Consider the following 144,179-nt stretch of genomic DNA (forward strand, 5'->3'; position numbering starts at 1 on the left):
GGAGTGGATCTGTAGGACCTTAATTGGACCCTGAAACCCAAGGGGACAGGGGAGGCGTCCGACGTCTCCTTTAGCCTGGTGGACGTCTTTCTCTACAAGAGGGCCAGGAGCTGGTCGAAACCAAAAGCAGCACAGCGACGGCCCTGGCTCAGCTTCTCATTTTATCGCAGAGTTAACAGTCACCATAAATAAAATGCCCGGTTCACCTTTCCGGCAGGCCGCGGCGGGGGTGGGGCGCGGGTGTCCGGTGCCAGGAGAGGATTGCGTGTTCAGTGACTAAGCGCAGCCCGGAGCCACATCCGGCCGCCGAGTTGCTTGTTTTCGGGAGTCAAGGCAAAAGAGCATTTCGCCCTCAGACCACACCCGGAGGGGAGAGGAGACGAGAAGGAGGCCTCGGACTAGACGAGCGGATCCGGTAAACCTAAAAGGCGCGCGCGCGGACGCGGCGGGCCCAAACCGCCGGAACGCAGGAAGCGCCGCCAGGTGGGGGCTGTCAGTCTGTGGGCGGGGCTGTCAGCCTGTGGGCGGGGCTAGGGCCGTGGGCGGGACGCGCTGCCCCGCCCCGCTCGCCTCTCCAGCCCGCCCCGCGCCCCGCCGACCCCAAGCCGCAGGCGCGCTCCAGCTCTCGCGAGAGCGGTGCTTCCTGAAAGCGAGGTTAGAGCCGCGTCGCTGGCGCTGGCGGGTGTGTTTGAAAGTTGGTGGGAGAGCGGGAACCTTCCGGTCCTGGAGAGGTGAGCGAGGCGGTGCTGGTCGGGGGGCTTGGCTCGGAGCTGGGGGGGCTTGAGAACGGCAGGAGTCAGTCGGACGCCTCTGTCTCAGCATACCTCGGTGGATTGGGGTCTCTGGCCGCCACACTTGGCGCTCCTCTGTGGGCCCCGGTCTGCAAATAGCCCCACTAATTAGAGAACTCTTGTTCCGACGGGCAGCACCGAGAGCGAGGGGATAGGGGCACGGCTGTTTGCCACAGCTCAGAACCCACGCCCTTTCGTTGTTTCTTCTCTACCTGAACCCCAAGGGGACTGACACTTGGCGTGCTGCCTCTGCGGTGCCTCTTGAGTGGGTCTCACGGGAGGGGATGCGGAAGGAACTCACACAGGAGGGTGACATGGTGACGGATTTCAACGCTTTAATGTGCACTTTAGCTCAGCCAGCAGTAGGGGGATGTCCTATGTGAAAAGCACCGGGTTGTAGGGATGGATGAGATGCACTTTTCCTTGAATACTTGTTTTGCTGGGGGACGGGGCGAGGTCTCGGGCACAAAAAGTTAGGTTGTTGCTGTTTTGTTGTTCCGCGCTCTGGAGTTGGTGCTAAGTGGTCGCGAACAGGCACTTACAACAGAAAGAGACCCTCTCCAGACCTGTGCCACCCTCAAATCGTTGTTATGTTTGCTGCAGTCACAAACAGCATAAGGAACATCAAGTGTTGCCATTTTTAGTGCGTGAGTGTGAACGAAAAAAATACGAACGATTCAGACTCCTAGCAACTCCAAGGACCGGTTTCCGAGCCTGGAACTGTTGACAGGAGTAGAATGCCTCACCTTTCTCCTTGCTGTTTTGGACTTAACCCCTGCCGACGAGTTGATGCCGATAGGACAGAGCCTGTGAGTTTCTGAGACCAACTCTTTTACTGGAGCAGAACCAGGTCTTCTGTGGAGCCGCTGGTGGTTTCGAACTGCTGACTTTGCAGTTAGCAGCTGTGTGTAACCATGTGTCACCAGAGTTCCTCTAATTGGACTAGCGTTTATTGTTTAAGATCGTAAACATTGGTACTAGCCTTTACTCGACATCTTTCCTGTTGCTAACCATCCACCCTGACCCCTCCTGCAGGAGGGAAATTTGACTTAGCTCAGCCATATGAATTGATGGATGAGGGGACCAGGCTTCACTCTGAGGTATGGAGTGATTAAACGGAGATTATTTTCTCCTTTTGTTGAATTTCAGAATTATGATCTGGGGTGGTCTGTTTAAGAATTGTCCCTATAATTATTGCCATCTAATAATTTCCCGTATCACACGATTCATAATGGCACAGGAGGTATTGGTTTTTAAATAATGTATTTATGTGAAGTGAAGGGATACTTGGTGCGACTGGATAACTTATTTTTGTTCATCTTTGGGATGATGGGTTTTTCTGGGAAGGTATGACATTCCTCCAAACCAAACCAAACCTGCTGCCTGGCAGAGTCCTTCTATGGGTGATGTAAACGTTGAAGGAGAGAGTGCAATTACTGGTACCCGAGTTCTCATGAGGCCACAGGTGTGAGAGGAGCATGCTTGGATTGGGTCTCCTAAGGCACAATCTAATAAGTCCTCAGGTGGCACAAATGCTGTTGTTTCCAATCACTTGACTGTCACAGTAGGGAGGACTTCTTGTTAGAAGAATGAAGCTTTGTTAAGGGGAGTCTTTAGCGTTTCATAGCAGGGTTGTTAGGACCCTGTTCTTCAGTTGAGCTACTGCAGATCTGCCTGACATCTGTACCCAAAAGGCAGAGGTTGTGGGCCTGTGTGGGCTACTGGAGACATCATTAATCATAATATCCTCTGTTTTATAACTTTTCTAAGTTGGCAATTTTTAGAAAATGCTTTCAATAGGTGGGACAGTAAATTTCTTAAAGTCTTTGTACGTTGATGCCAAATTAAAACTTTTTGGGAAAGATACATTTACAAATGCCAGTTACAGTATGGCTGTGTTTTCCAGTAGGGTCCTAGGAGAATTGTCATGTGAAAAACAGTTCCACCTGCCATGGAAAAGCGGGAGGCATTTGTACAAGCGGTGTCTACGAAGTGTGCTGAAGACTTTTTGCAGTTTGTTCAGCTTCACGTAAGTTTTATGTTTTGGCTTTCTTGTGGCTTTGATTGTTAATATAAAATAATGCCCTAACAATCATTCTTGTCTGTAGGTACCATAGAGCCTGGTTTTGACTCATAGCAACCCTCCGTGAGAGACAGGAACTTCCTGGTGGGTTTTCTAAGTTGTAATGTTTATGAGAGCAGATTGCCAAACCTTTCGTCCTCCCTGTGGAGCACATGAGTGGGCGTGCCCCCACAGCAGAGTCCCAAATAAGTCAGTTATATCTCAGTGAATAATTGCAGGGATCACTATTTTTAATCCCAAAACCCAACAGTTCTTTATAATTTAATAGAACTGCTAATGGCAACTACTGACAAATGGTGTATTCTGCTTTCTTTTAAGAGAGGATTTGTAAGGGTACTAAATGATTTAAAGCTATGACATTTTACTTAACAAATATTTATTGTTTTCTTGCTATGTGAGGAGAACTAATGCTGCTTTTTTACAGGCAATTATAAATACTATGTAGTAAATGCCTACATGGAGAAAGGCAAAGGGAGGATTAGAAGAGGTAGTAAATCCAATCCTAGAATGCTTTCCTTTTGGAAGCAAAGATCTAAGTAGAAGATGGCCAGTTAAACAAAAAAAAAAAATGGAGAAGGATGGTTCTAGTCCGAAAGGGTGGCTGTAAAGGCTAGATAAAACACCTTGTGTTTAGTATGAGTAGAGTGGAGAATGCAAGAGATGTGACTGGTTGAAGAAGAGGGAGGGAAAAAGTGAAGGAAGATCTTTAGTTTTGTGATTTGGCAGAGTGACACGAAGGTAGGAAGAGGGTTAGGTTGGAGTAAGAAGGGAGATTTAAGTTTGGATGTGTTGAATGACTGCTGGTGGGAAATCCAAGTAGAGGAGGTACCCAATGGACTTGAAAAAGCCCTGAAATCTGCTTGTAGAAATGAATACCCACGCTCCCCTAGACTATTTTCCAATATTGTGTGTGACAGAAAGAACAAGAGAAAGATTTAAAAAAGAGTGAAAAAAGAAATAAAAGAATTCAAACTAGGCTGAGAAGAAAGGGGGAAATTCCAAGGGCAGAGTGTGACCTGGAAGCCATTGGGAGATGACAGCAGGCACGTTATGGTGACGTGGAGGGCGGAGGATGAAATCAAATGGAGGTAATACTATCACAGCAGATTAGATGTATGTGGCTCAGAACACATGCTGGTAAGTGTTTTAGGTGTGTGCGCAGGTTTGAGTGTAATCCCTTAGGGCTGGGTGCAGTTTTCAGTAGTCAAGGGGTGCTTATGGATGAACCTTCACATAAGTAAATGGGAAATTAGCCTTATGCTGAAAATGCTTTCTAATATCATTGTGGGAAACAACTTTATATTTTAAAGCAAGCTTCATAAAACAGCTGTATCATACCATTAGGTCATGAGTAATACTTTTGAGGATCAGTGACAGATGCATAGGAGGAAGCAGGACTAAGGAATATTCACTTGAAAAGATTTTTTAGATGTCTTCTATTATATGATGGAAAGTTGAAAAGCAAAATAAAACTAATCGCTATAAAATCATACAGACCTTTGTCAAACTAAAATATAAAAATATGAAGCTATTGTTTCTTGAGAAAACCTCCATCTAGGTCTATATACTTATGTAGGTAGTGTCTCCATATCTCTAACCCTTCCTTGAAGAACACCCCCCCCCCCCGAAAAAAAAAAGATTTACACAGCGTCAAATGGCAGTTTTAGTATTCTCTAGGGACTCAAATTGTATTTCTTTTCCTTGGTCTTTGAGTTTTGGGGATGTAAAGGAGTCTGAAGGAGTAACATCAGGGCTGTAGAGCATGTGGAGCTAAAGTTTCTAACAAAATCCTCATAGGTCAGCCCGTCGTACCCTTGAAGAATGAGCACGGGCCTTGTTGTGACAGAAAACAATTCTTTGGTGCAACTTTCCCAGCCCTTTCTCACCAATGCTGTTTTCATTCCCTCCCCCCGCCCCCCCAAACTTTTCCTAATAAGCCTCTTGTGATTTTCCTTCAAGAAAACCCATAAAGATGGTCCTTGGGAACCCCCAAAACATCTCTATAACTTTCTGAACTGACCTTTCTACCTCGATCCCCTCAGAAATTATTGTATCAAGTATTTGGACTTATGTTGCCATCATTAATTTCTAAACATTTGCTTTCTGTTTGAGCCCTTGGCCTCAGCTCCTCTTCCCTCCTTCCTCCCCTCTACCCTTGTGACTCCATGATAAATTATAAATTATTATTATTTTCATACACCGACCGCTGTCTCCCTACCCCCACATTTTCTGTTGTTCGTCCCTCTGGGGGGAGATGTGGTTCTCCCCTCCTTTCCCCACTTTCCCCTGTACCCATGTCTGTTCTTGAGGGGTTCATCGGACCTGGATTCTGTGTGTTTTGAGCTCTTATCTGTACCAGTGTCCATGCTCCAGACTAGCCTGAAATGAAAGGCAAGACTGGGGTCATGATACTGGGAGGTGAGGAAGCATCCAGGAGCCAGAGGAATACTGTGTGTTTCATTGGTGCTGTACTGTGCCCTGGTTGACTCATCCCTTCCTTGTGACCCTTCTGTGAGGAGATGCCCCATTGTCTACAGATGGGTTTTGGATCTGCTCCAAACCCCCTGTTCGCAACAATATGTTTTTTGTTTGTTTATTTGTTTTGGGTCTTCTGTTGCCCTTTACCCGATCCCGTTGACACCTCATGATTGCAAAGGCTGGTGTGCTTCATCCATATGGGCTTGTTGCTTCTCTGCTAGATGGTCGTTTGTTTAACTTCAAATCTTTAATACCCCAGACACTATATCTTTTGATAGCCAGGCACCATCAGCTTTCTTCACATTTGCTTGTGGGCCCAGTATGTCTTCAGCAATCATGCTGGGAGAGTGAGCAGCACAGAATGGCAGCTTGTTAGAACAAAGTGTTCTTGTGTTGAGGGAGGGCTTGAGCAGAGGCCCACTACCTCAATGTATTGCCATCTAAATATATGTACATAGGCCAATACCTCTATTTTTATGAATTAATATATTTACATAAATGTACACCTATATTTATACCTCTGTCTATAGCTTTGCTTCCTAGATCTTTCCTCTGTTTCCTTTCACCTTTCTCCTGCCCCACCATCACGCTTGCCCTTCTTCTGCCTCTTGGTAATTCCTCAGCTAGATTGCTCCAACACATCTATGTCCTCCTCATTGATTTTAATTCCCTATTCTCCTCTGTCTATGGAGTTGTTTGCTCACTGCTCCCTTCCCTTCCCTTCTCCTCCCCCCAGGTCCCTCTGAAACCATCAGTCTCTTTACTTTTTCCTCTGGCTTTCTTCCCATGCTTATCTTATATGGGTAGGCAAACCATAACAGAGACAAAACAAAAGTAAAAGATAGAATAAAAAGAAAACAAAAATGTAGCAAAAACCCTCGAAAAAGCACACATAATTCCATGTTTGTCTGCTGACCTTTATGACTATCTCCCCACTGGTCCTGGGAACTTCCCCTCCTAGCCTGAAGCCTTTTTTTGCGGTTTTGTTGTTTGCTACCTCACTGATGTGTTATGTTCCCTTCTTGGTTCGCCCTACTGTGGGGGGTTCAGACCAGACTCACCCCCCGCTGCATGTCCCCAACATTGTCCTCTGTCACGGTGTTCTCCAGCAAGGGACATCGTGACTGGAGCTGTTGTCAGCCCTACAGTTCTCTATGCTTTAGCAGCTCCACGTAGGGATGTCCTCCTCAGGGCTTGGTGTGCTGATATGCGCTCTAGACTCTCACTCTCTTTTTCCTTCTTAGTTTGCTTCCATGTGGGCATGCAGGCTGGCGCCTCTCCCCAGCCTATAGGTTTAGTGTTGTCCTCTGGAGCACGTACTTCTAGGGAGGCGGTCAGTTTGGCTCTGATTGGGGACAGTGGAATCTTATGTTCTAGTGGTAGGGAAAGATGCATATAAATAAGTAAGATAAAAAAGCAGAGGAAGAGGATGAATAGGATAGAAGGTGGCTATACTTTTTACTGGGGTACTTAGAAAATGTGCCTGAGTAAGTAACATGTGTTCACAGACTATAAAGAAAAGAAGGCAGGAGTGTGAGCCATGTGCACATTTGTTGGGAGAGAATTCTAGACAGGAGGAATATGAAAAGAAGTTAAAGACCTTGATGTATGTAGGAGCATGGTTTGAAAGCCAAGAGCCTTGACTTCAAGCGAGGTGGAACAGCAGGAGTTGTAATTAGAGAAATAGGCAAGGGTTACTTAGGGCCCTGTAGGCCACGTCAACATAAAACAAAAATCTTCATAACTGGGCCAGTACACGGCATCATGATAGAGAAAAATTGAAGTTGTCACGTATTTAACTTTACTTGGTCCCACAGTTAAGGCCATAGGAATATATTACATTTGGCAAATCTTTTTCAAAATACCTCTTTAAAGGGTTAAAGAATCAGCATGTAACTTAGAGGGCTCGGGTGTGCCTGAGTGTGCCATGGCATTTTCAACTACCTAGTTTAGATGTGGAATCTAGACAATGCCCATCAAGATTGTCCTTTGGGGCCCCCCAAAACAGTCTGCAAGACTGAGACGAATGAATTAAGGTGCTGGTGAAGAATAGTGAAAGTGCTATGGATGCCAGAAAACAGACCCGTCTTTCTTGGAAGAAGCACAGCTACACTTCTCTTAGAGAAGATGGTGAAAACGGTGTCTCCTGTACTTTGCACATGTTTTGAGGAGGGACCAGTCATCGGAGAAGGACGTCATATTTGGTAGAGTGTTAGTGAAATCAACTTTCAGTGAGACAGATTGGTGCAGTGTCTGTACCAATGGACTCTCACATAGCAGTGCTTGTGAGGGCGGTACAGGACTGGGCAGTGTTTTGTTATGGGAGACTATAGGCTCAATATAAGTTGACACCAACTGGACAGCGCCTAAGAACAGCAGGCCACGATAAGGGCTTTGGCTTCTGTTCTCTGAAGTATCCCAGAGACCTAGGAGGTAAACCAAGCAAGGCCAGTGCCACAGTGTCTGGAGTGTTCCGTAGTGCCCTATGGGGCTGACAGGTCCACCGTGGCCTGGCTTAAGCATAGCTATTGTGTTTCATTGACACTTTGTCAAGGGCTGTGAGGTTGTGGGGTAGAACTCTAACTTCTTGATAAACTGTAAGAAAGATAAGATAGTAGTAGTAGCTGGTTTCTAGGAGAGGGATTACAGTTAAGAAAAGAGCTGACTCACTGCTATCAAGTCAATTTCAACGCGTAACAATTCTATGGGAAAGACTAGAACTGCCACTGGGTTTCTGAGGCTGTCGATTTTTGCTGGAGCTTTGTACTCATTTTCCTTGTGCAGAGTGGCTGGTGGATTTGAACTGCTAACCTTAGAGTTAGAAACCCTACTATACTACCAGGGCTCCTTGGAAAAGGAGACACTTGAATATAATATTCAATGCTGATATTAAGAGCCATTAGAAGATGAAGCTGACAATAAAGAAAAGGTGGCATAATAGAGAGTATAAAATCCCTGAGAAGGACTGATGTGTGCTTAGAAGGGTGAGTAAAATTTCAGATGCAGGATAGGAAGAAAGAGGCATTTTTATTAATTGAGTTTGATGGCAGGATGCTGTCGGAATTCTTGCTCAATGGCTTTTATTTTCTATTTGGGAAGTCACTTTTAAAATAATTTACAATTTGTGGAAAATTGCAGGAAGAATTCAAAGAAATTTTAAGTATACCCCGGTTTACTAACTTTTATCACTTTTTTTATCTTTTGAAATTCTTTGTAGATGATTTTTTGCGTAATTTGAGAGTTAGTTAGTTATATGGTCCTTTTATTCCTAAAATTTTTGAAATCAGGGAATTTAGCATGGATATAATACTATTATTTAATCCTTAAACCACATTAAAATTTCTACTGTTGCCCTAATGCCTTTAATAAATAATATATATGTATATATATATATATATATATATATATATATATATTCGACAGTGGGGGATGACTAGGAGGGGGTTTTGGAAGTTAGGATCTGTTCTCATGGTTAAATAATTATTGCTGTTTTTCTTACTACCATTATTTTTTAACTCTAGCATAGTTTTGTAAGCTAAATATAAGCCCCTAGCATAGTAGCTATTTGGGTTTTGGAGATGCTTTTACTCAGGTGAAATTTTCAACTTGAAAGATTATAATACTAGGGAAGAATAGGTGGAAGAGGAATCTACGACTCTTCTGGTAAGTTTTACACGTTCCCTGCCTATGTAAGGATTTTGTAAACTGCAGCCAAAGTCTTGAACTTGTAACTAAGTTAGTACTTAAATTTTTGTCTTTAAACGTCATCATACAAAGAATTATTGTTAAGAATCATGGAGTCAGCTCTGACTCACAGCAAGCAACCTTAAGTGTAACAGTACTGAAACTGTACTTAGGCCTGTATCTTCCATACTATTGTTGCTCAATTTGTATTCAAATGTAACATTTGGTATTTATTTTACAGAAAGATGCTTCTGACCCTTTCAATCTGAACGAATTATTGGATGAGTTATCAAGGAAACAGAAAGAAGAACTATGGGAAAGGCTCAAGACTTTATTGACCGATGTGTTGTTAGAAAGCCCAGTGGATGGGTGGCAGATAGTAGAAATCAAGAGAGAAGATGCTATGGAAATAGAACATGATTTGAAAATGGTAGTATTGATATTTAAAAGTAAAATCATTCATTTTCTTTGCTGAAATAGTTTTTTAGTATTTATAATTGAATGTTGAATGATGATGAGGCATTCTCAAATGATTTAAAAAAGAGATAGGAATTTAAGAAATGAAGTTTTTTAATTGAAGTCTCACCTTTTTTCTTTTAAAACATTTTATTGAGGGCTCGCTCTTACAGCTCTTGTAACAATCCTTACATCAATTGTATCAAGCACATTTGCACATGTTAGTATTTTCTAGAAATTTACTTTCTATTAAACCCTTAGTGTCAGCCCCCTTCCCGCCGCCCCCTTGGTGGCCCCTAGATAAACTATAAATTATTATTGTTTTCATATCTTACACCGACTACTGTCTCCCTTCCCCCACAGTTTCTGTTGGTGGTGGTGGGGGGGGGGGAGGTGGTTCAGTTATGTGTCAATCATTGTGATTGGTTCCCCTCCCTCCCCTCCTGGTCCCATCTTTCCACTGCTCTGTGGGCATTGCTGCTCCCATTCCTGTTCCTGGACTCCATGTCACCTAATTTTCAATCCTAATCTCTACTCAATGTTGTTATTCTTTTAGGACAACTACGGTACTTTGTATATATTCACCTCTAATATACTGTGTAGAATAAGCTAGAAGCACGGACTGATTATTAAAAACTTAAGAACTTAATTTAAAAAATTGAGTTTAAGTTGGTGATTTTAATTCTTTGATTATTTTCCCCGAATTCATAGAAGAAAAACATTGAAGTAATTCATGCAATTACATCTGTGGTTATTACTTGTATATCAGTAATAAATGAAAATGAGAACTACGAAGCGTTACTGGAATGTGCTACTATATTAAATGGTAAGTTGACTTGGTTTTAATGTAGCATTTTTAGAAATAGGCCATCTAAATGATACTTGGAAAAAGATACATACTTGATTTCTTGAGGTTTGTTTAATATAGAGGCAGAATTGGTATCAACGCATCTCTGTACTCACGCTCCTTGGTTTCAGTTAGAAAAGACTGTCCTGAGTGATTCCTTTTGTTGCTCACTCACTGCCATTGAGCTTACAGTGAGCCTATGGTATCTCGCAAATCTGCCCCGGTGAGTTTCAGAGACTTTAACACTTTAGAGGATTAGACAGCCAGGTCTTTCTCCCGAGGAGGAGTGACTCTGGTTTTGAACTGCTAACCACTGTGCCTCCAGGGCTCCTTAGAGTTTAAGTTACATTTAAATGTTTCAGATGATGTGCATTATTGAACAGACCTAACATAATTGCTGTTGTGAGTGCTTTTCAGTCATGTTTTATCTGACTTAGTGAACTCATGAACAAGAATTTGTTAAAGGAGAAATATTCTTATTATAAATTTCCCAAAACGCATGATTATTGCAGGATAGTTTCAATTTAACCAAACTTTGTGGCATTGAATTTTTTATAAATAGCATATGAAAATGATGTAATAATTTTGACTTCTCAGAGAGTTTTTGTGTGTTAAAATTTAAATTATAGTACTTTTCTTGTAATTTAACTGTAAAACTATTTTTTTTTCTGGAAAGACTTTATTTTCGGGGTGGGGAGAGGGAGACACGGCACTCAGTCCTTCTTGGCAGCGGCCTTCCTCATGGCGGCCAGCACGTTGCTCAGCTCTCTCTTCCTCTTGGCCGGGATATGTGTGCCCACCCGCTTCTTGATGAACTTCAGTGCCCGCTTGTCCTTGGAGACCTTGAGCAGCAACATGGCCCTCCGCTGTAGGGTGCGAAGCCGCACACCTCCCGGATCATGTCCCGCACGAACTTGGTGTGCTTGGTGAGGCGCCCGCTGCGGCGGCTGTGCCTCGGCTTGCTCACGTTCTTGGTCACCTTGTGGCCCTTGTCGAGGCCCACGGCCATAGGGGAGCGCACAGCCATGGCTGCGACTCTTCGGTGGGTGCTGCGGCGGAAGGAAGGAACGTAAAACTATTTTTTATTAATTTAGGAATATCACTAGTCTGAATTTATGAGAAAGCCTTAAAAATTATATCAAAGTATTAAAATAAGTAATTTTATGTCCAGTAATGCCTTTTAAGAATCTTCTCCAAGTACAGTACCCTTACCCTTCACAACACAAGTATAATTAGTTTCTTGTGACAGGTTTTTTCATGAAGCTTTTCGGTCTCAGTGTCATTTGTGTTTATCTATTATATTGATTTATTATGAATTTTTCTCTGGGGGAAAAAAAGTAATCCTTGAAGGAGGTTACTGACTATTCCCATAAAGATTTACAAATCTCGGAACCCTAACGGGGTAGTTCCACTCTGTCCTATAGAGTATTTATGAAGCAGGATCAGCTTGATGACAGTGAATTTAGTTTTTATTTTAATCAATTAATCTCCACAATCCAGAGACCAGAACACTAGAAGTGTCTGGTTTGAAAAGGATCACAGAAGATTCTAGATAGAGTGTGAAAAAAATGTAGAACAAAACTCAAAATCATAAAAGAGATCAGGATACTGGTTGCACAGGGACTGGTGGGACCTCCAAGAAGATGGTGTTTAGATAGTCACTCTTCCAGTCTGGAGCTGAACCCACCCCTCTGTTCGAATAAGCAACCACTTAAGATCCACAGGACAGCACTGACCCAAGGACAGCGTTCAGGGGTTTTAGAAAACAGTAGGAATGGAAACAGGGAGGAAGTGGGATAAGAGGTGATGTCATGAGAGAATTGCAGTGGATGTGTTGAAACAAAACTGTTGATCTGCTGTGTCAACCTTCACCTAATTTACATTAAAAGGTTTTTTTCTTTAAAAAAGTAACACTATCAATATAAAAATGGCTCTCAAATACATTGAATATCACTGCCAGTTTGTTTATACAGTGTCTAAATAACTTTTGATAAAATGATTAGTGCTAGCCTTGTAGTTACTGCTAACTTTCTAGTTAATTCATAATTATATTGTGTATTTATAATTATATTGTATATTTATAATTAAGGATTTCAGATATATAGACTATAAGCCCTTTATTAAATTAATTATTGAGCTTTTCTGTTAATGAAAGCACTTTTTTTATACCAGTTATACTACTTTTGACTGTTTTTCACCCATGAGCCAGAGTCAGCGCACTAAGGGATGATTGATTAGTAGATGTGATATTGCACATTATACTGAAATTTTGATGGCCTCATCTGCCTTTTTAAAGCTGGATGTTTGGCAGATCTTCAGTTCTGAAATCTCTGTTCAACTGAGCCTGTTTTTGGAACAGTAATAAAATAATTTTTAAATTAGCATCATTTTTATTTTATGATGTATGCAAATGTTTAGCACATTAAATATAAACTAGTATTATTTCTTTAGCAAACTTTATTTGTAAAATCATATTATAGACTATTGAATCTGAATTAAAATTTGTTTTACTAATTAAAAAATTACTCTGTTTTAGGTATTATATATGCATTGCCTAAATCTGAACGAAAACTATGGAGTTCCATTCAGGATTTGTGTGTTACGTGGTGGGAGAAAGGCCTGTCTGGCAAAGAAGAAATGGGAAAAACTGCCTTTATCATGTTATTAAGGAAGAGTCTTGAGACTAAAACAGTATGCTTAGTTATTAAAATATATATCTAAAAAGTACATGTATTTAAATCTTTGAGGAATTTTTTGGTGAAGTGTTTCTATACCATAGTCAGCATTCCAGTCATTTCCCCTCTGCCTCCTGTAGTGAGTGGGCTTTTGTTGTCTTGTCACTTCATGGTTGCAAAAACACAAGGGAACAGAGAGGGGACAACCTCAGAAATTCTGAGTGCCACATGGCCTTCTCTGTCTGCTGGAAAATGATGAGAGCTTGGAACTTGGGAGCTTTTTACAGGTTGAACAAGGCAACTTCAAAACGTTTGGAGAAAAATTTTATTATATTTCAATTCAGTTTTTTGCAAGAATTTTGAAGACCCGGTAGTGTGCCAATCATAAACAACTAGAGAAATTTTGGTTGTTTAAGAAGGGAAGAAGGGATGAAATGTTTAGAAAGGCAACTAGTCATATCTGCTTTTGTCTGTGTGGATCCTCCTAGAGGCAGACCCCAAGGTAGGGTTAGATGTGCCAGACTGGTGAAGGTAAAGCGGAGGGAGCAGGAGTTGGCAGGGAGAACCTTGCTTTCTTTTTCACATTTTTATTGGCATACAATTGGACATATCGTACAGTTAAATAGTTCAATTGTTCAATCATATCAAGAAGAATTGTACAATTATTGCCATAATCAATTTTAGAACATCTTGTCATGCCCACACCCGCTCTCCCCATGGCTAAATCGCCTTTAATGAGTTGTGTGATCACAGTCAGTTCTAGTCCTCCCTCCTCTCTCCCACCTTCATGTTTTTACTCCTGAAATCCCCTCATCCTCCCTGTCTTCCACCCTGCACCCCTATAGTCCCTACAAACCCTCGCATCAGTGATTATCTCTACGTACCCACTCCTGTACCAGGCAGTGTATAGAACAGTTTCATCAGCACAGATCTGTTGAGTGGTGTTACCAACATTTCTCTTTGCTTTTGCCCATGTTTTAAAAAATGGTTCTTTAGAGCTATGGTGACATTTTGTAATTTAAAAAATCTTTTCAGTTTAAATCTAGAATTATCGTTCTATGATATAGACTATGCTTATATTTAATTTGAGATGCAACCTTGCCATTTATATGACAAAATGAAACTAAATATAACTTTGTTTCTTTTTCATGTCATTTCTAGGGTGCAGACATATGTAGGCTTTGGCATGTCCATGAAGCTTTATATTACTTTGATTATGATTTGGAGGAAAGTAGAGAAATTAAAGATATGCTACTTGAGTGCTTTATAAGTGTTAGTTACATCAAGAAAGAAGAGGTGAAGTTTTTGTTTTTGTATCTTTGTGAACTTTTTAATAGATCTTCTTATGTTCCCATCGGTGCTAATTGTGCTGTGTTCATGGTTTTGATGAAAGTGCCTAGCTGTAAAAAACTTGTTAGATTTATGTCATTTGCCCACTGTCCACTGCACACTGTACAGCTAACCAGCTTAACAATGCAGTCTTCAGTATGTGATCTAGACTAAGAATTACAGTGGTAGGCTCAGAAAAATTGTGTTGAAATCTCTATTCATTCCCTCAATAGGTGAGTAACTGTTGACAGACTACTTACTCTATTTAAATCTCAATTTTCCCTTCTGTAAAAGTGGACTAGCAGTGGCTCTTTCACATGATTCCTGTGAGGAACCAATGACGTAATATCTGTGAAACTCAAAATACCTGGCATATAATAGGCACTGAAGAAACATTAGGGACCCTGTGTTTCCATAAGCACCAACCATCATTGTGGGCTGCATGTCCCGTTCCCTAAGTGTTTTCAAGATTGTTATGAAATTCGGGGAGAATAAGGAATTAATATTGTATTCAGATGACTATAAGCATTTAGTAAGTTATGTATGTGTGAATATATAGCATAGATGTAGATATTTGTGTAAGTATATAATATAGACATAAATATAAATGGGCTTTGAAAGGACTCCTTGCTTTTTAAATATGATGTTTCCTTTGCATTGAAGATAGCTAAGCTTAAGATTTAAGGTAAATGAGTTGTGGAATGACAATGAAGACAGGCAAGAAATTAGATATCAGAAGAGACTCAGAATAGCAACTTTTTAAAGTTATTAAGCATTTTTTGGGAAAACTTTATTTTGATGCAATTTTAGTAATATATCCTAATTAATATCTACAGGGAAGAAGATTTCTTAGTTCTCTCTTCAATTGGAATGTAAACTTTATAAAAATGATCCATGGGACCATTAAAAACCAGTTACAGGGATTACAAAAGTAAGTGTTAAAGGTATTTAATATTGTGTCTTCATGTGGTTTTCGAAAGTTACACTTGATCTGATTTTTAATTTTTTCTTTCTGGTCTGAGTTTTGTTCTTTTGTTGTTGAGGACATACGCAGCGAAGCACTGCTAAAGCAAAATTCCTGCCTGTTCAGTTTGGTGGTAGTGATTGCATTCTGCAAGTGTGCAACGTTCTCATCCTCTTTGTTGAGTTATTCCTCGCTCGTCAACAGAAACTCTTTGCCCTAATCTTTTGGATTGGTTTTATCAATCTGATCTAATTTAAAATTGCTTAAAAAATTTATAGCATTTTAAACCTCTGTCATAGCTCATATTTTCGATTATGTACTGTTGTGTTATGGATAATTTCCGTTGCTTCTTCTATAGCCTAGGTTCCTAAACTTTTATTATTTTAAAAATTTATTAAACACTTTTATTGGGGGCTCTTACAGCTCTTATCACAATCCATCAATTCTTCCGTTGTGTCAAGCACATTTGTACATATATTGCCATCATCATTTCCAAAGCATTTTCTTTCTACTAGAGCCCTTGACAATAGCTCCTCATTCCCCCACCCCACCCTTCCTCCCTCATGAACCCTTGATAAATTATAGATTATTATTTTTATATCTTACATCGTCTTCTGTCTCCCTTCACCTCCTTTTCTGTTGTTCATCTCCCTGGAAGGGGGTTATATGTTGATCCTTGTGATTGAGTCCCCTAGGTTCCTAAACTTATTTGGCCTATGCCCCTTTTTCAGGGAATAAAATAAAAGCAACCCTTGAAAATTAAAACTTTTGGGGGAGGAAGGGAGAAAAGTGGAGCTGATACTAAGGGCTCAATAGAAAATAAATGTTTAAAAAATAATGATGACAGCATATGTACAAATGTGCTTGGTGCAACTGATGTATGGATTGTTATAAGAGCTACAAGAGCCCCCAATAAAATAATCTTTTAATAAAAAAATAATAAAAGAAAATTAAAACCTTTTGTACTTTAGCCATAATCCAGGGTAAAGTATAGGTGTCTGCAGTTGTAGCCTCCGTGGATCACTCAAATGCACTCTCCCTCCCTCTCCCTGGGACAGTGTGGCCCACTTTGGGAGAAACACTCATATAGGAAATGATACCTTTTTGGTAACATTCACTGGAATTAAGATTTTTATTTGTTCTTTACGTAGTCATTATTTTGCCAGTTAAATCTCAACCTCAATGACAATTATAAAGGCCACATTACTAGTATTTCAAATAACATTTTGTGTATAATATGCATGTATAATATGTATCTTTCAGTTTAGTATGGACTACGTTATGTAAATAGGTGGCTAGAATACTATAGTATAAGAATTGTGAAATGTACATTCAAGTGTTAACTCTGTGAGGGCTTTGGATGTAATGTTAGATGCTTTCCAGCCATTCTGACTCATCATGAACTTAGAGCGAAACACGGCCTGGTCCTGAGCCATCCTCACAGGTGTTCTTATGTTTGAGCCCATTGTTGCTGCCACTGTGTCAATCAGTCTTGTTGAAGGTCTTCCTCTTTTTCACTACCCCTCTATTTTACCAAGCTTCTCGACTGTATTAAACATGATGCCCTTCTCTAGGGACTGGTCACCTGACAGCATGGCCAAAGTATGTGAGCCAAATCTCACCATTTTTGTCTCTAAGGAGCATTCTGGTGGTTACTTTCAATATTCTTAGCCAGCACTGTTATTCAAAATCATCGATTCTTCTTTAGTTTTATTCAGTGGATGGACCTTATTCAGTGCCCAACATTCACATGCATATGAGGTGATTGAAAAAACCATGGCTTGGGTCAGGGGCACTTTAGTCCTTAAAGTAATGTTCTTGCTTTTCAATGCTTTCAAGAGGTCTTGTGCAGCAGATGTGCCCAGTGCAGTGTGCCCATTGATGTCTGCTGCTTCCATGAGCAGTGATGGTGGCTTCAAGCAAGGCAGAATCCTTGACAACATCAACCTTTTCTCCATGCATCACATTACCTATTTGCAGTTGTGAGGATTTTAGTCTTCACACTTAGTTGTGGCCTAAGTCTTCTTCACTTTGAGCAAGCAAGATTGTATCGTCTGCATATTGATTACTGTTAATGAGCCTTCCTCAAGTCCTGATGCCACACTCTTCCTATAATCCAGCTTCTCCGATGATTTATTTGCTCAGCATATAAACTGAATAAGTATGGTGAGAGGATACAACCCTGATGCACACCTTTCCTGATTTTAAATGATGCAGTGTTCCCTTTTTCTGTTCATGCAACTGCCTTTTGATCCATGTAAAAATTCTACCTGAGTACAATGAAGTCTTCTGGAATTCCTGTTGTTCTCAAGGCTATCCGTAGTTTCTTATGATCCACACAGTAGGGAGCCTTGGAATGAATAGTCAATAAAATACAAGTAAGCATCTCTGTGGTCTTCTCTGCTTTCAGCCAAGACCCATCTGACATCAGCAGTTCCATGTCTTCTTCTGAATTCAGCCTGTTCCTCTGCCAGCTCCTTGTCCATGTGCTGCTACAACTGTTGTTGAAAGAGCTTCAGAAAATTCTTGAATCTCCCATTCCCAGTATCGTGATCCATATGATTTTCTGATTCAGCATCGCTAGGACCAGCCCCTTGAGCTCACTGATGCCTAGAATGCCCTTCTTCATGCATTCCACTTCACAGTTGACAACTTCCAATTTTCCAGATCCATACTTACTCATCTTTCCGATTATTAATTGATGCTTGCAACTCTGTTTTCTCATTTTGAGTTGTGCCCCATCATATCTAATACAGTAAATATTTGCTGTGTGATAGATACGAGACTTAATCTGTATTTTATAATTTAATTCATATAACCATCTTTTTAGGCGGGCTTTGGTTATTACTTTTCCTTGTGTCAGATAACTGTGTAAGTACAAAGTGGAAATTATTCTGCGTTTCTTTGAGTTGAACTAATAATTTATAACATTCTTTGAGTCTGATGTCAAGTTCTGGAATTTTTGGGCTCTCTGTTCCTGTGGGAATCAGTGACCTGGAAAGCCCAAAAGGACTCCACATCAAAAAATGTAGTATTTAAAAACAAATGGCTTTTGAGTTTGGTTCTGGGCTATGTTCTCAAAGTTTCACAGACAATAATAAATTTCTGGTAAAACAGATTGAAGGGGAAGGAAGCAGTTGTCACTTTCTCCCTAGTTTCTACAGCGGGTGGATAGCATGTCTTTTCAAATTACTAAACTTGGATATTTTCCCCTTTGTTCAGGGACTAATTAAAATGTTACAAGTATAATTCTTATAATTTTCATTAAAATGCATGTGTGGTTTTTTGTAGATCGTTGGTGGTGCATATTGCAGAAATCTATTTCAGAGCTTGGAAAAAGGCTTCAGGGAAAATACAGGAGGTATTTGCTCTTTGTTATTAAATGTCAATACCTATTTTTATTATATTCTGGTTATTAAATGAGTTGGAATCCACACTACTGCAGCTGACAATTTTAACCAACTAAACAAGTGGTTACCCATTGCCATAGTGTTGATTTTGACTCATAGTGGCCCCTACAGGACAGAAGAAAACTTCCTCTTAGGGCTTCTAAGGCTTCAATCTTGGCTGAAGCAGGCTGACAACTTTTTGCTCCATGGATACCTGCTAGGTTCAAACTCGTGATAATATTTTGGTTCATAGCTGAGGATTTAATCACTGTGCCACCGAGGTTCCTTAATTAAGTGCTTTGTGATTAGTTATGTAAACCTTTTTTAATGGTATTTTCAGACAGAATAAAACCAAATAATAGAAATCTAAAGGATAGAGCTCTAGTACTGGTGGTCCTTGGGTTCTGAAGAATGTCTGTTCTTACCTATGTATCTAAGTGTCTACGTGGAATTTGTAGGTGAGGTGGAGCAGGTACATACAGTGCTTATTTAGCCTTCTGTGAAAGAAGGAACCCTGGCGGTGCTGTGGATTAAGCATTGGGCCGCTAACTGAACAGTGGATGGCTCAAAACCCTGAGCTGCTGTGCAGGAGAAAGAGGAGGCCATCTGCTCCCATAAAGAGTCATAGCATTGACGTTTATGTGTTAGAAACCCATGTCAGTGGTACGGTGAAGAAACCAGGTCAGTTACCATATAGAATGTGCCATATTCTAATAGTTAGCTCTGAAGATTTGGATTTTAAACTTTTTTGACTTACATCCTTCATAAGTGGTATGTATCTCATATTTTGTCAACCATACAACAGATAAATCTGGTTGTCCCAAAGTTACTGAGTCATTGGTTTATAGTTAGGTTTCCTTAGATCTAACATCATCTCCTAACCCACGGAATCGCTGGTGTGCTTACGTGGCAGCAGGGGTGGGGGATGTGTAGGGATGTACAGGAGTAACACACTGAATGGTCTATTGGAGCTCTTGGAAGCTGTTTTGAAAGAAAGCTTGGTTTTCTTTCAGTCATTCCCTGTGGTGAGACTGTAAAGAGTTAATTGAAAGACTTCTAATACTTACCTCTACTACCCTGCTGTTTCTCAGTGGTACTCCTGAAGGGTCTTATCACAGTAATTTTGAAGCCTAGCTTGTACCTTAGAATAGTTCAGTTTTCAGTGTGGAGAGGCCCTGGGACAGATCCAGTCTTCTGAGCTTAGCTTGGTATGGGATGATGCCAAAGAGGCCTTGTGTCAGAATACTACACTTATATCTCCTAATGTTGTCAGGATTTGAACCAGCCTCTGGTGTAGGTGGAAGCTTGCCATGCCAATTAGCAATTGTCAAATAATGTAAAAGAAGAAGCAAACATTTGCTTTGGCAAATGAATGCTTAAGGAAATCCAAGAAATGGCAAATTTAAGTTACAACTTGATCGAAGGATCCAGGTTTCTATTTCTCATTATATGCATCATTAGTATGTAAAATTTTATTTCTGTTTGAAGAATGTTGTACTGTCTTGTCATACATGTACACAGACACACCCATACACGTGTTTATTTTTCCAGACAATTGAGAATGGTTGCATTCAAGACTTCATGTACCATGGAATCAATCTTAGAAGGAAGTCGCCAGTACATTCAAAAGTACGGGAGGTAAGGCATATCTTGATGCAATTCATTTTATAACAGGTATTTTTCAAATTCTCTTGGTGTTCAATTTCAGTGAGAAGGGTGTCTAAGAACCTGGGTGTGTGATAATCCCAGGCAGTGTTATTGCTGCTATCAAAATTTTAATGAGAAAATGTGTATTGTTGTTAAGGCATCCCAAATTTTTTTTTAACATTTTATTAGGGGCTCATACAACTCTTATCACAATCCATACATATAAATACATCAATTCTATAGAGCACATCCATACATTCTTTGCCCTAATCCTTTTCAAAGCATTTGCATCAGGTCCTTTTTTTCCCCCTCCCTCCCTGCTCCCCCCTCCCTCATGAGCCCTTGATAATTTATAGATTGTTATTTTGTCATATCTTGCCCTATCCAGGGTCTCCCTTCCCCCCCTTCTCTGCCGTCTATCTCCCAGGGAGGAGGTCACATGTGAATCCTTATAATCAGTTCTCCCTTTCCAACCCACTCACCCTCCACTCTCCCAGCATCGCCCCTCACACCCCTGGTCCTGGAGGTATCGTCTACCCTAGATTCCCTGTGCCTCCAGCTCCCATATGCACCAGTGTACAACCTCTGCCCTATCCAGTCCTGCAAGGTAGAATTCGGATCATGGTAGTTGGGGGGAGGAAGCATCCAGGATCTGGGGGAAAGCTGTGTTCTTCATCGGTACTACATCGCACCCTGACTGACTCATCTCCTCTCCTAAACCCCTCTGTGAAGGGATCTCCAGTGGCCGACAAATGGGCCTTGGGTCTCCACTCTGCACTGCCCCCTTCATGCACTATGTGATATATACACACACACACACACATTTTTTTTTTTGCATGAAGGTATCCCAAATTTTATGGAAAAAAGCCCTTAATTAGAACTCATCACTCTAATTGCCACTACCATATTTTTTTAGAGCACATTTGAGATTAAGTTCCTATGTGGGTATTCTTCAAATCAAGTCGAATAAATGGTTTGGTATTTTCTCTTAATAAGATTGATATTTAAAAAATAACCACAGCACTTAGGTGTACATTTTATCATTGCATTTAGAAGTGGTCTGACAAGATATTGCTGTATTATCAGTGTCATTATTTCACAGATAAGGTATTTGATTGATTATAATTACCCTGGCAGAAAGAATTAGAAAATCTGTCTGTGTATAGTTAAATTAGCAGATGCCATCTATCAGCATTCTATCCCATAGAGTAATGCCTGTTCTTGCTTATAGCTTTAGCAATTATGATGTACCAGGAGCTAAATGAACAAAGTCTACCTCTTTGCTTTTTTTATATGGTGAAATTATTATACGTTCAAAAATAATTTATTAATTTTGAAATCTTTCACATTTCTGCTGATTAAATTTGAGATACTCAGGTTAAAGAACCAGAGATTTTTCTAGTTTTCTGAAGGGCTTTAAAAATTGTGATGTAATATCTTTAGAACAAAAATAGGATTTTTTAAAATGTAAAGCAAAAATAGGATATATTAATGTTTTTAACAATGTAATATAAATTACACGGCAAATGGATTCCATCTCCTAATTGTAGTGTGGTTTTATTAAATTGTAGATCAGTTTGGGTTATTTTCCTCCTCCATATAATTTGTTGGTTTAAATTCTGCATAGTAATAGACAATAGCAACATGTTAAGCTACATAAAAGAAAGCTTCGCTCCTGGAACCTAATAGCTAATGTTTTTTTTTCTCTCAAATCTTATTTTCTGCTGCAGTAGTCTAATTAAGATATTACACGTATAAACTTGCTGTTTTTACTTTAAAAAACCACTAAGTTTATAGGAAAATGTATGAAATGGGTTAAAAGGAAGAATAGTGGGTTGTGACATGGATTTCTGGCCCCGAGTAAACAGTGACTTCTTCAAATCTTTTTCTTTGCCCTCAGGTGCTAAGTTATTTTCACCATCAAAAGAAAGTACGGCAGGGAGTGGAAGAGATGCTTCACAGATTATATAAACCCATCCTGTGGAGAGGATTAAAGGTATACATTTTAAAGAGTATAATTCCTGTTTAGAGTTTACTAAACATGCTTTTGGATTTAGCATTCTGTAACTCAAAATTCTATTAAGGCAATAAAAGTAAGATTCTAGACTGAGTGTGAAATTTGGGAATGAAAGTTTTAGGGATTTTTTTCTTTTATTGAAAGTGTTTCTGGATTTTTGTACAGGCAGTCTGAGTTAATTGCTGCTAATGCACAGTCATTTCTGAGTAGTCATATCTAGGAAGGGAAACAGCAGCGTGCATTGAAGTCAACAATAGCTACACATGATCTGCAGAGCCTGGCCAGCTCGTCGTTAGTATCTCATCACCTGTAGTCTGGGTGTTTCCCAGATTGTTGGTAAATGGGGAACAGGATGACAAGAAGCACTCTGAATGAGTGTTAAAGTCAACACATATTTTTCAATGCAAAAAATCATGGTGTCAGTAATTAGGATAAGATGGTGAATGTTTGCTAATGATGTGATATGGGACTTTGAAGCTGAAGTGAGGTCACTGATTTTTCTTTTAATATCTATTGACATTGAACTGAAGGTTTGACTTAATTTAAAGACTGATAAGTGTGATCAATTTAATTAACATAATTGTAAATAAATGATATAATTTGTAATTACCCTATGTACTCGAGTATAAGCCAACCTGAATATCAGCTGAGGCATCTCAGTTTACCACAAAACTGCATTAAAAAAATTTATGAATTATCAAGGGTTCATGAGGAAGGGAGGGTGGGAGAGGGCGGGGAAAATGAGTGATACCAAGGGCTCAAGTATAAAGAAAATGTTTTGAGAATGATGAGGGCCAGAGATGTTCATTTGTGCTTGACACAATGGATGTATGTATGGATTGTGATTTATGAGCCCCCACTAAAATGATTAAAATATTCTGAAAAACTTGGCTAATACATGAGTAAATACAGTAACTGTATCTTGAGATAACAAATATGTTTTTGAAACTATAGACAGCAGGCTTCACATATTAATGCCTTAGAATATTAAATATTTCTCCAATAAAATGATATTAGAAAAAGAATATGAAATACTATTTTTTTTATTATTATAGGCCCGAAATTCTGAAGTTCGATCAAATGCTGCATTGCTATTTGTTGAAGCATTTCCTATTAGGGATCCAAACTTTGGTGCTGCTGAAATGGATAGTGAAATCCAGAAACAGTTTGAAGAACTCTATGTACGTATTCATGTAGTAGAACCTTATCAACTTCAGCTTGCTTTGGGAGGGTATGCTTACTGCTTGCTTATCTGTGTCATCTGATAAATTTGAGTCTCTGACCATGCACATACTTACCTCCTCAAATGGAAAAGGCTTTTCTAAACCTGGAGCATTCACCAAAAAATATCCTTTTTCTTTATTCTTGCTTTCTGCAATAATGTGAATCCCTAGAGTCCTTTTAATTTTTTTCCCCCACACAGACCATTTTTTAAAAACAACAATGGTAAATAAATTTTTTAGAAATTTGACATATCAACATTACTTTGCGCACATAATGTATTGCTTTATATAGTTTTTATCATTTTACATGTATCTGTCTCTAAGAGAAAGAGAAAATAACATAGTGATTAAAATCCCATGCTCTGGGGTCAGATATCCTAGGTTTGAATTCTACTTGGTATCTCACTTAATAGCTATGTAATTTTATCTATGCCTTCACCTCTCTCTCTCTCTCTGGGTTTTTCTTAAATCATTTTATTGAATGCTCTTAAAGCTCTTATAACAATCTATGCATCAGTTGTAACAAGCACATTTGTATATGTGTTGCCATCATTTCCTAGACATTTACTTTCTATTGAGCCCTTGGTGTCAGTTCCTCATTTTCCCCTCTGTGCCCCCCCCCCCCGGTATCCCCTAATAAATCATATTATTATGTTCATATCTTACACCGACTATGATGTGTTTGGTTATGTGTTGATCTTCACGATCAGTTCCCCCTTCCTCCCCTCCTCTTCCCACCTTCTCCCTACCCTCGTGGTATTGCTACTCCCATTCCTGTTCATGAATTCCGTGTATCGTGAACTCATATCTGTACCTGTGCACATGCTCCTACCCTTCTAGCGCTCAGTGAAAGGCCGTAGAGGGGTCATGGTAGTGGGGGTTGAGGAAGCCTTGAGGAACCAGAGGTGTGTTTCATTAGTGCTCTACTGCACCTTCCTCGACTCATCCTTTCCTTGTGACCCCCTCATTGAGGGAATCTCCCAATGTCTACAGATGGGCTTTGGGTCTCTGCTCCGACTGCCCTCATGCCTTCTCTTCTGTTTATAAGTGTTTTCCAAAGTGGGTGATACTGTCCCCTGGGGAAAGCTGAACTAAAAAAATCAAACTCAATGTCATCTTGTCAACATTGACTCATATCGATCCTCTCGGTTTCTGAGCCTCTAACAGTTTAAGGCAGCACAAAGTCCATTCCCCTCCCCCCCCCCATGGAGCTGCTAGTGGTTTTGAACTGCCGACCGACCATGCAGATTGCAGCCCAATGCATAACCACTACACCATTTGAATGACCCCTTAAAGTCCCTCAAAACTTCCCAAAACCCAAACACTGCCACTGAGTCGATTCCAACTCTCAGGACCCTGTAGAACAGGGCATAACTGCCCCTGAGTTTCCGAGAGTACAACTATGGAGTAAAAGGCCTCATATTCCTTCCAGGGAGTGGCTAGTGATTTTGAACAGCTGACCTTGTGATTGGTAGCCCAAAGGGCAACCCATTATGCCAACAAAATTCCTAGAGCTTTCTTTGGAGTGGGGGCTGCCAAATCACATACCTGGGCTTTATCCTGTATTGTGGGCTATCTATATAGTACAAATGTTTTTCATTGCCAGAGGGATGCTGAGTAATGTTTTTCTTCTTTTTTATGAAAAAGGGGCATTAAGCCAAGTAAGTTTGGGAACGTATGGGCTATACCAAAAAGTGGTTGTAAGCCAAGCTTACAAATAATGCCTTTTCTACAAATAGTGCTCATTTCAATTTACCAAATGATTGCCTTTTTAATATCAGATACTACAATGTATTAGTTCCTGTTGTGTCGATTCTCACTCCCAGAGGACCATCCTGTGTTAGCAGAATGGAACTGCTTCATAGGATGTTCAAGGTGGCGACCTTTGGGAAGCATCTCACCATGCTTGCCTTCAGAGAGACCTCTGAGTGGGCTCATATTACCACCCTTACTGATAATAGTCAAGTACTTAACTTTTACACCACACAAGGACTTCTTTAGGACTCCTTGTGACCCAATTAGACAGAGAACCTGTAGGTTTTCCTTGGCTGTAATTTTTATGGTGCCACATCTCCAGGTCTTTCTTCTGGGGGTGCCACTGGATGGATTTGAACTGCCAGCCTTTCATTTAGTAGCCAAGTGTTTACCACAGCACTGCAGGACTACTATTTAGGACATTAGGATGTAATGTATATTAGGCTAAGTCTAATAAAAGTATTGCTATAAAACCATAGAAACCTTTATTAAGCAAAGTAATCTAAAAGTAAGGCTAGTGTTTCACCACGTAGGCCTGCTACTCTTAAGGTGAGGTCTCCATATTCTGAAAAATTCTGTACAATTTGTTTATGCCATGTTAAAATGGCTGTTCTGGCATTCTCAGGTACAGATTTGTCATTCCCAGTGGACTCAGATCATGGGAATTTTACATTTTCTTTGAGTTTGGGGAACAGAAAGAAGTCGAAAAAGGTCCGGGCTAAAGGTGGATAGGGTGAGGTTTTCCATGGAATTCTCGTGGGATAGCTCTTGCTCTGCTTGAAAAATGCGCAGGTGTATTACTGTCACGATGGGAAAAAGTTCATCTCTTCAATGTTCCTGGCCCTTTTCTTACCAGTGCAGTTTTCTATTTGCTTTTTCTTTTTTTTAAGCATTTTATTAGGGACTCATACAACTCTTATCACAGTCCATACATATACATACATCAATTGCATAAAGCACATCTGTACATTCTTTGCCCTAATCATTTTCTTTTTTTTTTCTCCTCTTTTCTTTTTTTACATTTTATTAGGGACTCATACAACTCTTATTACAATCCATACATTTCCTGCCCCGATCATTCTCAAAGCATTTGCTCTCCACCTAAGCCCTTTGCATCAGGTCCTCTTTTTTTTTCCCCCTCCCTCCCCACTCCCCCCTCCCTCTTGTGCCCTTGGTAATTTATACATTGTTATTTTGTCATATCTTGCTCTATCCGGAGTCTCCCTTCCCCCCCTTCTCTGCCGTCCCTCTCCCAGGGAGGAGGTCACATGTGGATCCTTGTAATCAGTTCCCCCTTTCCAACCCACTCACCCTCCTCGCTCCCAGCATCACCCCTCACACCCTTGGTCCTGAAGGTATCATCCACCCTGGACTCCCTGTGCCTCCAGCCCTCATATATACCAGTGTACAACCTCTGCCCTATCCAGCCCTGCAAGGTAGAATTCGGATCATGGTAGTTGGGGGGAGGAAGCATCCAGGATCTGGGGGAAAGCTGTGTTCTTCATCGGTACTACCTCGCACCCTGATTGACCCATCTCCTCTACTAAACCCCTCTATGAGGGGATCTCCATTGGCCGACACTTGGGCCTTGGGTCTCCACTCTGCACTTCCCCCTTCATTCAATATATATATATATACACACACACACATACACACACACACATACACACACACATATATACATATACACACATATATCTTTTTTTTTTTTTTTGCATGATGCCTTATACCTAGTCCCTTTGGCACCTAGTGATCGCACTGACTGGTGTGCTTCTTCCATGTGGGCTTTGTTGCTTCTGAGCTAGATGGCTGCTTGTTCACCTTCAAGCCTTTAAGACCCCAGACACTATCTCTTTTGATAGCCGGGCACCATGTTCCTAACAAACTCCCATGATGTACTGTGTCTTCTGAGTTTCAGAGCACAGCGGTAATGAGCGGACCTCTGCCTTGAGTTGCACCGGTCCTTCAGGGCCCCTCAGAGGCCATTGTTTGGTTTTCACCCACTCTTTTTATTTTGAAGGCACCTTAGCAGGACTAAGACAAAGCTGTTCCTTTGAGACATTTCTACAGTCATCCATTGATCGCACAGCATACTTATCCATGTTTTGTGTGGGATAACCCCATGTGTATGCATCATACCCCTCGTAGCTGTACTTTTTGATTCACTTTAATTTTTCATGTGCTAGCATGGATTCCCCCCACCCCCACCCCGCTTCTAGCTAAAGAGTGCTAACTAGGATTCACAGTTAATTCTCTATTGGCAGGCCCACTTAGCATTTACAGGTTTTCCTAGCACAAAAGCTAATCAATGAACATTATTTATTACTCTAGTTAGTAGAATAATAGGAAGCAAAGTGGTAAAATCATTGTGATAAGGATAGTTCTAAATGACTACCCTTAAAATATCCATTTGATTTATGACTTATGGAAAATTTGAAGCATTAGGAACACTGAGATAAAATGTTATGAATATTTGCATATTGACCTTATAAATGAATGATTACTCATATTTTTTTCCATGTTTGCCTTGCTTCCATGGCCAAATTTGTAGGGGGAAATATTATTGGGCAAATCAAAACTAGATTTTAGTAGCATTAAGCAAAATATTATCAAACATTTTGCCCTTTTCAACTCAGGTGTTCTAGTCTGTAAATAAGTTCTTTTGTTCTCACCTGAGATGTTTAAACATTGATATTTGAATGTATCACTGGAGTAAGTGCTGCCAGTTTTGCCACCAGGCCCACTCTTCCCTATCACTCTTACATAAAAATGACTTCTTTCTGATTTTTAATTTTTTTGTGGGTGAGTGAGTGAGACAGTGAGTTAGTCATTGAGTGAGTGAGTGAGTGAGACAGTGAGTGAGTCATTGAGTGAGTGAGTGGATCAGTGAGTGAGACAGTGAGTCAGTGAGACAGTGAGTGAGAGAGTGAGTGAGTGAGTATATCAGTGAGTGAGACAGTGAGTGAGTGAGTGAGTGAGATAGTGAGTGAGATAGTGAGTGAGTGAGACTGAGCGAGTGGACAATGAGTGAGTGAGACAGTGAGAGTGAGTGAATGAGTGAGTGGATCAGTGAGTGAGACAGTAAGTGAGTCAGTGAGTCAGTGAGACAAGTGAGTGAGACAGTGAGTAAGTGAGTGAGTGAGACTGAGTGAGTGGACACTGAGTGAGTGAGACAGTGAATCCATAAAAGTTACTTTTATTAAAAATAAATATAGTAAACATGGTAAAGAAACAGCATAAATACCTACTATATATTTAGATATAATTATAATATATTACCACTTTACCTATATAATAGATTGTTATATATAACATGATGATATATGACATATGTAAATTATAATGTATAAATATAAAATTTAGCAGTAAAAATGGATATAGCAAATCATTCTGTTCATCTGTAGTAAATGTTTAATGCCACTGGGTATTTGCAGTTGTCACTCCTGATCTAAATGCATGTGAGTAGGAAATGAAAAACCTACTGTCGGGTACATGGAGACAATGTAGTGCCGTGAAATAAGAGCACAGAGGACAAACTTTGCTTTGAATCCCAGTTGTGCTACTGTAAGTGTGAAATGGATGCCTTCCCTTCAATTCTGTTTTCTTCTGTAACACTTGGAGGAATAATAATGTTTGTTATTTCATAAAGGTTAAATTTTCATAAGATTTTTATAATGTTTAAATAAAAACTTATATATGAAACCCTGGGAGATGGACACCAGAAAAGTGGATGAAGGGAGACGTCGGGCAGTGTAAGATATGATAAAATAATAATAATTTATAAATTACCAAGATTCATGAGGGAGGAGGGAATGCCGAGTGAGGGGGCAAAATGAGCTGATAACAAGGGCTCAAGTAGAAAGCAAATGTTTTGAGAATGATGATGGCAACAAATGTACAAATGTGCTTGACACAATGGATCTATGTTGTGATAAGAGTTGCAGGAGCCCCCCAATAAAATGATTTAAACAAACAATATCAAACAAAGCAAAAAAAAAACAAACCCATTTTTTCCCCCTAGAGTTGTCAAGATACTTTACATTGTCAAGTTCCTGAAACTTTTAGAATGTTTCTGCTTGAAGCGCTATGGATTCAGTCTGTTTCACCTTTAGACTACTAATGTTTTTTCAATGTTTTTATTTTCTTCTTATTTTTTCACAAGTTTTCTTAATAATTTTATTCTTTTCAAATTCTATATAAGGCAATGTAATGGAATAGCTCAGAAGAAGTGCTGACAAACTAATAAGTAATCAGAGATCCTAAAGTTTGCATGTGACCAATTTTTCTGTAATTTGTAATATCTTTGTTACTAAGTTTGTAAGTTGCCAAAATGGCTAATGTATAAAGCAAAATAGTGATGTAAAGGAAATTATTTAAGATTTTTAAGCGTTTCCTCCTCCTGTTTGTAGAGTCTTTTAGAGGATCCTTACCCAGTGGTCCGTTCCACAGGGATCTTGGGTGTGTGTAAAATAATTTCCAAATACTGGGAAATGATGCCGCCAACCATTCTTATTGATCTTCTAAAGAAAGTAACAGGGGAACTAGCGTTTGATACAAGCTCCGCTGAAGTTCGTTGCTCTGTCTTTAAGGTAAGAGTTTCTAAAATTCTGCAAGCAATATTTAATTTCTAGAATTGCTAGAAAATAGAAAGGAGAAAAATTGATTCTAAAATTTGACCTGGAATTTTATCATGTGGTAACCGTTATTGGCATTTTTCTGTATGTCAAAAGGAAGATTTTTTTTAGAAAGTAAATTGAAAATGTCTTCTATTAAAAAAAAGATGTACTCAAAGCAATACCTTTTTTTTTTTTACTGTAAAAGGGAAATAAAAGCTGCCTTCCATCCCAGTCTTATTGAGGAATTTTTCCTATTTTGTCTCTTTGTGCAGTGCCTTTGAGAAACATGATACACACACAAGTTGGTGCCGTCTGCAGGGACAGAATAAAGTGATGCCATTGTGTCCTTAGGGAGTTCAGCTCCTAATCTTTGTGCTAAGCGGACCGTGATCTAATCCAGTGGTTGTCTAACTTCTTAGGTATCAGAAATACCCGAGGAATATTTTAGTCAACATGAACCAAGTAGAACTTTAGAAATTATAGTTTGGATTTCAGAAGGTGGTGGGAGTAGTCATTGTCTTTTTTTAGGGGGCGGGGCTGACTTTGATGATGAATTAGAAGTGTGTCGATGTGGTGGAGGCCAGTGGAGATTACCTGGGCTCCCATCCTGAAGGCTATTGGAGGTTGTGTTTGGCTTGTCTGTACAGGGCTTTTCCAGACGAGTGAAGAAAGAACGATCCCTGCGCCTTGAACTACTAGGAACCTCCGACATCCTGTGGGTGCAAAGCTGACAGCTTTCCCCTGCATGGGAAGCAGATCTCTGGCGAGGCTCTTCTTTAGCCTTTCCCTGCTGCCCACTGTGCGCTCCTTTCTGTGAGAAAGCAGGGGATCCCTTCCTCTCCCGTCTTCTCAAGAACCTCTCTGACTTACTGTTACCATTCCTGCTGATGTTTGGTTTGCTTGTTTGTTTTGGGGAGCGTTCAACTTTCCCTCTAAACAGCATCAGTGGCTTTGTAAACTTGTTCATCTCTCTGCCTAAAAACAAATAAAAATCTTCCCCTGGCTTTATATTCAGATGCAGAACACCACTTGCCTTCTCCTTTTGGAGTAGAACTTTTGTAAAGGTTGCTGGTATTTGTTGAATTAATGTACATTCAAGCTCTGCCTATTGCCCTGCAGTAATTGTTAGTAGCAGTCTTCTTACTCTGAAAATAATTCTTGTTTCAATATTAAATTATATGGTCACTTAAATATTCTGTCTCTATTTCCTATACATTCTCTAATCCACCATTCCCTAATGATCTTATAGATTGATTACCTTAATAAAACATTTCTAGCTAAGAATCCAGGATCCCCTTTTATATTAGTTCTCTGTAATGATTGCACTATTCTTTTATCTCTGAGTAGCCTTTTACCCTGGCCTTTCTGTTGACTTACATGAAGCTGACATTCCCCCATTATCTTTCTTAACATTATAAATCCCCAGTGATGCTCTTCTCCTCAATCTGTCTTATTCTTTAAATGTTGACCTAGGTCAGAGCTCTGAGTTAGGCCACCTTCTTATTTCACTAGCATTGGCTCAGCCTAGGTCATTTGGTTGATAGTCTTGGCTTCAACCACAACCTCTGTGCAGCTGATTGGATTCCAGTGGATAGACAGCTGTTTACCTGAGCTCTCCTTGGATCTTTCTTAGGTACCTCCAGTGGCTTATCTGTGGCAGGTCAGGCTCCTGGGAAGCTAACTCTGAGATGGAAATTAGTGTCTGATTAGGAAGTACTCCTGGGGATCAACACCCAGGGAAGTTGGGGCAGGAAGCCAAATTGGGCAGTAGAAAAAATAAAATTGTGGAACAATCCCAGCAAAGACTTAGGAACCCCATGGTCTGGATCTGGCCTAGCTCTTCAGGCTTGTCTCACCTTGGCATAGGGGCCATGTCTTTATCTCTCACCGTGATCAGCCATTGGATGCAAGGAAGGAGGCATAACCTTAGGCAGTTTTCTTCAATAAGGTCATTCCCAAAGTGACTGGAGATCTCAATGACTGATGTGTCAGTGCCACAAAGTTAGATGTGGCAGTGATGACAGTCAACGTAACATTCATCCCCAAACCCCTCCTACCCAAGGAGGTAGTGCTCCCCCCACCCCCTCACTCTGAAATGGCAATGCCGTCTGCTGAATTGTTTAAGTGAGAAAACGGACTGCTACTCGTATTTTCCCGTTCTCCTCCACTCCTACATCTAAATGTGGTCCATCTTCTCTCCCAAGAATCCGCTGAGATTTGCCCACTTCCATCCACTCCACTGTTCTAATCTAGGAACTATCATCGCTCCTGTGGGTGGCTGCAGGAGCCCAGCAATCTCAATGCCTAAAAGGGATTTTCATATGTTACAGATATTTTGTGAGGGGAGACAGGTGGAGCTCCTGGGTAGAAGAAAATAAACCGAAAGTTTGCACAGGAAAGGACAGAGAAATAGAGGAAATAATAGTAAAACCAGAGTGTCGTGGAAGCCTAGGGAGGAGTGTTTGGAAAAGAAAGTAGTGCTTCTGCTATATGGGCTTGAACAAAATGGAGGTTGTTTTGTCAGCGTGGTGGGAGCAGGTCTAGTCGAGTGGGTAGGCTTGAGAAGGAGAGGAGGAAGTTGAGCAGCTGGGCTGGCATATGACTCAGATCAGACCACCATTTGGCACAGTTTCAGAATAGCTGCACGCGCTTTAGGAAAATTAGTTTTACCTTATACAGTAAAAATGATCCATTTGCTTTTAATAAGAACCTGTGAAAATATCCTTTCTCCTAATAACTGGATAAAGAAGATAGTGGAGCTTTAGGAGTTTGGGACCTAGTGTCTGAAGACTTGAGTTCAGGTCCTTGGTTTGCATGAAGTTGGATCACCTCGTCTTCCTTTAAAGAAACATTAATGCCAATCTGAAGTATTGTATGAGAAAGATCATGTGAATGTTTGAGCCCAACAAAAACGACGCCTGTGATAACCTCTGATTCTACTCCATAATACTATCCTGTCATGTTAGCAAATACACATGAAAACATTCTTGGACCCCATTTCAGATACCACTGAATTTGGAGACCCCTCCACCAGTGAATGTTTGTTCCATGTTTCTTTCAAGTCTGCAAACCTAAAATTTATCAGAGAGAGAGCATTGGAAAAAATTTTTTAATTAAATTGATTTAATCTTGTTTGAACAGAGGATGAAATTATTTTAGAAAAATGTGCTTCTTTAGGCATGCTTATTACACTAACGTGTTTTGTAGAGGTGGAACTGAACGTTTTCTTATCTGAGTGTTCCTTACCCTATCTCTTCATTGACCGGTCCTAGTTTTGAACTGTTCATCTTTCCTTTTCCTTACAGTGTCTGCCAATACTTTTGGATAATAAGCTAAGCCACCCATTATTAGAACAGCTTTTGCCAACACTAACATACAGTCTCCATGACAATTCTGAGAAAGTAAGAGTGGCTTTTGTTGATATGCTGCTGAAAGTGAAAGCTGTGAGGGCTGCGAAGGTAAGATAAAATTTTTTTCTTAAACTAAAAATGGAATAAGTACATTATTCTCCATCACAGGCAATTTTTATTCTCAGAGTTTTAGAAATCACATTTTCAACAAATACATTTAACCAAGAGTTTGTACTGTAAATTTTCATTTGTTTTGTATTTCATTGACTTGTGTGAGTGTGTTTTAAAGACATTACTATATGCAACTAGTACCTTAAATTATGTATATTTTATATTTTCATATATGTGAAAGTTTTTATTGAAAAGGTTGTTGAAATATTTAAGTATTTGGCATGAAGTGAGCACTCAGAAAAATGCAGATTATGAGCTTTAGGTTTTTAGCTTTAGGTTATCCCCTTAGGTTTTACAACTTCCAGTAAGCAATCAGATACTTGCTTTAGATAAGTGCACCTTTTTGCACTGTGTGAACATTTAGTGAGACTGTTCTCTTTTAACTTCAATTCTAGGCTAAAAGTGTTGATCATATGTTCTTCATTCTGTTTATGTTTGATAAAACTCAAAACTTCTTCCACAAAATAGTCTTATAAAATTTACATTTAAAATGTTACATTTGTCATGACAAAGAATTTGGCAACACCTGAGTTGTTATCAGAAAAGGATCAATTGCATTAAGTTTTTATATATTCATGTAGCTATAGAAAAGAGTGAAGGGAGCCCTTTTATCTGCTACTAAGAAAACTCCTCCAGAACCAGTGGTGAGAGTGGCGATGCCTGGAGGGTGGAGAGAATGTGGGAACTGATTATGGGAATCTACATATGGCCTCCTCCCTGGGGGAGGGACAGCAGAGAGGAGGGTGGGGGAGACGTCAGACAGTGTAATATATGACAAAATAATAATACATGAATGATGAAGGGTTCACGGGGTAGGGAGAGTGGGGAGGGAGGGGGAAAATGAACAGCAGATATAAAGGGCTCAAGTAGAAGGCAAATGTTTTGAGAATGATGATGGCAACAAATGTACATATGTTCTTGACACAATGTATGTATGTATGGATTGTGATAAGAATTGTACAAGCCCCCAATAAAATGATTAAAAAAACAACACATAAGAGACCTGTAAGTTTAAAAATAGACAGTAGGAATGTGTATAGGACTTTAGCAGCTATATAAACTGGGAAACATTTATACACATATATATATTATGGACACACACATATATTTTAAATAGACAAAATATCCCTGAAGAAAAGATGTTATATGATTAGTTATAAAGTATAAGGAATATCTTAGAAAAGAGATTTTATTATAATATATGCTATATAATTTTTAATTTTTTAAATATTAGTAAGACAAAGGGCCTATGTACTATGAAAACCCAATTATTACATTCAGTGGAATTATTTTGCTACTTTTATTGAAAGTCAGTTGACCATATGTATGCGGCCCGCTTCTGGGTTCTCTGTTCTTTTCCAATGGTATTTGTCTATCATAATACCAATTCTGTACTCTTATTTGCCCTTATTTTAGTAGCAAATCTTAGAGTGGAAGTTCTTCAACTTTTTTTTCTTTCAAAATTGCCTGCATTAAATTTGATTGTATTTATTGTAGCAGCCTATTAAAAATAAAGTTTTGAGAGGAGCTAATACCAAGGGCTCAAGTAGAAAGCAAATATTTTGAGAATGATGATGGCAACAAATGTACAAATGTGCTTGACACAATGGATGTATGTATGGATTGTGATAAGAGTTGTACGATCCCCAATAAAATGATTTTAAAAAAAGAAAAACCTTCCTACATATTTCTCATAAAAATAATAAAATATAAAAATATGACGTTAAAATGATATATAGTTGTGAGTGTCAAAGAGAAGAAAAATCCATATGCATAGGATTATAACAGCCCTGGTGGGTAGGAAAATGGAGGTAGAGTGAAGAGACCACTGATGGTGTGGATGCTCTAGCCAAGTATGGTGTAGAAATCAGATGGTGCTTGGCTCTTCAGAAATACTGGCCAGGTTAAGAAGAGAGAGATTATAGGCAGATACCGTTCGTCAGTCATCAGAAAGAGGTGAATGAGGACTTCGCCATTGACTTGGTGGCCTGTGAGCGAGGTGGAGAGCCGCGTGGTCTCTTGTGACTGTGGTGGAGGCGCCCTGGGCCTCCCCCGAGTGTACATAAACCAGGACAAAGAAACCAAAATGGGGACCTGTGGCTATTGTGGGGTCCAGTTCAAGCAGCACCGTCACTAGAGGCAAAGGCGGCCCTGAGTTCGCACCAGCCATGCGTGCAGAAATACGTAAATATCATGAGCTCTGTGTTTCAGTGGAATTTTATTTGAATAAAAGATGTTATTGTGAAGGACAAAAAAAGAAAGAAAAAGTCTTGTCCTAAAACAAGCAGCCATCTAAAGTGAGATGTCTGCCAGGTCCACATGGAACATGCTCGCCAGCCTGGGTGTTGGTGAAAATATGCACAGTTGTGCACCAGTGCAACACTTTCTCCATCTACTACCGCTCATTGGCACGGATTACATTCTTCAAGTTGTGTGAACATTCTCAAAGTATTCTCTAAATTGTACAGCACTGCTGACTTGCACTCACCACCCCCTTGGACTCATTTAACTTTTTGCATTGCTATTGTCAACTCAATCTCACACAGATAATTCTTAGGAGCCTTCTTAATGAGTTGGGCTGCTAACTGCAAGGTCAGCAGTTCAAAACCACCGACTGCTTCCCAGGAGAAAGATGAAGCTTTCTACTCATAAGAGTTACCGTCTGAGAAACTCACAGGGGGCAGTTCTACTCTGAGCTAAGAGGGTCAGTATGAGTTGGCACCAACTAGATGGCAATGTGTGTTTTTGTTTTTTGAAATCATTCTTTGAAAGCACACAGTGTTCAAGGTAGACATGCTTTTATTAAGACAACCTATTACTTGGTTTAAGGAAGATTTCAGTGAGTCACTTCAGTTTAAGGTTTCAGCCTATCTCAGGACAATCAACTTAGGTCTTCAGGAGTGTCAGTGGCTTCCATAGAAAGCCTGGCTTTCCCTAAAACTTTGAGATTCTGTCAAGCCTTCTCTGACTCCTCCTACTTTTTACTCTAGATTCTTCTGTAGAATCTTTGATCAAAATGATCTCACCACAAGTTTTTATTGACTGGCCACTTTGAAGAAGGACTGCTACTGCTATTGAAACCTACTCTGACGCAGCAGAGGCTTCATTTGACAGCTTCTGTCTACGGAGATGTCAACGCCTTCCCTTCATTGTGTCTATTTGGATTTCTACTTCCTGCATAACTACTTGTCCTGAATCTTCATTTTATGATGTTGAAAGGCCGCATAGCAAAATTGACTTTTTTTTTAAAATCATTTTATTGGGGGCTCGTACAATTCTTATTACAATCCACACATCCATCCATTGTGTCAAGCACATATGTACATTTGTTGCCATCATCATTCTCAAAACATCTGACTTTTACTTGAGCCCTTAATATCGGGTGCTCATTTTTTCCCCTCCCTCCCCCCTCATGAACCCTTCATAGTTCATAAATTATTATTGTTTTGTCATATTGTTACACTGTCTTTCTTTCTTTTTTTTTTAAATCTTTTTATTGGGGCTCATAAGGCTCTTATCACAATCTGTGCATACATCAAATGAGCAAAGCACCCTTATACATTCGTTGCACTCGTCACTCTCATAATTCACCTTCCACTTGGGTTCCTGGAATCAGCTCGGTTTCCCTTTTTTTTCCCCCATCCCCCTCCCTCCCCGATCCCACCCCTGGTCCCTTGATAGTTTATAAATAATTATTATATCTTATCTTACACTCCCCGGCGTCTCCCCTCACCCGCCTCCCCATTGCCCATCTCCCAGAGAGGAGGTTACACATAGATCTCCGAGATCGGTTCTCCCTTTCTACATGCCCTTCCCTCCTGGTGTCGCCTCTCCCACCGCTGGTGTTAGCAGTAATCATTATCTGCTTGCACAGGAAGCTGTAGATTTTTATCTGTAAAACGGGGATAACAATTTGTGTGTGTGTGTGTGTGTGTGTAACTAAAAAAAAAAAAAGCCAGGCTCCTTAGCTCATGCTTAGCGTACCTGAATGTTTCAGGAATTACTTGTTGCTAGCATTATCATAATGCATTAGTGTGCTGGTGGTGCAGTGGTTACATGTCGTGGGCTGCAATCTTCAAGGGCAGCAGTTTGAAATCGCCAGCTGCAACACAGGAAAAGATGGGGCTTTCTACGCCCTTAAAGAGCTGTAGTCTTAGAAACTTACAGGGACAGTTCTGCCCTGTCCTGAACGGTTGCTGTGATCCAGCAGCTACTCAATGGCAGTGAGCTATTGGTGTGCTAGTATGATGTGTTAGGGTTACAACTTGATACTTTTGCACTCAAAAGTAAGAATCCCATCTCGACTGACTTCTGTGTAAGTCCAAACATTTTTACCTCTTGGTATGATGGAAAGGGATCTAGAGGCAAAATGGAGAAGTTGTTAAAATTGTCAGAATATGAATGCAAGCATTGTTGTTGCCTTTTTTTACCTGTAAGCACCTCCTTTAGCTCTTGATCTTCAGTCGTTAATTTCCAAGTCTCATCGAGTCAATTTTAGTTTATTAGTTGTGAGCAGGTTTTCTTCCTTGGTGCTGTTGGCTCTCATGCTGATAACAAGAGCTGGACACCAAGGTCAGAACTGCCTTCCAGTTGCTTGCTGCTTCAGGCACGAGGTGATATTTTGTCTCTTGCCTGTGTAGACATTTTAGGTGTGGGACTTGGAGCTGTTGTCTTTATCTTAATAGCTTTTTTCAGGAATGCCAAGAATTGTCTTGTGTAGGAGTGTCCCAGAAATCTTTTTAGGAGGAAGTCATTAATAATGTCTTCCGCTCCAGTGTTTAGGATCGTGTATGTCCACTTGACTGTAATATCAATGACCTTGACATGGATTGAGATTTAAATGTTAAATAAGGCAGTTGAAATTGCAGTATAGCAGTACTTTTGAGTAACTTGTCTAAGAAAGGGAAGCGAAAAGGTGAAGGCTAGAAGAAAATATTAAAGGTCAAGTATAGCTTGTGTGTGTTTTTTTTATTTTTAAGATTGAAGTGACATGAACACATTCAACTGGGAAGCACCCAGTTGAAAGTACTAAAAGAGGGATAGACATCAGAGAAAGTTTCTTGAAAATATGAAGCGAGTGATTTTATCGCTATTTTACACACGAAGAAACTGATCGAAGTGTATTTTCACATGATTGCCAGTTGAAGCAGGATTTAGATAAGCCATTAAAATTATTTTACCCTTGTCTGTAATTTCTTACTCAGAAGTGTTGGCCCCAGTTGTGTAGGTGACTATCAGTGCTTCTGAAAACAGGAATACATGTCCTCGGTGTAGGTTCTTTATGCCTTGAAGTGTGGAGGGGTCTAGCGGTGGCATCACAGGCAGAGAGACAAGGTGGTGTGCTCATCTGTCAGGAAGCAGGAGATGCAGGATGCCTGATGGCATGGCATTGACAGGGAGGGAAAGGAGCCGTGCAAGAGAGGGTAGCTGTAGTGTGCATGTAGAAACAGGTTTTGTACATTTTATTCACAAGTGCCTGTCAGAAGAGTGAGGTCTTTGTGCCTCTAAGGGAGACGCTTTAGATTTTTGACACTTTGCATTTCTGTGTCAAAGTGCTCAATGTTTTTCAGACTCGCTTTTCACAAACACGAGTCAAAAGCTCATGGTGTTGTTTAAGAGTTTACTGTATATCCAACATGGTGTTTAGTTATTCTAATTGATCCCGCCAGCAACCTTACACTTAGGTATTTTATATGCCGGTAGTTTACGTATTGCAATCCCTCTATGGGAAGTTCACAAATTCTAGTGTAACAATTTGAATTGGTCCTTGTATATTAAAATTATTTTTCTTTTTAGTAATCTTGGAATTTTGCTCCAAATGTTTTAAAGATTATAGTTACAACAGTTTCTTTCTATTCATATGCATTATACACAGTTTTGGAAAATATGCCCTATGGAACATATTTTGGTTCGTCTGGAAAGTGATTCCCGGCCAGTGGCTCGGCGCCTGGTGAATCTCATCTTCAATTCTTTCCTGCCTGTGAATCAGCCAGAGGAAGTGTGGTGTGAGCGCTGTGTCACACTGATCCAGATGAACCATGCAGCGGCCAGGAGGTTCTATCAGTACGCCTACGAACACACTGCCTGCACGAACATAGGTATGGAACCCCACTTTTTGCTCAGTTTGGGTATTATTTCCCTCCTGAATCATAATTAATGGTATATGTGTTGACATTTTGTCATTTAAATAAGATTCGTGCTTTATAACATTTCTTAATCTTATCCCTTAAACAAATACATTTAATTATTTTGGGGTCATACTTTAACTATTAAAAAGAAAATCCAAAAATATCTTATCATTTGATCTTCTTTTGATCTATTTTAACATTGTTTCAGTTTTTAGTATTTTCTGTTTTATTTATTTATTTCAGTTTTATTTTTGGTTGACATTTTTCTCTGTTTTATTCTAGCTTTGGTATTAGTTATTTTTATTGTTGTTTGCTTCCTATTTGTGTTTTTAATGATTTTTTTACTTATGAAAACCAGGGTGGGTAAACCTATAGAGAAAATAACTGGACTACTAATTACCTAGGGACACTGCAGGGCAGCCTGGGGCAAAATGGGGAGCTAACAATGATTACGAAAAGAAAATGTTCTGAAATTGATTGTGGTGATGAGTGCACAGTTCTTCTTAATATGATTGAATGATTTAATTGTATGATATGTGAACTACATGCCAACAAAACTATTTTTAAAAGAATTTGTTGATAAAACATATCAATTAATTATTGATTATTTTAAAAATTACAGCAAAGCTGATTCATGTTATTCGCCGTTGCTTAAATGCCTGCATCCACAAAGCTGTGAGGGAGTATCAAGAAGATGAAGAAGAAAGGGGAAAGGAGAACGCCAGTGTAAGTAGGATAGCGCCCCCGGCCTACTTAGGGCAGGCATACTTATTGAAAACAAATTAACGGAGGCCACGGTTGCGGTGTAGTTGATCCTAACCAGCCATTGATAGCAGAGCTTCTAGAAGGAAGATAGCTGACCACAGAGGTGTATCGTGTATGTGATCTCATAGGCAGGGTGCCTATGCCTATATTAGCAAACACATTTAAGTGAATTAGATTTTGTTATTCTGTTTACACTGAGTTTTGTGGTGAAAACCAATGTTTATTTTAACAAATCAATCAATTTATACTAAAAGAAAATGCTGTGCCTTTCATTAGGTTGTTATGGTCTTTGCCCCAGTAAAATAGATGAAGACAAAACATTTTTATTTTTAGAGGATTTTAATTTCATACAAAATGTTTCCTTAAAGGATAAAGGGTTATTTTAAGATATACTTTTTTTAAATCGACTTTTGAAAACATATTTACTTCTAGTAGAGATTTTAAATAGAGAAGAAAGCAATATGGTAACATAAAACAGACTTGGTGCTCCTTGAGTTACTATTTCTAGATATATAATTCTGAAATGTACTATTAATGATATTGTTAATATCTTTCAATCATTGTTGCACTTTAATTCTTTCTCAATAAAATTCTTTGCATGTCAGGTTCTGGACCGAACATTATCAGTAAATGATGCTGCATCCATGGCAGGTTTATTAGAAATCATTGTAATTCTCTGGAAAAGCATTACTAGAAGTATGGAAAAGAACAAAGATGCTAAAGTTTACACCATTGACAAGTTTGCCACTGCAATTCCACAGTATCTTAAAGCATTTACGGTAAGCATTTAACTATCCTTGGAAGATGTAAACAAGGTATATTAGGATTTCATTTGCTTAGAAGTCAGCAAAATGTTTTCTCATGGGACGACTTAACTAGCACTCGTCTTGTAGTGTAGTTAATCTCTCACAACCTCCTAGGCAGGGGTCCTTAGACTTTTTAAACAGAGAGCCAGTTCACGATCCCTCAGATCCGTTGGAGGGCCGGACTATAGTTTTAAAAAAAATCTATGAACAAATTCCTGTGCATACTGCACATACCTTATTTTGAAGTAAAAAAACCAAACCGGGCGAAAACATCCGGCGGGCCGGATAAATGTCTTCGGCGGGCTGCATGTGGCCCGCGGGCCCTAGTTTGAGGACCCCTGCTCTTGCAGGGTAGAGGCCTTGTGTCTCTCTGCCAGCCTCCAGAGAAATGTCTAGTAAAAGCAATATTAGAATTGTATCTTCTCATGATCCTTATTTAAACTGATGGTGAGTAAGTCCTCTGAGAAGCTGGACTATGTGAAGAAAAAGGTGTCATCAGGATTCGAGGAAGACTCATTACCAAACCGCTATATGTGGATGACGTAAACTTGCTTGCTGGAAGCCAGGAGGCCTTGAAGCACTTAAAGTTAAAATCCTCATACTGTACTAGGAAGCAGCATTATGATAAAGAGAGAAAAGGCTGAAGTTGTCAGGTGTTTCCTCATCTTACTTGTATCTACCACCATGTTCCTTCGAGGCAGCAGGCAAGAAATCAAATGCTGTATTGCATTGGGCGCATTGATTGCAAAGACCTCTTTAAGATATTAAAAACTAAGATGTGCAACTGACTCAAGCCATGGCATTTTCAGTTGCTTCGTATCCATGTGAAAGATATGCAACGAATAAAGAAGACCAAAGAATTGATACCTTTGACTTCACGATGCCTGCAAAGAGTGCATCCATGGACTACCAGAAGAATCAAATCTGTCTCGGAAGAAGTACAGAAGTACAAGAGTGTTCCTTAGAAATGAGGTTGATGAGACTTAGTCTCATGTACTTGGGAAAGGCTATCAAAAGTGACCGATCCCTGGAAAAGGGCACCATGATTGTTAAATCAGAAGGTAAAAAGGAGGCAGATCCGGTGGACTGACCGGGGCTGCAACAGTGGGCTTCTACATAGCAAAAGACAGTGAAGATGGCATAGACGGAGCAGTATTTTTCTGTTGTGTGTTGCTGCTACGAGTCACACGGATTTGATGCCACCTGACAACAATAGTTTGTGATGTTGTTTTAAGGTTTAATTTAATTTATTGCCATTTGAGACAAAGGATATTTTGAAATACATCTCTTTTGTAGGCAGTTTTACTTAAGCATTTGGTGGCATATATTATAAGCAAATTTCTCTCTTTAATATTTGAGTTGTATCTTAGTTCCGGGACACACCTCTGTGTGTATAATTTCATGGATTTAGATTAAGGAGACCTTTTCAGTCTTTGCCTTTGTACTTCTGAAGGAAATTTATATTTCAAAACCAAACACTAAAATGGACTAATAGGAAAAATGTCAATTTATCTCCAACTAAAGAAAGCACCACTATCCTCGTAGCTTTTGCTTTTGACTCGTGCTAACAACAGCGTGTTTGAGCCTTGTTTCTGTGCATCACCCTGCCTCCACCGTGAAAGCATGGCTCCTCGCCTCCATGACTAAATCATGTAAGCTGCTGTGTGAGTCAGGCTTACCTAGAGAAACAAATCCAGAGACACTCGTGTGTAAGAAAGAACTTTACATCAAAGAGTAATTGTATATTAAGAAAACATCCCAGCCCAGTACAGATCAAGTCCAAAAGTCCAATATTAGCTATGTCCAATACCAATCTATTAAGTTCCTCTTCAGATTCATGCAACACATGCACTGATGCCGAATGCAGGAAGATCACAGGCCAGTGGGTGGGAAAGTCTTGTGGAGCCAAAAGCGGTGGAAGAATCTCAGCGCTGGCAGGGGTCTCCACGTGGCTCCTGCAGCTCCAGGGCTCTGCCTCCATCAGCACAGCTCCACGAGGCTTGTCAACAGGAATGTGTATCAGAGAGCATGTGTCTGCCCTCCCTCGTGCCTCCAACTGAGGATATCAAGGTGCGACCTGGTCACAGGCTAGATTCTACCCCTTCTTCAAGTTGACAGATTATGTAACTGCCACAGCTGCTAAATATACTAGTGCAATTAAAAACTCAATTATTTTGGGTTGAGAAAACCAGCATCTCCAAAATTTCAGAAAATGAATTCGTAAGGCACTAGATAAAATAATATGTGGGCATAACCTGGGTTTCCTAGGAACACGAGAAAGACAATAATTCTGAATTATTCTAGTGAAAGAGTCACTCTCTATGCTCTGATCTCAGGGAATGCTGTGGACATTGTGTATATCTTTAAATAACAAACCACATATAAACTGGAATCAGCAAGAATCAGTTTGCATTGGGAAAAATATTTACTGGGAGGGGTAAGGGTGAATTCAGTATTACAAAGGTACATTCATTACAGATGAAATCTTAATTTGATTTCTATTTTGTGTATATTTTCAGGAAATTATTTCTTTTTCCTTAATTGAGTCTGAGCTATTAATTATTCTTGTAATAGTAAAAAAAACCCCTGAAGTTTACTAAGCATTTAACCGTATACATCCACTCCTCACTTATCAACATGGTTAGGTTTCTAAATGTAGGTCATTATTCAAAACTGATGTTATAGAAAAATATAGGATGACCATGTCAGATCACATAGTGGAGGATGATTCCTGCCTTATGTAGCTCCCAGGGTAGATCATTTTATAATTGAACAACTACTGAGTGGGAGTCATGGCTCAGTGACATAACCTTAACCACCACAGGTAGCAGCTGCGCCCCTTGTTGCTTGTTACTACGAGGCGGAGTGGCTGCTACAGTGGACCTACACATAACCACGATTGTGAGGATGGCACAGGGCCAGGCAGTGTTTCATCCTGTTGTCCATGGCGTCACTGTGAGTCAGACTGACTAGACGGCACCTGACAATAACAACAACAACAGCCAGACTTGTGCTTCTAATATGCAAAGTAATTGGATAGTACATTCTATACTGTTGTCTTCAAACTAAATACTTACTTGGCTCACAGAGAGATGGTAAGTGAGGAATAGATGTGTTCCATACTCCACTAGGATTTTATGTGCATTGTGCCATTTCATTCTACCAGCAATGCCCATTTTTCAAATAAGGAACCTGAGACTTAGTTTTCTGCATGTTGGATCAGCTAATTAGTTTGTATAATCTGATATAGATTCAGGCTTGGCTAGGCAGCTCTAAAGCCTTTGTATTTTCCATTAAATCATACTATCTTCCTAAAGATACTCTGATTAGCTTCACAAAATTTTCTTTGAATTAATTTCATTCTCTTGAAATTATTTAAAATCTTGAAATTGAATTGAATCCTTTTGAAAGCTTGAAATTGAAGTTCAAGATAATAAGTGTATAAAACTCTTTTCTTCTGGAATTGTTTTAAAAATGAAAGTTAGCTCTGACAGCAAAAGATATGTTCTGTTCTGCTTACCGATAGCTTGCATGGCTCTAGATTGGCAATTGGTACAGAAGGTAAGTAAAATATTTGCATTGAAAGCATACAGCACACAGGTTATCAAATGTTATGTAAAACTTGAAGAATATCCATCGAGCAATTTCCTTACTCTACAAAAACGTGGTTTACCAATAGGTCTAAAATGTTCCTTTAAAAATTAAAAGAGTTGCTAACCTCCAGGTCAACTGCTTGAACCCACCAACCTATCTGTGGGAGAAAGATGGGGCTTTCTACTCGTAAAGATGAACTGGCTCAGAAACCCACAGGGACAGTTCTATGAGTTGAATTGACAGCAGTGTTTGGTGGCTCTGGAGTTTGGTTTCTTTTACTGAAACACATTACAAATGGAAGTTATATGGAAAAGCTTTCAAAAATTCACTGTATTTAAATATCCTTCTCTCTCTCCCCAACCCCCCTTTTATTGCTTTTAGGATGATCGCTGTAAGACTCCGTTAATTATACTGCTGTCCTTCATGCCACCTTCTGCTGTCCCTCCCTTCAGGTATCATCTGTAGTTGTCACTAAAATGATAAAGTGTGAAATTCAACTTTTGTTTTGCTTAATTGTTCTTTCAATTTCAGCAGACACTCTCCAGCATTCAATGTCAGATTTTAACTTTAAGTAATTGGTTGCTGAAACAAGCAGTCTATATCTGACCTCCGCTGGCTATAGAAGGGAAAGGAGAGAATCCATCTCTATAGTAAAGGCCAATTGCCACATGGAAGAGGTCAGCCATGCCTTCTCTTTCCATCCTTCTTTTACCCTATTCTGACACCAGCCTTTATGGTTGCCTGTAGTCGAGGGCAGTGGTCACACCGAACTCACAGATCATGCTTATGATTAAGGGGGCTTTTTGGGGATATGAACAGGTTACCACAAACCAGGATCACAAAACAATCAGGGTACAGTCCGTGATCTGTAGTAACACCTCTCCTCAGCTCGAAGCCCAGTCTCTCTCCTGTCCTTAGCCTTTCAGCCATGGGATCCCTTGGCCTGTGACTGGACCTTTCTGCCGCCACACAGTCCCGTAGTCTGGACGCTGTTTCTGTTCTGTCTCATGGTCTCTGATTCAGTCTCTGGTCTCTGTGTGGCACAGCCACTACTGTCTCTTCTACTTTCCATGTGCTCCGCCACAGGTTCGTCTTCCTTGATGGTCCTGAGATTTCTCCCCTATTTCTGAGATGGCTCATTTTTATAGCCAGAGGAATGGCAACTACACCTGACCGATCTCCCCTACCAGTCAGCATTTGCGCTGTCTGACCCCGCTGCCTGAGGGGGTCACAGAGTCAGGGAGAGAAGCCATAGTAAGACAGTTCATGTCACCACAGCTGCTTTCCTTCTCCTGGTTGCTGGGAGAACCTGGGGTTGCAAGTGTTTACTGAGCTCTGAAGTTACAACGTAGTAAAAGAAGAAACGGTTGCAACTTAAATTGCTGTTCCACTTTAAAATCTAGGAGAGTTTTATTAAGTCTGGCCTTCGGGTACCGTAGAACTGCTCTGTCCAGTACAGCTGCAGCTAAGCACAGGTGCCCACCAGGCTGCTCTGAGTAGAGATGTGTGCTCATGGGAACTGCACAGAGATTCAAAGACTTGGTACAGAAAGAATACAAGATATCGCCATTTAAAAAATATTGATTGCATATTATATACATTGTGTTAAAATAGTTATTACTGAAATGAATTTTACCCCATTCTTTTTACTTTTTAAATGTGGCTATTAGAAAATTTTAAATACATGTGTCTCACCTAACTTCTATTATATTTTTTTGGATAGCATTGCTCTAGTGTGTTGGTTAGCATTTCAGTAAAAAGTGTTTATAAAAAGTATTACTTATTAAAAATTGTTTTGTCGGTAAAAAATTATTCCATAATAATTAGGAATTCTTGCTCTAAAGTCTGTTAAGCATTTCAAAGAAAGCAAGACAAACTACAAAAGGAATTTATATAGACTATTTTCTTTAAACATAAAAAAGATTGTGAGGATGGGGCAGTGGAGCTGGCTGGATGGCACCTAGCAACAGCTTTTCTTTTCCCCAAAGCTGCTTAAAATGGGATATTTTACATTAGTACATGCTCTGTACCAATTATGAAAAGATCATATACCTATCCCTATACTAGAAAATGTACAAATGTTAATATAATGTCAAAGGCCTATGTTTTAGGATTTTAGCTTCCTTTTTTTAAAAGCATTTTATTGAGGGCTCGGAGCTTACAGCTCTTTAACAATCCTTACATCAGTTGTATCAAGCACATTTGTACATGTGCTGCCATCATTATTTTCTAGGCATTTATTTTCTATTCAGCCCTTGATGTCAGACTCTTCCCCCCACCCTCGTAGTCCCTTGATAAATTATAAATTATTATTTTCATATCTTACACCAGCTGCTGTCTCCCTTTCTCCATGGTTTCTGTTCTTTGTCTCCCTGGGGGTGGGGAGGTGGGATTATGGTCGATCATCACAATCAGTTCCTCCTTCCTGCCCTCCTCTCTACACCTTCCCCCTGCCCTTCTGGTATCGCTATTCCTATTGCTGGCGTTGTGAGAGCTTATGTCTTACCCATTCATACCTGTGCACGTGCTCTGGTCTAGCTAGCCCGCAGTGGAAAGCAGTACTAGGGTCATGATAGTAGGGGGTGAGGAAGCCTCAAGGAACCAGAGGAATATTGTATGTTTCTTTGTTGCTTTATTGCGCCTTGCTTGACTCATCCCTTCCCTGTGAGCCTTCTGTGAGGGGATTTGGATGTCCCATTGTCTACAGATGGGCTTTGGGTCTCTGCTCCAACGACCCTCATTCTCAACAATATGGTTTTTGTTTCTTTCTCTATTTTGGGTTTTCTGATGTCTGTTACTTGGTCTGGGTGTCACCTCATGATCTCACAGGCTGGTGTGCTTCTTCCATGTAGGCTTGTTGCTTCTCTGCTAGATGGCCACTTGGTTAACTTCAAGCCTTTAAGAGCCCAGACACTATATCTTTTGATAGCCAGGCACCGTAAGCTTTCTTCACCACATTTGCTTATGCACCCAGTTTTCTTTTCAGAGATTATGCTGGGAAGGTGAGCATCACAGAATGCCAGGTTGTTAGAACAAAGTGTTCTTGCATTGAGGGAGGTCATGAGCAGAGGCCCAAAGTCCATCCATAACTTCAGTATATTGCCGTATAGATACATGACCATGGACCAATACAGTTATTGTTATGAATTAATGTATTAACATATACACACACCAATGCTTATACCTCTATCCATATCTTTACTTACTAGAGCATTCCTGTTTCTTTTCACCTTCCTCCTGCCCCACCACCACGCTCGCCCTATTTCCACCTGGTAGTAATTCCTCCCAGCTAGGTTGCTGTTGCTCCCACGCCCCCAGGATCTCTACGTCCTTGTGGATTTTAATCCCCTATTGATTGTTCCCCATCTGTGGCGTTGTGTGCTCACCATTCCCTTCTCCTACCAGTCTCTCCTGGAGACTGGTCACATTGCTTTCTCCTCGAGAAGGTTTTAGCATCTTGTTTTTTCTCATCTTTTAGAAAAATGGCAAATTGCTTTTAAAATATTAAAATTGATTTTATATATTGAACTTTTTAGCTGTGGTGTTATTTCCACCTTAAGAAATCAGGAAGAAGGAGCCATGGATAAGAACTATTGTACTTTGTTAGATTGTCTTTGCTCCTGGGGACAAGTGGGACATATTCTGGAGCTACTTTACGATTGGTTGCCAGAGGAACGGCCCCAAAGCAAGGTATTTGTGTAATGTTTAAAATTCCTTAAAAACTTGATGAATGAGGATAACTCTGTATTAGAAATCAATTGATTTTCTAGGAACATGATGGGTTTTTGTTTGTTTGTTTTTTTTTTTCTAACTCCAGAAGGTTTTTTTTTTATTGTTGTTGAAAGTATACACAGCAAAGCATACCAATTCAGTAATTTCTACATGTACCAATTCAGTGACATTGGTTACATTCTTGAACTTGTGTGACTCTTCTCCCCCTCCTTGTCAAACTAACACAAACTCCCTGTCCCTAGTTTGCTATCTGATCTTCAAGTTGCTGTTGTCGATTTGATACCATTTAGATAGTTCTTAAAAGAGCACTATGTTCCAGGCAGAAAATTCTTTAGAAAGGCTGAACTAACTTTAACATCAAGATGACTTAGGGGATAATTTGGGCTTAAAGATTAGAGATTATCGTTATGGGACTCCCTCCACCCTCCATGACTCCAGAAAGCCTGGTTCCATATGACTGAGAAATTCTGTTCTGTGTTTTTCTAGGCAAGTGTTTTAGTGATCAGTTTATCCTGCTTTTCTCTTTCAGAGTAATTCAGCATCGAAACGTAAAGTACAAATTCATGATGCACACCCAATAAAGCCTGAATTAGCCTTGATATACATAGAATATTTGTTGACTCATTCAAAGAATCGTGAATGCCTGCTCTCTGCTCCCCAAAAGAAACTTAACCATCTTTTGAAAGCACTTGACACTTCAAAGGTAACTTTATAGAACATATATGGACCCCAGAAAACTGAAAATTCTTAAGATAATAGGAGGTATAAATTAGATTTAAAGTTTACATATTTATACCACTATAAATTTTAGAAACAGGAGATTGAGAGTTTTCTAGTTTACCTACTTATATTTGTAGACAAGAACACCCAGACACAGGTGACTTAACTGTTAGTGGGAAGGTAGAGACTAGTTTTAAAATTTCCTGACTCCAGCCTTCCTAATAGGCAGTGTTTAGAACCATATGTTTTGATTTTTTGTTTGTTTATCCAATCTAATTTTGGAAATAGGACTCAAGTGTATAATTCATGTTTCTCAGAACATATCATTGGCAGTAAAGTGAGTCGTTAAACAGAAGCTTTCTTGCTCTCTTTTTACCTGTTAAGATGGAAATGCTAGCGTCTCTGCAGTCTTTGGCAGCTTTTTCTAGGAATCTCTAGAGGGGTTGTCATATGAACCCACAAACCCAGTGTTCTCTACTTCCAGGTAGAATTCACCTTTTCCCTTCTTCCCCGATTCTTGCTTTGCCCCGTCACCTCCAGGAACCAGCCACATGGCAATGACCTCTGCTCACTGCTGACCACAGTTGGGCTTGCATCAGAGTCTTGCCTTGACATCGATAGGGGAAGGGGAAGGAGGAAGATTGAAATGGACATCCAGGAGAGGAATAGCCAGGGGGATTGGAAGATTGCCGGGAAAGTGTCCTTTTTTATTGATTGTGTCTTGAACTTGAAGTGAGCATGGTTATTGTGATTGTGCACTCTCAGGGACTCATGCTCAGTTAATGAACAGGCAGAGATTTGTGCTCACCGGAAATAGGATTTTGGGTGACAGAGGTGACTAACCTGGACACCTGGCTTCGTTGTGTGAGTCTGCTTCTCCAGTGAAAGATAAGTGGGTGGGCATACATATTGGCAGGCTCGTCTGATGGACTGCTCTGTCCCACCAGAGACCCGTGACAACTCTAAAGGGCAGGGTAGAACTTCCCCAGGTCATTTCCAAGGCTGTTGTCTTTATGGAAGCAGCGAGCCACAGCTTTTTCCCTGGGAGCAGTTGGTGGGTTTTATTACTAGCCAACTACTTACCCACTGCGCCACCAAGGTTTCCACAGTGACTAGGACCACCCATTGCACATGCTAAAGTCCCTCAATCCTCCACTGTAGCTGTCAGACAGCAACGACAGGAACCCCTCTCCACACATCTCCAAACCCGGCAGTGTCCATCCTACTGTATGGGGTATGACTAGGGGGAAGGCAGCGGGCCTGAGTGGCTGAGGGCTGGTGCAGAAGAGTGCTCTGTTTATACCCTTTCTTGGTTGAAATGCCTTTTTATTTATTTATTTTTCTTGCTAAGTCTTGCGTTTTTAGGTCCTAGCACCCTTCCCTAGGAACCTCACATAGAATTTCCTGTGGAGAAAAATCTTTTAAATATATGACCTGGTGGCATCCTTATTTGATATTGTTATTATTGGTTCAGGCTTAAAGCAATAACTCTTAAATGTATTTTTGTTATAAATATACTCTTAAAAATAAGTCTCTTAAAAAAAGGATATGTATGGTAGGTGAGTAAGGGAAGATACTTTAAATTTTTCAAAAAAATTTACCTCTTACTAAATTTACCTCAGTTGCCCTTATCTTTTAGATAATTACCATTGTCGATTCAGAAGCTTTGGGTTGTACTTGCCATGTTAGAATATTGTGGTGATTTATTAATCAGATTATGACCTTGTCGTGGTTAGCTAGTTCTGTGGTTTTTCCAAACAAATGAATATTTCTCACTTTCGAAGGCTAGAAGTCCAAATTCAGAATGCTGGTTCTCAGAGATTCCCAATGCTTCTTTCCTTGGTCATAATAGATCCCTTTCTGTCAGGTTGCTTCTCTCTTCCTTTTTCTCCCTTAAGATAAAAAGTGATACAGACTGCACCCCAGGGAAACTCGTCGTACATCTGGTCAGGGTTGTGACCTAAGTAAGGATGCAGCCTCCCATCCTAAATCTCTAATTGTCTGATCACACCAAACCTTACTGAGAACTGTGAGCCAGCAAAATTGAGACATGTTTTTGGGGGGGCCACCATTCAATCCATGACAGGCCTTTACATTTTCTAATCTTACAGACCGACCTGGAATCCATTTTGCTGTCATCCGGTGAAAAACGTCGTAACTTCAATCAAGCAACAGCCCTGCAAGCCTTTAGTCTCTATTGTCGATTAAGTATTCATCTTCATCACAAGGTGAATCTTATTTTCCTTATCTATATTAGAATAAGAAGAATGTTGCTAAAGTTGCATTGTTATTTATCATTTATTGTTGTCATTGCACAGTTTTGCTCAGAAGAAAAAGTATATCTGTCCATTTTGGAAGACACTGGATTTTGGTTAGAAAGCAAAATTTTAACATATATCCAAGATCAAGAAGAAGACTATTTGAAGCTTCATAGAGTCATTTATCAGCAAATCATCCAGGTTGGACTCTTCATACTCAGAAACCTTTTTTAACATAGTTTTATCTATTGCAGGTGATAAGTGTTCATAATGTCTGTGGAATTGCATGTGTTTCTAGATTGCTTATAAAAATTAATGTACTATGGAAAATTATTTGTAAAATATTTTTGTTAATATCTGTTTTATTATATAATTTATATATGAAATATTAGGAGCATTACCAGGTTGGATTTATTGCCATTAAAAAAATCCTTTGTTAATATATCGCCTTGCTACATCTCTCTCTTTTGCAGACCTATCTGACAGTATGTAAAGACATTGTGATGGTTGGCCTGGGTGATTATAAGTTTCAGTTACATCTTTTACAGCGAAGTCTTAAAATCATGGAAACAGGTATGTTTCTTTTACTAGAGAACTACTTTAGAGCAGTGAGTGTTAAAAATGGCAGAGTGGTTACTCATTGGGCTGCTATTCCCAAGGTCGGCCGTTAGAAACCACCCGCTGTTCCTAGGGGGAAAGATGGGCTTTCTACTCCCATAAAGAGATCCAGTCTGTGAAACTCACAGGGGCAGTCCTTGCCTGTCCTATAGGGTCACTGTGTGCCAGAACTGACTTGATGACAGTGAGTGAGTGGGTGTTTTTTTTTGTTTTGATTTTATATCATTTTATTGGGGGCTCTTACAGCGCTTATAACATTCGGATAACATCAATTGTATCAAGCATATTTTTACATATGTTGCCACCATTCTTTTTTTTTTTAAACATTTTATTAGGGGCTCATACAACTCATCACAATCCATACATATACATACATCAATTGTATAAAGCATATCTGCACATTCCCTGCCCCAATCATTCTCAAAGCATTTGCTCTCCACTTAAGCCCTTTGCATCAGGTCCTCTTTTTTTCCCCCTCCCTCCCCTCCCTCATGTGCCGTTGGTAATTTATACATTGTTATTTTGTCATATCTTGCCCTATCCGGAGTCTCCCTTCCACTCCTTCTCTGTTGTCCCTCTCCCTGGGAAGAGGTCACATGTGGATCCTTGTGATCAGTTCCACCTTTCCAACCCACTCACCCTCCACTCTCCCAGCATCGCCCCTCACACCCTTGGTTCTGAAGGTATCGTCCATCCTGGATTCACTGTGTGAGTGGGTGTTAAGGGAAGGCCTTTTTCTCTTCCCGCCTTGCTTGCACTGTTCTCCCTTCTCTTCTTCCTTCCTCCTGCATTTACGTTGCTGCTCCGGATTCCTCACATGAAAGATTGGTAAGTAGGTTAAGTCATAGGCTTATGCCAAGAAAGGAATTTATTGATTGATGCAATCAGGAAGATCAAAGATGTTTCTGGCATCAGGCAGGACTACACTCAGAATTTCTTAATGAGATCCTTGGCGTGCTACTTCTTTTTGGGTGATTTTGCTGTTAGATAAGAGTGGGTGAGATGCCCCTTGGAAGTCTTGAACCTATTTCTATATTTAAAAAGGACAGAAAACACCACACTCTTGTCGTTTAGAGAGCACCTCTCACGGGAGTTTCTCCCTGCATCTGCTGGACCAGGGGCTCGTGTGGGGAGTTGTCCGATGCCCCAGGAGCACCACGTGTAGAACTGTCGTTATCCCCCGGAGAGGGTTGTTGGCAGATAAAACCGAATGTCCTCCATAGCAGCTTCTGTTCTACAAGTTTGACTTAAAATACTTCAAAGACCCAAGTCCCACTATCCCTGGGGTATGGTCCCAACCAACCAAATGCACTGTCATGGAGTTGATTCAGACTCATAGCAACCCTATCGAGCAGAGTAGAACTTCCCCTGTGGGTTTCAGAGACTGAAACTTCTCAGGAAGAGAAAAGCCCCCATCAGGTAGATTGCATTATTTATATACAGCCATTTTGAAATTATTATTATTATTACCTGTCTCTGTTCTACATTTGATTCTTTCTGAGAGCTATAGAAACTTCAAAAATGCCTATTTAAATTTCTTTCAGCTTAGATATTTGCTAAAAGACAAAGATTTGATAGAATCACTTAATAAATTCAGCATTATGTTTGGAAAATCAGATTCATTGAGTTCATAGTAGACTAACATTAACTGCCATTCAGCTTATCATGAGCGTCTACTAGGACAGAGTAGAACTTCTCTGTCCATCATGTTCTCTTTATGGGAGCAGGCACCTCATCTTTCTCCTGTGGAGGGACTAGTAGGTTTTTACTGCTGACCTGGCAGTTAACAAAGTAATGCTTAACCCACTTGGCCAACAGGACCTGATAGATTACAGAGTGTTTTTGCATCCAAACACCCTCAGTCATTTTATGGTTCGGCTCCTAAAGTTGGAGGTAGGGTGTTGGTCCCTCTTCTCTAGTTAGTGTTTGCGCATCTTAATCTTTAATTATAAGCTAGATTATACAGTGTTTAAGGTATCCAATTTAAGTTTAAACATTATCTTAAAGTTCAGCCTTTTTTTTATAACTCATTTTCTGTTGTGAAAATAGCATTTTAGACCCTGATGAAAAAAACATTAACAACGATTCATTCTTAATTAATTAGGTTAGTCTTTAGGGATTGTTTTTCCTAAGAGCTAAATCTGGTTTTAGTATTAATAAAATTTACTTTTATGAGGGGCTAATTAGAATTTAGATTTCCAAACAAGTAGTTTGAAATCTGGTACCCTGTCTGAGAAAGGGAGTACTAGAGAAAAGAATACAGCTGGTTCTTGTGTGTAACCCAACTGCAAAACTCCAAACTCCCCAAAATGCATATGCTACAATAAGCAGTTTTCAAAAGAAGCCATGTATTGTACAATAACAGACACTAAAATTAACAACTTCTGGAAAGAGATTTGGTACAGACTATTAAAACTCTGTGCTGTATGACAACATTCATAAAATAACAATCTTTAAAAATACCAGCACAATTTAAATAAATGTTACATATCTAATAAATATAGGATTTTTATATTAAAACAATGTTACTCTGCATTATATTGATATCCCCTTCCCCCCATATACACTTTGCTTATAAACTAATTTACTTTAAAGAAGCAAGTGTTAGATATAATCGATAACATTTACGAAGCTTTCAAAATCAGCTTCTTCTGTAATATGTTGTGAATTTTGACATTTACAAAAATCAATTCATTGTACTTTCTTAACTAGTATCTATATGTATCGCTTCATAAGGCACAATTAAAATTTTTTAACTTTAGGGATTTCTGTCAGTAAGCGTATCTGTTTATTGGTTCTGCCACATCAGCACCTTTCCCTGTGCCTCCTTCCCGGCTCAGCCCACCTTGAAGAGATGTCTGCACAGACTATCTTGTGTGGATGCATCCTTTACCCTTCAGTGCAGCGTCTTCTCTGATTTGTTAGCACTTCCTTTTTAGATCGATCAGCTTTCTGTTATCTCCTGTTCCACCTTTTAGGCTTTTTTTTCCCACATAACTTACATATCTGAAAAATTTAGATCTTTTTGTCTTCTTTTAAGGAGAGTAATTCTCTTTGAAAGTTCCTGTTTTTAGTCATTTCATAACGTTTTGTGAAACCATATGCTTTTAGGAATAGACTGGAGCATAAACATTTTCGCCAATTCCCCCCATTTTTGGGGGGCTATTGTTAGTTTCATATTTTTGTTTCAAACAGCTTATAACTAGTAATTTATCTTATAAACCACAGTATTTAAGCTATCTCTATTTCTTATGTAAGTTCTTGATTGTGATCCGCTGACTTGTCACCTACATGCCCTTTTAATGAAGAGCCTTACTTCTTACTCATAGATAGGCTTTTCTGAACAACAAAAGTGTGATGTGTAGTAGTAGATGGAAAAATAATCATATGTCATGGTTCCCTGCCATGAAGATGGGGAGGCAATTTATATGCACATATCTAGTGCTTGATTAATGTCTGAGGCAGAATGAAGTATCATAAGAGGTGCACGAATATGTGTTAAATGCTAAAAAAAAAACCCTCACTGGTGGACAATGTCACTGTTGGCTTTGTTCATAAAATATTGTTTCTGGTAATGTATGTTCTTATCAGTATTACTTTATATAGCATATTTTATACCCAGACTGGTTAGAAATGAAAATGAGAACCCAAAATCTCAAGGTTAAACTATATAGTTGGGCTTAAATTCAGCAATAAATTGTACAGAATTCATGTAACAGGAAAGGAGATGGTTCAAAAGAGAACACTGACCAGTGAGCTACTACAAAATCTTCGAGATATATAGCCTGGGAGACTCTCAAGCCATGTTCTGTTACATGTTTTGTAATAATAGATCTGGTTGTTTATTTGATTAATCTATCAGATAATAAAAAATGTTCTTTAAATTCAGAGATTCAAGGAAATCACACTTCCAAATTGCTGTGTATTCCTGTGTTCTTAGTTTAGTGACTCAATCAAATTCACAATTACTATTATCGGAAGGTATTCAACCTATATATAATATAAGTGGAACAAAAGTTTTAATTTATTTTATACTATTTAAATGAATCTGATCAACCTGGCTCTTTGGTACCTGCTTATCATTTATATGAATGGTCTTCAAAAAGTTCGTGGAAAATGGAAATAAAATATATATTTTTAATCTATAAACTTTATTTCTCAGCATAAGGTCTTTCAAGGTCTAGGTACTTTTATAAGCGATACTATCAGCCATTTCATCTACCCCTTAAGAACTGAGAATCCTGGGAATTTAACAATACCATCTTTTTAAACATTGTGAATATTAATTGAAAAAAAAATGGGCACCCTTTAAAGATTTTTTGAGATCAGGATACAAAATGTCAGAGTGAGCCAAATCAGAACTGTAATTAACTTACCGTTGAAACGTCAAACTTGTGCTTGTTCAATGAGAATAGCCAGCAGTATCATCGTGGTTGTGGATTTGGGGTGAAGCTTTACTGACATAGCTCTGGCTTTCTTTCTCAATAAGAAGATGTTATCCATCTTTGGCCATCCAGAAAGTTAGGAATTAAAATGCTTTGAGCATTGCAAAAAAACTGTGTGGTCTTTTTTCTTGATGGGTCTGCTTTTGCATTGATTAGACCATTTCTACCGCCTGGCAGTTGCTGATTGTGCTTTGTCTGTGGGATCATAATGGTAAAGGGAGGGGTGTTATCTGTTTAGATTCTTCAAACATGCTTCAGGATCATGACCCACCAGTTTGAAGTTTCCATTGAAAGCCCTGCTCTTGTCTGCACATATGGACACAATTGTTTTGGTGTCCATCAAGCAGAAAGGTTGCTGAACTTTAATTTTTCCATCAGAATGTGTAAGCCCAACCAGTTGATATGTCTACAGTGCTGGCGATTATTTCTTCTTTCAGTGAGCAGGCCTTTTCCATTAGGGCTCAAACAAGATTCTTTCCTTCACAGTTGATGTGGGTGGTGTGCTAATTAATGCAGTATTCATCTTCAACATCATCCTGTACCTTTATATAATGCGTTACCCATTTGTGGACTTCTGATTTGGGGGGTGCATTTTTCCCATAAAATTTTTATAAATTGTCAATGAATTTCCCATTCTTCCACACAAGCATTACTATCAATTTGATGTTTGTTTTTGTTTCGAGTTTAGCAGAATCCATAGTACTCTGATAAAGGACTCTTTTTCAACCCGATATCTTTCTTAATGCCTCACTAGATGCTGCTCAGCCATGTTATATGACAAGCTAGTACAAGTTTATTTTGGTGCAAAAAATTGAAATCCACACCTCGTTTTATCTTAGTATACATTTTCCATGCACTTTTTGAAACCCGGCATATGTAACCTGCCATCATAAACACTCATGTTGGTGAAAAAAATGCATGATAATTTCAACTCATTATGTGCCGATAACTGATATTTCCAATTTTCTTTCTAGTGAAGGGATTTTTTTATGTTTCATTACTTCTTGGCATTCTGAAAGAGATGACTGGAAGAAGATCTTTAATTCAAAAATCAAATTCAAATGAAGACATGGCAACACTGTTTGACACAGTCCAGAAAGTATTCCAGATTATGTTGGAATGTATTGCACGGGGCTTCAAGAAACAACCAGAAGAAGGCATACGGGTAATTCTTTTTTTTTTTTACATTTTATTAGGGGCTCATACAACTCTTATCACAATCCATACATATACATACATCAATTGTATAAAGCACATCCTCCGTACATTCTTTGCCCTAATCATTATCAAAGCATTTGCTCTCCACTTAAGCCCTTTGCATCAGGTTCTCCTTTTTTTTCCCCGCCCTCCCCGCTCCCCCATCCCTCATGAGCCCTTGATAATTTATAGATTGTTATTTTATCCTAGGGTAATTCATTTTTATGTAATATAATAAGTTACATGATAAATATTCATTGGATGGAAGTATGAGTCACTGACATGGACTAGTGTATTAAAGTAATGTCTACTTCAATGAAGTTTAAGTCACCGTTCCGTGAGGTGTCAGGTTATTTTATGAAATACAGGTAGGGTATAAGAGGCAATACCTTCATGCTTTCACTTCAGGTAGTGCTTCCCAACATTTCCATAAGAAGGCACGTGTAGAAAATGTTAGTATTTGTGATTAAAAGTCACAGAGGGCCAAGAGGAATGGCTGTTCTAGACTGTACCCATCTGGCCTGAGGACTGTGGAGCTTCATTCCTTTGCGTATCTCTATCAGCCTTGGAACATGTTTTTACTAGTACAGCTTAACCTAGAATTGATAGAGTACATCTGTTAATAGGCTAGTGAGTGTTACATTATTATTTTATATAATTTTCCAGATGTAGAGCTTTGAGGGTGCTGATTTTGCCTTTAGAGCACAGACTTCAGATTGGGGATCCTGGTGGTGCAATGATTAACCTACTTGACTGCTAACCAAAAGAGCTACAATTTTAACCCACAATTGGCACCATAGAAGGAAAGACCTGACATCTTGCTTCACTGGATTACAGCGGTAGACTGAAGCCTAGGAAACCCGGTGCAGTAGTTGTACTCTGTTGTATAGAGTTGCTGTGGGTTGGAATCAACACAGCAACAGCAAAGGCCTCAGTTTATGCAGACTTTCCACAGATGCACTGTGAACTCATCATAGGTTACCTTCCAAGCATTTATTAATCTTTGAATCTTCTCTTAATTGGAAATGATACTCAGGCTTGAAAGGGTACCTGTGGATTGTCTTTGCTGATTGAACTCAAAACCTGATGCTATCAAGTCAGTTCTGACTCAGAGTGACCCTATAAGACCAAGTAGAACTGCTCCTTTGGGGTTTTGAGACTATAAATCTTGACAGGAACCTGAAAGCTGATACAAATGTGTCATTATGTAATAAGAACTTATTGTTGAATAACTAGTTCATATAAATCTATTGACCTGCTTTTTCGTTGTCACCCAAATGATTTAGTAGTTAACCATTTGGTAAAAACCAATCCAGGGTCCACTCACTGTAAAGTGAGCCACCATTACTTCTAGGCATTTAGTGACAGAGTACATTGTAACCAAGTAAGTTGCACATTACCTCTCAATGAGCATGAAAACTTTAGTGGTTTTTTTTAAACTGCTTCAATTCTGTATAATTTTGAGGTGGTGCATGGAAAGTCTGAACTAATCCATCATGTAAAATTTCACATGGTTCAAATGTAAAAGTGAAAACGAATAATCTGTAGCATTCATAATCTTCCTCTTAGAATTAGGAACTATAATCACATTTGTATGTAATTAGATTAAATCAAAATGCAACACTAAAAAAAACAACAAACTATTGACCTTTTTGTCAGATTTGTTTATATTCTTCAAAATGTTATACATGTTTCTGAACAAATTCATATTGTCACCATAGCCATTATTGTTTAAGTGACTCTTAAAACATAAATGAGCTATTCTTCAAAAATGATTTTTAGAATGTGTAAATAAGAGGAAGTGTGTTTGTGAAATACTGAAGACTTCCAACTTTATTCTTTTTTTTTACATTTTCAACTTTATTCTTTTCTTTGCTGATAGATTATTGAAGATTGATGGCCATATTTTCTTGATCTCATATTGAGTATTTGAAGTGATTTTGTTTTTGATTAATTTTTGTTTTCTTAAGAAATATAATGGGCTAGTGTGTATGTATGTGTGTTAGTTTAATTAGCTGTATCCTGTTAGACATCAGTCTGACTTTATAATTATCTTTATTTAGAGCTATGTAAGGTTTTAGGAGATGTGTACTGAGGCCAGGTTGATAAGGATGATTAATTTGTGATGATAAGGGTTGGATTGCAATAGTTAAACTTAATGTGTTCATTAATTTGTGATATAATATGGGCCATTTCTAAATTTTTTAACCTAATCTTTTACTACCTGCTATGTCACTTCACTGAGAATCCATTGTCTTAAGTTGATGTCTTATTTTAATGCAATTGACATTTTTCATGTTTACGTTTCCTTCTTTTTATACTTTTGTTCTCGAGGCGGAGTTTTTTGTTTTGCTTTTGGGGCAAGAATGTTTCTACCAGTAGTTATTAGAAGGCTTAATTCCTATCACTTCTTTTTTGCACTGGTGCTTGTGGATTCCTATCAGCCTGAGCTCTACAGAAGAAAGGAAAGCAGTGGGCACTGGGAAGTGGGCAAGTAAGATCATTATTAGATCCTTGAAACCTGGGTGAGAAACGTCTTGGTTTTGTTGGCATGTTTTAACCATGACTTTTAGCTCCACTGAAAAGGAATGATCTGTTTCGTTGTAGTTACTTTATTCTGTTCAGAAGCCTCTGCATGAGTTTCTAAGGACCGTTCAGTTTTGGCACATGAACACACCTCTTCACAGGGGAGTGCTTTCTACTCTGATTGCTGCTCAGGTGGTGGAGATAAGTCATAAACTACAAAAGGTAAATATGTCGATGGTGAAATTACTGTGTGGTCTGTTCTCTTTCTGGACTGTAAAAAAATGTAAGCACTTTGAAACTTTTTTTCAGAGTGTTTTCTAAGAACTTAAAGTTGAGTGAAATAGTTTGTGATGTGGTTCCTTGTTTTCTAAGATTTGTACCTCAAAATCTGATAGCTAATTTGTATTTTATTATCTTACGACCATTGTGAAAAACATTAAAGGTGTCATTTCTTATGGTTATAACCCAACCTGTGCTTACATTGTGAACATTTCTGATTTCTGGTTTAGACAAATGCGTAAGTATTGAGTGATGATTTCATATAGGGAGGAAAATAATTGGCTATCTTTTGGGGGTCAACAGTAATAAGGTAAAAATACCCTTTGCTATATCCAGTTTAACATTTTAAACACTCATTTTACATTTAGAAATGTTCATTTTATTAACATACTTTAATACTTGATTTTTTAATTAAAAAATTTAAACCTTTTTATTAACATTTTCCAGTTTACAAGGCACTATGGAAACCCTTTGTCAGCTAAACTTAATAGTTGTTCCACTTTAGCCATATTTGTCTTACCCACCAAGAACTTTTAAGCAATTATAGACATAGCATTTTAGCCATAAGTACTTTAGCATGTTTTCCTGTAAACTGAAGACATTTTCTTGCAAACCAAAATTCAACTATTGCTGATAACAAAACTCAGTCATTTGATAATGTCACATCAGATACAGTTCATTTTATGTTCTTTAGGGAAGTTTTACATTTCAAAATCCTTAATATTTAGAAATTAGTGTTATGATAATATTTATTATCATAAATATCCTCTACTTCTGAAAGCTCACTTATAAAATAATAAGCAAAAAATATTTAGAAGGAAAGGGAAATAATATATAAAATAGGGTGATAAAGCTACTCTAGGGATTCATCATCAACTGATTACTATTCATCATCAACCGAGTACTAGTTAAGGTAAAAAGTTACATGTTTTTATTTAATAAAATAAATTAAAATAAAAAACAAAGCCAGACCACCACCATTGACATTCAAAGTTTCGGGGACTATACATTTTACTGGAGTAAAAGAGCTCAGCTGGTGGATTTGAACTGCCAACCTTGCTATTATCAGTCCAATGCTTATGCAATAGTTTCACCAGGGCTCCTTCATTATTTAATACTGTATCATTAATTAAACTCTGTACATCACTTTTTCAAGAAAGAATAATAATTTTATGGTATAATTCTGAAATAATTTGTTAATTTGCTCTTAATTATTTTTATGAAGAATATGAAGGATGTTTTAAAAAACGTTTATATAAGCTCACAATTATTCTTTGCCTTTATTGTAGTGAATTTCAATGAAGTTTTATAGATATAACTAATAAATACCTCATGGTAACGTAAAAATTTTCAGAACTTTTTTTAAGGTCAATTCGTTTATAACTGACACCCCTGAAGTACCATATATAAGTCTAATATTAGTTTTGAGAGTAGTAGTCCTCTATGGATGCTAACTATGAAGCTTTAGAAGTGGAATTTCTTTGCAGATTTAGAATTTCTTCCATCTTATGGCAGTAACTTTAAATTTTCTGAAGTAGTTTTTTTAAATCCATTTTAAAGTTGTAGATAAATATCTTCAGAATAGGTATTATCCCACTTTCCTTGGGAATCCTAAAATCATTTGTGAAAGCTTAGCTGTAGTTTAGCTTTGCTTATAAATGGAAACAATTTTGTTCTTTTGAATCAAGGATAAACATTAAATTTGTAGCTGGTATTTTAAAATTATTTAAGGAAAATTATAAGCTATCAGAATACTGATAGACAGTATGTCACAGAAGGATAAAGATCATGAACAGTTACAAGAATGAATGAGAAATACCCAGCAAAATTAGTATTTTCCAGTTTTAGCTCCTGTGTGGCATTCTCTGTATAACTGCTGGTCCTGCTAACAGGGTCTCTGGCAGCACACACCAGCACCAACACCCTTGATACAGAATCTGCGAGTCTCGGCCACCGCCTGCTTCTCTTTGGTTAGCTTTCCATGACATGCTGCTGCCATTGAGTGCCTGCCTGCTCCTGCTCCTTGTCCATGGTCTTGGATCTGTTTGAGCCCATTGTTTTGGCTACTGTCAATCCACCTCACTGAGGATTTTTCTGTTTCCATTTATCCTCTTTGTCAAACAAGGTGTTTTTTCTTCCCCCTAGCAATTATCTTTCCTGATGAGCTGTCCCAAGTGAGCCAGATGACATTTTGACATCCCTTTAAGAAGCATTCCTGATTTTGTTTCTTTGAAAACATGTATGCCTTTGGTTGGTGTTACTGTTTTCCCCTCTCATTTTTATTTATTTGATTATTGAATATTACAGCAAAGCACACCAGTGTAGTAGTTTCTCTGTGTACCACTTAGGTGGGTTGCTTTCCTCAAGTTGTACAATCAGTATCCTCGCCCTCCTACGCTGTTAGCATAAAGTCCCCGACCCCTAGGATTCCCTTCTAATCCCGCAAGTTGCCTTTTGTCAATTTGATCCCAGTTGGATAGCTGTTAAAAGAGTACTACTGAAGGCAAACACTTTTAACTAGTTAAGCTAATGTACTGTTTGGTTTTAAGAAGACATCAGCTTCAAGTTTCTGGAAGACTTTTCTCAAGTGTTCAAAGAAATGCTAAGTAAAATAAAATAAGCAATCGACCCAGACTCAAATTGCAAATGATTGATTTGAAACTTATTTTGTTCAGGCTTCGGATATAGACGAGCTTACTCCACCAGAGTGCCTTGCAGACCTTCCTCCGTTTTCAAGATGTTTAACAGGAATAATAATAGAGACTTCGAATGTGGTCAGGTAGTTTTCTCTTTACCGACCTCGCACTCTTATTGTGGTTCTGTGCTTTCTTAGCAGCTTTACTTTATTTTCACTCTAAAAAAAGCCTTAAGGTTCAATTCTATGAGAAATGTTCTATTGCATCAAATTTCATCAGTGAACTTAATGTTGTCTTTATTTACATTAAATTTACACCAAATGAAATTTTAGCTTTCTGTGTATTCACCTGATTGTGTTTACCACACTGTCATTCAGAGAGAAACATTTAGAAAGCTAGTGCGCAGCACTGACTTTTGTTAGTGTTACTTAAAGTATATACTTCAAACACCCACCTCGCTTAAACCCTAGGATAATTTTCAACGAGCACGCAATTCTTAATTAATTTATCTAATTATTTGCACCTTGATTGAAATTCTAGCTTTTTTGCTTGTTTGTTTTGAGTATGTGGCAAATACAGAAGGAATGACTGATTATAAATTTAGTAGTTTTCAGCCCTCTGCTTATGGAACTTTAATGGCAGATGTTCAACTAGGAAATGTAAATGTGTCCTCTTTGTAGGTATGCAGGGTTCTCACCCACCATACTTGTTCTCTTTCTTGCCACATTGTTTGGGTTTAATATCTTCCTTATGAGGCTGTCTGTTCCTGTTAATGTGAAAGAAGCCTCAGCAACTACCCCAAGGGGTAGCTCTACGTTGTTCTCTCTGAATTGGAAGCGACTCAGTGACAATTGATTTGGTTTGGTCAATTACACGATGTGGCGCACTTTGGGTAAAAATATGGGAAAATTTTAATATCCCATGGTGCTATACCTTGGCTATGTTTGTCTTTCTATAAACTCTTTAGTATATATTATTGATTAACATCAGATATTTGCTAATTTTTTGCAGGTCATTCTTAGATGAACTGAAGACATGTGTTACTTCTGATGATATTGATAACATTGTGTGTCTTACAGCTGTTGTGCATATTATTCTGGTGATTAATAAAGGTTGGTAGCATTTTCTCTCATCATCTGGACTGTTCTTGGGTATACCTCGCACAAGGAGCTCTGGTAATGCAGTGGTCAAGTCCACAGCTGCTGACTGGAAGGTTGGCACTTTGAACGCACCCCATGGCTCTACAGTTTTAGTCCACACTTTTCTCCCACACTATCCAGGGTATTTTACTGTGACCCCTTACAGAGTAGCCAGTATTGGTAGCCAGAGACCATCCAGATTTCATGTCTCAGGGTCTTGGAGACTGATAGTCACATAGGAATGTGGTCACTGTTCCTGTAGAGCAGTCGAGCGTAGATTGGGCTGATGGTGGCCTCTGTTTGTCCTTGACAAAATGGTGCAGGATATGTGTTGACACTTGTCCGTTTGGCAAGGTGACAAGAGGGGTAGGTGTAACTCAATATTATGAATGTGATTGCTGTCTCCTTTTGGGTAGGATTTTTTTGTTGTGAGGAAAAGAAGAGAAAAACAAAATCCAAAAAAGAATAAAATGAAAAACAAATCTAAATGAAAGACACCAAAAAGAAAAACATGACAGCAAGGGTAGGGGGAAGCAAAAGAAAGAAAGGAGAGAAAATAAAAGATAAACCAAAATAGAAACACGTGAAGGAAAGAAGAGAAAACTGGGGTGCTAAAGGGTGACTTTGACAGGTGTGGGCCATCCTGTTGAGGACAATGGTTCTTTTCCACAAGGAGGCAGTGGGGTCAGGGGCTTTCAGTTCAGGATGGCATACTCTGCTGGCTGCAGAGACAGCGAGCATGTCCCCGAATACATTGAGTGTCCCATCTGAAGGGTTACACTTTATGCTCAAGTGGGGTAAGAGTGGCATGAGGGTGTGTCACCAGCCACTGTAGGCTGGGGCTTGGAGTAGCCATACTTTTGGTTTCTAAGAGTATGTAGAAAGTAAGGAGATGATACCTCTCTGGTCACCAGCTTCCAATGTAGGTGCTGGTGCAATATTGGGTGAGTAGAGCAAGTTTTCTGCCTATCTCAAACACTGGAAATAATTCAGAATGATCATGCTGTCCCAAGTCAGTTGACAGTTCACTGTTCCATATTGTTGCTTCCATTCTTGTTTTTTTTTCAGTTTTATTACTGTAATCAGTATCTGGTCTAATTTTTTATATTTTCAGTGGGAGCTCTAGTGTTATAGGGTTATCATCCATATTTGTATCATTTGATTCCTTAATTCTTTGTTGTAGAAAATCTGGATAGCAATCTTTATGGAAGTCTTAATATATTTTCTAATTTGATTTTATATCTGCTAATTTTGGTATACTTAGGTTTGGGTGGTAATACATAGCCTAACTGCTGTTTTTCTTTAGCCTCAACTTTGCCTATTCAGAATCGCCTAGCTAGTTGAAATGGTACGGGGAAAATAATTGGAGATACCTATAAATGCTTGCCTCGGTATAAGAAACAGTAACAATATATAGGCTTAATGCTTTTTTAAAAAGTTTGTAAATATTTTATTCTGTTTTAGTGATGTAATTGATTTCTTTCTACAGTAACATAGATATTGCTTCTACTGAAATAACTTCTTTCTAATAATATTAAGGAACTAGATCATGATATAGACAGGCCTTCAGGACAGACTTTTGCTAAGGGTATAACCACTCAATTGAGAGCTAAAGAATGAGGGAAAGTTCACTAAGTAAAGCTGTGAGCATGGTGGTTGGGGTGCAGAGGAGTTCCTAGCACTTAGTATTTCCTAAACAGTTGACTGACTGAAATTGAGTTGATTTCTGATAAATGTTCATTTGACTTTTACAACCTTCCTGTGGAAGGAAATGATTAGTAGTCCACAGATCAATAGGTATGTTAACCAAAACGGGGAAGGATAGGTAAGCTCAATTCTATAGAAATACACAAATGTATAGGAATGTATGTTTTATAAAGTGGAATTTTTTTCTCTCAATATAATTTTCCAATAGGTAAATATAAGACTTCAAAAATAAAGGAGGTTGGAGCAGTTGTTCAGAAAAAACTAAAGACATTCATGGAAATAACTTTGCAAGAGGATAGCTTTGAAAGGTAAAGAACTAGATAAATTCCAATGCATTTATCCACAAAGACTTTGTTTTTTTGTGTGTGAGTGAGAGCGTGAGAGAGTGAGTGAGTGAGTGAGTGTGTGAATGAGAGAGTGAGAGAGTAAGTGAGACAGTGAGTGAGTCAAAGACATTGTTTGGATATATTATAGATTGAGTTTTTTGTTTCTGGTTGAAAAATTTCTTTGAGGCATATGTTTAATTTACTTACTAATTCTGTCTCTAAAACAAAATGATAGTTTGAAAAATTATCTAAAGAAGTAAGGGGATACACACTCATATTCCATGGTTAATGATGAAACAGTAGGAAAACTAGACAGATTAATTTTGGTAATTAGGTTTTGGTAACTGTGGGCATTTCTTAAGATATCAACACCCAGTCCACAAACATCCACATCAGGAATAGGAAAGGCTCTCTCCAGAGCTTCAGAAAGAAATGCCTATTTCTTTATTGGCCAATTGTTGCCACAGATACGGGTGTCCAGGAACATCTTTGAACTTCTTATCCATTCTGGTGTTTTTGCTGCTATGTACTGGCTTTGTCATGCGATCCAATTTCCTGTAGACTCTTATTATAAATTATATTGGGATGCTCAGTTCACACAAAAACAATTTCTTGCTTTTTTATGCACTATATAAGGTTAGAGGGTACAGAAGCCTGAACAACGTAAACCAATACTGATTGTCTTGCATATGCCCAGAAAATGAATCAATTTCTATCACTACTTTGATGAAAATTTAACATTCTGAATTGATAATCTGTGAATAAATTCCAAAATTGTAGCTCTTGATAGATTATTGACTTGTATTATTGGGACAGATGCATTTAACGGTTTCTTTACTAAGAACCGAAGTTAACAAATAAGTGTGAGGAGTGAGGTATGCTGAAGAATTGCTGTTTTCATTTTATCACCTATGACTCTGAATTAAATAGCTTTTTGTTATTTAAATGTGACCTTGTTAGCTTTATTGGGACATGTTCAGGTTTAAGTATTTATGATTTTTAAAACATTAAAAAATTATTTAGCCTTTAGCCAGTTGTTAAACCAAATTTACTGTGATTTTGATTCAAAGCAACTACAGGACAGAGTAGAAATGTATCTGGGTTTCTTAGGCTGAAAAATCCCCGTGAGAGCAGAAAGACCGGTCCTTCTGCACAGTGGCTGGTGGTTTCACACTGCTGGCCTGTGGGTAAGCAGCCTGTCGCTAGACCCACACCACCTCCAGAGCTCCTTCCAGCTGTTTGGGAGTCTAGAAAAGTAGTTTTTAAATTTGTATGTGATATTTTCATTTGAATATGTATCACCAAGTAAACACCTGCAATACCATTTAAAAATTGCTACTAACGTATGAGTGATATCAGTAGTAAAGCCAGGCAGTCTGCTTCTTATTAGAAACGTTCGGCTCTTAACGGTATATCTGTTACATTCAGTTTAGCACACCCACAGTAGCACAGAGACATTGCGCCCGACTCTATGTGCGTCTTCCTTATCAATTCCTACGTGTTGTGACCCCAGAGGACAGGGTAGAGCCATCCCTGTGAGTTTCTGAGACTGTCACTCTTTATGGGGCTCACCAGATAAGTATACAAGGGGCTTTAGAAAATTCGTGGGAAAATTCCCTTTCTCATATGCATTTTCATGTGATCTTTTTTTAATTTCTCTTGAAATACTGAGAGAACTTGTCTGCAGCCATCCATTGATCACAGAAAACCCATTACTATTGAGCTGATTCTGACTCAATAGAAAATGGAATCTTTCTCTAAGGAACCTAATTTGTAACTCTTGCAAAGAATTGCTAATTGAGTGTTGAGTAATGAAAAATTGGCTATTTTGAGAGTTAAAGGATGCAGCCTCATTGCTAGTAAAAGACAGAGCACCCAAGGAAGATGTGTTCACACTTCACACCTCACCAGAGCTGGTCCTTTCTGTCTGAATGGAGGAGACAATCCGTGCCTTGCTGATGAGACTTGCTGCAAGCCTGCCCTTTGATATGTCCATGGGGAGATGTGCTGTGCTTTGTGACTGTCTAGATTCGGGAGGAAGCTTCTGGCAGCCTCACCGTGCTAGAACCCTCAGCGGGAATCCAGTGCATTTCTCTGTATGAAGTGGGCCTGGCAGCTGACCTGTAAACAGTTGGCTCTCTACTGCCCCTGGTGTACATGTACACACCTAGGACTAAAGTGAGGCCAGGATGTGGGGGAGCAGCACCTATGCTGCCCGTGTAAAATGCTGGAGGGGGAGGGCAGCCAAAAGCTAAGAAAGCCCTGGTCTGCATGAACCTAGTATTGAGAGCCCTCAGACCGACCAGTAGAGCGAAAATACACTCTGCAGAAGCCTGAGCCAGGAACCAGTGTCCTTTAACGCCTTCTAGGGATGAGGCTCAATCCCTTGTCTGGATGAATCAGTGGAGCTGGGCTAGGGTTCAGATGGGTAGGATTTAACGTCTGCATATACCAAGTTGTGAGTGAAGGGAATATGTTAAAACCATGCGTTTGAACAAGAAAATGTCCAAACAGACTTTTCACTTGAAAGCATGTGGAAGAAGAGGGAAGCAACAGTGGCTTTCAAGAAAACTAGAAAGTGTTTATACATTTTAGAAATATAAGGCAGTTTAAAGATTTGCAGCAACTTATTAATCAAATGAAATCAGAATTACCAACTATGTAAATCATAAGTTATTTTACAGGGCATAATCAGAAGCTTCACAAGTCTACATTTTATAAATTTCTTTGTTGGAAATAACATTTGCACACAAAAGACAGTTTTTCTCTTTGGCTGTAAAACTAGGTGTGCTTTTCTGAAGCTATAAGAAAGAGAGTTGCTCTTTTGTTTATACTTGTACATCCCAGGTAAATACGTGTATTAGTTCATACTGAGAGAAACAAACAGCTTGAGGATTCCAAAAATTACTCTATAGGAAAAAAGAAGAGCTTCTCTCAAGGGCTCAAGTAGAAAGAAATTATTTTGGAAATGATGATGGCAACACATGTAACAAATATGTTTGATACAGTTGATGTATGTGATGTTTTATAAGAGCCCCCAATAAAATGATATTTTTAAAAAACAGGAATTTAAACATGGCACATATGAGCTCTTTTTTTTTTTTTGGTAAAAGTAAACAACATTATACTCATTAGTCTTTTAAATTTTTAAATTATTTTTAATTGTTTTATTAGGGAGTCATACAACTCTTATCACAGTCCATACATACATCAATTGTGTAAAGAACATTTGAACATTCATTGCCCTCATCATTCTCAAAACATTTGCTCTTCATTAAGCCCCTGGCATCAGCTCCTCATTTTTGTCCCCTCCCTCATGAACCCTTGATAATTTATAAATGATTATTTTGTCATATCTTGCCCTAAAATTTTTATTATTTAAAAAATAATTTTATTGGGGGCTCTTACGGCTCATATTATACTCAATACATCGCATAATGAGTTGAACAATTAAGTAGGTAGGACTCTGAAACATTAGCTTCTTGTTTAAATATCCAAGAAACACATTATAGAAAAACCAGTGTTTAAAAAAAAAAATCAGTGTAGTGAAAGATAAATAGTTCAGACCTAAGACTATATTTTAAAATGTTATTGATTTAATGTTGGACTTGAGAATTTAAAGTATTAAACAACTTTCAGGCTCTGGGACTCTCGTGGTACAAACAATTGGAACATTAATGTAGAAGAGAAACTTTTCTTAACTGTGAGTCTACTTTTCTTCCAGCAGAGTTAGCATTTTGTTAAGTGGACTGTTGGGTGCTGAAAAAAAAAAAGCTTCTTATTGCACTTTAATCTCTTTACCCAGTACAACATGCTGTAAATTGAGCATATTCTCTCCTGAGTAATAAGAATTTGCCAGTGCATGAGTGCCCTTAAATGTCAAATGTGTGTATTTATTACTTTCATAAATACCATGAAGATAGCAATAAATTTGAAATTTGGAATTAGAGAACCATAGGTACTGAAATGGCTTAAGACGGGTGACATGACTTTTTCTCACTGAGTCAAGGAATTGGGATGAAATTATACACACGTTGGTTGGCAGTGTAAAGTGAAGGCAGTGTGTCTGGTTTGGGGTTTTGGTTTAAGCAACTTTAACAGTAATGCAATACAACCACCAGTGTCAAACACTGACTGTTATTAGACCTTAATGCAAAGGAATACTTAGAGAGATGGGCCTCTTTTTATTACCAAATACATTTTCTTTTTATTCTGCTATGAGCAACTTTAAAATATTTTGATGCTGAATTATTTGTATGGTTTATTTAAGCACATGATAGCCCTAAGAGCATGCACAAGGTATGGATGCCCACTTACTTCTACCAGACCTGTTCTGCACAGCCCTAGGATTTATTGTACATGCAAAATAAATTAAAAGCAAATTGGAAAAGAATAACTTAAATTCTATTTCAGATGACATGATCTTGTATCTAAAAACTCTTAAGGACATTACAATACTAAAAAGTTAACGCATGAATTCAATAAAGCTGCACGATATAAAATCAAGACTCAAAAGTTACTTGTATTTCTACATTCTGATAGAATGAGCCATCTGAAGAGAAAGCTAAAAAAAAACTACATATAATTACAGCAAAAAAGGATAAAATACATTTAAGCGGGTGTAAGGCTAGTAGTGTAGTGATTGTGCCTTGAGTTATTGCCCACACGGTCAGCAATTTGAAACCACCAGCTGCTCCACTGGAGAAAGAAGAGGCTTTTTATTCCCGAAGAAGTTACTGTCTTGGAAATCCACAGGGCAGTTCTTCTCTGCCCTTAAGGGGTCAGAAGTAGTTGAAATACACTTGCTGGCAGTGAGTTTGGTTTTTTTTGAAAGACTGTACACTTAAAATTATAAAACATTGCTAAATGAAATTAAAGAAGAACTAAATAAATGGGAGATATCTCATATTCTAATTGTGATTACCACGGGGCCAATGATAATGGCAACCAGTTACCGAAAGTTTCCTCAGTAACAATGTCATGTTTTATCCTACATGTGATCTTGTATCAACTATTTCAAACTTTGTTTTATCATCTATTATGTGAGGAATAATTACTGAAAATACTGCAAGTTATTTCAATTTTCTTTTTAAGTGCATCTGGTTGGAAACCATTTTTAGATTGTATTTTGTAGAAAGTACATATGAATGGTTAATTCACTTTTATGCCCTTGTACACTGATTTTTTTCTCCTTTATGTTTTAGATTTCTGTATGAATCATCTACAAAAACATTGGGCGAACTTTTGAATTCATGACCAAGCTAACATCTCTGGACATGTGGAACTAGAGGACAAGGACTTAAAGAAAATATTTGACATCCCTTTTATTTTCCCAGTGTATTTAATAACATGTATCACAGGGGAGGGGGTGGGTGGGAACTTTTGGCAGGGCTTGGGGAGGGAGGTTCAAGTAGAAAATTCAAAAGTTCTTAAAAATTGCCTGGTACCCCTATAAGTGGTATATTTAATGTATAAGATCCCAGGTGAGTTTCAGTGATGCAGAAATAGGGAAAAGGACAGATTTTCCTACCAAGCCATCTATCTATACATGTATATCTTCCAAAGGTTTGAGAAAAAATGGAATTTGAAATAATGAACTTCTCTGATCTTTTTGAACCCCCCGCATATGTTGTTTGAAACTGTAAGTAATAAAGCAAGTTTGTATTTTATAATAAATTAATAAGTGCTTTCCACTTTAAAGACCACGATTGACTTCTTAGATAAATGCCATCTCTGTGAAGCTATCTATGAAAAAAGAGACCGAAGGCGATCACAAAGCTAGGGTAACTGATGCTGGTGTGCACGAGAGAGAGCGCCCCCATGGCTGTCAGTTCTTGCCGTATGGAACAGCATGGGAGTCTCCTTTGTTTAAATGATGTTTCAGTACATTCAAACTTGGGTCCTCTGCCTCTGAATGTGAGTAGCAAAGAAATTTAAGTAATTTATCGTGAAGTGTTTCTCTGCTCTGTTGTATTTCCTCTCTAAAACCCATCACAGTTAGAGGGAAACGTGTCCGAGGACAGTGTGCCTGACTTTCCTTTCTCTTCATGTCCCTGGCTGTATTGCACCCGCCCTCTGTTTACCTGTCAGACGGTGTAGTTTAGGGGCCTGGTAGTCAGCGTCATAGCAGTTGGAAAGTCAGTGCTGTTTATCATTCATGCTTCTTTTAGCTTATTCTAGCTTCAGATCGTTATCAGAAGATGTACAAATCCAATTCTTCCTGTAAAAAGCAGCGCCGGGGTCAAGCAGTAGGTTACGGGTTGGCAGGTAACTGAAATCCAGTGGCTGCTCTGCAGGAGGAGGAGGAGGCTCTCTGCTCCCTGTGTACAGATAGCGGTAGATTTGGTTTAAGTTGGATATGAGGATACATCCAAACCTATTGATAACAACTCACAGACACCTTTACTAAATAAAATATTGAAATGTGAAGCTATTGTTTCTTCACAGGTGCTGTTTCTCTCTCTCTAACCCTTCATCGAAGAATTCCAGGCTCTCTTTTTCTAGCATCATGTCCCAACAATGGTTTTGGCATCCTTGAAGGACTGAGATTGTGTTTCTTTGAAATGTTCTCTGACTTTGGGGAACAAAAAGAATTTTAACAAAAAATTTTAAAAGAATTACTAAGTTTAAGAATTTAACTAAAATATCAGGGTGACTAAAATAAGGTGTAGCAACAAAATTCTCATAGGATATAACCCTTGTTACTTAGGAGAATGAGCAGGTGCATTGAGATGCAAAAGGATTTCTCACTGTAACTGACATGGCTGTCTCATCAGTTCAGCTTTCCGATTTCTTAAAACTTCTTCCTGATAAGCCCTATGATTGTTCTGTCTCCTTAATGGAACTCTATCCGGACCACCGATTGGGAATGAAAAAAATTACCATCACCCTCTGCACTGACTCTTCCTTGAAAGTAATTGACCCAACAAATCTCCTTGGAAGCCATTGTTTTGGTCGGACCTTTTTAAAAAAACTTCATTCCACCAAAACTAACACAAATATTTTACCAAGAGAATGTATCTACAGTTAATCCATTCTACAGACATATTTAAACACATTTTCTCTAATAAACCCATGCATATAAGAACTGGAACTCAAATAGCAATACTTTTTAACTTACTGTTGTATTTCTCTACAAAGGGGCACAAAAATATATTGCCGTATAAGCCAAGCAGAATATCAGCTGAGGCATCTAATTTTACTACAAAAAAACTGCATTAAAAATGTGCTGAAACACTCGGCTTTTACACGAGTATATATGGGAGTTAATGTACTTAAGGTTTGACTGCGGTCTCTTAGGTTGGGTTCTCTAAAAAAAACAACACCAGTGAAACATCGGTGTATTGCAGAGAGGTTCCTATCAGGGTCACGGCTCACAGTTCTAGAAGCAGGAGGGTTTCGAGTCTGTGGGGCAGATGTCAGGCCAGAGGCTTCTGATTCATGTTGCTACAGGAGCTGATGAACACAGAGACAGGCTTCTGGCTGCAGAGGTAAATGAATCCCAGGTTGACAGACGACAAAAGGTTGCTGATGACTGCCAGGATCAGCAGGCCCAGGTCCAAAGAACCAGAAGTTAGATGGGGAGCCAGTATAAAGCAAACTAATTCACAGCTTCCACTTACATCAATAATGCAGTACCCTCGAGGAGGGGTCACCTTGGCACTCCCTCCGTCTAACCTGCTCAACCACTGAGAATCTGGCTCAGCCACGGTGAAGTTTTCTCACAGGAGGTGTATCTAGGCAATGAAAAATGAAGTTGGATTTAATATCACAACTGTATATCACTATCAGTAAATTCATTTTGCTTTGATTTAAGATGATCACTTATTTGAACATGTGAGGGAGAAATGGCCAGTTGTCCTCATTAGTCCTCCTTTTCTATAGAGATAACCATCTCATCTTTAAAAATATATTTATTGACAATTCACAGGCCATAAAAATTCAATAGTTTAAACATATTAAAAAGTACCGTGCAGATCTTTGACCCTTTAAGCTGACTACATGATCATGAATCAGGAACACATTTCTCTGCACATTTCATCTACTTGTGACCATGTATATATACTTCTCAATAAGATAGCAGAAGTGTCATGTGGCACCTTAAAAAAGATAAACGTTGGGTGAATCGGACAGATAGGAACTGTCTTAGTTTCTGTCAGGGAATGTTTTAACTCCACCCTCATTTTTGAAGGGCATTTTTCCTCATTCATGAGGCAGAAATTGAACAAAACCACATTGGAAGAACTAATACTTGTCTTAGATTAGGGGTTATAGTTAAATACAAACTTTGAAGTCTAAAAATTGGCGGGTATATGATGCTACTATTAAAATTAGGAAATATCTCACGGAAGCCATAAATTATTTCTCAACAACCTGACAATGCTGCCTCTGAAGTGGACCAAAGATAGATAAAAGCTCTAGATATGCGAATGGATTTTGAGCTTGCACTTAATTGTAAACCCGAGTCTAAGACAATTCCTAAGATGTGCCCTCATGAAATGATCAGAGATATGGGTTCTGTGGGAAGTGTATTGAAGAAATCAAATGTGCCCAGCTATCAGAAAAAAATAGCATCTGGGGTCTTAAAGTCTTGTCATAAAACAATCAGCCATCTAAGTGTCAGCCAAGTCCACATGGAAAGAGCACCCCAGCCTGTGTGGTTCAAGGATGGTAACAAAAAGTCCAAGAGCAGAGGAGGGAATTTTATTATAGCTTAGACTCCAAGCACCCTGTTTGCAGAAAGCTGTGGGTGACAGTGGAAGCTCAAAATCCATGTGCAGAGGCCGCGATTGCATTGAGCTGCTGCTCAGTTCCCTGCATATGAATAGTCTTGCCCTCAGACAATGCATTGAATAGGTATACATATCAAACCCACTGCCATTGATGCATACTTGTGACGATAAGACAGGCTAGAACTGCCCCTGTAAGTTTCTGAGACCCAGACTATAGAGTAGAAAGCCCTTTTTTCTCCCTCGGAGTTGGCTGGTGGTTTGAACTGCTGGCCTTGTGGCTTGCTGCCCGGCATGTACCCACTGCCACTAGGGATCCCATTGTAGATACATCAGTAGTTAGGTTAAACTTGAGCATACTTGTGTTCCCTTTCGACCCATTTTTAACTTGTTCTAGTTTATATTCTGCTTTATCTTGGATTAAGGTTATTTTGCCTTTTATTTTGTTGTCATTGTAGAGATTTGGGTATGATTTTCTTTCCAGGCTAGATAATGTAACTATGTTATTGACATAATTTGCTATATAATTAGTGCTTTAAAGGTATTAAAAAGAGTTGTACAATTACTACCACAATTATAGATGATTTTCTTCATTCTTAACCATTATTTGTGCCTCATTTCCCCCTGACATCCTTTGTCATGGCTCTTAGGAGATAATTCTTCTAGTTACTGTCTGTAGATTTACCTATCTTGGTTTTCTTTTTACTTTTTAAAAAAATTTAATCATTTTATTGGAGGCTCCTACAACTCATCACAATCCATCCATTGTGTCAAGCACACTTGTACATTTGTTGCCATCATCATTCTCAAAACATTTGCTTTCTACTTGAGCCTTTGGTATCAGCTCCTTGTTTTCCCCCTTCCTCCCTGCTCCTCCCTCCCTCATGAACCCTTGATAATTTATAAATTATTATTTTGTCATATCTTACACCATCTAACATCTCCCTTTACCTGCTTTTCTGTTGTCCATCCCCCAGAGAGGAGGTTATATGTAGATCCTTATAAAGAAAATCATATAATACCCCCTCCCCAACAACAAAATACAGAAAAACAACCCCAAAGAGGAAAATAATAAAAACTACAAAGGTTATAAATGGGTCAAAAAGGTAAAGTATTGAATCTCAAACTAATTATATTTATAATAATATGCTTTCTAATACTTTCTGAGAACAAGACTATTTGCCTCCCTGGTCAGTGGTCCGAAGGAGTTCAGCGTAGGCTTAATCCATGTGGCGACTGGATGGATTATGAGCTATTGTTTCTTGACTTAACATCTGTCTAGGCTATACACTTCCTAAGGTAGCGTTTTTCCTCCCTAACCCTTCCTCAAAGAATTCTTCAAATCTTGATTCACACCACCTCAAAATGGCATCCTTAAGGGACAGAAATAGATGTTCTTTGGATTCTGGGAGCAAAATGAATTATGAAAGGGAAGATCAGCAGTGGGGTGGATAAGGCAAGAATTCTGAATAAAATTCCCACAGGACATCAACCAAATCCACTGCTATGGAGTTAATTTCAACCCATAGCAACACTATATAGGGTTTTCTGAGACAATTGTTATAGGAGCAGACCGACTCCTCTTTGCCCGGCAGAGTGACTCATGGGTTTCATTCAACAGCCAAGCTTGCGCTTAGCAGCCCAGAACCTGGCCCACAGCACCGCTAGGGTGTCATAGGCCAAAGACTACGGGGCCAGTCAGCTTTCCTCTTGCCTGGCTTCTTAGCTGAATGGGCTGACACAGTAATTTGGAGACCAATTTGCTCTCCACCTCAATTTTCTTTGTTTTTCTTTTTGCTTTCCCCCTGCTTGTTCTGTCCATAGCTTTCCCATCTTAATCACTCCCTGTAGCCCCATGGCCTGAGCTATTGATTTTTAGCCTTTTAGTGGCTGTCAGCTGTATCCGAGGATTCAAGGTGGCTCCTCAGTAGGGATTTCTAGGTGAGAAGTAAGCACTGGCTTTGTGTTGCTGCCACAGTTCTATGTAACCAAGGGAAAGTTCTGTCACAGAAAGGCCGATGAAAGTAGGGACCACTGAAAGGATGGAGCCCATATTTAATTTGATGTGAAAACACAGGTTGGAGATTCCACCTACCCGGAGGCAGCTCAGAAGAAATGCCTGTCGATCGTTTGCTGAATGATCACAGCCACTGACAGCGTTGTGGAACACTGCTTGGATGATCCTCGAGTCACCGTGAGTAGTAGACTCGACAGCCACGGGTTCCACTCACAGTGTCACTCTGTTAACCATAAACCCAAACCCGCTTCCACCCATCTGATTCTGACTCACACCAACCCCATTCAGTCTTTCCCAAGCTGTTGATCTTTGTGGAATGAGCTAGCCTTATCTTCCTCCGGGGCCCTGGTGGTTGTGAACCTCTGACCTTAAGGTTAGCGGTCCAACACTTACCTAACAGCATCATCAGTGCTCCAGGATCTTTCCGCATCACCAATGTTTATTTGTCCAACTCCACAAGCGCTCCATAGCTCAGAACTATTGCCCCAGGGATCAGAGGAAAAGTGGAGGCTCTAGGCAACCTTCTTACCTAAGTGTGTGCACAGTGTGGCTTCTGCCTCCTGCCAGTGCTGGAGAAGTACGCTAGAATCAGCTGACCCACACCCATGCTAGTCTGTGTGTGGTTTGCAGTCTTTGCAAGATCTCTGTTTGGGAATCATCACTTTGAAAATTAAAAGCAGTGTTCTCAGCAGGAGAAACGCAATGAAGTTTTCCACTTTCAGACATCAGGTGCCATTAATAGGCATCTCCTTGTGAGGTGGTAGGCAATGTCAGCACACGCCATCATGGAGATAGAATGGGCCATTGCTGTGTGTCGGAGTGTAAATTCCAATCAGGAAATGGCTCAGAGATCTCGAAGTCATTACCGCCTCGGAGAAAAAGCTCACGCTAATCCTACTATGCTAATTAGTTGAATACACACACACACACACACACGTTTGGGCCCTAAGGGGAGGGCGGATAGCAATTTCAAAGCCACTGAAGGTCATCCTATACCCAATTATTTCCTTTCCCAATGCCTAAAATATCTTCGCAATTTATTGCACCAAATTTAAGCATTACTCTCTTCTTTTTAAAAGATGCAAATGCTCTCAGAAAATGAACTGAAACTCGTGGTGACTGAGTTAATCCAATCACCCTGATTTTTGCACTCAGAAGAGCAATTTGAACAGAAATGTCTAAGGCACCTTCCAGGTGTGGGACAAATGGGGACATCCACTTCCTGTCTAAAACACAAACGGACCGTGGCCCCAGTTGACTGACATCTTCCCAAGAGTTTCCAGACATCTGAATTTTTATTAGTACCCCTTCTGATGTTAAAATATGGGTGGAAATTTAAACCAAAAAAAATGCTGAATCCCTGCTACCCCCAAAATCCCTATATCAGGTAGCTAACATGAGCTCTCTGGAAAGATCCAGTATTTATAGGAAATAAACACTTGCTCAGGTTTGGGTTGCTGAGGTGGGGCTAAGCCTAGAGTAGTTAGGTCAACACTCCAAATAGAAATTTAATACCACGGGAGAAATAACTCCTTATTCCTCCCCTTCCCCACGTCTTTTCCACTGCCATTGCATAGATTCAGACATAGTGACCTGATAGGACAGGGTGGAACTGCACCTCTGGATTTCTGAGACTGTAATTCTTTGTGGGAGTAGAAAGCCTCATCTTTCTCCCATAGAGCTGACTGGTGGCTTTGAACTACTGCTCTTGAGGTTAGCAGCCCAGCTTGCAACCACTGTGCCACCAGGGCTCCAACCCCAGGCCCTGGTAACCACAAGTCAACGTGTGGTTTCCTGCATTTAGCCATTCCAGCTGTTTCATAACAGTGGGGAGGTATTTAGATATTTTGTTATTGACTGCTGGAGGTTGTTTGTCATTTACTGCCTCAACTTTGGAACATGAGAGACAGTTAATAAGACTATAAAAATACTAGAATTAGGCTTTTAAGCACTGGAGTAAGTGACAAATACCAGAAAGTACTTAAGAGGGGAAGGAGATTTGTTGCTTAAGTAGCTCACATTGGGCTAATGCCTGTGAGAATTTATCTAAATTACTGCCCCCCCCCTCTAATGCTTACAGACCCCCAGGGTCGTGAACACAGGCAAGTATAGAAATCTGCCCTCAGGAATACGTTCCTGGCTGTGCCACCAGCTCGATCACAGTTTTTATAAAACCTTTTCTTCCAAATCTTTTGTATTCCGGTGGCAACCACATTGTACGATTGACAGTAATGTTTCTCAGGCACATGCATGCTCAGGGCGTGGACAGCTGGTGACAATGCAAATTCAGAGGCAATCGTTCTGAGGAGAAGTGGGGAGGGTTTGTTTCTTACAGAACCGGTCGCCCTACTGTGGATTTCAACTCCTGGCCACCCCATGTATGTCAGAGCCTGAACTCTGCTTCTTTGGATTTTCAGTCGGTGGTTTTTTAGGGGAAATAAACCTCCTAGCCTTTCTTGTGAGGCACCTCTGGGTGGTTTTGAACCTCCATCCTTTCCCTTAGCAGCTGAGTGCTTAACTATTTGCACCACCCAGGGGCTCTACCAGCTTCCAGGTATTGCCAATGCTGCAGGATTTTGGACCACATTTTAAATAGCAAAGACCTACAGGCTATTCCCAACGTAACTGCTGGCCTTCAGAGAATTTTCTAAGAAATTTCTATACTAAAAAATTTCAAGGGACACACAGGTCTCCGATCTGTTTACCTAAATGGCGTGGTTTTTTGTTGTTGCTGGCCCTTCATCACTGAGTGTTGCATTCAAGGACAATGTTTCCCAGGTGGGACATTTCTGCAGCTATTTAGAAAATGCAGTGAGCAGAGCTTTGCATGTGGAATCAGCGGTCAGTGTTAGTCTCACTGCTTTTGTTGCTTTGTGGTCCTTGACAAGCTTCCTGCGTTTACTAATCTGTGAAAGGGGAACACTTCTTTTTGACGCAGGCTATGGAAGAGATCGAATGAGATACACAGAATGTGAAAGCAGTCGGTCAGAACCATGTGAGATAGAACACAATGTTTGCTGTTCTTGACAGCGATCCATTGTGAGTGACTTCATGTCTGAAGTAAGGGGGAGCTGGCTGGACAATAGCTCTGTTATCGATCTTGGAGTTTTTAGCTGATCCCACTGACTAGGCGGATGAACTGTCCACAAGGTGGATCCCCACCTACCTTTCTGTCAAAGATGATGACCGTTTCCACAGGGACATTGTTGTTGCTTTTGTTAGTTGCTATGTGGTTGACCCCAATTCCCGGCTACCTTAGCTATGACGGTAAGTAAAAATGTATTGCTATTAGGGTTCCACTTCATACATGCATGGGATTACTCCAAATAAAACAGATTTTAAACATGTCTCTGCAATAGGTGGTTAGCTTCTGATAAGTCTTCTAAGTAATAGGCCTGTCTTAATCTGGGTAGGGTGTCTTCAAAGAACAGGTCCAACAAAAACAGTGGCTTTCAAGGCAGCCTGCTGGGTGCGTGACATTTGAGACAGAGATGTGACCTCAGAAGTTTATAACTGCTGTAATGGTGATTCCCAGGGGATAATCTTGATAGATTTTCTCCAAGGACACAGGATGATGATGGGGGTTTTAGGGGAGAACTTTTAAGAAAACTGAAAGCTGCATTGGTTGGGAAAAGGCCAAGAAAGTTGCACCAAGGAATTGTTTCCATCATGAAAATGCACCCATTCATTCTTCAAGGGAAGCAAAGGCTTTCTTAGAAGGGTTTCATTGAAGAACCTTACCCCATCCACCCTACGGCCCTGATCCTGCCCCTTCAGACTTCCTTTGGATCCCAGATCTCACAGAAGATTGAAAAGGAATTCATTGTGAGATCCTTGAGGCTGCCCAAAGTGCCATGTTGATATGTTGTAAATCAGAGCACAGAATTCTTCAAGATAGGGTTAGAGAGTGGAGACACCACCTTCAGAAGGTATAGCTGCAGTTAAGGGTATGTTGAGAAACTAACTCTACATTTTGAGATTTTTGTTTAACATTGTGGGATCCTATGCCAACTTTATGATCCTTGGTATGTGTATTAGGCAAGGTCCTAGAGAGAATCAAAACCAGGACACTTAGGATTATATATATGATAGGTTTATACAGCGAGAAGGAATATAATGGCTAATTAGTCTACACAGCAGTAGAGAGGGCTCAGTTCAGCCAATTTTTGTGGAACAGTTAATATACTGAAGGTCCTTCAACTCTCACAAGCTGCCAGGCCAAGGGAAACGAAGCAGAAAGTGGAGTCTGCCCTTGGACTGGATGACATTGTCTGCCTGCAGGTAGCAGATAGCAGGGTGTGGCAGCAGCAGTCAGCACTGGGAGCTTAGCGAAGCAGGCCCGATGGGATCTGGAACTCAAGTGATGTACACACCAGCACCGCAATAAAACTGATCTCAAAGGAGCCTCGAGCTCTAGTGACACAATCCACAGGTTGGCTCGGCCCCTAGGTAGTGCAGCACACAGTTGAGGCAAAGAACTAGCTCAAGCAGCAGCATGCTGGTCTGATCAACAGGGAGGAAGAGAGATAGGATGCCGGCCCCAGAAAATATTTATCTTGGTCGCCCTCTGATCAAGCTGTGACCTGTTTATACTCTGCCCTCATGTCCTTTGACTATTTTGTCATTCCATCTGATTGAAGGTTTCCCTCACTTTCTCTACTCTTTCAGATTACTAAACACCTGCCTAAAATAAGCAAAACAGATTCGATCTCCTCATTTCCAAGCAAAGCTTCTGGCTTTACTTTCTCTAGATTTGTTTCTTTTTTTGGCAGTCCTGTTATATTTTCAATATTCTTGGTCAACCCTGCACTTAAACTGCCTTAATTCTCCTTAGGTCTTCCTGTTTTCATGGTCTAGCTTTTACATCCATATGTGGTGTTTGGGTCTGGCCTACCTCAGCCATGACAGACACATAGTGTTGTACCACTTTAAAGTGTTCTTTTGCCACAGATTTATTCAAAGCAATACATCATTGGAATTTTGGGGTGATATCCGTTTATCCATGTTTTATCATCTACATTAGAATTCTTGGGAATTATTCAAAATTGTGGGTGAATTTTCTAATTTTTGAAAATGTGATATATTTAGTTGAGAATATGTATACCAAATCATACAACGATTCAATGGTATTTACATATATGATTCAGTGACATTGATTGCATTCTTTGCATTGTGTGACATTTCTTCTCTTTTTCCTGCATTATTAGCATAACTATTTGCATAAACTCGCTGCTCTGTAAGGTTCTGACCTAACCTTTCTAGCTGTTCTTGTAAAATTTGATTCCATGTAAATAATTTTCAAAAGAGCATCATACAGCAGACATTTTTTAGTAGCTAAATTATGGTTTAAAGAAAACTTCAAGAGATTTTTGTTGTTGTTTAAGGTTTAAAGAGAATCTCAGGCCCATACTTTTGGGGGTTCATCCAACTTCTATGGCTTAAAAAGTCTGAGGTCCATGAGAATTTGATATCCTGCTCCATATTTTCTTTCCTTTGATTAGGACTCTTGTAGAGAATCTTTAACCCAAATGTTCCGTGACAGTAGCTGAGCACCATCCAGTTCATCTGGTCTCTTGGCAAAGCCACAGTTGTTCATAAAGGTAATTAGCCACTTGTTCCATATCCTTCTCCTATTCTGGACTCTTCTTCCTCTGCTGCTTTAGGTAAATAGAAACCGATGGTTGGGCCTTGGGGGGCCACTTTCAAGCTTCAATACTTCAGTCCTTACACAATAAACTAGGGGCTAGGAGGTAGGTCCAATTACTGGGATGCCCCATGACACCCTGACCCTAAAATTTCAAGGAACCAAATCCCATGAGTTGTTGGCTGTCCATACACAGTGTCAGCTCCTATTCCTCTAAGTACCACTCGCTAACTGATCGCACCCCTGCAGCATCCAATCAACTGCTCTTTTTTTTTGCCATTGCTCTGAATATATGAATCACACAAATTTTGCCAATTCAAAATTTTACCACTATACAGATTACTGGCACTACTTACAATAATAGGCTGTGGAACCCTGCCCTTAATTAGTTTTCTTTCACTATAATCCAAAACTGAGTACTACATGAGCAATAAGCCTGCTATCTTCCTCTTCCCCCTTGCCTCTGGTGGTAACCAATAGCACATTTTGGTCTCTCTATACTTGCTTTTTCTTGTTGGATATCTTGACTATTGTTTTTATGTGCACTGAGTACCTACTCAAATGAAATAAAATCCGTGACAACTTCTATTTATACATCATTCATGATGTTTATTGCTCCTGCATTTTTTTTCTGGTTGTACTCTCATTTCTAAAACATAGTAAATTCCCTACCATTGAGTTGATTCCAACTCACAGCTACCCTACAGGACCCTGGGGTTTCTGAGAGTGTAATGCTTTCTCACTGCCATCAAGTTGATGCTGACTCATAGTGACCCTAAAAGACAGGGTCGAACTGCTTTGTGGGTTCCTAAGACTATAACTCCCTTTGAGAAGCAGAGAAGTCCACCCTCTATGAAGGAGCTACAGCAGAGTGGCCAATGAAGGAGGAGGCAGCCAGGAAAGTACGGCGTGAGTAGCTGGAGCACATAAATTGCTTTCTGAAAGAGGGCAGGACAACAGCTGTGTGAGATATTGAACAAGTTGACAAGTGGGTATTGAATTTTAGATTTGTTGACAAGAATTGTTTTAAAACAATAGCCTGGTTGGTATAGGTTCAATGAAAGGTTATCTAGTGCAGTGTACCAAGGAAATAAATCAGATGGTATAGAGCTCTTTGGATCAGAATTCCTTAGGATGAAGAGCAACAGAGTAAGGTTCATAGTGAATCAATCTTCCCAGGGCTCTCATCCAACCTCTATACAGCTCCCCCACTTGTTGCATCCTGAGAGAGGGACAAAAGGAGATAGGGGATTTAAGTTGATACAACATGGACCTAGGTAGTGTATATATCAGAAAGTATGGGAAAAGGGAGGAGAGGATAGGGGAGTTATTTTGTTTAGATGCCGAGGATATACTATTTTGTAAATTTTTGGACTTGTAGTGTCAAGGAAACACTCCCCTTTTCCCTAGCTACAAGATTAAAATTTACAAGCCTACATATGTCAGTAAATTATACAGCATCTTAGCAAAGGGCCAAGGGGTCAGTTTCTCTCTGGGAAAAAACTGCAAGTGTATAGTGTTGCCCAGTCTGGGCTGGTTTGTATTCTTTATTCTAATATGGATGAAAATGAACACATTTGCCAAATCAGTCATATATTATTTCCTGAGGCCATTTTAATCTGCTCTAACAAGAATACCACACTTAGCACAATGACTACAATTGGAGCTTTTGCTATGTTGTTTTACAGTAGCCTACTGTTCCCTCCCCCCACCCTTCCATCTGGTTTTTTTTCCCTGGAACTATGCAGGTGAATTACATGAAGATATAGCAAGGGCCTTATGTTCATATCCTGAAGATATTTAAGACTGCCACTTCCCCCTGCTCTACAATGTATTTTTAAATGTACTGTTTTGGTGGGGCTAGGAGAAGTTCTAGAGGCTTCCATTTATCCCACTATACTGTCGTAACTCGTACAGCTCAGAGAATCAGTGCCAGACTGTGCCCACTCCCAGGTCTGTGTGGGGACAGGGAAATAGTGACCATGCAGGTCTGAGAACTGGGAAAAGGAGTATGACATTTCATTGTGACGATTCCCCTCAGCTTTCTGATCATCTATCCTCAATATCTTTTGTGAAGATTGAACAGGAACCTCAATGTGGATTTATCTTGGTCTTTGGGATACCATGTTCTATTAAATCACGTTTATGACTCACAGTGAACCAGAATCTCCTGGCTGTGTCCCTAATCTTGCTCATTAGGATAAATGCACCTACTTGACTTCTGATGTCTACTTGCCACCAGCTGGTGTCTCTATTGTCTCAGCGTCCTGTTTTCTCCATTGCTAAATCAAGGAGCCTGGTACTCTAGAGGCATCTCCTACCACCAGCCTTGGACCCCAAAGATCCACCACTTATGATAGTAGACCCTTGTCACCAGAGCAGGCCTTACTGATTGGCATGCTATCTTCTGGGTCCATTATGAATATTTATACCCCTGACAAAAGGCATTTGGAGTCTAACCTTCACGCTTGTTGATGTAATCACATTTGGAAATAGGATTGTTGCGCTAGTGAGATCATAATAGTTGAATATCTACTTCCAGTTTAACAAATCAATTTATATAGTTAGCTTTGAAGAACTCTAAATTCTCTATCCAGTCTCCCACCCACAATTCTGTGTTTACCTTTGATTATTGACCTCTTATCACATACATATGCACAATAATATATTGTCCCATTTTACATGTTTTTAAATTTTACAAATATGAATTCATACTATATTCTTCCCTGATTTCCCCCTCTACATTATGTTCCTAAACTTCATTATCCTGAAATTTATTCTGCAACATTGCACTTTTATTCATGTGAAAGCGTGTGGGTGGGCCATTACATTGCACGTTACTGAAAGCACCACAATTTCCTTATCGATTTTCTTATTGAAGGACACGGGCTTGTGTCCACTTCTGCTCTTATACACACTGCTGCTTTGAATACATGTGTTCATGTCTCCTAGTACACATTTGTACAGATTTCTCTAGAAAAAAATTATCTACATATTTTAAAAATTAGGTGATTTTTTGCTTTTTAAAAAATGACAAAAGAAAATCAAACTATTCTGAAGATTATTATGATTTAAAAAAGTTTTTCCCTCCCCCAAACCAAGGTCAGACAATTTTAGAGTTTAGTGCTACAAAAACTGCCACTCATTCTCATCCCACCAAACTTTCAGAGATACAGAAAGAACACTTCTCATTTTATGAGTTTAAAACATCCTTGATAGTAAATCAGACAAGGGCAATATAAAACCAGATTAGTGAAGTATAAAACAGATTACCCGCTATCATGCTAGATTTGCTCAAGGAACCTAAGTTAGGAAATAATCATACTATTAAAGGGGGAAAATTACTATATGGTAGAGTTTTTGTTTTCCTTTTTGCACATGCTGGAATATGCTCATTTATTATTAACATTAAAAAATAATTTTCTTGTGGGTTCTTATAGCTCTTATCACAATCCATACAGACATCCGTTGTGTCAAGTACATTTGTACATGTTGCTATCATAATTTTCAAAACATTTTCTTTGTACTTGAGCCCTTGGTATTAGCTCATTTCCCCTCTACTCCTACCCTCATGAACCCTTGATAATATAAAAATTATTATTTTTTTCATGTCTTATACCGACCACTGTCTCCCTTCACCCATTTTTCTATTGTCCATCCCCCCTGGAAGGGGGGTTGTAAGTAGATCATTATGATCAGTTCCCCCTTTCCTTGCCTTCCCCTTCCCCTCCTGGTATCGCTATTCTCATTATTGGTCTTGAGGGGTTTATCTGTCCTGGATTCCCTGTGTTTCCAGCTCTACTATAGAGTTTTAAGTTTCAGTTTACACAAAGAATTTTGTCTTTGTCCTCAAATCCTGGGGGATAATCTCTAAAACTTTGGAATTGCCCTAGTGGTGTAAGTGTCTTTGATAGGAAATACAGACCACATCTAACAGGTTATACAGGTAAGGAGACTCTGGGTGGGGATTGGCGAGGATGGTGCCTCATTGCATGATGCTGTCTTATAATTATGCTTCATCTTATGATGACATGGCCAGAGTGAATCACCTCATGATGATCACCTTACTTCCACTGACCAACTTCATAATGATATGGTGAACGTCTTCAGTGAAAGTTCCACACATTGAATTTCCTGTCTACTCTCAGGACTGTGACACAGCCTATGCTTTTTGTTGACCCTTTATTATTAAATGTAATCATAAGTACAAGGGGTACCACCCAAAAATGATGCTCATTTGTTTTTTGATGGGAGGGGAATTGTGTATTTGGAATTCGTTCCACCAGGTCAGACAATTAATCAAGCTTTCTATTTAGAGTTTCTGAAAAGATTGTGTATTTGTGGCAGATGGGGACTGTTTTTTAAATTTTGTTTTTAAATCATTTTTTCAGGGATCATACAATTTTATCACAATCTATACATGCATCCATTGTGTCAAGCACATTTGTATGTTTGTTGCCATCCTCATTCTCAAAGCATCTGCTTTCTACTTTAGTCCTTGGTGTCAGCTCCTCATTTTTCCCCTCTCTCTCCGCCCCCCCATGAACCCTTGATAATTTATAAATCATTATTATTTTGACATGTCTCACACTGTCCAACATCTCCCTTCACCCACTTTTCTCTTGTCCGTTCCCCAGGGAGGGGACTATATGTAGATCCTTGTAATCAGTTCCCCCTTTCTACCCCACCTTGCCTCCACCCTTCCGGTATCGCCACTCTCACCACTGGTCTTGAGGGGTTTATCTGTCCTGGATTCCTTATGTTTCCAGTTCCTATCTGTACCACTGTACATCCTCTGGTGTAGCCGATTTGTACGGTAAAATTAGGATCATGATAGTGGTGGTGGGGGATGGGGAGGAAGTATTAAAGAACTAGAGGAAAATTGTATGTTTCATTGTTGCTATACTTGCACCCTGACTGGCTCGTCTCCTCCCTACGACCCTTCTGTAAGGGGATGTCCAGTTGCCTACAGACGAGCTTGCAAAATGTTTCTAAGAATGGAATGGCAGATTTGACAAATGTATTAAGTGTAATGGAGAGTACTTTGATGGTGATAAGGCTGTTTTGTAAAAATAAGTTAAATATATAGCTTTGAAAAACATTCTGTGAGTACCGAGTGCTCTAGTGAGTTATTGAAACTGACGTAGTTGTAGGAGCCAGCAGGCAGAAGGATGGGGCTGGAGCCTCCTGAGCTTTAAAGGGAACCCTTATGTGTCACGGAGTCGGCTTTGACTCATGGTGACACCATACAGCTGAACAAAATGTTGCCTGGATCTACACCATCCTCACAACAGCCGGTATGTTCAAGTCCACTGGTGCAGCCATTGTGTCCATCCATCTGGCCGAAGGCTTCCTCTCTAATGACCCTCTCACAAGCATGATGTCCTCCAAGGATGGGTCTCTACTGATAATGAGTCCCAGGAACCTGGTGGCATAATCAGTTACACGTTTGGCTGCTAACTGGAAGGTCAGCAGTTTGAACCCTCTAGCCACCACATGGGATGAAGATCAGGCTTTCTTCTCCTGGAAAGATTTACAGCCTTGGAAACCCAAAGGGGCAGTTCTATTCTGTTCTGTAGAGTTGCTATAAGTTGGAATCAAATCAATGGCAGTGAATTTTTTATCAGGATATTTTTTATTGGTCCAGTTGTATTTTTGCTTACTTTACATAAATGTGTCATTTGTACTGGAGTTTGGAGTCTTGAATTTTCACTAGTATGTATTTCAAGTCCTCTTAATTTTCAGCAAGCAAGGTTTTGTCAGCTGCATATTATGGGTTGTTAATGAGTCTTCCTCTAATCCTGATGCTATTCTTTTTTATATCATCTAGTTTCTTGGAGCATTTGTCCAGCCTACAGATTGAATAAGTATGGTGAAAATATAAAACCTTGACACATATTTTTTCAGTTCCTGCTTGCTCAAATAACTGCCTCTTGATCTATGGACAAGTTCTGCATGAATACAACTATTCTGAAATTCCCATTCTTCCTGATATAACCCACAGTTTGTTATTATTTGTACAATTGACTGCATTTGTATAATCAATAGAACACAGGCAAGCATCTTTCTGATATTTCATGCTTTTATTCAAGATCCACCTGACATTAGAAATAATTCTCTCTTCTGAATCCATCTCTTATGTCTGGCAGTTTCCTGTTGCTGTATGGCTACAGTCATGTAAGAATGATTTTAGATTATGGATTGTGTTGCTTTTATGTGATATTAATGAACGTGTTCAATATTTTTTTCATTTGTTGGATGAATACACATTCTTTAAGTTATCTGGCCAGGTAGCTATTTCTTGCCATAGATGGATATTTTCAGCATTATGTCTAGTGACAGATCTCAATGTGTATTTCATAAATTTCTGGAAAATTCCTTTTCATCAATGCCTTAAGGGAAGCTTGTACTTCTTCCTTCAGAACTATCAGCTCTTTTTTTAGCTTTATTGTGAATTGGATAGATATTTACAGATCAAATCAGTTTTCCACTGAACAATTCAGATACATTTTGATTCATGCCATTGAATGCAATTTCCACCCTGCAACATCACCTACCGCATTTCCTTTCCATGTTTCCTGTTTCCATGCCTTCTTCTCTTCTGACTTTGTTCGTGCTGCCCTGTGATCTCGTATGGTTGATTGCATCCAACTCTCTCCTGGTTGTTGTTGCTCATATTCCCATCTATTGTTGGCCTGGACATTGGACTGCTGGGGTGAACTCAGTTCGAGGTCCGAAGGATGACTACAGGCTGTAATCTCAGGGGTTTCTGTATTTGACCGGTAAACCTGGTCTTTTAAATGATTTTTGGTTTTGTTTCACATTTTCCTCTAGTATCATTGATTCTTGCTGATACATTCCCTCCTGAAATGGTGGGACATCAACCAATGCCTTTGAGCCAACTACTTCGGTATTCTTGTGTTTCCTGCATCAGTCAAGTTTTCCTCATAGAACCTTTTGATATTGCAATGGAAGGCCAGATTCTTTTATCCAGTTCTTTCAGCTTGAGAAATGCTCAACATGTTCACGAGGAAAAATGATATTTCTGGAGAATTTTGCCATGTGATCCCTAGCATTGTTTCTATCTCCAAGGAAGCATCCTCCAAATTCTGATCCTTCTTTCTGTTTTAACCTATTACTAGGAGCCAATTCCACAATTGACCACGAGGCCAGGTGCACCAAAGAAGGAAACATACATGTGCCCATTCCCTTCCCAAAGAACATACTGCCATTTACTTAGATAACTTTGCTCTGTGAGACTTTGGACTTGAGGGCTGAGTTGGTACCCAGACACCCAAAGTTTCATGGTTTCCTTTCAGAGTGGTGAAGAGCCACGTGGGTTTCGGGAAACAAATAGAGTCCTGGCTCAGACTCAGTGCCTACGGGGTTAGTGGAGTTGCAGTAAGGCCGAAGGCCAACTCAAGGTCTTTGAAACTGTCTCCTCCAACTTAAGGATCTTTGATGTTAAGTAAAATGCAAATCATATCACAGGAGGAATAGTAGAAATGAGTCACACCCTTAACGATTTATCGGTGTCAGCCCCCTGAGAAAATCAGATGGAGTGTGGAGGACATAGGGTATCCCTGATTGAAGTCACACTGCCAGACATGGTATCTTTGTCAAAGCAGATTAACATGGCCTCAGAAACAAGTTTTTCCTCATGCTTCTTCAGTCATTCTTTCTCTTACTCCTTCCCATGTCCCATCCCATCACAAGGCAACTACTATTACTGGACACCTCCCCAAACTTTATATGAATGTAATTAATATATGGTTTGTTGGCCTTCTGTGGTAATTACATAATCTCGTGTCCATTTGAGGATGTTAAGAGTGAAGGGGCGGAGTCTAGCCTGTCAATCAGGTCACAGTCTATTGGTGCCTCCCGTGAGCATGGCCTTCTCATGAAGATTTTGAGAAATTCCTCTCTCTCTCTCTGCCTTGTCTTCCTCTCGACAAGCCACACGGAGACTTGGTGAGTCCTGGAAAGGAAAGAGCCTGCCTCCCCCACCCTGCCTGATGCTTGACTTTTCTGTTGACAAGTCACATGGAGCCACACTGAGACCTGCAAAAGCCCTGGAGATGTTCCCCGTCACTGGGTCCATAGACTGTACCCACTGGCCTGTGATCTTCCTACATTTTGTATCATTGCATGTTTTGCGTGACTCTGAAGAGGAATTTATAGACCAGTATCGGACTTATGGGCTCTTATCAGACTGATGGACTTGATCTGGACTGGACTGGATATTTTCTTAATACACAATTACTCTTTGACATAAAGCTCTTTCTTATACATATATGAGTGTCTCTGAATTGGTTTCTCTAGTCAACCTGGCTTGACACGTCTTTGGTTTGTAGAATGATTTTGAAATCTACCCATGTTGTACATATCACAGTGTATGGATGCATTGCAATTTGTTTATTTGTAATGTTTACTTAGATTAAGAATCAATGTTCATGGGTAGAGCAGTAAAAAGTAAAATGGCATATTGCATTAGGAAAATCTATTACAAAGGAGCTCTTTAATGTAATATTTAATAGTAAGTATGTAATTTTGATGATGAAGGTGTTTCTGACCCAAATCATTGTCTCTTAGACTTTTGCAAACTATCCCTAGGGACAAAGACTGTGGATTTGGTGTTGGGCTGCTTACTACAAGGTGGGTGGTTCAAACCCACCACCCACTCCACGGGAGAAAGCTGAGGTTGTCTCCTCCCCTAAAGATTTACAGTCTCAAAAACTCTGTAGGGTCACTTTGAGTTGTAGTCCATTCTATGTCAATGGGCTTGGTTCTGTGGTTTTCCTATGCAAGTGAAACCTGAACAATGTGTAAGGAAGACAGAGCAGAATTGCTTTGAACCGTGGTATTGGTTAGGAATACTGATTATTCTGAGAAATTCCAGAAGAAGAACAAGTCATCATTCTTAGAAGAAATGCAACTAAGCTACTATTTGGAAATGAGTATAGCGAGACTTTGTCTCACTTACTTTAGACAGATTGCCATACAGGATCTGTCACCCACAATGAGGAAAATCCTCAGAGAGACCACTTGACACGGTAGCTGCATCAATGACTCAAATATATCAGTGATTATGAATATGGTGCCGAAGCAGGTGACATGTTATTCTCTTATACATAAGTTCACCATGAGGTGGAGTTGAACCTGTGGCAGCTAACAACAAGAACAATATTTTAAATCCCAGATCTCTGTACCAAAGACATAATAGACATATCTATATGCCTCTCTATACCAAAAGGTAAAACGCATAGGGCTAGGAAGCAAGTGGTAAAACCAGAAGTGGCTCCCTGTCCCCTGCTTCCCAGTGACCCTCTTGGGATAGTTCTACTTCTGATGCTCACACCTATGAATTCTGCAGGCAGAGAGGCTCTGAGTCCCAAAGCTAAATCCAAACCTTGAACTTTCCTAAAGTGGAACATTTCTCAGATATTTTAAATGACTGAGATTTTTTAAGTTTTTGCTTTAGAGTTAAGCCAGATTTACTATCTCTTTGAAACTTAGTTTCTGGATATTATTAGGTCAGTATTGTACTTCAGGCCCATTACATTTTAAATTATTAATCAGAAGTTTATGAGACAAAGTTAGTGAACGCTTTTCTCTTAAAAACCTCCATAACATGAAATGTTTGAACTATTAACTATGTTTGATATGGGAATCACTTCTCTAGGTAACCCTCAGATTTAAATAATGAAAAAAACACTTCATGAAGAAATGACTATATTTCCTGGCTTTAAAAATGTTTGGCATATAATATAACGGTGGCTTTGTCTGATGACTGATAGCGAACTGTAGTTTCTTCCTACTTGGAAAGTGACCGAGAATAGTGCAAATGCCTAGTTACCTTCAAATTTCTTAATAGAAAAAGTAATGCAAACTGTTGCTTATGAGTAGATCCTAATTCAGGGTGACCCTGAGCACAGAGCAGGGCTGCTTCTCCGGGCTTTCAGGGCTGTGATCGCTTGGAAGCAAAGTGCAGACCTTTCTTCTGCGGGGGTGTTCTGGGAGTTTCGAACTGCTAAGGGTTTGGTAAGGAATGGCACAGTTAATTAACCATTTGTGCCACCGAGGCCATCATTCTAATTTTTGGAGACACTGAAATGCTGTGGCCAAGTTCTCAACCGCATTGTAAAGCCTTCCATTGCCACAGTTTCCAGAACATACAGTAGCAGGTCAATGCATATTGTAAATGAAATTCTGATTGCTTCCGCTCACCCTGATCCTACATCTGAGTACTTAAAGAAGGGTCCATAAATCTTCGCCCTCCAAAGTCCTTGTGGTTGCTTGCCATTGGCTTGCTGAGTTACCTGCTATAGCTAACCATTAACTTCACTGCATTTCTTTCTGAAAAGAAAAGAATTTTCTGAAACAATTTCAACAGCTAGGTCTTTACGCTTCCACAAACATACCACATTATTCGACCTAAAGCCCCTCTTCCCTTTTATTTACAGCTAGGGATGTACATTTGGTGTACCTTTCTCCATACTTCTTGGTGCCAGCTTCTGACTAAGGAACTCCCATGTCCCTTGGGAAGATCCCTTTACTTTCTCTCAAAAATGGGACTGTTAGGTGCTTTTCTGGATGACACTGAGCATGGATACTAATAAGAAGCCTGACTGATTTGAAAAGCTCTTTCAGAACCATTTTCTGCTACATTGTCTAAAAGCCCTCTGTAGCCCTAACTAAGCTTTCTGTATTCAGCTGTAATAAGATGTGAGGTCAAGTGAGTGGGACTACGCTCCTGCTTGGTGGGAGGATGTGTACTGAAGGACACGCATGAGTTAATTTTCCAGTTATTGTCTATCAATCTAGCTTATAAGGCAGACAAATTCCCTGCCATCAAAACCATGATGTCCTATGAGAAGCGGGATCTTTGTGGTTCTAGCACCTCTGGTTGCCGCATCATTCACAACTGCCAAATGGCAGAGGCCAGAAAGGCATCACCTTTAGCTGCTTGGGACTACGCTTCTCGGCTCACACCGGGCTACAGAGAACATCAATGACTGTCTGGCTCACTCCAGTCCGTTCACTACTAATAAGAACAAAACTGAGATTCCCAGAGAGAGTAATATCCTAAAGTCACATAGCCACCTAGTGGCAATATCCGGTGTAGAGCCCAGCCTTCTGAATCTGGTAGATTGGATTTATTGAGTGCACCTGTCTCCTTTTAAGATGGATGATCATGAGTCCAGTACAATTATTTATTCAACAGCTTATAGTCATCATTATGCTAGATTGACTTGCACTCTGTAATGAGCAGTAGGTATTGCTTTCCTTGTGGAAGAAAATGAATTTTAGATATTCAAATATATTTATATATTCAAGTATATCTTGTACCTAAATATGTTTGCTCCTTTGTCTTACTGCTAGTCCACTGTTGGTTAGTTTCCAGAGCAGACAGTTTCTAGTGTAAAATGCCATAGATTTCTTGAATAAATACCCCGTGTGGGATTCAATGCTCATCGAGGGACCCTGTGGTAGGCCGAACAATGATTTTTCAAAATATATTTATGTCTTTATCTCTGGGGTCTGTAAATGTTACCTTACCTGGCAAAGTACATTTTGCAGATGTGGTTAAATTTTGGCTCTTCAGATGGAGGGATCTGTTGGTGCGCCCTAAATGCAATCACGGGTCCTTAGCAGATGCACACAGAAGAGGACAAGGCTTCGTGAGGACTGAGGCAGAGATTGGAGTGATGGACCACCAATCACTTGAATGTCAGTAGCTGCCAGAAGCTAGAAGAGGCACGCACTGGATCCTCTTCTAGAGCCTTCGGAGGGAGTGCAGTCTGGCCGGTACTTTTATTTTGGTCCAGAGATAAGAAGTTGTGCCTTTTGGTTTTCCTAATCATCATCAGAGAATAAATTTGTGTCATTCTAACCCACCAAAGTGGAGGTAATTATAGCAGCCACAGGTGACTAGCCTAGATGTCAGCCGGTCTAAAAAGATCACAGTTCCATTAAAACCTAGTCTTTCCTTTTTGTTTTCCCCACTGATTCATGAATCTAACTCCAGTTCTCACTCATCATTAAATAAAAGGAATCTCCTAATTAACACAGTGCAGCTATCCCTTCACAAAAAGTAACCCCCAGAACCAATCACAATGATCGGCATATAACCCCCTCCCAAGGGATGAACGACAGAAAAATTGGTGATGGGAGACAGAGGTCAGTGTTAGACATGGAAAAAAAAAGATAAATTATCAAGGATTCATGAGGGAGGGATGAAAATGAGTTGATACCAAGGGCTCAAGTACAAAGAAAATGTTTTGAAAATGATGATGGAAACGTACAAATGTGCTTGACACAATGGATGTTTGTATGGACTGTGATAAGAACTGTAAGAGCCCTCAATAAAATGGTTAAAAAAAAAGTAAACCCCAAATCTCACACACCAGTTTTAAGGCCCTCCTCCAGAGGACTCGCCGGAAGACCTGTTTTAGGCTCGGTTTCCTACAGACGTAAACCCAGTGAACTACATCTATGTACATAGGAAAGATTCATATCAAGAAAATGCCTCACACAATTGGAGAAGTGGGCAAGTTCCAATTCCAGGCAAATTCCTAGCCTGTGGGTCAGATGTTAGGCAGGAGGCTTTTGTTGATTCATGTAGCTGAGGTGGCTCATGAACTTGAGATCAGTAGAAAGATGGCCGACTTGTAGCCATAGAGGTGAATGAATCTAGGGCTAGCCAGTCAGGCTGTGGCTGCTGATGGCTTTAAGAGTAGGTGGGAAATACGGCAGGCCATTGGCTTGAGTCCAAGGAACCAGAGGTCAACAAACCAGATGCAGAATCCAGACCGAGTAAAAAGAAGCAAGCTTTTCCACAGTGTCTACTTTGATGGAAGCAGGTCACACCCTCAAGGAGAGTTCACAATGGAAATTCCTAAGTCTAAATGGCTACACAACGAAGAGTCTTGGCCCAGGCAAATCGACACAAAGCCAAAACTATCACAAGACCAGTTCACTCCCCGTCCTGAGCAGCAGATTAAGTAGTCTTTGCCTGCTTCTCTTATCAGAGTGTCACATTCTAGGTCATTATCGAGCCATCCCACAGGCCTGGTACTCAACGAGTAGGGAGAGACCCTATGAACCCTGAGCTTGAATTATTCCAAATGCCCAATTCTCAGGAAATCAATGAAACTCTGCTTGTCATAAACATTGTCGCCTATAATTTTAGCCCGATCTTTGTTTTCAGGTGCATGTAGGGTATTTTAAAATATAAGTGTCTGCATATCTGAAATGGCTCAGATTTGGGACTGACCCCAATTTGAAGCTTTGCTTTTACTTCAGTGACAGATCATCATCATATATGTTTGATTTAAGAAAATGTCTTCCCTGTTGCTAAGCTAAGAAAGAATGTTTTAAGCTGATTCCCAAAGAACCTTGCTGCAAGCAATGCATCATACTGCTGTGTTCCCAGAAATGAATGTCTTGTCTTGTGGTTGTCTTGTCACCTCCCCATGTCAGTAAAGCACCTTATAATCACCTTTATAATAAATAGTATCTAATTAAGGAAGTACATATATATATCTTTAAACTTATTATAATAGCCCACATTCCCAATAACTTCCCTCAACTATCTCAAGCACCAAACAGAATGCTGTTAACTTGTTTCCAAGGGGGCTTGACACCAAGAACTCATCTCTGAAGCTTGCTCCCAAGGAGATCTTAAAGTAAAACTATAAGCTACAACTCATAGTAAAGCCCTGCCCTTATTAACCCACCACTGATTCTGAATCAGTGAACAGAATCACCTTGATGGCCGTGAGTTTGGGGTTTTGAGTAAGTCAATGAGAATATCTGAGGATATTGTCCGACAATATACATCAACCATGTAAACATTGTCAGGAGGTGTGTCACTCCTTGGAGTGCCGAATCGCATTTGGTGGGATCCAGTGCCTCCCAACTTGAGTTGCCTTTCCTTCCAATCAGTCACGTGCTGTGACTCCATGACAGGTGCACCCCTCTGTGTGACCCTGTGTCATGGCATGTGTGCCTGCCTCCCTGCACCTAGAACCGTGAGTCTAACAAGCCTAGTTACTTTTCAGGGCCTCCCTAGCTCCTCTTTCCCTGATTTATGATCCCTCAAATTTGTGAAAGCGTAATTGTACTACCTGAGGGTCTCTTCCTATTATCTGTTCTCTACGCTGGTTCTTGTTCACGCTGCCTGTCTCATCATGTCAGATGATCTCGGATGTTGAGCTGCATGTTGTCTTTGAAACATACTTTGGTGTGTAGGCTGTCTCTTCTTTTAGAGAGGATTTTCATTCTCTAGGGAGACAGCAATCTGAGGACATCTTAATGTAATTTCAAGGTTTGAGAGTTTGAGGGCGACTCAGTTAACTTAAAACTGGGCTGCAGTACATGTTAGAATGATTTTTCTGGGATGTCCCTCCTTGCCCTTGGGAGCTCCAGACTAAATTTTGTTCTCTGAAATATGTGAGACTGTCAACATAGAGGTGTTAGTTCCCTTCAATATGTTAGGGCATCAAAATAGAGGCGTCAGAATTAGTGACCAGGACTCAGATGACTGGATTAGAAAACCCTCCCACCCTCCAGTTAAAGTGGCCCAATTTTAACTTCATTCTGTTTCATCTTCTCGTGAATGTTGTTTTTGTTAGGTGCTATCCAATTGGTTCCAACTCAGAGTGACCCTGTGGACAGAAGAATGAAACACTGCCTGGTAGTGGCCCCTCGCCACAGCTGGGTTTAAGCCCATTGTTGCAGCCACGGAGCCAACCCCTGTCGTTGAGGTCTTCTCCTTCACCCTCCACTTTGCCAAGCACGGTGTCTGTTTTCAGGGAACGCTGTCTCCTGACAGCATGTCTAAAATACGTGAGATGAAGGCTACAGTCCGTGATCCCTTGTTTCTAAGGAACATTCTGGCTGTACTTCATTCAAGATAGATTTGTTTGTTCTACCTTATGCTTCAGTTCTTTTGCCATCTTCCAAGTCAACTTTTACAAATCATATGAGGTGATTGAAAATGCCATAGCTTGGGTGAGGTGAACTGTTGTCTTCAAGGTGACATTCTTGTCCTCCAGTACCTTGAAGAGGTCTTGTGCAGCCAATCTGTGTCATACGTTATGTACATCGTTTGATTTCTTAACTGCTGCTTCCGTGATGGTGGAACCAAGCTAGGCAAAATCCTTGGTAACTTCCATCTTTTCTCCATTGATCATGTATGAGGATTTCTGTTTCTTTACATTTCACTTGTCATGCCTACTGAAGGCTGCCCTCCTTGATGGTCATCAGCAAGTCCTTCAAGTCGTCCTCACTTTCAGCCAGCAAGTGTGTGTCATCTGCACTTCTCAGGTCGTTAGTAAACCTTCTTCCCATCCTGTGGCTGCATTCTTCTTCATGCAGTTCAGCTGTCGGATGACTTGCTCAATATACAGATGGACGAATATGGGGACAGAATACAACTCTTCCTGATTTCAAACCACCAGTGTTCTCTTGTTCCAGTCAAACCACTGCCACTGGGTCCTTGAACAGGTTCTGCAGAAGGAGGGAGTGCACCCTGTGCTTCGTCCACTTGTTGAGACATTTCAATCGCTAGTCCATCAATTCCATGAACTTTGTAGTAATGCTTCGGTGACTTGTTATCATTTGATGTTTGAAAACAATTTCATATTCTTAGATGAAGTCTCGTTAGCAGGAGTGCAGATTGGTCTGAATTGCCTAGTCTGCCATTTCCAGAAGGAAGAATTCTTTCCTTAATTTCTGTCTCATGTTAATTTTGGAACTTATTTATCAAATTCCATTCAGACTCTCATTAATATTAAGTGGAATTTAGAGAAGCGTGGACACCTTTCCATGTCTCTTCTCGTGCATGAGTATGTTATCTCTGATATCTCTCTCTTGTTTCTTTTTAAAAACATATGCTTTCAGGAAATTTTAAGTCTTTCTATTTATGTATGTGTATAACTAAGCATGCTACAATTAGGAAAAAAGTATTGTGAGTGGAATCTCTTCTGTTTTGTTTTCTAATTAATTATTGCTAGGACATAGAAAAACTGGGGCACTGAGCTTGATGAGAGAGCGGTTCAGTGAAAGAGTAGTATCCGCTGGGAGATGAATTGACACAGTGGCTGAAATGATGAGCTCCAGCCTACCCACCATTGTGAGGCTGGTCCAGGCCAGGCAGAATTTCATTCGTGGGATGCAGGGTCACTGTGAGTCGGAGCCAACTCCATGGCAGCCACCAACAAGGCATAGATAAGTATTGGCACCCAGTGGTGCAATGGTGAAGTGCTCAGCTGGAAAACAGAAAGAACACACTCAAGAGCTCCACAGCAGAAAGACCTGGCTATCTGCTCCTGTAAAGATTACATCCTAACAAATGATATAGCTTTGTTCTACTCTGTTACATTGGGTCACTTGCAATTGCAATGGATTTGGTGGTACCGTACAACATATATTTTTACGTGATAGTTTTGTATCCAGTAATTATTATAATTACTTATTACATATAAATCATCAGTTGATTATCTTGCTATTTGGGGGCCATTAAATGGTTTGAATCATGTGAAATGGCAAACATTCTTTTTGACCAACGATGATGCCATCTTACTAATTCCTACTCAACACGTTGCTTCTCTCCTTCAGGCTCCTATGTTAGGTTAGCTCATGAAAACAGATCAAAATGGTTAAATAAAGAGAACCTTCCTAAGATTTCACCTAATACATGTAATGATGACAGAGATATAAGTTTTAAGATATAAGTTGGAAGGAACAGGATGTCTAGGATATATCTTTAATTGGGACTGATTCAATTGGCACACTCCTTTCTACGTATTGGTTTACCCTTTTACAATTCAGGAACATGTGCTTGATGCTGTAGATAACCTGTTTCTTTTGAACATAGGCAGCAAAAATTCGATGAAGTGGAAAGAATACTTCCTAATGACATTGTAGTGCTACATGTTAGCCCACTTTTATTACTCACTCACTCACTCACTCACTGCCACTAAGTTGATTCCACCTCATAGTGATCTTTTAGGACAGAGTAAAATTTCCCCTGTGGGTTTCTGAGACTAACTCTTTATAGAGAAAGCCTCATCTTTCTTCCATGGAGTGACTGGTGGTTTAGAACTGCTGACGCCTGGATAAGCAGCTCAACTCCTATACTCCCAGGACTCCTTAGACTTTTGTTTCATGAGAAAAAGAAAATGGTAACTTTCAGTAAGCTGTTAACTTGGAAGAAAGGCCTGCAATATCCTTCTGAAAATCAGTCAGTGAAAATCCCGAGTACTGCAATAAGATACTCAACCAGTCAGAAAGATGGTGCGGGTCTAGGTCACAGTTTCATTTCATTGCATACGAGGGGGATTTAAATGGCTTGTGTTATGGGAAAATTCCACAATCTTTTTATTCAATTGCCCCATGAATTTTGTGAAACCCCCTTGCATGAGGACCGCATTTGTTGATTTGCTGGCAGCTACCATGATTGTCATTGTGGTATCTGGTATGAGCAACTGAATGTTATTCCCAAGAATTAAAATGCTTTAAAACAGATGTTGAGATATTGAGCTACCCTTTCATTTCTGGAAAAATTCTCTCCTTGGTGATGATGTTTTAAAAATCTTGGAGCACTTATTTTTAAGCATAAAAAAGTAGGCGAAGACTACAATAAGCTTTATTAACCTTCCATTACAATGTTATACAATGTTATACAATGGGTTGCTCACAACAAGGTCAGCAGTTTGAAACCACAAGCTACTCTGTAGGAGAAAGATGAAGTTTTCTATGGACATTGGGCCTCTATTCAAGTACTCCATTGATGCAAGAACACTTTGTTCTATTAACCTGGCATTCCATGATGCTCACCTTCCTGACATGATCGCTGAAGGCAAAATGGGGGCATAAGTAAATGTGGTGAAGAAAGCTTATGGTGTCCAGCTATCAAAAGATATAGCATCTGGGGTCTTAAAGGCTTGAAGATAAATAAGCAGCCATCTAGTTGAGAAACAACAAAGCCCACATGGAGGAAGCACACCAGTTTGTGATTACAAGGTGCCAAAGGGATCAAGTATCCCTTCCAAGACCCAGAACAAAAATCATATCATTTGAATGAGGGGGAGTGCAGAGTGGAGATCCAAAGCCCATCTGTAGACAACTGGACATCCCCTTACAGAAAGGTGTCGGGGAGGAGATGAGCCAGTCGGGGTGCAGGGTAGTACCAATGAAGCATATAACTTTCCTCTAGTTAATTAATGCTTCCTTACCCCTCTCCCTTTATCATGACCCCAAGTCTACCTTACAAATCTGGCTAGACCAGAGGATGTACACTGGTACCGATCAGAGCTGGAAATACAGGAAATCCAGGACAGATAAACCCCTCAGGACCAATATTGAGAGTAGTGATACCAGGAGGGTAAGGGGAAGGTGGGGGGAGAAAGGAAGAACTGATCACAATGATCTACCTATATCCCCCTGCCAGGGGGATGGATAATAGAAAAGTGGGTAATGGGAGACATCGGTCAGTGGAAGACATGAAAAAAAAATTATCAAGGGTTCATGAGGGAGGGAGGGAGGGGGGAAAATGAGCAGATACCAAGGGCTCTAGTAGAAAAAAAATGTTTTGAAAACGATGGCAACAAATGTACAAATGTGCTTGACGCATGGATGGATGTATGGATTGTGATAAGAGTCCCCAGTAAAATGCTTTATTAAAATTAAAAAAAGAAAATAATGATGGCAACATATGTACAGATGTGCTTGATGCAATTGATATATGGATTGTTACAAGAGCCATAAGCGCCCTCAATAAAATGTTAAAAAGAAAAAAAAGAGTTACAGTCTCAAACATCCACAGGCACAGTTCTCTCCTGTTCTATAGAGTTACTAAGTGTAAATCCACTCCACGGCAGTGAGTTTGGTTTAGTATCTGCTGTCATACCAAATCCAAGACTTTACCGAACTTCACTCATAACTATCTCAGGTTGTATCTGTCGCTTTGTTACACTGTGGTGGCTTGTGTGTTGCTGTGATCCTGGAAGCTGTGTCACTGGCATTTCAAATCCTAGGAGGACCCTCCCAAAAGAACAGGTTTCACCAGAGCTTCCAGACTATGAACAGGCTACGAAGAAGAAATAAACTGACCGCTTCTGATGGACCAGCCTTTGAAAACCGTATGAATAGCTGCAAAACATGTCAAATCCTGAAAAACTCATGAAAAGCAGCAGAACATACACTTTAGAACAGAGGCTGGGTTCTTAAAGGCTCCTTTCAAACAAGCAGTCATCTAAGTGAAGTTTCAGCTAAGCCCACCTTGAAGAAGCACACCCCCCTGTGTGATCCAAAGATGGTGGTAACAAAATGCAACAATGATGCAGGGAAAATGATCACAGCTTCCATTGTGAACATCCAATTTGTAGAAGCTTATGGAGGATGATGGGAACCGAAAATCCATGTGCAGCGTGACTGATGAGCGAAGCCTCTGCCAGGTCCTTCTGGCCACAGGGACTTGAACAGCTTTTCCGTCAGACAGAAATAACCACAAACTTGATAATGGTGGAGGCAGCCATGGTATACCATAGCACTTAGTTGACCTCCCTCTTGACCCAACCTGAATTTACTCTAGGCTAAAATATTTCTCACTTGTTCCAAAACCGAAATGTTATTTCTGGCTTTTAAAATATTGTCGGTGGTCTTTATTAATCTTTATTTTTATATTTATATTATGATTGTTTTCTTTGTACTGTTTCATTTTGTTTCTTATTGTTTCTTTTTGGTTTCCCAGTTTATGAATCACAGGACTGGATGGATAGAGACAATAACTGATATATGGTTTATTGGGGGTAGGGGATGAGGGGTGTGTGGGATTTGGGGAGCAAACAGTGAATGTGCAATGGGGCAGAGAGCATTAGAACAGATCGTGATTATGTATATACAATTCTTTTAAAAAGTGATTTAAATATGGAAGTATATAACATGTGAATAGTATCTCAAGAAAACTATGAAAACAAACAAACAAACTCCAGAGTTGACAGTGGTTACCATGAGTGAAGGAGAGAGTTCTGCTCCTGTATTGAGTTTATGTTAATGGTCGTAGAATAATTTGGAAAAGGATATCAATAATGCATGAAGAGTATGATCAATGACACTGAATTATGCATTTAGAATTTGTTGAATTGGAGAGAGTTTTGTTGTGTATATTTTTGCTACCATTTAAAAAATATACCAATAAATGAATACAAGGAAGAAAATTTCCTAGAATTGATTGTGGTGATGATCATACCACTCTTCTTGATAGGTTTGAACTATTGAATCATATGCTATGCAGAAGAAGTGCCAACAAAACTGTTTTAAAAAAAAGAAAAGAAGAGAGAGGAAAGCAGCAGCATATTGTCAGAGACGAGCCCCTCAGGTCAGCAGGGACTCACAGTATGACAGAGGAAGGGCTCCCTGCCCAGAGCAGACTGGGCTGTAATGACAGGGATGGAGTCAAGGCTTCATTTGCTCATGGGACATGACTCCAAATGAGAAAAAACAGCTGCAAAAAAATTAATCATTGGAACTTGGAATGTACAAAGTAAGAATCTAGGAAAACTGGAAGAGGTAAAAAATGAAATGGAATGCAAAATTATTGATAATCTAACCATTATGTGGGCTGAAATGCACTGATATTGGCTATTATGAATTAGATAGTCATATGGTTTATTATGCAGGTAATAAAAAATGCAAGAGGAATGGTATCACATTCATCATCCAAAAGGACATTGCAAGGTCTAACTTGAAGTACAATACTGTCTGTGATAGGATCTCTAGGTGCATAAAAGGAAATCTAATCAATACAATTATGCAATAATCAATAAGGTTAATGATGAAGAGATTGATGAATTTTACCAGTGTCTTCAATTTGAAATTAATCCAGCATGCAACCAAGATACATGGATAATTGTTGGGATTTGAATGGAAAAGTTGGAAACGAAGATGAGGGAGCAGTAGTTGGAAAATATGGCTTTGGTGGTAGAAATGAAGCTGGAGATTGCATTATAGAATTTTGCAAGACTAAGGATCTCCTCACTGCAAATCATTTTTAATAACAACAAACAGAAACTATACATGTGGAATTCTCCGGATGAGTACCCAGAAATCAAATGGACTTCATCTGTGGCAAAAGATAAGGAAGAAGTTCAATATCAGTATCTTAAATGAGGCCAGGGGCCGACTGTGTCGCAGCCAGCAATTGCTCATATATAAGTTCAGGTTGAAGTTGTATAAAATCAAAACAAGCCCATGAGAGCCAAAATACACCCTTGTGGGTATTTCACCTGCATTTTGAGACCATCTCCAGGCTAGATTTGATACCGTGGACACCAGTGACTGAAGATCAGATGAGCTGTGGGATGACAGCAGGAACATCATAAGTAAGAAACCAAACGTCTTTAAAGGGACAGAAAAGAAACAAAAAAATCAAAGTGGATGCCCAAAGAGTCTTTGAAACGTACTCTTAATCATAGAGTAGCTAAGACAAATGGAAGAAATGATGACGTGAAAGAGGTGAGCAGAAAGATTTAAAGGGATCATGAGAAGACAAAGTATTATGAAGAAATGTTCAAAGATCTAAAGGAAGAAGACCAAATAAAGAAGCACATCCTCGGCATCTTAAACTGAAAGACCTGAGGAAAAATGTCATGCCTCGAATTGCAACATGGAAAGATTTTTGTGGGCAAGATACTGAATAATGCAGGGGCTTCAAAAGAAGAGAGGGAAAAATCCAGAGTTACTGCGTGCACACACACACACACACACACACACACACGCAAAATAGTTGACATTCAACCCCTTCAAGCAGTAACGTGATCGAGGACTAATGGGACTGAAGGAAGAAGTCCGAGCTTCACTGACGGCATTTGCCAAAAGCAAGGCTCCAGGAATTGATGGGATACCAATGGAAATGTTTAACAAGCTGATGGAGCACTGGGAGCACGCTCTTGTCTGCCAAGAAACTCAGAAGACACCCACTTGACTAACAAACTGGAAGAGATACAGATTTGTACTCGCTCTAAAGAAAGATGACTCAACAGAATGCTTCAATTATAGAACCATGTCATCCATATCATATGCAAGTAAAATTTTCCTGAACATTATTCAACAATGGATTCGGCAGTACCTTCATAGTGAACTGCCAGAGAGTCAGAAGAGGATGTGGAAAAAATACTATTACTGATGTCAAGTGGATTTTGGGTAAAAGCAGAGAACTTTAGAAAGGTGTTCACTTGTGTTTTATTGACTATGTAAAGGCATTCTATTCTGTGGATCATGACAAACAATGGGGAGTTTTGAACAGAATGGGAATCCCAGAACACTTCATTGTGCCCATGCCAAACATTCACATTGATCAAGCAGCTGTGTGAACAGAACAAGGGGATGCTGCAGAGTTTAAAATAAATACTTACTCAATTTGTATGCTGAGAAAATAATCAGAGAACCTGGACTATAAGAAGAAAAATGTGGCATCAAGATTGAAGGAAGGCTTATTAACAACATGTAATGTGTAGATGGCACAGCCCTGCTTGCTGAAAGGCAGAAGAACATGAAGTACTTGCGGATGAAAATCAAGAATTTCAGTCTTAAATACGGATTATCATTCTATATAAAGAAACCCCAAATCCTCACTATTGGACCAGTAGGTAACATGATAAATGGAGAAAAGATTGAAGTTGTCAAGGATTTCATCTTGCTTGAATCCACAATCAATGCTCTGCTCATGGAAGCAACAGCCAAGAGATAAAACAATGCATTGCACTGGGTGAATCTGCTGCACAAAAGTTCTTTAAAGTGTTGTAAATGGAGCATGTGGCTCTGAGGACTAAGGTGTGCCTGATCTGAACCAAGCCATGATATTTTCAATGGCCTCATAGGCATGTGAATGTTAAACATGGAATAAAGAAGCCAAACGAAGAAGCTGCGTATGATTTATGGTGCTGACACAGACCACTGAAAGTACAACAAACAAATCTGTCTCAGAAAAGTGCAGCCAGACTGCTCAGTAGAGGCAAGAATGTCGTGATTTCAGCTTACATACTTTGGACATGTTAGGAGAGACCGGTGCCTGAGGAAGGCCACCAGGTTTGGTAAAATGGATGGCCCTCCACAAGGTGGATTGGCACAGGGGCTGCATCAATGGCCTCAGGCATAGGACACATTGTGAGGATGGCACAGGACCATGCAGTGTTTCGTCCTGTTATGCCAAGAGCTGACTTGGTGTTACATAACAACAAGAACATATTTGTGATATTTTCAATAAAGTGAAAGTCTCTATGCCAGGACCGACCATCTCTTGACACTGGGAAGCACATTTTGGGACATTTTGATATGGGCATTTCGGTCAATTTAGATTCAAATCCTGGTTAGTCATTTATTACTTCTGAGGTGCAGGCAAGTTCTGTGCACTTTCTGAGACCCACTCTATCTCCACAATTGTAATAGAGAGCACTCATTGATCATTCACAAGACAGCAGAGGTGAAGCAGCCAATTCGGGGCTCATTGACAAATATGAAGGGGCTTCAAAAGGCTTGTTGAAAAAACTATTCTCTTTTCATTGTATATTTTCCATGCACACTTTGAAGGCTGCTCGTATTTTCACCTGTTTGCTTTGAGGCTAGTCCTTTACATTCATCCGATGTAGTTTAACCGTTTGCAGAGAAGGTGCTTCATGAACGCTCACATTGACAATTTAGACGTGGCCGTGGACACTTGTGTTTATCAAAACCTCAAAACCAAACTCACTGCCATCAAGTCAATGCTGACTCATAGTGACCCACAGGACAGGGTAGGAACTGTCCCTGCGAGTTTCCTAGATGGACTGCTGTCACAGGGAGATTGTATTAATGTTTTCAAGTGGGGCATGTATTCATGACATTCACGTTGGAATTTCCTTTCTACTCCATTCACAAAGTCACTTGATTCTCAGACATCACTGAGGGGGAGTATGAGTCCACATCGGCTGCAGAATTGTGTACGTTTGGCTCAGTCAGTGCACATTATTTGAATTCTGATTCGGAAGTTTAATCGCCATCTCCTGTGGTCTTAGCTCTGTTCCATTTGGTTAGGGAGATACTTGCCTCTCCAAGAGAGGCTGTAGTATAATTAATTAAGGCTTGTTAGGTCCTTTAAAATTCTTAGACTGAAAGACCAAATTGTAAATGAGGAGGCTTTCCCATGGCAAAGGAACACAATGAACCCCTGCTTTATGGAAACTCTGGTTCTGAAATTCAAATGGCAACACTTACAGTCCATCTAATTGAAAGTGGCCCAAAGAGGCTTTAGCTGGCCCATTTAGAACCCATTCAGATGGCAAATGGTTGTCTCTCAACCTGGTCCAGAGCAGAGAACCGAGATGAAGCCTAGCCTATGGAGAAAGAAGAATTAAGTACTGGCTCCCCACCACCACCCTGCCACTTTGATTCTGACTGATAGCCATCCTCTACAGTATTTTTAGGGCTGTACATCTTTACAGGAGCAGACAGTCTTATCGATCTCCTGTGGAACAGCTGGTAGGCTTGAATCGCTGGTCTTGCAATTAGCTGTCCATTGCTTACCTGGCAGCACCATTAGCCAGTATTTATTTATTTGGCTCAGTGTACTCTGTGGCTCTAGGATGCTGTGTGAGTAGTTGGTTGATAACTTGGGTAGAAGCAGATGATGGAAAGGGTTGATTAGGAGATAATAGCACCTCCCAGGGCTGGCCAGATTTTCTTTTTGTTTTTCCAGACTTCCAACCAGGAGGGCTAGATGTACTACTGTCTGCCTAGAACACAGGTTGTCAAACTTCTGAGACAGAAGAGTCAATCCTGCCCCTCACAGCAATTTAAAAATTCTTTGAGGGCCATGAATATATTTTTACAAACAAATGAAATCACCATTATCTGAAAAATATCCTTTCAAAGGTTTCAGTTTTGCTTCAGAGTCCTATGAATGCATGGAGAGAGTTGTAGCTGGTCCAGAGTGTCCGCTTGCCGAGCCCTGGCCTAGAACTTTATAGGCAAACACTACAGAATATCAATGTCTTCCAATAACAGCTTTATTACCAGCTTGTTTGGAGGATGTAACTTTCTCTTAAGCTAAAATTTGCATAAAGATGATTAATTCATGTTGCTTGAGGCTTTCTTCCAGTTTACTTTTTAAAATCTAAGTAAAGGAATTAAATATGCAAGTCCATCATGATGCTATATGTACCTAGATCCCCTAAACAACACAACCAATGGACACCCTCCTGCACTGGGCTGACAAGTCTTTCTTTCTGGATGAGTTTCAGAGCTTTCACAAGTTCTAGCCTCTGAAGGTTTTAAATGGAATCATTACCAGTGGAAGGGATGGTAATGTTAGGGCACTGGACCCTCGAGTGAGACAGCCTTGGGCTGGAATACTTACTCCATCATTTACTGGCTGTGGGTCTTAAGGAATTATTCAAGTTTTCTTAGCCTTGTCTCCTCACTTGGAATGCTGACCATAAAGGAGCCCTGGTGACATTGTGGGGTTAAATGTGAGGTTGCTACCTGTAAGGTTGGTGACTCAAACCTACCAGGTGTTCCAGGGGAGACTGAGGAGAGGGTTTGCTTCCTTAAAGATTTACAGCCTCAGGATCTCTAGGGATCAGTGCTGCTCTGTCCTATATAGAGCTGGAATAGACTCAGTGGCAGCGGGGACGTGGAGTAGTAATTGGTCCAAGGGAGCATAGGTGCTGTGCAAGCAACATCAACATCAATGTCTACGTCCCTGTCCACGCAGCCTCCATGGATCACCCACCACCATCACCAACATTTCTTGGCCTCCCTTTGAATTACCTTCTGGTTGGCAAGGTGGCGGTGACATCGTGTCTAACATGCTAAGTACAGTAATTTAGAGCTTTGGGAGTCTAGGAGCAATGTTGGAAGTTATTATTATGTTTGTGATGGCTAGGTTTTGTATCAACTTGACAAGGCCAGGATCTTCAGTAGTTTGGCAGTAAGGCTTCCCCCATAATGTGATCTTATCTAATATAATCAACTCCAGGATGAAATTGTAATAAGGATTTGTGGGAAAACCAGAGTGGAGCAACCTCTTACTTAGGTAGCTGTCTCAAAATGTCTCCTTGGTTGGGGGGTATACCTTATTTCATCTATGTATGTACGTATGTATGTATGTATGTATGTATGTATGTATGTATGTATGTATCTATCTATCTATCTATCTATCTATCTATCTATCTATCTATATCTTTCCTTGTTGGTGTGGATTCTACATCTACCTCCAGTTCTTCATACTGGAAGCAACAGTCTGCCATATTGCCTCCTGACACTTGGACCCATCAGCACCTAACATCTGACCACCACCCTGTTTAGCTTTTCTGCTTCATCCTCCTGCCTCCTTGTTCCCAAGCCCCAGCAGCTATGTGAATCGGGAAAATACCTGACACACAGCCTTGAACTGGACTGGGCTTACTTGCTTCTACAACTGCGTGAGTTTTTTGTTTTGGATGTAAACTTCACAGGTAAGATGAGGTCATGTCCCCATGTTACAGGGCTGCAAGGCATAGTAGTAAATTATTTCCTTAGTGACTTCTCTACGTTAAGTAGTGGGAGCTTTAGTGGTAATGGCCTATTTATTCTCTGCAAGAGTAGGGATAGGGCGCAATCTTAGCTGGGGCTCAATAAATGATACAGCTGACAAATGATTGACCGACTCAAGAAAGGCTCTTCTCCATGGTGTTTTTATAGCCTGACTTTCTGCTTCAGAGGCTAGAATTAGACCATTAGGTCACTATGATCCCATTTTGCCGTTCAGATCAATATCTAGGCTGTAATCAATAGAGTATTCAATTTCAGCTGGCCAATCTGACAGTTCTGACTCTTCTGACCAAAAATTCAGATTTCATCACAGTTGATTGAAATTTTTATGTCATTTATTGAGTGCCAAACGATGTCTAAAATGGAGCATTTTAAATATGTATGCGAGCACAGGTTTAGAGTCCTCTGGTAATAGACCTAGAGTTTGCAAAGCCACCTCTTTTCTTGCCTTAAAAGGCCATTTCAGGTCTCCGATATCTTTAAAGAGCTATTCTTGATCAAATGAAAATGGAATAAATATTCAAATCATGGACACTTAAAATAGAAGATCAAAACCATAGTCTTCAACTTCAAGAAGGAAACAATTGATGCCATGTGACAAAGTATGAATTCTGGGAGGTCACAATCAAGAGCAAACACGATCAGACGCAGAGAATGCTAACTGAGCCTTTACAATATTCCAGGGCTTTCCTCTTCAGCATCTCATTTAATCCTTTTGCCGTTGTGAATTTGAAGTGCTCATTAAATATCGCAATTATATCCACCATTTGTGATATAATATGGACAGCTGATTAATATGGTGTAAACCATGGTATTGGCCAAGAATAGTTTGGTATTTATTGCCATTTACCAGTGTTAAAGGTCACTCAGCTAGTGCACCATAGCACCACGATTAGAACCCTGATCTTTTCACATGCCAATTAACTCTTGCGACGGGCAAGAGCCCCTTGAAAGGAGACCTGTTTGGAGATAGGTCAGGTTGCTCCTGACAATCTCTTGGGAAGTATTTCTTGATCCATGATTACAAATATGAGGGATATGTTCTTAAGACACTGATGACATAAACACTACAAAGCATAAAACTATCATATACAGACTATGGATTAAACAACTGTATAATGAAAGATACAGAGTATAAACACACATAAGAGACATTTCCTATCTAAAACCCCAAACCAAACTCACTGCCATTGAGTCAATGCTGGCTCATAGTGACCCCCTGTCTGTGGGTTTTTGAGACTGTAATTGTTTCTGGGAGTAGAAAGCCCAGTCTTTCTTCCTCAGAGAAGCTGGTTGCAAACTGCCTACTCTGTGGATTGCAGTCCCATAAGAGCATCTCTGAAGGCTGTAAAGAGACACAGGCAGAGTAAGCCTGCTGCTGCTGGGTCACTCCTGACTCATGGTGACCCCACCATGTGTTAGACCCCAGAAATGTTCTAGAGGACTTTGTTGGCCATAACTGTTAAGGAAGCTGGTCACCAGGCCTTTCTTCCATGGCTCCACTGGTTGGGTTTGAACTATCACCAATCTCTAGGCTATAAACTGAGAGCAGTTTACATAGTAGATGTGTTAGCCTGGGTACTTTAGAGAAACAAATCCACAGAAACTCATTTGTATAAGAGAGAGTTTTTTATATAAAGGGTATGTGCCCATCAAGAAAACATCCCAACCCAGTGCAGCCCAAACTAACAAGTCCAACATTACCCCATATGTCTGACACCAATCCACAAAGTCCTCCTCCATCTCACAAAACACACACTATGACACTGACTGCAGGAGGAAAGCAGAATCAGTGAACGTGTAAGCATCTCAGCATTGGCAGGGGTCTCCAGATGGCTGCTCCAGCACCCAGGGCTGCATCGGGGTAGGTCCATGTGGCTTCTCCTTGGGGAGGTCTTGCTGGAAGTGAGCCTTGGAAGTTGAAGCAGGGAACTGACTAAGCAGCTGCACCCTGGTCTGACCATCACAAAACAAGAGATCTGAGAACTCAAAAGGCAAGGCTCACCGAGCCATTTATCCCTCCACCCTTCAATTACCCCCACATGTGTTTATTGACCAGGTTGGCACAATAAACTAACTCCCTCAGCAGATCATGAGATATACATACACATGTCCTTTCTATGTCAGGGCATATGAGCCACGATGCATTGCATTGGGGAATCTGCTGCACAAGACCACTTTAAAGCATTGAGAAACAGGCCGTTACTGTCAGGATTACAGTGTGCCCCACCCAAACCCTGTTATATTTCACTTGCTGCAGAGGTATGTGAAAGTTGCACATTGAACAAGGAAGACTGAAGAAGAATCAATACATTGGAATGATGGTGCTGGAGAAGAACATTGAAAGTACCAGGTCTTGCCAAAAAACAAACAAAACTCTCTTGGGAGAAATACTGCCAGAAGGCTCCTTAGAGGCAAGGATGGCAAGACTTTGTCTCTCTTGTAAACTTTGGCTATGTTGTCAGGAGAGACGTGACAATGAAGAAGGGCATTGTGCTTGGTAAAGTGGAGGGACAGTGAAAAGAGGAAAGCATTCGACGAGATGGACTGACACAGTGACTGAATTGTGAGGATGGTGTCGGACCAGGCAGTGTTTGGTTCTGCTGAACACAGGGTCGCTTTGGGTCAGAACCGACCCGGTGGCACCTAACAACAATGAGCTACATGTATCTCCTCATGTGCAGTATTAGGCATCAGTGACTTTAAGGCATCAGTTCTCAACCTGTGTGTTGCCACCCCTTTGGGGGTCGAATGACCCTTTCACAGGGGTCGCCCAATTCATAACAGTAGCAAAATTACAGTGATGAAGTAGCAACGAAAATAAATTTATGGTTGGGGGTCACCACAACATGAACTGTATGAAAGGGTCACAGCATTAGGAAGGTTGAGAACCACTGCTTTAGATGCTGGTCATTTGTGGAGTGTTCCAGAGGAACACATTCTTTCAGATCAGAAGCTTTACCTGCCTCAGATCGAGTGCTTCTAGAATGAACTTTCTTGTTACTAAATAATACTTGGGTGGTGCAAATGCGTAGGCACTAGCTGAAAGGCTAGCAGAGCCCATCCCATCTCCAGGCATCTGGGAAGACAGGCATCTTGGTGATCTGCATTTGAAAGCAGTGAAAACGCTTTGGAGACCTAAGCTGCACACCTGGGGTCCGCACGAGTCAAAATACCCAGAGGACAACTCACAGCAGTTCCACCATCAGGCCTTTGGAACCACAAAGTAATGTCATGAAAAAGAAGTCGAGGTCCTGCCTGAAGTTTTCAAGTCAGCTTTTGATCACGCCAAGGATAAGCTTCATCTTCTACTGGATGCTCCTTAGCTTAATATATTTTTTCTCTTTCTCTTGTCTGGTTAACAAATTGATGACCAAAAGGTTTTCAGGCCTCACTCATGCCTCATTTGATGCTGCTGTAGTCCTGCCTCTCGCTCTCCCTAGGCTGCCTGCCGAGTTTCTTGCAGTGCAGCCTCACCAAATTCTCTCTCTCTCTCTCTCTCTCTCTCTCTCTCTCTCTCTCTCTCTCTCTCTCTCTCTCTCTCTCTCTCTCTCTCTCTCTCTCTTTCTCCTCTCCCTCCCTCTCTCTCTTCTCTCCCTCCCTCTCTCTCTCTCTCTTGCTCTTTCTTTCAGACTTCTTCCTCCACACATTTTGGGATAAGCACATATCACGGATTGTATGGTACTCTGCTTAAGCTGACTGATGACAGTGCCCTGTAGCCTCTCTCAGAATCCACGAGTGAGTCATCCCATTGATAATTTCTCCTTCAAGTACTCTCATTAGGGTGAGTAGCTCTGGAATAACCCAGAGTCCATGCTACTAAAAATAACGTAGTGGGTAGAAGAAACCTAAAATCTACTGAAACATTTCTCAAACCATAATTTTGCTTAATTAGTTGGCCATCCAGCGGCTGCATCTGTAGGTTACAAGCCTGATTTTATTTCTGTGTGTAGCAGGAGGAGAAAAAAAATGACTGTGTAGGAACCAATTACTGGCCTCTGTGGCTTCTTGGGCAGAAGCGGCATTCACCTCTGAATGAAAGGGGGCTTTCCCTAGTCAGATAGCTCCCTGGAAGCTCTGGAGGAGAGGGGGAAATAAGAGGCAGATTTTTTCCTTGGGAATGGAGACAAGTGAGGAGTTTCAGAATGGTGGTGGTATGGTGGGGAATAGTCCCACTAATGTGGGGGATATGGAGATAGGAGAAAGTTAAATCAGTGAGCAGGGGGTCAGGAGGTCTTCAAGGCAGTTAAAAATCATTTTATTGGGGGCCTGTTACAGCTCTTATACCAATCCATACATCAATTGTATCAAACACATTTGTACTTACGTTGTTCAGGTCAGTTTTAATTGTAGATGTGCTGGGCTGAGATGTAATTCCCTCTCCCAAACCTTCAACAAACACAGACCAGCCTATTCCAATGGTGACCAGGGAAATGGAGTGAGGAGCCTCTGTGGGAGAGATGCAGTTGCCCAAGGAAGGGCAGGCAGGCAGGGCCTCAACTCAGGAGAACAGAACCTGGAGTGAGAGATGACCTTGAAAGAGCAGAGCATGGACTTCTTCCAACATTGCAGTGAGGATGGGGGATGTCAGGCAGGGCTCTCTGTACATCAGTACAGACCGCAGCATGGTTTGTGGAAAGGGTACTGTTTTACTGCTCCTGTAACAGAAATACCATGGCCCACCGACCTTCCTTTGACTGTAGCTTGGGAGAGGCCACTGGGCTTTTGGTTTCCCAGGTGAAGTAAGGGGGTCCTGCCTACCCCTCTCCTCTACCGTCCCTGTGAAGGTAGGGCAGGCACTTCTACTACTTTATATAAAACCAAGTTCTCACTGAGTTTTTCGTTCTGCGAATGAGCTCCAGGGTCCTCTCCCCTATGCGTCAATGAGCTATCTGACTTCAATCTACACCTGCACCCTCTGATGTGGTAGTCACTCACCACAGGTGGATATTTAGATCTAAATCGGCTTCAAGAAAAATTCGGTTCCTCAAGCAAACTGCAACATTTTTAATAAGAGTTTTATATAAAGGGTAAGTACACATCAAGAAAACATCCCAACCCAGTGCTGCCCAAGCCCACAAGTCCAACATTAACCCATATGTCCGACACCAATCCACAAAGTCCTCCTCCACCTCACAAAACACACACATTGATGCCAACTGCAGGAGGAAAGGCGAGTCAGTGAATGTATAAACATCTCAGCGCTGGCAGGGGTCTTCACACGGGTGCTCCAGCACCCAGGGCTGCATGGGGGTAGGTCCATGTGGCTTCTCCTCGGGGATGTCTTGCAGGAAGTGAGCCTTGCCAGGTGAAGCAGAGAACTGGCTAAGGCAATTGCACACTGGTCTGAACATCACAAAGCAAGAGAAAGGAGAACTTGAAAGACGAGGCTCACTGAGCCATTTAGCTCTCCGCCCTTCAATTAACCCCACATGTGTTTATTGGCCAGGTTGGCACAATAAACTTCTAATTAACTCAGTTGTTACCTGCTGGAGGTGCCCTGATGCCGCAGTGGTTCCTCATTGGGCTCCAATCTGCAAGGTCAGCAGTTCGAAATCACCAGCAGCTCCACAGGAGCAAGACTGAACTAGAAAGGCCAGGACACAGTTGAACTGCAACATTTCAAAGCACGCAAAAAGCACCCTCACCAAGTGAATAACCGATGGACCACCCAAGTCTAGACTTTCTGACCTAGGAGATTCTGAACCATCTGGACTCTTTCCATCCAGTGCATTTAAGATGTCAACCGGTTACCTTGGGACCTCCATGTGAGCGTCTGCTGCGCAAGGGCTGTGTCTGGAAACAGTGTGCCTACTTGGGTCATTTTGGGCCCCCAGCTCATTCATCTGCAAAACTCATTGAAGGCCTCTGCCCCTGCGGCTGGTCAGCCATCTTGCCCGAGGGTCAACGACCTGGGGCAACCTCCCTCCCCGCCCCCACATTGCGCGCGTCAGCAGGTCTTTCGGCGCTCGATTTTCTAAATCTAAATCGAGTGGAGGAAATCTCCTTCCTCCACCTGACACTCTCGAGGGTGTCCAACTATTTCACCCTGGGCCCCTCTGGGTTGGGCGAGGGGCGTTGGGGCCTAGGGGGATAGGCGGGTGGGTCGGGAGAGAGCTCGGTGCCCTCAGGATGGGTGAGAGGGGCACGGGCCTCGGGGCGCGTGGCGCGGGGCCCCTCCCGGCGCAGCGGCGGGGGGCGTGGCCAGGGGCGGCGGGCGGGGGCGTGGCCAGGGGCGGCGGCGGCGGCGCTGTCCCGGGTGTTGAGCGCTGGGCTCGGGCACAGCTGCAGGAGCACGGGGAGAGGCGCCTGGTCTGAGGGAGCCGGCGGCCACGCGCGCTCTTTCGCTCCAGCCGTCCGTGCCGCTGGCGCCCGCTGCCCGTGCTTCTCTGCCGGCGCAGCGATGGACTGAGCGCCGCCCGCCCGAGTCGGAACCCGAACCGGAGCCGGAGCGCGCCCGCCTGGGATGGGCCCGCGGTGATGGGGTCTCCCCCGCGCGCCGTGGCCCGGCCACCGCTGCTTCTGCTGCTGCTGCTGCTGCCGCTCGCCGCGCTCGCCCCCCCGGTGCACCCCGCCCGCGGCCACCAGCTCCCGGGGCGCTTCGGTGAGTGCGTCGCGGCGGCGCGAGCCCTGCGTTACAGGTGCGGGCCGAGCCCAGGCGGCGCGCCGCTCCCCCGCTGGTGCCGCCCCCGGAGCCCCGCGCCCTGGCCGCCACCGCGCCCGCGTCCGCGTCCGCGTCCCTCCCCGCTCGCACGACGCCAGCCTCGCTCCAGCCATTGGCTACGTCTTCTCCTGGGGCGACCGGGCTGCCTCCGCTCCGGTAGCCCCTGCCTCGCACCGCCGCGGCTGGGGCCCTGCCCGCCGCCTGATCGCCTCCGGGCCCCCGGCCGCCCCAGACCCCACCTGGTCGCCCCCCGCCGCCTTCCGGGCCCTCGTCCCCGAGCCCAGCCCGCCGCCTCCGATCGCTTCGGCCCTGGCTGGCCACCCTCTTCTCGCCCTCCCAACCCGGCTCAGCCTCCTTCCCGGGCCGCGCCGCGCCGCGCCGCTGCGCGGGAGACCGTGGGAATTCGGAGATGGGTCCCGCTCCTTTCTGACGTGGGCTTGTAGGCTCTGCTCCCAGCGTGGGTTCGCGGCGAGGGCGCTGCCAAGCGGGTGCTGAGGAGGGCCGGGCAGTGGGGAGGGGACAGGGCGTGGAGAGAAAAGTGCCCGGTGACAGCGCGCCAGGCGGGCGGAGGAGCGAGCGTGGAAAGGTCGTTATCTGCGTGTTGGGTCCTTACCATCTCTCCCCAGGCCTCCTCCCCACAAACTGTATCGCACTTTCTACCCTGGACCGCCCCTCCCCACCCCCGGCCCAGCCGCACTCGAATGCCAGCAACCCCATCCATCAAAATCATTTAAAAGCGATTGCCATCTTCCTTCTCTGACCGAAGTATCAGGAAGGCGAAAGGGTGACATGCTTCATAAGAGGAAGGCAGGGAGGGAGGGAGGGAAGAGGGAAGGGGTGCGAAATTAGCTGCTTTTCTGAAAATCAGAATGGAAACCCAAAAACAACGAGAAAAATCCAGGAAACACGTTGTTCCCCAGACCCCTCGCCCATGCTAATATTATGTGTTAAGAAATTTTACCACAAAACGCATGTCTCCGTAGGTAGTTTCTATACCAGTATCACCGAACCCAGTAGGTTGGAAGCATAGCGTTTAGAAGAGTGAGACCAAAGGGCATGGTTTAGAACTGGACTCAGCCAGCAGCGGTTACTAGGAGTCTCCACTTGAGACAAGACTCAAGCTTAGCTTTGCCTGCCTTCTGTCCTGCCCCCGCCCCGCGCAGTAAATAGGCTGGTTTGCCTTTGTTGCTTTCAGTGGCACGTTATGCATCAACTCCCCCCCCCCACACACACACACACAATCAAGCCTGCAAGAAGGTGGTAGCTTTGCACAGTTTCCCCCAACTCATGGGTTAGTTAGGGTCAGGTTCCCGTGAACTTCTTGCTATGTGTGGCTCCTCACACGCACACACTGATCTGATTGGCAGCTTCGTGCCAGAGGGGAAGCTGCACATCAGGGAACAGAGCCTTGACTTGGGGCTGGTCCTCCACAACCCAAGGTGCTATAGCTAGGTTTCTGTTCCCAGGGAGGGCCCATGCGCAGATGACCAGTGCCCCCTACCTATTCCATACTAGCTCACCCTTTCTCACTGAGACCTGTGGAGGCTCAGGGGTCCTGCTCACTCTGTCATCTTGCTCTCAATCAGCAAGGCTGACTTCTGCTAGGTTTTCCTCCTTCCTTCGGCATCGTGGTTATGTGTGGGGCTGCTAGCCGCAAGGTCAACTGTTCAAAACCACTGGGAAAAAAGATGAGCTATTCTACTCCCTTAAAGAGTTCCAGTCTCAGAAACATACAGAGATGGTTCTACTCAGTCTTACAGGGTTGCTACAGGTTGACATTGACTTGATGGCTGTGAGTTCTTTCTTTAAGGAGCCTCGATGGTGGCAGCATTTCGAACCCACCAGCCATTGTTCTGAAGAAAGATGAGGCTGTCTGTTCCCTTAAGGATGTCAAGCCTCAGACATCCACAGGAGCAGTTCTGCTCTGCTTTATAGAGTCTCTCTGATAGCAGTGAGCCTTTGCGGCGTCCTTCCTTCCTCTGGCTTGCATGGCATGCCACCTCACAAGAGAGCTGTTTGCTGACTGACCAAATGCCATTCTCCACCCACTCACAGGCCCCGGACAGATCAGAGGGAGCTGGGTCACCTTGTCACTGGCTCACCCAGCGTTTTTAGGGAAGGTAGACTCTTTAGGGTGGAGGCCAACACTTGACAATACACCTTTTCTGTGACAGTGGCCAATTTGTGGCATTTCCCCCATTGAAATTAAGGGCAAAGAATGAAGGAGGAAGGGGCTGAGGCAAGGAGAAAAAGAAGCAACAAAGTGGCAAATACAGAAAGAAAAGGAAATTGTGAACCTCTCCTGAGCAGTGCTGCCTGACACAGCGATGGGATTTTGTGTTGGATGATATTGAATGATAGCATTGAAAAGGCGGTGCCATATCGTTACGTGTGTAACTCTGATAATGGTGTCGCTGATAGTGGGGGCTGATCATAGGGGACCTGTGAAGTCACTCATTTGTTGGGGCAGCTGAAGGGCCCAGCTATAATTAGAATTTTCCTAGCGACTCCAGGTCATAAGTATAACCTACCACCTTCCTCACATTACTGGACTCTACTCTGGCCAGATGTTCAGCTGATAAAGGGTAGGTATGGTCTTCCCATTTGGGGGTTGATACTGTGGAAGCATGAAGCCAGCCCCATCTGATAGGGAATGTGTAGCCCCTCTAGGCATCACTGACATTCTGTCTCTGAACTGTCTATATTTCGAGTGTTGCTGCCGTATTCTTGGGCATCATATACATTTTGTTCCAAAACGTGATACATAATTGAAGATACACATATAGATTTTTGCTCTGATGCCCATGATGTCATTTGTAATTGGCACTCCCCTTCCCACCTGTTTTTTAAACTCAACCTGGGGCTGAGGAGGCCTTCAGACACCAACATTTCCAGGAGATCTATATATTTTTGTTTTCTTTCCCCTCCTTTCTTGCATCAAAGGTCTTTGTAGATTAGAGTTAGGGGTCAGACATTACCAAGATGTAGACTCCTACTCTTTCTGCACAGCACATCTTACATAGAGGAGACATCTTACATTTAGACAATGATTAGCTTTTGATGAAACTCCCAAATGAAAACCAAATACACTGCCCCAGAGTCATTGTATGACCCACAGTGAACCTCTGGGACAGGGTGGAGCTGCTCCATAGGGTGGCCAAGGTGGTTAATCTTGATGGAAGCAGATGGCCTCATCCCTTTCTCCTGTGGAGGGACAGGTGGGTTTGAACCACTGACCTTTGGGAAATTTAACCACTGCACTCTCAGGGCTGGTAAAATGACCATTCCTCCACTGACTTTCATCACACTAAATTCACTCCATGTTCCTAACCTATTTCTGAAACCTTCTATTCTGGGCACCGTCACTTCGAGGAGGTCCTTAGCTTTTACCCTTATTCCTTTAAACTCTTCAAAGGAATTCTGTACCCCCTTTTGATCACTTTAACATCCAGTCCTTACATTAGCTATTCTGTTGGTATCTTTCTGTTGCTAAGGCCTCCCCAATAGAAAAAGAACAAAGAAACCAGAAAGTTGCTGGTGGGGGATGCTCACTTAGGGCAACCTCAAGTGTGTTGAAATAGAACTGCCTCATAGCATTTTTATCCATGTGACCTTTTAGAAACTGATCGCCAGGCCTTTTTTCTGAAGCATCTCTGGGTGTGCTTGAACCACTAATCTTTGGTGACTAGTTAAGCGCATAACTGTTTGCACCATCTAGGAACTTTTTAAGGATCATGGTGCCCTGTAGCCAGGGGTACAAGGATCAGAGCTGAACAGATTTGAGATAGAACAGCTCCTTTTAATGACAGGTGATACAGCGGTTAGAGTGGTCGGCTGCTAAACAAAAGGCCAACATTTGAACCCACCAGTCGCTCCCCAGGAGAAAGATATGGTGGGCCCGGAGTGTAATGACTACAGCCTTGGAAACCTTCGGGGGGCAGTTCTACCCTGTCGTATGAGTTGGAATTGAGTTGATTGAAATGGGATTTTTGCTTTTTACAGATGGTATGATTCAGTGTTACTTACAAGAAAAATAAGAAATTCCTCAGTGACGGGAATGGTTAAAGATTCAGCTGCAACTCAAAGGTTGTCAGTTAAAATCCAACCAGAGGTGTTTTGGAAGACTGGCCTGGTGTTCTATTTCTGAAAGGTGGCAGCCATGTAAATCCTATGGAACAATTATTTTCTGCTCACATGGGATCACCGAGAGGCAGAATGGACGGCATAGGCAAAATCATGTTGCTGCTGTGTGGTCCGTTTTGTGGTCTTCCTCCTCTTTCTAACCTGCAACTTTGGCTTTACCCCTTGGCCCCCCTATCTCTCCTTCCTCCTCTCTTTACTATTCTCCTTAATTTCAAGACATCCTCGTTGCCAGGCTTTTGGTATTTTTTCCCCTTGAGTCTAATGTGATGAAAACCCTTTGTCTTTAATCTCTTTTTCGATTAGATGGAAGCCAGCATGTATATGCTGGGCAGGCAGCCCCGACATTGAAGGGCAGCCACATACATGGGCTCCTTTCGCTAAAGAACCATGAATTTCTTTTGCCACCCTTTCATGAGAATTTTACGTGGAGAATCCGAATTCAAAGTTAGCCAGTGCACCTGGCTGCGAAGACCGTCGCTTGTTGATTTGTCTCCTTTGTTTGATGCCTCCCCATTTGCCTGCACATGTTTTTCATTCACTCGTTGCCCACACAGCATGGAGAAACAGGCAGGAGGAAGGAGCCAGGAAAAAGAGCCGGGCTTGCTTTGCTAACTAGACGGTGTGGTTGTTTATTTTTAACTCCAAGAATTCTTCTTGCCACCAGAGCACCCATCTGCCTTTACTTCTTGGCGTTCTTGACCATTTGATTTTGTTTGCCTTGATGGTGGTAGGACATCTGGCTTGACCCCCAGAGCCTACTTCCCTGATCTGGAATGCTTTCCTTTCCCTGGGGCTTCTCAGATGCCAGGAGCTTAAGGTTCTGCTCTCCCTGGGCAGAGGGGCCAGGCTCACCTTGGGATTGAGTTACAGGGAACCCTCCTCCCTGCCCCCGTGAAACCAGATGACAGGTGGACTTGGGCCTGGGTGGAAGATTTGTGGCTGCTTCCTGGGTCCAGCGATGGCAGTTAGATGTATCAGGTCCAGAAAGAATGGGGCAGGAGGCAAAAGGTGGGTTTTTTTTTTTTAAAAAATGCTTCCTCTCAATGCCAGGCTCAGGTTTAGCTGTGCATTTCAACATCTTAGAACTCTTCTCGTTCAAACGGATCTGTGTTCGCAGCTGCTAATGAAGAGCATCATTCATTGGTGCCCACGACGGAGGTGAGGGGCTGAGCTTCCTTTGTCAGCAGGGTCTTCTGCAGTGGTCTGCTTTCTCTTTTCCTCTGGGATGGTGTTGGGTCCAGCCACAGAGTCCAAGCCAAGCCTATCTTCCCTGAATTGTGTGCATTTGTTGGATTCCTATCCCCCGCCTTTTTTTTCATGCAGCACAAGGCTATAGCAGCATGACAGATCAGATTGAGTTACCTTGTGATATGTAATCCCAGGAGCATGGTCCCTGGGATTTACCTTTGATAAACTCTGCAGCAGCCGTTCACCACCCACCCCCAGCCCCTTTAAAAAAAATGGTCTTAGTGTTGTAAACCCATACATCACAAAACCTTTTCAGTTCAACATTTTTAGATGACAAGTCAGTGCCTTTGATTACGTCCCTCATGTTGTTGGTGCAGTGGGCTCAAGTTGGCTTGCTGACCGCAAGGTCAGCAGTTGGAAACCACCAGATGCTGATCTGGAGGAAGATGAGGCTTTCTACTCCTATAAAAAGTTACAGTCTTGGAAACCCACAGGGCCAGTTCTACCCTGTGCTATAGGGTCGCTGGGAGTCAGCATTGATTAGATGGCGGTGAGTTTGGGTATTTTTTGGATCCTGTTGTTAGACATCACAACTGTTCATTTCCTAATGATGCCATCACCTTGAGCAGAAACTCTGCCTCCTCAGCAAGGACTCTCCTTTCCCTTTCCTGGGAACCATTAATGATACCTGCGCATTTCATTGAAGCGACCTCTTGCAATATGTATTCCTGCGGGACTGACTTATTTCACTCAGAATGTCTTCAAGGTTCACCCATGTGGTAGCATGTGTCAGGAATGCATTCATCTTCATGGCAGAGTAGGAATCTATTGCATGTATGTGCCACCTTTGGTTAACTCATTCGTCTCTTGATGAAAATTTAGGTTATCGCTTCTTGGCTATCCAGTGAAATAATGGATTCTTTTATACAGTCATTTCTGCATGCTGTTTTATTTATTTTCTATTTTTAAATGCAGTATTGACTAACTGATGGGTGTGGCCATGCATCACTTCTCTTTGCTTTTAATTTTTTTAAAACAAATATTAGGTGTATGTGGAAAAGGAGCAAAATGTGAAGGAGAGACTGGGGTCAGCTGGCTGTCTTTATAAATTGCCTGAAAACACTTCCCACTGCTCCTGCCTCGTGCAGCTTTCCTTTAGCATTCCCAGATTCTTAGCCAAGGTGTGTGTAACTACATGTAGCCCAAACAAAAACCAACTTTGGTCTGCAGATATTTAAGAAATGCCAGGGCAAGCACCAATGGCCCTCATTTAAGAAATCTTTATGTAGGGAGAAATGAGAAAAACCTTAAGCAATGGACAGAGTTTCCATCCTGTATCTTGGTAAAAGGAGGCCAAATTAGACTCAGCTAAGTCTGTCTTATCTTTTCTGACAAGATGTTCTATTTCCCCGAGAAAGCCAACAGCTGAACTCATTTCAGATAACCCTCTGCTCCACATAAAAGCACCTGGCAGCTGTTTGCACGTTAGTCTAAACTGACCTTCATAAATGTGGGCCCAGCTGGACTTATTGGTAGAAGGCCAAAAAATATGAAAAGCGAAAAAAAAAAAAGTCCACCTCCAGTTTTGCTGCCCGGATACGACGTGGCAGCAGAGTTTACAGAAGGGTGATTTTTTTTTTCCTTTTGATTCATAACATCTCTTACAGCCCTGCCACCACTATTTAAATATCTAGGGCAGGAAGTAAAACCAGGTGAGGTTCTACAGGAAGCACTTACTTGTTGACCTATTAAATACAGCAGTGTGTTGGTTTACCTTCTGTAGCCGACATGTGGATGACTCACATTCAGTCCAAGAAACTGAACTTTGAACTTCAGGTGTTTATGTGTGAAATGTCAGGGCCACTTCTGCCTTCAGTGACCCAAGAAGAAATTAGAAAAAATGAGTACTGGTGTGAACACTCATCTCTGGAAGTGGCTGAGAGGGGTGTTTATTGGTTTTGTTTTTAGTCCGTTCCCTCCAGTCTCTTTAGTTGTTCTTCAGAAAACACAAGGAAACTGTCTGACTCGCTTGTGAGTCAAAATGGCCTGGTGAGAATGGGTGGGGGGAAGGGGAGGAACTAATATTTGTAGAACATTGTGGAATTGACAAAACTATTCAAAAAGCTATTATGCAAAAAAATTCACCCACCACCACCACCCCTCTTTGGAAGAAGGACGAAGCTTTCTACTCCCGTAGAGTTATAGTCTCAGAAAACCACTAGGACCGTTCTACTCTGTCATCTTGGGTTGCTGTAAGAATTGACTAGATGGTAAGGAGCTTAAAAAATTATTTTTGTTGGGGGGGCTGGTGGAGCCTTAGTAGATGGTGGTTGTACATTAGGCTGTTACACGGTCAGCAGTTAGAAATCACTAGAGCTTTGGTGGGAGAAAGAGGAGACTTTCTACTCCTGAAAAGAGTTGCAGTCTCAGAAACTGGTTCTACCCTGTCCTGTAGGGTCCCTATAGGCCAAAATCGACTTGATGGCGATGAGGGTTTTGAATTCTGGTGGTGCTGATGAGTGAGCATAAGATAGCTCACTGCAAGATTGGTGGTTCAAACCTACCAGTGGCTCCTCAGCAAAAAGTTAGCACAGTCTGATTGTCAAGATTTCTAAAGCCTTGGAAACGGTATATGGTCTCCGTGAGTTGGGATCCACTTTATGGCAGTGGGGTTGGCTTTTGATTTGGGTGGAAATGCAACTGCATTGCTAGAGTCAACTGGAAGGAACCTCTCTGAAGCCACAGTTCAGATTGGATTTGAGGTCTGTTGGTTTTGGAAGGCTCTCTTCCCAATTCTACAGAAATCAGAACTTGTGCGCCTTTCTGTTACAAGGGAAAGAACTTTGGTTTCACTTGTTGTGATCGGTAGGTTTATTGTGCCAACCTGGCCAATGAACACATGTGGGTTTAATTGAAGGATGATCTGATCAGTGTGTGGCTGCCTTAGCTGGTTCTCTGCCTCAACTTGCAAGCTACACTACCTGTGGGACACCCAACCCGTGGACTGTGTCTCTGTAGTTTGAGGTTCCTTCAAGACCTGCTTTGCCACGCTACTGGTGTGTATACATCACTTGAGCTAGGGACTGTCGGACCCTGTCTAACACATTTGTCAAGATTTTTTTTTGGGGGGGGGGGACATGGAATTTTAGAACCTCTAGGATTTTGTTGGGTTTGTTCCAAAAGATTTGTAAGATGCTCTCTGGCACTGTGAGGCTGGAGGTGTGTCTTTTTGATTTTCCAAGTTGAATTTTGTTGCTGGTGTCAGATTTAATTATTTGGTCTGCTTCTCAGAGAATTTTGATGTGTGGCAGCAGATGACTTGTGTTTGGATACAGTTTCTGTTACCATGATGTTAGGGGGATGAAAATGGTACCAGTAGAACTCACTACTTGATATGCCCATAAAAGGTCCTTACGTCCAAAATGCTTGCTCGGTTTCCATCATTTTTTTTTGAAAGCTGTGTGAATACAAACGCCAAAGAAGCTAGCTCTTATTTCAGACTCGTTGCCGTGATATAACAAAGAGCCCACTTCAGAAAAGGGATGTAGGCAGGATTCCTTTTATAAGAAAGCTTGTATAAGAGTAGGTTCCATTTAAGCTTGACATTTGGAGTGGCGCACAGGTAAAGGATGGCTCACTGTAGCCACACGTTGCTTGGTTCTGAAGTGTGTGGGCGGAAGCGCCTGTGTAAGATGTGGGGTGGGGGAGAGAAAGAATGGTAATCTCCTTCCTACGGCAGGAGCACTGTGTGCTGCTAACACCCCTCTCCCTTTCCGATGCCATGTCCTACTTGTAGCACAAAGCATGTTTGCAAAGGATTGGTTTGGTGGGTGGAATTTTCAGAAGAAAGGCTGACCTGGTTCCCAAAGGGAAAGGTAGCTTATATTAATGGTGCAAGTCAATTCTGATTCCGACAGCGAAATACATTCAGCTTGTAAGATGGAGCAGTTAATAAAAGTGGCAATGGGAGGAGGATGCTTTTTCCAGTTGGGGCAGTGGCTTTAAAACAGTTCAAAGCAGCCATTAACCTATGGTATGATTTGAAGTCAATTCAGTAATATGCGTGTCTTCTGAACTATCCTTATTTGAAGGGAGCTGAAGGGGAAGACGAGTGACAGCTTAATTTCTCCCTGGCAGGCAGGGAATGGCTGGCAGTGTGAGGGACCATCCCAGTGTCTGCCCACAAAAACTTTCATGCGTTTCCTGCCCTCTTCCTGCTTCCTCCCCTGGCAATCTTGAATCACTTTCTCTGCTTTGGCTTGAAAACAGGCCAAGGTTAAGGTGATTGGCTTTACACTTGACTTAAAGGCACTTAGTTCTTTTGGAAAGAGGCTCCAACCCTTGTGCCTGAAGCTTCCCGGCTCTCTCACACCTGATTCACCATGGTGCTTGGTCAAGCTTGATGCCAAGTAATTATTGGCCACTGACCAACAGACATTGGGTTAGGGGTACTTGAATAAAAATCAAATTCTAATAGAGGCTGGAAGTACAGGTGATGTCGGCAAACATGGTGCTGTGCGTGCTGAAATGGGTCCAGGGCCTAAATCACGTCACAGTGATTATATTTTAATGGAGTGTATTGACTAACTGAAATGCTATATAATCTTGCAATTTTTTACAAGAAATAGAAATGTAATGTCATTTGTCTGAATTTATCCCGTGAACAAAGTGCCAAAATTTTAATGTTTTTTGTGAAGATTAAATGAGATAGATGAGAAAGTCCAATTTAAGGGTAAAGTTTCCAACACATCCTAGTTGTTATTCTTGGAAGCTTCATATTTTTGCCCATTAATGTTGAAGGTTGGTGGTGAGATAGATTGGAATATTGCTATTATTGAAGCTATTATTACTTTAGCTGCCAACTCTTAGTTGAATTGGCTATTGACTGTTTTTGTTTCTGTGAAAGCATCAATTTGATTTTAAATAATATCACATATTTTTTTACAAACATATTTAAAAAATAGGCCCACCAGTGTAGGATGCAGACCTGATTATATTGTAATAACGAAAATGATGAATGGTGACAACACTGTTTGCAATGTATTTGACATCATTCTTTCAAAGATCTTGAAGCGGAGACATACTATGTCTTTCTACCTGGCTCAAGAGTCTTCTTGGTGAGCTCTGGTGGCTTAGTGAATTACATGTTAGGCTGCAACCACTAGGTAAATGGTTCAAGACCACCAACCACTCTGGAAAAAAGAGGAGGCTTTCCACTCCTATCAAGAGTTGAGTCTCAGGCCCCACAGTGGGGCAGTCCTGCCCTGCCCTGAAGGGTTGCTTGCTATGAGTTGGAACTGACTCCAATCAGGTCAGCTTTTTAATATCGGTTTCTGCTTCTTCTATACCGATTTTGAAAAGTCTGCTGCATCAGGTGATGGCTCTTTTCTAGTTCTCTTGGTGCTGGAACATTTGTGTTGTATGGTGACTTGTTTTATTTTAATTTTTGATGTCTGCAACTCATTACTTCCCCTGGACACCTGGGAGGAGGGTGCAGGCAGAGAGAGGAGCGACTAGCTTGGGAGGGCAAGGGGTGTCCGACTGGAGAGGCACGGTCTCCCGCAGCGAAGGCCTTGTTCCCTTCAGGAGGATGGCTGAGCGCTTGCCTCTGAGGACCAACTCCAGACTTAGCCCTCATGGGTCAAGGGTGACAGAGGAGGAGGTAAGCTGTCAAAATAATACCTATAACTTATCAAGGGCTCATGAGGGAGGGAGGGTGGATAAGGGAGGGGAGAAATGAGCTGATATTAAGGGCTAAAGTAGAAAAAATGCTTTGAAAATGATGATGGCAACCTATGTACAATGTGCTTGCCCCATGGATGAATGTGTGGATTGTGATAAGAGATGTAAGAGCCCCAATAACAGTACTTAATAAAACAAATGAAAAAAGCAACAACAAAAAAAGACGTAGTCCCCAATACCTACTTTATTCCTTGGGACCTAGAGCATGCTTTGAAAACAAAAGCAACTTTGAGGCAGAGTTAAATGAGAGAAACTATGTTATCAAAAGCGAAACTGCAGATACTTTTGTCTTTAGCAGAACCAAGTCTGGACTAGAAATTTCTCCTTCAGCTTGGGGTGGTCCTTGCATGAACTGGTTTGCATCCCTGCCCCACCCAGTGTGTTCCTTACTTATGTGATCACACAATTCCAGTTACGTGATCCCACCAAGGAAGGATCCTCTGTTCAGGGGTCTATCGCTCCTTTTGTGTTTTTTGATGCAAGAAGCAAGTTCTACAGCTGGGCAAAATATTGACGGTCACAACCAGTACCACAACCCAAACCACACCAGTGGGGATGTTATCCAGAGGATACCTTTTATTGAGTTTTTCATCATAGTGAGCTTAAACGGTGGAGGATATTTTCCTCTTTTGAAAACAATGAAATTGAAACAAAATTGCTTTTCTGAATAAAGATCAGACTTTTTTAGTTTAGTTCCTTAAACAGCATCTATTATTTTCTAATTTCTATGCTAATTTCTCATGGTCTCCTATTTTTAACACACGAGGAACTTAGATTTAAACGGGCCTTGCTCTTAGAGTTTGTAGTCGTAACCCTGCACATCAAATAACAGGAAATGCTGATGGCCTTGCACACGGTTTTAGGAGTTTTTATGACACATGAATGTCCTGTAGCATGGACAAGGGTAATAGTAAAACAATAGTTTGGGAACAATTTACCTTGTTAGTGAAACATTGGCAAATGTGTAGTGAATGAAAGAATATTAAACATAAGCAATGGAATTGGAATCTGTTTAGTTCTATCTTGCTTGTCTCTTTGTGAAATGAGATGCAGTTCTCAAAGAGTATTTGATTCAGTGTTATTCTGAGAAAAGAAAAATGTGTAGTGGAGTTGAAAATGGGTATCTTTATGTAAGTATCCCTGTTCTATTCTTCAGAGGGTTTATGGGAGTGAAGTGCTCGTTTTAGGGCTCAATAGTGCATGCTGCAGCATGGAAAAGATCAGGACATTAGTAAACAAGCCTACTAGTGATATTAGGAGCGCTGATGGTCAGAAGTTTGAAACTACTAGCTGCTCCTTTGGATAAAGATGGGATTTTGCACCCCTGTAAAGAGCTAAAGTCTCTGAAACTCAGAACGGCAGTTCTGCCCAGTCTCACAAGGTCACTGTGAGTTGTCATTGACTTGATGGCAGTGAGTTTCATTGGCTTTCTTAGTGGTGTTACATGTGGTGTGCTCTGTTTAAATTGACAGAGATAAGCATATGAATAATACTGATCCAATGATAACTGCCATCGATAGGAAGTCTGGAAGAATGGTAGATATTCAAGGCAAAATTAAAGTCCACCTCTACAGAAAAGTCAGTGTCCCAGACCGTAAAGCGATCTTATATAAAATGAAACAAAAAGACTAATACAAGGATTAAATAGGTATTACCTCTAAAATCAAAGCTTCATTTTGAAAGAATCTACCTCGGGGTGGGTATGATGTTACCTTTTTTCAAATGTTGTAAAAGAACATCAAGAAAAGGTGAAAAAAATGTGTAAATCATCAAGGGTTCATGAGGGAGGTAGGTGGGGGGAGGGTTGAAAATGAACTGATACCAATGGCTCCAATAGAAAGAAAATGTTTTGAGAATGATGATGGCAACACATGTACAAACGTGCTTGACACAATGGATGGATGTATGGATTGTGATAAGAGTTGTAAAAGCCCCCAATAAAATGATTACAACCCCCCCCAACAAAAAAAGAAAACAAACAAAAAAACCAAAACAAAAGAAAAAAAGAAAGAGAGGATGTTTACTTCACTAGGTACGCATTCTGTATAGACAGAATGAAGGATGTTTTCATTCTGAAGGAATGAAGGATCCTTAGCCCAGAGGAGGAGTTCCTGTGTAGCATGGGCTCCACCTAGGCACTCCCAGGGGGGCTTCTGCAATGTCCGGAGACAGTCTGATGTCTCTGTGAGTGGGGATGAGAGTACATATCATGGTTAATAGTCAAGGATGCTTTGCAGCATCCTGCAGGACCACTCCCCACCACGAAGCATGAAGGACAGCAGTGCTCAGACTGAGGAATTCTGGTGATGATGGAGTTTGGGGAGAACGTTGTTGACCCCTTGGCCTTCACTATGTAGAGGAAGAAATCAGTATCCATTGAACAGAATGGGAGCAGTCTTGTCCTAGCACATACTCCAATTCTCGCCGAAGTTGATCATGTCACTCTTTGCATAACACCTCCCCGTACCTTCTGAATAAGGCACAAATCCACGTGCAGGATCTGCCACCAGCATCTCAGTTCTGTGTGTTCTCCAGCCTCCTCTTTTACTTCTCTCTCTACTTCTAATCTAGTCATGTCCAAAAGGGCCATACTTTTCTCTCGACTTCTCAGCCAATAGTGTCCAACTTTTTTGGATAGTATGAAAGAACTTCAAAACAACTGTGGAAAAAATTCATTGTCTTTTAATTCTACTGTTTCACAAACTTTTTGAATCCCCCCTCTACATCCTAAGAGGGATGTATATTTAGTTGTAGAATTTAAGGAGCCCTACTGGTGTAGTGGGTTACACATGGGTTGAACTGCGAAGTGCAAGATCAACTGAACTCACAAGCAACTCCGTAGAAATGTGAAGCTCCCAACGCCCATAAAGATTTATAGCCTTGGAAATGCTCTATAGGGTCACCATGAGTCGGAATCAGCTAGATGACAGTGAGTATGCATATAGTTAACAATTACATATATCATAACTAACAGTGTTGCTAGTTAGTTCCAACACATAGTGACCTCATATAAAGCAGGGTGAAATGCTGCTCGATCCTATGCAATCTTTCTGATCACTGATTTGTTCTGGTCCATTGCTGTGGTCTCTGCATATTTTGAGTCCCTTCCAGACAAAGGGCTCATCTTCTGGCACTGTGTCAGACAACATTCTCTTGTCATCTACAGGCTTTTATTGTCTATTTTATGGAAATACAGCACTAGGTCTTTCTTCCTGGTCTTTTTCAGTTTGGAAATTCTGCTGAAATCTGTCCACCCTGGATGTCCCTGCTGGTTTTTGAAATACCTGTGGCATAGCTTCCAGCCTCATGGTAACATGGAAACCCTCACTATATTACAAAGTGTTCATTATGAAACAAATGCAACTGAGGAGTGCAAAGGTTAAAGTCAACAGTGACAAATGCTTACGTACATAGTGTGCACATGTAGACAGATGGAGACGTTGAACCGATGTGGGAAGGGGAGCGGGAATACACACACACACACACACACACACACACACAGATATTTGTCAGAAGATTTCTATGTGTGTATTTACTTACGTTGAAAATATATCCATGAATATAGTAGTATCTCAGGGAGCAAAGTTATGAAGTCTTAGCCATGACCAACACCGTGAGGGGATTAATGGCTAGGCCCAGGGCCAGAGTTTTAGCCGACGTGAACGTCAGTTGGGTGGTGTGGTCCACAAAGATGATGTTCTACCTCCTGCTCTGATGAATAAGGTCTGGGTCTTCAAACGTTGAGTAAGGCCATCTAAGGTGCACCTTTAATCTCTCCCTGATCAGAGCAAAGATGAGTGGAGGCAATTGGAAATGCATGGAAATAATTAGTCCAACAGACTAATGAGTCACATGAACCCAAACCTCCACAACCCCAAGACCATAAGAACTCGATGATACCTGGCTACCACTCCAGACAAATCTGAAAGGGATCACATTAGATGGTCCAGGATAGAGTGGGACCATGCGAAATGTGGAGCAAAACTCAGGATCATAAAAAAGACATGATCATACTGGTCAGACAGTCAGGCGGAACCCACAAAGCTATGCTCCTTCATCATCCTTCAGACCCGGAACAGACCGATAAACAGACAAGTCTAGAAGGTTAACAATAATATTGATCAAGTGAGGTATGCATTCTTTAGAATAATCAACATTTGAGCTCAAAGGAGCAGCATTTTCCAAAAGACAATTTGACCAGTGGTTACCGTGGGTGACGGGGAGAGCGTTGCTGTGCAGGGGCACTGAGTTTGTATTGTGGGAGCAGAATAATCTGGAAAAGGATGGGCACAGTGGCTGCACAGCATGAAGAGTATAATAAATGACACCGAGTTATACAAGTAGAAGTTGTGGAATTGGAAAATGTTCTATTGCATGTTTTTGCCACAATTAGAAAAATATAATAATTACATGATTAACAATTACAAGCAAGAAGAAATTATTCTAGAATTGAATATGATGCCAATTGTACAACTCTTCTTAATATGAATGAATTATTGAATTGTATGGCATGTGGATAAAGTACTAATAAAATTTCAAAAAATAGACAAAGTTAAGAAGGCAGGAAGGGGTACAACAGTAGGTATAATGGAAATAGGAAACGAGTTAAGTGATATTATGTTGTGGGATTGCGATCAATTACCTGAAGCATGTATGAATTGTTGAATAGAATATTAATTTTCTCTTCATATGTTCATCTACTTCACAATTAAAAAGTAAAAAAAGAAACAAAACAAAAATGCAAAAAAGGGTATTATAGAGGTAGACTAGGCAGTCAATTAATTAAAAAATATCTCTGAATTCTGTGATTTTTGCGTTCCTTTCAGCTTTGTAAAATTTGTAAATTTGTAAAATTTCTTGGGGGTGATTTCCCATCATCTTCTAAATAAATATTTATGTCCATACTTAATTTTGTATTATTTCCCCCAAAACTGTAAAAGCTTTAGGCTTCACAAAATTCAGATTGACCCATTATTATACTATGTATATAATGTTGTATTGCACATTTTCATTCAACTTGTATTGTGGATAATGTAAACTCTGCACATATTGTTAAATATACTAAAAAAGATTATGAAGAAAAAAAGAAAATGGATTACAGAATAAGTGGTATTGTGAAGTATTCAAGGTATGAAAACATTTTTACTAAAATTTTTTATTAATAAAATTTCAGATGCTTAGTTTTTAAATGTCTTTTTATTCTTGATGACTTCCAGTTTTCCTTATTTGCCATCCTCAGTCACAATAAACACTTTTGTGAAGTGCCGATCAGTTGGTTCTGCTCCCCATCAACCCTGTATATGTAGACTGAAACCCCCGATCCTGGGCCGTCCTCACATGCATTGTTGTTGGAGCTCCTTGGTGCAGTCATTGCCAATCCATCTCGTCCAGCATCTTCTTTTTCGCTTTCTACTCTAACGATCCTGATGACATCTTCCAGGGCAATATACACTTTGAATTATGCCTATTATTAATGATGCTATATGTAAATCTATATTTGAAAAAGTCTTAAGGATGATTTGAAATCTATGTAGTTGACTTCTTTTTGGGCATAATTAAATTTTCTGGCCTCTTACCTTAAAATGTACCTGAAAAAGAACCCTCACCAGGAAAAGAAGTGTCAGCTCACTGCCATTTCTTATTCGTGCTAGCCTGAACGACCCGTGATTTACTTGTAAAAATTGTTACAGTTCTCTGGCTCATACTGTGTCTACTTGAAACGAATCCCCTTATCCATGAATTCATGTAACTAGACACACAAACACCACAGCGTACCATGATCACCAGGGCGTGAGGAGTGCCAACTTGCTTTGAGAAACTTCCAGTCCTTCGGCATAATTCTTGTGAGGCTCCACTGCATGGCCACTTTGTTGTTACTGTGAACTGCGCTGGGCATAACTGTGACTCATGTTCACTTTGCATGTAACAGCAGAAACCTTGCTCAGTGCTGCACCACCTTCATGAGTCCATTGTGCTTGCCACTCTTGGCTTTTGCTCTCTTCACTTTACTTTTCCTTCTTATTTAACTGCTCAGACCAATATTTAGATCGAGGGGTAAGGAATCTGGAGGATATTTTTCCCCACAAAGCAATTTTTATTTCATTCATTTATTTTAATTTACTTTTTGCATGTGTTAAACCCTCCATCCCTCCACACCCTCTCAATCCCATCCCTGGTTCCCAGGTTCCCACTGTTGTGACTATTTTGTTGGCCCCCCACTTTACCAAACACGAGGTCCTTTTTCAGAGATTAGGCTTTTCGCACGACTTGGCCAACGTAAGTGAGTTGAAGTTCTTTCATTCTCACGTCTGAAGAACATTCTGGTTGAATTTTGTTTTCTCTGTTGTTTCTTGGACATTCCACCAGTGTTTGAATGCATCGATTCTTCTCTTGTTTTTCTTTGACAGATGAATCGAGAGTGAATATTTTGATAGCTTTATTATTCAGCTGGTTGAAGGATAGTCATATCTCATGATCTATACTCATTACTTTTTGCTTAGTAAATGAGCGAATCAGTTATAAACATTCAGAACTGTAAAGGATTTTTGAAGATTCTCTTATTCAGTTTCATCACTTAAAAAATAATTTATAAATAAATTCAGGTGCTGGATGTCAAGTTACTTTTCCTAGGTCACATAGTCTGATAGATGTACAGAGAGCGAAACTGAGGAAGACTCAGGAGACTCTGTTCGAGATGTCTTATAGGGGGGTGAAATCAGCCACAAATAGCACAGGCAAGCATTCACTGGAAGTCTGAAGTCTGAAACCAGGGTTTCTTTTTCTTTTGAGAATTCTTTCCATCTTGCCTACTCTAAGATTGGTTTTATACATCTTATGTTGGCTATTTTAAATGTGGTGCTGGAGAATGATTATTTTCAAAATGAACACAATGTTGTTTTGAAAACTGCTTGACTTTGTATCTGAAAATCTATTCTGGTCTCATGAGCATCCAAGACTGATGTTGTCTGTATTCCTAGGAAGAAGATCTCTTTTCCATGATACCGCTTTTCCTGAACATCTTGGTTTTTTTCTTTTTCTTTAGCTTGGTATGAAATGCTAAGATACAAAGGAATGTTAATTATCAGGCAAGGCATTTTGTACCAGAGAACAGTCATTATTCCCTACCAAGTATTTTTTTATAACTTTTATAAATTTCAAAACTGTAAACACCAGAAGACTTTCTCACCAACATTCATGCATTTTGTTTACCTCCAGAAAAACCCTTTTAAATTTAGATTCTCATTCTGAGACCATTTCAAAATGACTTACTTCCTATTCTTTTGCTTACAAGATGCCAGTCGTGAGATTTATTTGTTCAGTTAGAATTCAGTATAAACTTACACTTGCAAGCTTACTATATTGGCAACATCCGTAGGATGAATGATCTATATCACGCTCTCATCTTTATTTAGAAACTGCTGTTCCTATATCAGCTTAATCACTGTCTACTGAAGGACAAAATTCAAAGCCATTTCTATACTAAAGATCCCAAATAGCATTCTGTTTTCAGTAATGACTAACCCTCTCATTCAGAAAATCTAGAAAATCAGATCAAAATATAAGAACTATAAGAAGGATCAGAGAATGATGGAAGCAGAGAAGAGTTACGGGCTAAAACCCAGGACATAGAGCGTGATATATCTGATCATTCTTCTCAATTGAAAGGTCGACAGTTCGATCCCACCCTGCAGTTCCGTGCGAGAAAGACCTTTGGATATGCTCCCTTTGAGATCACAGCTTAGAAAACCCTATTTGGAATGTCTGCTCTGTTACATCCGCTCACTGTGAGTCACCACTCATGCAACAGCACCTAACAACAACTCCTCTTGAGGAGTTAGATAATTCTCTGGAGAACTGACGGGGAAAGCAGCTGAGCAGAGCTTTCAGCCATCTAACAGAGACAGGGACAAATGGTGCCTTTTCACTGTCCCAGGAGGCTGGGGGAGGATAGTGTGGCTCATGGACTTGGGCTGGCGCCTCAGAGAGCTACATAGTAAGTGTAGCTGCAAGAGAGAGACAAGATCACCCTCAGAGGACGGAGCTCCATCTTCGAGTCACCCCAGTTTCGGGTTGAATTCAGGCTATCTGCAAGTACTAGATTTCTTAGCCAGAAGGCAAAAGAAAAAGAAAAGATCCAGCAATTCCATTCCCAAGTTTATGAATACATAAAAATAATTGAAAGCGGGAATACAAGACAGATGCATGCGTACCAAGATTCATTTCAGAATGATTCGTAAGCTGAGAAGTGGAAACCACCTTAACATCATTCAAGAGATGGACGGAAAAACAAAATGTGGTATACGTATACATGAAGAGAAATATATACTATAAAGAGAAATTAATAGCTGATAACGGCTACAACATGGGTGACCCTTGAACATATTGTGCTGAGTGAAATACGAGTAGTCAGTCACATACTTGATTCTGTAAACATGAAACATATATAATCATGTATCGAGACAAAAGTATATTAGTGGTTGCCAGGGTCAGGAAGGAGGGAGAAAGAGGGCATTGTTTAGAGGGCACTGAGCCCTGTTAAGGGTGATGAAAATGTTTGGTGATGGATGTGGTGATGGTTGCACAAGACAGTATTTCGAAGTGAAATGTCCAGAAACTTTTGCAATAGAGCTCGAACAAAACATCGGAATCTGACCCAACACATGTGATTTTTGTAAACAAAGCAATTTGTGTTTCGGTCACTTGGTGTTAGTTGGCCTTGTTAGTATGTGCTGTTTAAACCTTTTGCGGCTGTGTTCCAAGCATTTTGCTATAGTTTTCTTAGTTTCTGTGGCTTGTGTACTATTCTTAGATAAAAAGCATTGGTCCTCAGAAAGAGTTTTTGAAAAGAATCATCATGATAAGGAACTGGTTAACCGTGTGATCCATATTGTTGATGATGATTTAGTAAACCCTTTTAGAAAACAGTTAAGGAAATGCCAACAGCAGACCACATTAGACAGATTTTAAAAAATTATTTTTTTTAGAAAAAGCCAGACAGGTCCTAGTGAAAAAAGGCAAAGAAGGGAAAAAACTACTGAAAAGCAGCTAACAGTTAATTTCATGGAAGGGAATTCCCCTTATACATATATATGTATATGCATTGCATACACCTAGGTGTATATGAGGAAGTCAAAAGTATTACTAGTGTTCCAGTTCATATACGCATAGGATTACTAAAAAAATGTCTTTAACACACCTTTGTGATACCTGGATTGATGGCTACTGGTGATTCAAAACAAAGAAAGATCTGTAGTTGAAAAAAATCTACCCTGATGATAGACACAACACAGATGACCACATGATAATTTTGCCAGACCCATTACTTTTCATTGCAAATAGTGATTGTACATATGGTCCTTCCTGCATGTCACACACAGGAATCAGATGAAGTACGTTCATGATGGAGAAGCTCAACCTTATCAGTAAAATCAAGGCCAGTGACCAACTGCAGAACATACCATCAATTGCCCATATGCAAGTTTCAATAGAAACTGGAGAAAAAAATTAAAAGCTCTCTGTGTGCAGATTACATGATCCTGTACATAGACAATTGTAAAGACTTGGTAAGGAGATTCTTGGAACTAATTGAAAGAGTCATCAAAGTGGCAGGGTTCAAGGTCAACACACAAAAATAAGTTGGATTCTTTTATGCAAACAGAAGGAAGACCATAGAAGAAATGAGACATTTAAGTTGTGGTGCTGGCGAAGAATGTTGAAAGTACCACAGACTGCCAAAAGGACCAACAAATCTGACTTGGAAAAAGTACAGCCAGGATGCTCCTTGGAAGTGAGGATGGAAATAATTTGTTTTACTACTTGGACATGCAATCAGGAGGGACCAGTCCCTGGAGAAGGACTTCTTGCTTGGTAGAGTAGAGTCAGCTACATACCCAGCTATGTTGCTTAGGGTGGTTCTGGAAAGTAGGCACTGAGATGTTGGGTATGACGTGTAATGGTACAGACTTTACCATCAAAAATTGCTGCTTCAAGTTCATATCAGGCAAGGATGAATCCTCTTAACCAACAAGACCAACGAAGAGTACACTTAAATTGAAGACACAACACTTGACCTGAAAGAAGTTTGTGCTTGCTCAGTACCTTTAAAAGAGCTAGCACTTCCCAAAGCTGCTAGTTGTCTTCTCCCTCCCGCCCACCACCCGAGTTGTACTGTGAGATTACCCAGTGTAACCACAGTTGTATTTTTTATTAGCTTTATAGTGACGATCACTTTTCTCTAGCTTTTAAAAAAATCATTTTGAGGGCTCGTACAACTCTTATCACAATCCATGCAACCATCCATTGTATGTCAAGCACATTTGTACATTTGTTGCCCTCATCATTCTCAAACCATTTGCTTTCTACTTGAGCCCTTGGTATCAGCTCCTCATTTCCCCCCACTCCCTCCACGTTCCCCCCTCTCTCATGAACCCTTGATAATTTATAAATTATCATTTTGTCATGTCTTACACTGTCAAATGTCTCCCTTCACCCACTTTTCTGTTGTCCATCCCCCAGGGAGGAAGTTATATGTAGATCCTTATAATCGGTTCCCCCTTTCTACCCCACCTTCCCTCCACCTTTCTGGTATCACCACTCTCAGCACTGGTCCTGAAGAGATCATCTGTCCTGGATTCCCTGTGTTTTCGGTTCCTATCCGTACCAGTGCACAATCTCTGGTCTAGCTGGATTGTAAGGTAGAATTGGGATCATGATAGTAGGCGGGGGCGGGGGAGGAGGTAGGGGAGGAAGCATTTATATCCTTTCAAATGGACGTGGGAAAAGAAGAATCAGCAAATCTATTGAAAGTGAAATACTTGATTATTTCTGTGAGATGATCCTGAATTTGAATATTATCTGATTGTTGGACTGGGAAACTTAATGTGGTGAAAATAAGACCAGAATTCCCCTTTGAATAACAAGTGAATGGTCAGGAAGTGCTTTTTTAATTGAGCTGTGATTAAAGTCAAAACTATGATACAAGTCAGTAGTTCAATTATATCAAGAAGGATGGTGCAGTTATCGTGATAATCAACTTGGGGACCATTGATGTTGACTCCATGTCCCCCTCCCCCCATTCAGTGCTCCCAGGCAATGGTTAATACAGCCACTGTCTTTATAATTCTACCCATCCCAGTTTCCCTATGCTCGGTGAACAAGCCAAAACAATGGCAGAGAACAAATAGGGATCCTATCAATAGCAACTGTAATCATACAAAAGAGGCAGAGAACTCAATCTAAGAGAAAGCAGAGCATATTAAAATTTTAGAATCAATTCACATTGGGTCCAAAGGGATATCAAATTACAAGATGTTACATCCAATGTAAACCCAGCTGCTAAAATCAATTTTACAATTCTTTTTGTCTGAGATTAGAGCTGTTACTGTTCCTCATCTACGTGCATTGGGTACTCACTGGGTACTCAGTCTATATACTGCAAATGTATTTGGGACAATCACGATTTTTTCTAGTGTTCCACACATGAGATGTTAGCTATAGACACTGGTTCCAGCTCCTCCACCAGGTCAGGTTTGGATTTTATCATTTGCCAGCCTTGGATCACACAGGTGGGTGTGCTTCCTCTATGTGGACTTGACTGACTCTTCACTTAGATGGTTGCTTGTTTTCTGACAAGTCTTTAAAACCCAGATGCTCTTTTTCATGATAACTGGATACCATCTGAATTGGACAAGAAGTGTTTTATCAGGTTTATACCCCTGAAGATGCTGAAGGGAAATGCAGCTGGAAGTCAGAGACAAAGCAGTCTTTGTAAATGGTAACAATGAGCATGCTGGCTCTGTTTAAGTGCTGGCAATGTTAGCAGTTGAGAAAGAAACAAGCTTGCTGTTAGAGAGTGGTTTCTGTCTTGTCGAGGCATTTGGTCTATTGAAATCATTGATGTTTTAAAGAGATTCTTTGACTACAGTGACTGTAAGAGTTACCTTGAAGCCTTACAGCCTGGAGATGATGTGAGTTTCATAATCAAGGACAGAAATGGTAAAGAAGTTTCAATAGATGTCAGCTTATTGCCTCAAGGGATAGTCATTTTGAAGATATCAGTACTGAACACCTTGAAGGACTGTAATCAAAGTTATTCCCAAAGTAACCAGTGAAACCCAGAATGACTCATTGTCAGGATACATCAAAGGATGATCTTTCGATTTCTAAAGAAATTCCTTTTGGAGGCAGATATAAAAATTTTTAAGGTGGATTGTGCTGGAAGGCGATCATTTTAGGTTTAAGATTTCATCAGACTGTCACGCCAAATTAAAAGAAGCAGCCAATATAGAATTTCTATCAAATACAGTTTAGTTCACTAATGAAGCCAGAGAATGGGTGTGATTGCTGCCATGAGAGAGTTTTTGTTTCAAGTGTGTGGATTGTGATGCTGGCATATTTTGCTACTTCAGGGAAAAATTGGATGAGGACCAGCTCCATATTACAGATGAAGTAGAGTAGGTCCTGATTTGCTTTTTGCTCAAAGAAATCATTCCATTGGAATTTTGAAAACTTCCCAAGGGCATGGCTTCATTCCATTCCCATTTAGACCATTATTAGGAGGCACGTTAGGGAAAAAAAAAAAAGACTTTTTCCAATCTCATAACCACTAGCCCAAATAAAGGCAAAGAGGAGGCCAGGGTGGCCTTATTGCCTATGATAATTGTGGGGTGCAATGGACGATTATTGCTTTCCAAGTCAAGGATGTGGGAGGATCAGCTTCTCAAAAAGGAGATAAGGTTGAGGGTAGTATTAGTGACAGAGGTCTAGTCAGTAGAATGCAGCTTCTGTGCGACTTACAGATTATAGTTCCAACTCTAAGAGGCTCTTAAGTTATATAGCAATGCTGAAGGATAATTTGGGATTCATTGAAATCATGATAGGATAATCTTTTCCTTCAGTGACTTCTCTGGTAATGTTGATATCCTGGAATTGGGGGACATGGTCAAGTAAAGCTTGTCCATGGCAGAGGCAGTAAATCCAGTGAATAAAGCACACGCAGTATTATAACTGATGTATTAATGAGCAAACTGATCTCACCATACACTGTAGGAAATCGGTAGTCTCCTGAGGAGTGCTGATCCTACACAGACAGCTTACCAAGGAATAGTTGAAGTTGTGGGAGAGAAAGTTATGGGGTTTGATATTGTTATGTGGCCAAAAAAGAGGGAGAATCTGACACTGTCCCCATGAAGAAGGTGGAGAGTGTTAGGTTCCAGTTAGGTGTTGTGTTAGTCTGGGTTGACCAGAGAAACAAAGTCAGAGACACTTACATATGTATAAGAAAGGGCTTTATATAAAAGAGTAATTGTATACTGAGAAAGATTCCAGCCCAGTTCATATTAAGTCCTTAAGTCCGATATTAGGCCATTCCTCTTTAGAGTCACGCAGCCATGAGATGACACCAAATGTGGGAAAATCACGGGCCAGTTGGTGGAAAGCCTTGTAGATCCAGTGGCAGTGAAAGCATCTCAGCACTGGCTTGGGTCTCCATGTGGCTCCTCCAGCTCCATGGCTCTGAGTCTATCAGTGTGTCTCCATGTGGCTTGTCAACAGGAATGTCAAAGCAGAGAGTATGTGTGGGAGGAAGACAGGATTTCCCAGAATCCTCAGGAGAAGGCCATGCCCACACAGAGGCCTCATTGACTATGACCTGATTGACAGGCAAGACTCCATCCCTTCACTCAAATTGACAGGAGATTATTAACTGCCACAGGTGTTCTGGACCAAAATACACAGGCTATGGTCTACATTATCCCATGCCTGCATAGGGCCATAGTGGAATATGTGGAAGATCAGATTGGTTCATTAACTATGAAGGAGACTTTTTTCATGTGACAGAAGTTCTGGATAGTCTTGAGCTTCAGACAGGAGATGAGGTGGGTTCTTGGTGATTCTTAATAGTTCAAGTTTTAGCTGAAGAAAATGAATACAAGAGCACAATTGCAAAATTATGATTTTGAACATAGCCCACTAGAATTTGGAAACAGTCTCAAGAATAGGCTTGACCCACTGTACACTACTGATGGAAGACGGGATGAACTGTAGGATGATGTTGAAGATATCATATATGAAACTAGCACAAGGTCATTAAGAAGAGGACAGAAGGCAAAGACAAAAGCAGATGTTAGAACGCACTTTGAAATGTACTTTTGAATTTAGAGGAAGGAGCTAAAGCAACATGAAATTAAGTAAAGAATGAAACAGAAGATTTCGAAGAGCAGCTCGAGAAGACAAAGGAAAGTATTATGATGGAATAAGCAAAGATCTAGAATTAGACCACCAAAAGGGAAGAATATGCTGGGTGTTTTTCAAGCCACGAGAGATGAAGAAAAATTCCAACCCTTGAGTTACAGTATTCCATAATTTTATGGTTAATATATTAATATGTATGAAATAAAGAAGAAAAGATGGAAGGAATACCAGGGTCACTAAACCAGAGAGAACTGACTGATGTTCAACCATTTCAGGAGATAGCATGTGATCGGAAACTGATAGTATTGAACAAAGAAGTTCAAGCTGCACTCAAGACAAACCCAAACCAAACCAAATACTGCCGATTAATAGCGACCCTCGAGGACGGGGTAGAAATGTCCCTGAGACTTCCCAAGACTCTAACTCTTTATGCAACTAGAAAGCCCAGTCTTTCTTCATTGGAACAATCGATGGTTTCAAACTGCTGACCTTGCACATGGAAACCCAATTTGTAACACTTACAGCACCATGGCTCTTGTACTGAAGGCATTAGTGAAAGATTCTTCTGGACTCAGGATGGAGGTTGATGTTCACATGGTTCCTTTGTCTATTGGGCCAATTATTTTCACACATCTTTAATTTTCTTAATCTCCCCTCCACCCCAAGTTAGGGAGAGACCAATAATTACACTGGAGATGGTAGGACAGAAACATTGAAGACCCCAGTCACTGCTAATTAAAGTTGGATGCAGAACATTGTCTTTGTGGACATGTGTTATGTCAACTGACTTTGTCCCCCGAGACCAAGGTAAATATTCATATATAACTATCCTCCGTCAAACCAAAATACACCCGCGAATATATTCTCACGATTACCCCTGCCCTTGTTCACCCTGCATGTCCATCTATGCATCTACTCATAGATCATTGGTATTGCAGGATTGTGGATTTAAAAATATTTATTTCGATTGCTTTTAACTCTTACACTCCTCCTCACGTCTTCCTCTGCCCCATAAAAGATCTTTGCTAGGATGGGGGAAAAATGTGGGAGAAAACTCAAAATTATTTTTTTAAAAAAAGTTGTGATAATTGTTGTATGGGACCCCAATAAAATGATTTTTAAAAAAGACCAGGCTTACCGTTGGATAATGTAGTTACATAATTTGTTGTCAATTGAGACTTAGAGTGAAGGGACAGAGTTTAACGTGTCAGTCAGGCTGCAGCTTGACGACCTCATTTGGAGGCGCTACGGAGATAAATAGCTCACTGAAGGCCGGGCACATGCTCACTCCTTGGGAGACATTACTGATGGCGAGCCTGATGGAGCTATGCGGATGCAGCCAGAGTCCTGGAGCTGGTATGAGTCACAGGGAGGTACATTCCAGTGCTGAGATGCTTGCACCACCACTGGATCCACAAGACTTTCCACCCACTGGCCTGCGATATTCCTGCATTCGGTGTCATTGCATGTGTTTCATGAGTCTGAAAAACTCATAGATTGGTATTGGACATAGGGGTTAATACCGGACTTATGGACTTGAACTGGACTGGTCTGGGAGGTTTTCTCAGTATTCAATTGCCTTTGTGTATAAAGCTCTTTCTTATACACATATGAGTGTGTCTATGAATTTGTTTCTCTAGTCTACCAGGACTAACACACATAGTGACTGGCAAAACCCCAGAGACTATGTAACACTTCAGGTGAGGAAATGAACTCACCCTCATGAATAAATTTTGAACCAAATAGTAGACAGGATCTATAAGCTTTGTCATCCTTGCCTCTAAGCAGTAGTCTGACTTTACTTCTGCCAAGATAGATCAGTTTGTCCTTTTAGCAGTCCATGGTACTTTCAGTATTCTCCAACATCATAATTCAAACGCGTAGATTCTTCTCTGGTCTTCCTTGTTCATTGTCCAACTTTTACATGTATACAAGCTGACTGAAAATACCATGGCTTGAGTCAGCCACACCTTAGTCCTCAGAGTAACCTCTTTGCTTTTCAACTCTTTAAAATTATCTTGGGCAGCAGATTTACCCAATGCGATGTGTCATTTGCTTTCTTGACTGCTGCTTCCATGAGCATTGATTGTGGATCCAAGTAAGATAAAATATTTGACTTTACTTCTCTTTCTCCATTTATCACGAGGTTACCATTGGTCCAGTTGTAAGGATTTTAGTCATCTTTAGGCTGTAAAGATGTAATCTGTACGGAAGGCTACAATCCTTGTTCTTCATCAGCAAGTGCTTTAAGTCTTCATAGTTTACAGCAAGCAAGAATGTATCATCTGCAGATTGTTAGTAAGCCTTCCTCCAATCTTCAGGCTACATTCTTCTTTATATAATCCAGTTTCTCTGATGATTTAGATTGAGTAATATGGTGAGAGAATACAACCCTGCCTCACACGTTTCCTGATTTTAAGCCATGTTTAAAAGTTACTTGTTCTGTATTCCCTTGTTCTGTTCACTCAGCTGCCTCTTGCTCCATCATATTTAGGTGGACAAATAATATCAATTTCTCTGTTGGTAAGTCGTGATGGATTTAAGAGGACTCAAGGCTACATGGTGGCGTAATGCCTTATCCTTTGGGCTGCTAACCGCAAGCTCAGAAATTGGAACTACTCGTCCCTTCATGGGAGAAAGGTGAAGCATTCTCCTCCTGTCAAGATTTACAATCTCAGAATCCAAACTGGGCAGGCTTTCTGTCTCCTGGAGGGTTGCTGTCAGGATTAACCTGATGTCAGTACATTGGTTTTTCAGTTCCTTTAAAAAATCATTTTATTGGGGCCTCGTACAATTCTTATCACAATCCATATATACATTCATTGTGTCAAGCATATTTGTACATTTGTTGCCATCATCATTCTCAAAACATTTGCTTTCTACTGGAGCCCTTGGCATCAACTCCTTATTTCCCATCCCTCTCCTTCCCCCACCCTT

At 40.7% G+C, this 144,179-nt stretch overlaps 1 protein-coding gene and 1 pseudogene across 7 annotated transcripts; both read left to right on the forward strand.

Annotated features, from left to right (window-relative positions):
- Positions 1-278: 278 nt before the first annotated feature.
- On the forward strand, positions 279-72,031 carry NCAPG2 (non-SMC condensin II complex subunit G2). 7 transcript variants are annotated; one of them, XM_075550168.1, is made up of 28 exons: positions 279-415; positions 2,698-2,820; positions 9,278-9,466; positions 10,204-10,318; positions 12,876-13,030; positions 14,176-14,310; positions 15,180-15,274; positions 18,599-18,668; positions 20,248-20,334; positions 22,244-22,339; positions 23,416-23,541; positions 29,748-29,927; positions 33,260-33,412; positions 39,351-39,573; positions 40,226-40,329; positions 40,974-41,147; positions 45,150-45,220; positions 48,305-48,458; positions 49,030-49,203; positions 51,332-51,448; positions 51,539-51,679; positions 51,952-52,051; positions 57,516-57,706; positions 60,346-60,486; positions 63,219-63,322; positions 64,191-64,291; positions 66,234-66,333; positions 71,556-72,031. In XM_075550168.1, the coding sequence occupies exons 2-28, from the start codon at positions 2,743-2,745 to the stop codon at positions 71,605-71,607; spliced, it is 3,426 nt and encodes a 1,141-aa protein (XP_075406283.1). In that variant the 5' UTR covers positions 279-415; positions 2,698-2,742; the 3' UTR covers positions 71,608-72,031. The 7 variants fall into 7 exon arrangements, with proteins under 7 accessions (XP_075406283.1, XP_075406281.1, XP_075406282.1 ...); XM_075550166.1 differs by having other exon boundaries at positions 282-483; XM_075550167.1 differs by having other exon boundaries at positions 282-483; positions 2,701-2,820.
- A 66,701-nt stretch (positions 72,032-138,732) lies between these two features.
- Positions 138,733-140,057, forward strand: LOC142449299 (cold shock domain-containing protein E1 pseudogene; annotated as a pseudogene).
- Positions 140,058-144,179: the final 4,122 nt, after the last annotated feature.

The sequence above is a fragment of the Tenrec ecaudatus genome, chromosome 5 (genome assembly GCF_050624435.1).
Source record: "Tenrec ecaudatus isolate mTenEca1 chromosome 5, mTenEca1.hap1, whole genome shotgun sequence".
Lineage (NCBI taxonomy): Eukaryota > Metazoa > Chordata > Mammalia > Afrosoricida > Tenrecidae > Tenrec > Tenrec ecaudatus.

Coding starts and splice junctions, on each gene's coding strand:
- NCAPG2 (XM_075550168.1), top strand. CDS start 2,743: ATGGAAAAGCGGGAGGCATTTGTACAAGCGGTGTCTACGAAGTGTGCT. Junction 41,148..45,149: donor AGTATCTTAAAGCATTTACG/GTAAGCATTTAA, acceptor TATTGCTTTTAG/GATGATCGCTGTAAGACTCC. Junction 60,487..63,218: donor TAAGTCATAAACTACAAAAG/GTAAATATGTCG, acceptor TATTTTGTTCAG/GCTTCGGATATAGACGAGCT.